General features: G+C 43.8%; 1 protein-coding gene, 1 long non-coding RNA gene, 1 other non-coding gene and 1 pseudogene across 3 annotated transcripts, besides 28 other annotated features; 1 reads left to right on the plus strand and 3 right to left on the minus strand.

Annotated features, from left to right (window-relative positions):
• Positions 1 to 23,071: 23,071 nt before the first annotated feature.
• Positions 23,072 to 65,432, minus strand: ANP32A (acidic nuclear phosphoprotein 32 family member A). Its single transcript, NM_006305.4, has 7 exons — positions 65,235 to 65,432; positions 32,307 to 32,456; positions 31,950 to 32,072; positions 28,934 to 29,132; positions 27,493 to 27,590; positions 24,947 to 25,010; positions 23,072 to 24,679 (listed from the first exon to the last, which is right to left on the minus strand). Exons 1-7 carry the CDS (start codon positions 65,286 to 65,288, stop codon positions 24,618 to 24,620), a joined length of 750 nt encoding a protein of 249 aa, NP_006296.1. The 5' UTR covers positions 65,289 to 65,432; the 3' UTR covers positions 23,072 to 24,617.
• Positions 27,555 to 27,604: a silencer, noted in NCBI's record as "silent region_6588". NCBI's record gives its function as "represses an Ori minimal core promoter by ATAC-STARR-seq in GM12878 lymphoblastoid cells {active_cell/tissue: GM12878}" and the evidence as "EXISTENCE:reporter gene assay evidence [ECO:0000049][PMID:35858748]".
• Positions 32,332 to 32,839: an enhancer, noted in NCBI's record as "H3K4me1 hESC enhancer chr15:69080134-69080641 (GRCh37/hg19 assembly coordinates)". NCBI's record gives its function as "activates a minimal SCP1, AML or CMV promoter by ChIP-STARR-seq in naive H9 embryonic stem cells {active_cell/tissue: H9 hESC(naive)}" and the evidence as "EXISTENCE:reporter gene assay evidence [ECO:0000049][PMID:30033119]".
• Positions 35,965 to 36,466: an enhancer, noted in NCBI's record as "H3K27ac hESC enhancer chr15:69083767-69084268 (GRCh37/hg19 assembly coordinates)". NCBI's record gives its function as "activates a minimal SCP1, AML or CMV promoter by ChIP-STARR-seq in naive H9 embryonic stem cells {active_cell/tissue: H9 hESC(naive)}" and the evidence as "EXISTENCE:reporter gene assay evidence [ECO:0000049][PMID:30033119]".
• Positions 35,989 to 36,198: an enhancer, noted in NCBI's record as "active region_9646". NCBI's record gives its function as "activates an Ori minimal core promoter by ATAC-STARR-seq in GM12878 lymphoblastoid cells {active_cell/tissue: GM12878}" and the evidence as "EXISTENCE:reporter gene assay evidence [ECO:0000049][PMID:35858748]".
• Positions 36,229 to 36,288: an enhancer, noted in NCBI's record as "active region_9647". NCBI's record gives its function as "activates an Ori minimal core promoter by ATAC-STARR-seq in GM12878 lymphoblastoid cells {active_cell/tissue: GM12878}" and the evidence as "EXISTENCE:reporter gene assay evidence [ECO:0000049][PMID:35858748]".
• Positions 36,467 to 36,966: an enhancer, noted in NCBI's record as "H3K27ac hESC enhancer chr15:69084269-69084768 (GRCh37/hg19 assembly coordinates)". NCBI's record gives its function as "activates a minimal SCP1, AML or CMV promoter by ChIP-STARR-seq in naive H9 embryonic stem cells {active_cell/tissue: H9 hESC(naive)}" and the evidence as "EXISTENCE:reporter gene assay evidence [ECO:0000049][PMID:30033119]".
• Positions 39,122 to 39,331: an enhancer, noted in NCBI's record as "active region_9648". NCBI's record gives its function as "activates an Ori minimal core promoter by ATAC-STARR-seq in GM12878 lymphoblastoid cells {active_cell/tissue: GM12878}" and the evidence as "EXISTENCE:reporter gene assay evidence [ECO:0000049][PMID:35858748]".
• Positions 39,682 to 39,931: an enhancer, noted in NCBI's record as "active region_9649". NCBI's record gives its function as "activates an Ori minimal core promoter by ATAC-STARR-seq in GM12878 lymphoblastoid cells {active_cell/tissue: GM12878}" and the evidence as "EXISTENCE:reporter gene assay evidence [ECO:0000049][PMID:35858748]".
• Positions 39,682 to 40,329: a biological region, named in NCBI's record as "H3K27ac-H3K4me1 hESC enhancer GRCh37_chr15:69087559-69088131".
• Positions 39,757 to 40,329: an enhancer, noted in NCBI's record as "H3K27ac-H3K4me1 hESC enhancer chr15:69087559-69088131 (GRCh37/hg19 assembly coordinates)". NCBI's record gives its function as "activates a minimal SCP1, AML or CMV promoter by ChIP-STARR-seq in naive H9 embryonic stem cells {active_cell/tissue: H9 hESC(naive)}" and the evidence as "EXISTENCE:reporter gene assay evidence [ECO:0000049][PMID:30033119]".
• Positions 42,239 to 42,318: an enhancer, noted in NCBI's record as "active region_9650". NCBI's record gives its function as "activates an Ori minimal core promoter by ATAC-STARR-seq in GM12878 lymphoblastoid cells {active_cell/tissue: GM12878}" and the evidence as "EXISTENCE:reporter gene assay evidence [ECO:0000049][PMID:35858748]".
• On the minus strand, positions 46,387 to 46,462 carry MIR4312 (microRNA 4312). Its single transcript, NR_036197.1, has one exon. It is a non-coding gene; the product is annotated as a microRNA 4312 (primary transcript).
• ANP32A-IT1 (ANP32A intronic transcript 1) lies at positions 48,358 to 51,638 on the minus strand. Its single transcript, NR_026808.1, has one exon. It is a non-coding gene; the product is annotated as an ANP32A intronic transcript 1 (long non-coding RNA).
• Positions 56,154 to 56,654: an enhancer, noted in NCBI's record as "H3K4me1 hESC enhancer chr15:69103956-69104456 (GRCh37/hg19 assembly coordinates)". NCBI's record gives its function as "activates a minimal SCP1, AML or CMV promoter by ChIP-STARR-seq in primed H9 embryonic stem cells {active_cell/tissue: H9 hESC(primed)}" and the evidence as "EXISTENCE:reporter gene assay evidence [ECO:0000049][PMID:30033119]".
• Positions 61,298 to 61,347: an enhancer, noted in NCBI's record as "active region_9651". NCBI's record gives its function as "activates an Ori minimal core promoter by ATAC-STARR-seq in GM12878 lymphoblastoid cells {active_cell/tissue: GM12878}" and the evidence as "EXISTENCE:reporter gene assay evidence [ECO:0000049][PMID:35858748]".
• Positions 61,802 to 62,384: an enhancer, noted in NCBI's record as "H3K27ac hESC enhancer chr15:69109604-69110186 (GRCh37/hg19 assembly coordinates)". NCBI's record gives its function as "activates a minimal SCP1, AML or CMV promoter by ChIP-STARR-seq in naive H9 embryonic stem cells {active_cell/tissue: H9 hESC(naive)}" and the evidence as "EXISTENCE:reporter gene assay evidence [ECO:0000049][PMID:30033119]".
• Positions 61,802 to 62,453: a biological region, named in NCBI's record as "H3K27ac hESC enhancer GRCh37_chr15:69109604-69110186".
• Positions 62,134 to 62,453: a silencer, noted in NCBI's record as "silent region_6589". NCBI's record gives its function as "represses an Ori minimal core promoter by ATAC-STARR-seq in GM12878 lymphoblastoid cells {active_cell/tissue: GM12878}" and the evidence as "EXISTENCE:reporter gene assay evidence [ECO:0000049][PMID:35858748]".
• Positions 62,664 to 63,223: a silencer, noted in NCBI's record as "silent region_6590". NCBI's record gives its function as "represses an Ori minimal core promoter by ATAC-STARR-seq in GM12878 lymphoblastoid cells {active_cell/tissue: GM12878}" and the evidence as "EXISTENCE:reporter gene assay evidence [ECO:0000049][PMID:35858748]".
• Positions 63,274 to 63,513: a silencer, noted in NCBI's record as "silent region_6591". NCBI's record gives its function as "represses an Ori minimal core promoter by ATAC-STARR-seq in GM12878 lymphoblastoid cells {active_cell/tissue: GM12878}" and the evidence as "EXISTENCE:reporter gene assay evidence [ECO:0000049][PMID:35858748]".
• Positions 63,549 to 64,130: an enhancer, noted in NCBI's record as "NANOG-H3K27ac-H3K4me1 hESC enhancer chr15:69111351-69111932 (GRCh37/hg19 assembly coordinates)". NCBI's record gives its function as "activates a minimal SCP1, AML or CMV promoter by ChIP-STARR-seq in primed H9 embryonic stem cells {active_cell/tissue: H9 hESC(primed)}" and the evidence as "EXISTENCE:reporter gene assay evidence [ECO:0000049][PMID:30033119]".
• Positions 63,774 to 63,883: a silencer, noted in NCBI's record as "silent region_6592". NCBI's record gives its function as "represses an Ori minimal core promoter by ATAC-STARR-seq in GM12878 lymphoblastoid cells {active_cell/tissue: GM12878}" and the evidence as "EXISTENCE:reporter gene assay evidence [ECO:0000049][PMID:35858748]".
• Positions 64,131 to 64,712: an enhancer, noted in NCBI's record as "NANOG-H3K27ac-H3K4me1 hESC enhancer chr15:69111933-69112514 (GRCh37/hg19 assembly coordinates)". NCBI's record gives its function as "activates a minimal SCP1, AML or CMV promoter by ChIP-STARR-seq in primed H9 embryonic stem cells {active_cell/tissue: H9 hESC(primed)}" and the evidence as "EXISTENCE:reporter gene assay evidence [ECO:0000049][PMID:30033119]".
• Positions 65,384 to 65,633: a silencer, noted in NCBI's record as "silent region_6593". NCBI's record gives its function as "represses an Ori minimal core promoter by ATAC-STARR-seq in GM12878 lymphoblastoid cells {active_cell/tissue: GM12878}" and the evidence as "EXISTENCE:reporter gene assay evidence [ECO:0000049][PMID:35858748]".
• Positions 65,684 to 65,843: a silencer, noted in NCBI's record as "silent region_6594". NCBI's record gives its function as "represses an Ori minimal core promoter by ATAC-STARR-seq in GM12878 lymphoblastoid cells {active_cell/tissue: GM12878}" and the evidence as "EXISTENCE:reporter gene assay evidence [ECO:0000049][PMID:35858748]".
• Positions 65,914 to 65,973: a silencer, noted in NCBI's record as "silent region_6595". NCBI's record gives its function as "represses an Ori minimal core promoter by ATAC-STARR-seq in GM12878 lymphoblastoid cells {active_cell/tissue: GM12878}" and the evidence as "EXISTENCE:reporter gene assay evidence [ECO:0000049][PMID:35858748]".
• Positions 67,994 to 68,794: an enhancer, noted in NCBI's record as "OCT4-NANOG hESC enhancer chr15:69115796-69116596 (GRCh37/hg19 assembly coordinates)". NCBI's record gives its function as "activates a minimal SCP1, AML or CMV promoter by ChIP-STARR-seq in naive H9 embryonic stem cells {active_cell/tissue: H9 hESC(naive)}" and the evidence as "EXISTENCE:reporter gene assay evidence [ECO:0000049][PMID:30033119]".
• Positions 73,622 to 73,671: an enhancer, noted in NCBI's record as "active region_9652". NCBI's record gives its function as "activates an Ori minimal core promoter by ATAC-STARR-seq in GM12878 lymphoblastoid cells {active_cell/tissue: GM12878}" and the evidence as "EXISTENCE:reporter gene assay evidence [ECO:0000049][PMID:35858748]".
• On the plus strand, positions 78,270 to 79,897 carry LOC390600 (cytokine induced apoptosis inhibitor 1 pseudogene; annotated as a pseudogene).
• Positions 88,455 to 88,514: an enhancer, noted in NCBI's record as "active region_9653". NCBI's record gives its function as "activates an Ori minimal core promoter by ATAC-STARR-seq in GM12878 lymphoblastoid cells {active_cell/tissue: GM12878}" and the evidence as "EXISTENCE:reporter gene assay evidence [ECO:0000049][PMID:35858748]".
• Positions 119,669 to 120,276: an enhancer, noted in NCBI's record as "OCT4-NANOG-H3K27ac-H3K4me1 hESC enhancer chr15:69167471-69168078 (GRCh37/hg19 assembly coordinates)". NCBI's record gives its function as "activates a minimal SCP1, AML or CMV promoter by ChIP-STARR-seq in naive H9 embryonic stem cells {active_cell/tissue: H9 hESC(naive)}" and the evidence as "EXISTENCE:reporter gene assay evidence [ECO:0000049][PMID:30033119]".

Genomic DNA, 140,498 nt, shown 5'->3' on the forward strand with positions numbered 1-140,498 from the left:
AAAAGAAAGCAGAAATTTTTTTTAAAAGAATAAATGTTTAGAATAGTTCTATAAAGCAGAAGAAAATCAAGACAATGTTGGCCAGGTGCAGTGGCTCATACCTGTAATCTCAGCATTTTGGGAGGTCAAGGCAGGAGGATTGCTTGAGGCCAGGAGTTTGAGACTACCCTGGGCACCATAGCAAGACCCTGTCTCTACAAAAATAAAAATACAGTGTTTTGGTTTAGGAAAATAAAGAAAAGGAGAGGAAAAAGGAAAAGAAGCACAACCACCAAGCACCAGTAGTAAATATCTACCAGCAAGGATGAGCACTGCCAGAAAAGGGCTGAAAGAAGATGATAAATTCAATCACTTTTTGCTGTAAAGCCCTGGATATAGCTTAAAACTTAGGGACTCCAACGATGGCCAGAGACTGCAGATTCCTTTGGCTTCTGGACAAATTGAGTTAGGCTCAGGAACCATATCAGCTCAGGAAACCCCTCCCAGACACCAGTAAGACATCTGGGAAAAGTAATAAATGGGAAGGTGAGTAATAGGATGATAAAACAGGGTCCCCAAGACACAACAAACATCACATTTTAAGATAAACGAGAAAGAAGGCAGAACCAAGAATCTTTTTCCTAAGAAAGATTTCCAAATGGCTCATACTCCAGAAAACTCAGCAAAAGAATGGGAGCAATAATATGCTAAGGTGAAGGAGGAAGGCAGGCTGAATACCTCAGAAATTAGGGAAAGGATGATAAAAAGGAAAAGAAGCTTGGAAAATTAGGATTCCTCAGATAGAAACTTTATCCAGAGTTTGAAACTAGAAGGTGCAACAACTTTGTCCTTAGAGGGTCAGGTGTACTGAAATAGACACTTCCTGCTGACAACTTCAGCAGCACAGAAATTCTTTATTGGAAGATGAAGCTTTATCCTCTCTCTTCTCAGTTTTCCTGGTAGGAAACTGATTCCTTGAAAATTCCCTTTATATGATTTCAAACGACTTTCTCCAAAGATCAATCCTTCATTTTTCAGTGATTCTCCTCCTTTCTTGAGAACAGTCTCTCTTCCCCAGAAGCAATGGAGTTCTTTGGGTGGGATTCTTCTCATCAGGCCCATCCTTTTCAAACATCCTTTTTTTTGTTGTTTTTTTTTTTTCTTTTTGAGATGGAGTCTCTCTCTGTAACCTGGGCTGGAGTGCAGTGGTGCGATCTCTGCTCACTGCAACCTCTGCCTCCCAGGTTCAAGTGATTCTCCAGCCTCAGCCTCCCAGGTAGCTGGGACTACAGGTGGCGCACCACCATGCCTGGCTAATTTTGTATTTTTAGTAGAGATGGGGTTTCATCATGTTGGTCAGGCTGGTCTTGAACTCCTGACCTCTGGTTGCCGTCTGCCTCGGCCTCCCAAAGTGCTGGGATTACAGGTGTGAGCCACCGTGCCTGGCCCAAACATTCTTGATCCATGATTTCTTTAGTTTGAAGTGGCCTTGCAAGTTAAAACTTGAGCTTAGTGTACCTGCCAAAATTTCAAAGATGTATACTCTTTGACCCAGCAGTGACAATTCTGGGAATTTATCTTGCAGATACACCAGCAGACTTGCAAAATGACATGTCTACAAAGTTATTCGTTGTGGTATTGTTTGTAACAGCAACAGACTGGAAACTAACAGGATACTGGTTAAATAATTTATGGCTCATCCACACAATGGATTACTATATAGCCATTTTTTTTAAAAAAAAAAAAAAAAAGGAAAAGCTCTCTTTGTACCAATACAGAGCAATATCCAAGATATATTTTTTTTTTTTTTTTTTTTTTTTTTTTTTTTGAGACGGAGTCTCGCTCTGTTGCCCAGGCCGGACTGCGGACTGCAGTGGCGCAATCTCGGCTCACTGCAAGCTCCGCTTCCCGGGTTCACGCCATTCTCCTGCCTCAGCCTCCCGAGTAGCTGGGACTACAGGCGCCCGCCACCGCGCCCGGCTAATTTTTTGTATTTTTAGTAGAGACGGGGTTTCACCTTGTTAGCCAGGATGGTCTCGATCTCCTGACCTCATGATCCACCCGCCTCGGCCTCCCAAAGTGCTGGGATTACAGGCGTGAGCCACCGCGCCCGGCCCAAGATATATTTTTAAGTAAATATAAGAGTGGAGTAGCTAATACTTATATCCCATATTTCATCAATTCTAAGATGTGCATTTTTTTTTTACTTTGTAACATACTTGAAACGAGGATGTGTTATAGTCAAAGGCAGGTCATAATTTAATTGTAATGGTTTTTCTTTCTTAGTGCATAAAATAATGATGTGTCTTATAATCCATGGCATCTTGGATCTGATGAAATACAATAGTGCTTACAGTGTGCAAGGCACTGTCCTTTTATATACATATATATATATATATATATATATATATATATATATATATATACACACATATGATCAGTTCAATCCCATGACAACTCTATGAAGGTAAGTACTATTATTATTATTATCACTATTTGAGACAGAGTTTCGCTCTTGTTGCCCAGGCTGGAGTGCAATGGCATGATCCCGGCTCACCGCAACCTCTGCCTCCAAGGTTCAAGCGTTTCTCCTGCCTCAGCTTCCTGAGTAGTGGAGATTACAGGCATATGCCACCATGCCCAACAAATTTTTGTATTTTTAGTAGAGACAGGGATTCACCATGTTGGCCAGGCTGATCTCAAACTCCTGACCTCAGGTGATCCACCTGCCTCAGTGCTAGGATTACAGGTGTGAGCCACCGTGCCCAGCCAGGTAAGTACTATTATAATCTACATTTTACAGGTAAGAAAATGAATTTGGCCTTGGGCAGTCTTGCTCCAGAGCCCACGCTCTTAGATTCATGAAACCACACCTCCCTATGATAACAGTAACACAGACAGAAGGATCCCCATGTGCCAGGCCCTGTCATAAATGCTTCATACATATATTAGCTCATTTAATCCTCAAATAGCCATATGAGAGAGATGCTATTATTATTCTCACAATACGGATGAAGAAATTGAGACACTGAGAGGTTACGAAACTTGCGTAAAGATACACAGCTAGTGAGTGGAAGATCTGCAGTTTTGACATTGTCAGTCTGGCTTCAGAGTTCACCTTCTAAATGTTCTTTATGCTACTTTTTGTGTGGAAAAAAAAGTGGGGGGGAAGAGAAGTTATAATAATATATTTATATTTGTAAAAGGATCTTGGAATAAAAAGAAAGTGATGCAGGTGTGTCACTTGTACGGAAAGGTAGGGGTGGGAACAGAGGAATTGGGGGATGGGGTGGGAATGAAATGTTTTGTTATACACCTTTTTAATATTATCTGGGTTTTGAGCCATGTGAATGTATTACCTATTTAAAACAAAAGGGAACAAGAATTTTAACTTTGTGGCCGGGCGCGTTGGCTCATGCCTGTAATCCCAGCACTTTGGGAGGCCGAGGCGGGCGGCTCACAAGGTCAGGAGATCAAGACCATCCTGGCTAATGTGGTGAAACCCTGTCTCTACTAAAAATACAAAAAATTAGCCAGGCGTGGTGGCGGGCACCTGTAGTCCCAGCTGCTGGGGAAGCTGAGGCAGGAGAATGGCGTGAACCCGGGAGGCGGAGCTTACAGTAAGCCGAGATCGCGCCACTGCACTCCAGCCTGGGTGACAGACTGAGACTCCATCCCCACCACCCCCTCCCCAAAAAAAAGAATTTTAACTTTGCTTCAAATTAATATACCAATGATATGAGAGAAGTGGTCCTAGATATTCAGCTGATGAGGTTTCTGTACCCATTTGTTCTTTCAATATTTTGATATTTACCTTTTAAGCCTTAGAAGTATTTTATTTTATCGTTTTAAAGTAGCAAGGGGTAAGAGATAAAAAATTTTCATTAATCCTGATCACAAATGCCATGATTTCAAGGCTTAAATCCCATTATAGTACCTCATATATAAATCTGCCAGATGAGGCTGACAGAAAGATGACAACAAATTTAAGAATAAAACCATAAAAAGTTTATTCTTTGAACACAATGGAATCCAACTAGATATTGATAAAAAAAGAGAGTAAAAATTTCAAACAATTATAAACAAAACAATACATTATTAATCCCTGAGTAAAAAAAAGTCTCAAGAGAAATAAAAAAAAATACATAGAGCTGAATGAAAATGAAAATAAAGCATAGGAAAAATTGTGGCCCAGCGTGGTGGCTCACACCTGTAATCCCAGCACTTTGGGAGGTCGGGGCAGGCATATTGCTTGAGTCCAGGAGTTCAAGACCAGCCTGGGCAACACAATGAAACCCTGTCTTGACTAAAAATACAAAAATTAGCCAGGTGTGGTGGCATGTGCCTGTAGTCCCAGCTACCTGGGAGGCTAAGGCGGGAGGATTGCTTGAGCCCAGGAAGTGAGGCTGCAGTGAGCCGAGCTCACACCACTGCACTCCAGCCTGGGTGACAAACTGAGACCCTGTCTGAAAGAAAGAAAGAGAAAGAAAGAAAGAAAGAAAGAGAGAGAGAGAGAGAGAGAAAGAAGGCGAAGGAAAGAAAGCAAAAGAAAGAAAGCAAGAAAGGAAGGAAGGAAGGAAGGAGAGAGAGAGAGAAAGAAAGAGAAAGGAAAAGAAAAGAAAAGAGAGAGAAAGAAAAGGAAAGAAAGAAAGAGGGATGGAGGGAAGGAAGGAAAGAAAGAAAGAGAAAGAGAAAGAAAGAGAGAGAGAAAGAAGGCGAAGGAAAGAAAGCAAAAGAAAGAAAGCAAGAAAGGAAGGAAGGAAGGAAAGAAGGAAGGAAGGAGAGAGAGAGAGAAAGAAAGAGAAAGGAAAAGAAAAGAAAAGAGAGAGAAAGAAAAGGAAAGAAAGAAAGAGGGATGGAGGGAAGGAAGGAAAGAAAGAAAGAGAAAGAAAGAAAGAAAGAAAAAGGAAAAGAAAAGAAAGAGGGAGAAAGAAAAGGAAGGAAAGAAAGGAGGGAGGGAGGGAAGGAAGGAAGGAAAGAAAAAGAAAGAAAATTTGTGGAAGACAAAGTAGTGCTGAGAGGAAAATTTTAGCACTAAATACATACACTAGAAAAGAGGGTGAGAGCCCATCTCTATAAGAAAGAAAAATACATAAATATTCCAAAAAAAAAAAAAAAAAAGGCCAGCTATGGTGCCTCACACCTGTGATCTCAGCACTTTGAGGCCAAGGCAGGAGGATTGCCTGAGCCCAGGAGTCTGAGACCAGCCTGGGCAACATGGTGAGACACACCCCCGCCCGCCCCCCACATCTCTAAAAAAAAGAAAATAAATAAATATTAAAGAAAAGAGGGAAAGCCCCAAACCAACAGTCTAAGCTCTCACCTCAAGAACCCAGAAAAAGAGCAAAATACACTCAAAGCAAGAAGGAAGGAAATAATAAAGACAAGAGGAGAAATAAATAAAATTAAAAACAGAAAATATAGGTAAATTGATGAAACAAAGAATTAGTTCTTTGAAAAGATCAATAAAGTTGACAAAACTCTAGCAAGATGTACAGAAAAAAATGAGAGAAGACATTAATTATAAATTACCAATATCAGGAATGGAATTGGGGATATTGCCACAGACCCTGCAGAGATCAAAAGGAAAATAAAGGAATACTATGAACAACTCTACACACATAAATTTGACAAACTAGATGAAAAAGATCAATTTCTCAAAAAACACAAATTGCCACAACTCACCTAATATGAAATAACTTGATTAGACCTTTATCTATTAAGGAAATTGGATTCATAACTTAACTCACAAGAAAGAAATCTTCAGGCCCAGATGGTTTTACTGGAGAATTCTACCAAATATTTAAAGAACTAACACCAATTCTAAACAAAGTCTTTCATAAAACAAAAGTGAGAATAGTTCCCAATTTATTTTATGAATCTAGTATTACCCTGATACCAAAATCAGATTAAAAATAATACAACAAAGAGAATGACAAACCAATATTCACTATGAATATAGATGCAAAAATCCTTAACAAAATATTAGCAAATAAATTCAGCACTATATAAAAAGAATCAGGCCGGGCACAGTGACTCAAGCCTGTAATCCCAGCACTTTGGGAGCCCGAGGCGGGCAGATCACCTAAGGTCAGGAGTTCGAGACCAACCTGTTCAACATGCTGAAACCTTGTCTCTACTAAAAATACAAAAATTGGCCAGGCATGGTGGCGGATGCCTGTAATCCCAGCTACTTGGGAGGCTGAGGCAGGAGAATCGCTTGAACCTGGGAAGTGGAGGTTGCAGTGAGCAGAGATCATGCCACTGCATTCTAGCCTGAGTGACAGAACAAGACTCTGTCTCAAAAAAAAAAAAGAAAGAAAAAAAAAATAAAAATTAAAAATAAAAAGAATCCTACATCGTAAAAAAGTCGGATTTATTTCCAGGATGCAAGACCAGTTCAACACTTAAGAATCAATTCAATACCCATTCCTGATAAAGACTCTTAGAAAAATAGGAAAATAGGAGTACCAAAAACCTACAGCTAACATTATACTCACTGAAGAAAGACTGAATGCTTGCCCCCAAATTTTAGGAACAAAGCAAGGATGTTTGCTTTCACCACTCTTATTCAAGATAGTACAGGAAATTCCAGACGGAGTGTTAAGTCAAGGAAAGGAAATTAAAGACATAAAGATTAGGAGAAAGAAATAAAACAGCCCCTAACTGCAGATGATATGATTGTGTATATGGAAAACTCCAAGGAATCTACCAAAACTTTTAGAATAAGTGAGTTTAGCAAAGTCGCGTGATACCAGATCAAGATAGAATAGTCAATTGTAATTTTATATACTGGTAATAAACGTGTGGACATCAAGATTAAAAATAAAATACCATAATCACTCAAAAAATGAAATACTTAGCTATAAATCTAATAAAACATGTACAGAATGGGCGTGCTGAAAGCCACAAAGCACTAATGAAAGAAATCGAAGATATAAATAAATGGGGAGATGTACTGTGTTAATGGATTAGGAGACAACATAGCTAGGATGTATCTAAGTTGATATATAAGCTTAATGCAATTTCTGCCAAAATCCCAGGAAGATTTTTTGCAGACATAGATAAGATTCCTCTAACATTTATATGGAAAGGCAGAGGAACTACAATAACTAAAAACAGTTATGAAAAATAAGAATAAAGTAAGAACAATCAGTCTATCCTATTTCAAGACATTATATAGCTACAGTAATCAAGAGTGTCTGCTGTTGGTTCAGTGATAGACATACAGATCAATAGAATAGAGTTGAAAACCCAGAATAGACTCACACATACGTGCTCACTTGATTTTTGACAAAGACGCAAAAGCAAATCAATGGAGAAAAAAGAGGCTTTTCAAAATATGGTGCTGGAGAAACCGGACATCTATCGCTTAAAAAAAAAAAAAAAAGAACCTCAACTGAAACCTCACACTTTATACAAAAATTAATTCAAAATGGATTGTGAACTTAAATATAAAATGTAAAACTATAAAACCTTTGGAAATGAAAACATAGGATAAAATCTTCTGGATTTACAGCTAAGCAAAGAGTTGTTAGACTTGGCACCAAAATAATCGTTCATAAAAGGAAAAATTGAAAAACTAGATTTCATCAAAATTAAAAACTTTTTGCTCTGCAAAAGACCATGTCAAGAGGATGAAAAGACAGGCTGCAGACTGGGAGAAAATATTTGCAAACCCCAAATTCAATAAAGGACAATCTAATATACATAAAGAACTCTTAAAACTCAACAGTTAAAAGAAAAAGAATCCAATTAGAAAATCAACAAATGGGGCCAAGCATGGTGACTCATGTCTGTAATCCCAGCACTTTGGGAGGCCGAGTTGGGTGGATCACTTGAGCTCAGGAGTTCAAGACTGGCCTGGGCAACATGATGAAACCCTATCTCTACAAAAAATCCAAAAAGGAGTAGGGTGTGGTGTCGTGAGACTGTAGTCCCAGCTACTGGCGAAGCTCAGGTGGGAGGATTGCTTGAGCCTGGGAAGCAAAGGTTGCAGTGAGCCGAGATTGTGCCATGGTACTCCAGCCTGAGTGACAGAGCAAGACTGTCTCGAAAAACAAAAGGAAGAAAGAAAATGGACAAATGACATAAAGATATATTTCATTAAAGATGATATACTGATAGTAAATACGTACATGAAAAGGTGTTCAAAATTAATCATTAGGGAAATGCAAATTAAATCTACCATGAGCTGTTACACACATCTATCAGAAGTTCTAAAATAAATTACTGGGTGTGGTGGTGAGCGCCTGTAATCCCAGCTACTCAGGAGCCTGAGGCAGGAGAATCGCTTGAACCCAGGAGGCAGAGATGAGCCAAAATCGTGCCACTGCACTCTAGCCTGGGCAACAGAACGAGACTCCATCTCAAAAAAAAAAAAAGAAAAGAAAAAGAAAAAGAAGTTCTAAAATAAAAATAGTGTTTGCGACAGTGGCCCATGCCTGTAATCCCAATACTTTGGGAGGCTGAGGCAGGAGAATTGCTTGAGGCTAGGAGTTCAAGACCAGTCTGGGCAACATAGTGAGACCCTGTCTCTAGAAAAAGAAAAAAAGTTTTTTGTTGGACATGGTAGCATGTGCCTGTAGTTCTAGCTACTTGGGAGGCTGAGGTGGGAGGATCACTTGAGCCCAGGAGTTTGAGGCTCAAGTGAGCTATGATTGTTTCACTGCACCTCAGCCTAGGTGACAAAGCAAGACCTTATCTCTTTAATTAATTAATTAATTAATTTAACAATTAAAATAGTGACAACATCCTATACTGGCAAGGATGTAGAGAAACTGGATGACTCATGTATTCTGGTGGAAATGTAAAATGGCATTGGCACTCTGGAACAGAGTTTGGCAGCCGTTTTGAAAACTAAACATGCAACTACCATATAGTCCAGCAACTGCACTCCTGTGTATTTATCCCACAGAAATGAAAACATGTTTACATGGAAACTTGTACATGAATGTTTATAGCAGCTTTATTCATAATACCCCAAACTGGAAACAACCCAGATGTCCTTCAATGGGTGAGTGGTTAAACTATAGTACATCCAAATCATGGAATACTACTCAGAAATAAAAAGGAACAAGCTACTGATCCATGCAGTGGCTGGAATGAACCTCCAGAGAATTCTGCTGAGTGAAAACAGATAATCCCAAAAGTTTACATAACGTTGATTTCATTTATATAAAATTCCTGAAATGGCAAAATGATGCAAGTGGAAGACAGATTAGTGGTTGCCAGGAGTTAAGGAAGGATTAGGGGCTGGAAGGAAGTAGGTGTGGCTATGAAAAAGACAATATGGGGAATCTTTGTGGTGATGGAAATGTTCTATATCTTGACTCTATCAATGTCAATATTCTGATTGTGATATTGCACTATAATCTTTTCTTTTTTAAACAGAGTGTCGCCCTTGTCACCCAGGTTGGAGTGCAGTGGCGCGATCTCAGCTCACTGCAGCCTCTGCCTCCCAGGTTCAAGCGATTCTCCTGCCTCAGCCTCCCAAGTAGCTGGGATTACAGGCACCCACCACCATGCCTGGCTAATTTTTTGTATTTTTAGTAGAAACAGGGTTTCGCCATATTGGCCAGGCTGGTCTTGAACTCCTGACCTCAGGTGATCCGCCCACCTCGGTCTCCCAAAGTGCTGGGATTACAGGTATGAGCCACCTCACCCAGGCTGTACTATAATTTTGCAAGATCTTACCATTGGGGGAAACTGGGTAAAGGGTGTGCAGAATCTCTCTGTATTATTTCTCACAACTACGTGTGAATCTATAACTATTTCAAAATCAAAAGTTTAATGGAAAAGGTAAGCAATAAGCTGAGAAATAGCTGTAGCAAACACATAAGGCATGAGATTAATACACTTATTTTACAAAAAGCTTCAACAAATCAATATAAAAGTAGTAACAGCCTCCCCCACATGATAGATAAAGGATGTAAACAGATAATTTAGAGAAGAAATACAAATCACTAGTAAGAATTTGGAAAAAAGAAATGTTTAAATTTAACAGGATTCAAAGAAATACAAATTACAATGATAACACAATACAATTTTTCCCCTATAGATTGGCAAAAAACTTAAAACTGAATTTAAAAAAATACCCAAAGATATCAAAGTTGCAGGAAACAAACACTCTCGTAAACTACATAGGGTATGTAACTTGGTATAACCTTTCTGGAAAACGATTTGTTAGTATTAAACATTAAAAATGTTCCTAGCCTCTGACCCAGTAAGCCAAATTTAAGGAATCTAACCTAAAGAAAAATCAAAATGTGGTCAAAGATGTATGCAGAGTGATGTTCACCCTAGCTTTGTTTGGAATAGAAAAACTTGGAAATAAGCCAACATCTAACAATAGGGAGTGATTAAACAATTTATATATAGTACATACATGCAATGGAATATATTACCATCTAAGAATCGTTTTTTTGAAGAACATTTAATGACAGTGGAAAATTTTCAAGATACGTTAAGTAAAAAAAAGAAATATACTAATATGTTGTAAGTGATTTTCCAGGGGTTGTAAGAGTACAGATTTTTAAAATGTTATTTCTACTCTGCATATTTTAAATTTTCTTTTTCTTTTTTTTTTTTTTTTGAGATAGAATCTCACTCTGTCACCCAGAATGCAGTGCAGTGGTGCGATCTCGGCTCACTGCAACCCCCACCTCCCCAGCTCAAGTGCTTCTTGTGTCTCAGCCTCCCTAGTAGCTGGGACATACATGCCTGTGCGACCACACCCGGCTTATTTTTGTATTTTTAGAAGGGACAGGGTTTCATCATGTTGGCCAGGCTGGTCTCAAACTCCTGACCTCAAGTGATCTGCCCACCTCGGCCTCACGAAATGCTGGGATTACAGGCGTGAGCCACTGCGCCTGGCCTCAGAATTTCTATAATGAGCTTTTTTTTTTCTCTTGTAATACAAGTATTATGTTAATGTGTTTTAATTAAATATAAAGATACAAAACTAATGTTTTCAGTGATTTTTAAAAATTGGCCATAATCTTAATTCTATAACATCGTTTTGCATATTATCTTCACACCATTATTTCGCCATGAAATTTTTCATATATACTGAAAGCCTGAAAATATATTTACTACCTAGATTCTATAATGAACATTTTGCTGTATTTACTTTACCATATATACATCAATTAATCTTATTTTTTATGCACGTCAAAGTGCAGAAATCAGTGCACTTCATCTCTAAATGCCTCAACATGCATATCATTAATAAAAGTTCTCTATTTATGTTTTTTTATTTTTGTAGTGTACACACAGTGAAATGCACAAATATTATATGTGTTTGGTAAATGCACCTGATAGCAATAACTTAGGGTTACCCTGAAAATGACCCCGTATGGCAGACACACCTGAATGTGAACTAGGGCATCTGGGAGTGGCCAACCTGGAGATTTGTTCCTTGTCTATGAGGAACATCTGAGCCCCAGTCCCACCCTGCGGAAGACAGCCCATATGGGAGATTGAGTCTCTGAGTTCTGAGCTGAATGAAGGTTGCCAGGTGAAGGTTGTTAGGGTGCTAAGTGGAAATGCTGTATCAACTGCATGCCTTTTGCAAGCAGTTGCATTTCTTCTGCCTGGCCACCACGACTGCACTCTCTCTCCTACAGGTAAGCCCCCAGTAAAACTCCGTGTCACATTTGGTGGCTCTGGGTCTCTTCTTTGGCCTCTAGAGCCTAGTGCCATCATCACTGGAGTCGATAGGGGTTAGCACAAAAACATGTTGATTTTTTTTTTGAGATGGAGTCTCACTCTGTCGCCCAGGCTGGAGTGCAGTGGCGTGATCTCAGCTCACAGCAGCCTCTGCCTCCCGGGTTCAAGCAATTCTCCTGCCTCTGCCTCCCGAGTAGCTGGGACTACAGGCACGTGCCACGAGGCCCGGCTAATTTTTTGTATTTTTAATAGAGACGAGGTTTCACCATGTTGGCCAGGCTGGTCTCAAACTCCTGACCTCAGGTGATCCACCCATCTTGGCCTCCCAAAGTGCTGGGATTATAGGCATAAGCCACTGCACCTAGCCAGATTTTGACAAATGCATACACACGTGTAATCTGCACTCAAATTAAGAGAATAATTCCATCTTCAGGCAGTTCCCTCATGCCTCTTTTCAATCAGTCCCCATTTCCATGCTGGCAGAGGCTTGCTATTAAATTTTATATAAATGGATATGGGGTGTACACTTTTGTGTCTGGCTTGGTTTTGCTCAGCATAATGTTTCTGAGATTCTTCTGGGTGGTGCTTATCAGTAATTCACTGATTTTTATCGTTGGGTACTATTCTGTTGTATAGATACACCCCAATTTTTTTTTCATTCATGTTTTTGGACATTTGAGTTGTTTCCGGTTTGGGGCTATGACAAACAAAGTTGCTGTAAACTTTCTTGTACAAGTCTTTTGTGAATGTATTTTACTTTTGTTGGGTAAATATCATGGCATAGAATGGCTGGGTCCGGCTGGGCGCAGTGGCTCACACCTGTAATCCCAGCACTTTGGGAGATCAAGGCAGGTGGATCACTTGAGTCCAGGTGTTTAAGACTAGCCTAGGCAATATAGCGAGACCCTGTCTCTACTAAAAATACAAAGAAATAATAGCTGGGTGTGGTAGTGCACACCTGTGGTGGTCCCAGCTGCTTGGGAGGCTGAGGTGAGAGGATCGCTTGAGCCCCCAGGGGTCAGGGGGGAATTGGGGAGGGGGCATGCAAAGATTGCAGTGAGCTGAGATCATGCCACTGCACTCCAACCTGGGTGACCCAATGAGGTCTGTCTCAAAAACAAAAACAAAACAAAACGAAAAAGAAAAAGAAAAAAAAATTGCTGGGTTGGAAGGTATGTATACAATTATAAAATTAAAAATTGCCAGAATGTTTCCCTAAGAGGTTGTACCATTTTCCAAGCCCACCAGCCAATACATAGCTCTCTGATTGCTCCACATCCTCACCAACTTTTGGTGTTGTCAGTCTCCTTAATTTTCACTGCTTTAGTGGATGAGTGATAACTCATTGTGGGTTTTATTTGCATTTCCCTGATGATTCATGATGTTGGGCACTTTTTCACGTGCTTATGAATTTTGACAAATGTATACACATGTGTAATCCACACTCCAGTAAAGAGAATAATTCCATCCCCCGCAGGCAGTTCCCTTGTGCCTCTTTCCAATTAGTCCCCATTCCCATGCTTGTAGGAGCTCTTCTTTTGTGGTCTGTTCAAATATTTTTCTCATTTTTTAATTTTTTTTTTCTTACTGAATCTAGAGCATGTTAACTTTTCAGGTGACAATAAACTTTACATACTATCCCCATTTGTATGCACAGTAATTGTTTTCTCTTCTTTTCAATAAATATTGTAACATCCCCTACTGTACCTTTTTCCTCCTAGAAAGCTAGAAACTGCATTTTTAAGTGTCAGAAGCCTCTTTCCATTCTGAGACAGTTTTAAGAATTCTCATTTTTGGTGGCTGCTGATCAAATTTGGCAAAATTTTGTCTGTCACTATAAAATCTCAAGGGACACCTCAACTCCAAATCGTGCTTCAGTCTGCTGTCTTCAAACAGAGCAGAAAACAAGCCTCCTTAAACTTTGTAGCCCCACCCAATACCTACTCCAGTGGTTGGCATGGTGGTCAATATCTGCTCTTGGCCAGGTGAGAGGTGGCGCATGCCTGTAATCTAGCACTTTGGGAGGCCGAGGTGGGTGAATCACCTGAGGGTAGGAGTTTGAGACCAGCCTGGCCAATGTGGTAAAACCCCGTCTCTACTAAAAATACAAAAAAAAAAAAAAAAAAAATAGCCGGGCGTGGTGGCAAGTGCCTGTAATCCCAGCTACTTGGGAGGCTGAGGCAGGAGAATCGCTTGAACCTAGGAGACAGAAGTTGCAGTGAGCTGAGATCATGCCACTGCACTCCAGCCTGGTGACAGAGTGAGATTCCGTCTCAAAAAAAAAAAAAAAACAAAAAAAACAAAACCTCTCTCCATATATCTTTATATATCTGCTCTCATTTACTATTTTCTGGAGTGTGGTCCATTTCCTAAAAACCAATCTGTCGAGAAGTTTGACTCCATAATGTCAACAGAACCATGGGTTTATCCTCTTGTTTAAGACCCCTCACTGCAAAAACTCCATATTTCTGCCCCGCTTTGCCTGCTAAGGAATTGAATGGCAACAGCTTCGAGCTGATAAGTAGTAATAAGGACTGTGCCAGGAACCAAAACGATGGAGGTCAAGTCAAGTCAGTTAGGCACCTGTAGAATATGAATAGGGTTCAAGGAAGCCAGCAAGTCAAGTCAGGTAGGCACCTGTAGAATATGGATAGGGTTCAAGGAAGCCAGCAAAGACAGGTTCTGTGACTGAGGCCCACAGGGGGATCTAGAGTGCTGAAGTGTGGGCAGCCAGACTCAGGCACTCTGCTGCCTTAGACAATCCGTGGAGCTCCAAGTGGTGAGCACGCCCACAGCCTCTTCTGGGAAAGTGGGCCCAGGCAGTTCTTTCAGCACAGTTGAGAGGGCCTATAAATTAAAGCAGGAGCCCCCTCACCAGATGATTGAAGCAAGGGTTGGTGTCCAAGCCAGAACCTGACCAATCAGGGGGCTTCCTAGTGTTGGTGACCAACCAGCTTAGGCAGCTCATTTTTGCCTGGGTCATGCAGAGAACAGCAGAGTGAACTGAATGCCTGTGGCCCTGGAGCTGCCATCATATTTAGGTGATAGAGGAACCTTTGCTGCAGTTGTCCAAAACACCTGTTGTATGGTCTGGATGGGGCTTGGATGGTATAGTGGTGTTCCTGATTTCCCCCTGCCATCTGAATTCTAACAATGAAGTTTGGAACACTGGCCAGAGGTGACAGGGGACACCTGACTTATGTATCTGGAAAATGGATGCTCAGTCAGTGAACTTCTTGCCAGAACTGGTCTGAGAGGGTGGGTGGATTGGAGACAACAGGCAGTGACTGCCATCTGTTCCTGGTTAGAACAGAGAAGTGAGGGTGTGGGGCTGCAGGAAGTTGGGCAGCCCTCAAAAGGAGAGGCCAGCAATCTCCAAAGACTCAGAGAAGACAAGCAGAACCCAAGACAGCCAGCATCTCTGTGGACATCCATAAGCACTGGAACAGAAAAATCTGGCTCTGTAGCCTGCCCTAGCCCTGCTGCACCAGCAGCTTAAAAATACTTCCTTCCATGTATATGCTCAGGACCCTGAAGAGCAAAGCCTAGAGCTGTGTTGTCCAATATGATAACCACCTGTGTCTCTTTCCACTTAAATTAATTAAATATAATTAAAAGCTTCATTACTAGGCCAGGTGCAGTGGCTCACGCTGGTAATCCCAGCACTTTAGGAGACCAAGGCGGATGGATCACTTGAGGTCAGAAGTTTGAGACCAGCTTGGCCAATGTGGTGAAACCCCTTCTCCACTAAAAATACAAAAATTAGCTGGGCATGGTGGCATGCACCTGTAATCCCAGCTATTTGGGAGGCTGAGGCAGGAGAATCGCTTGAACCCAGGAAGTGGAGGTTGCAGTGAGCCAAGATCGCACCATTGCATTCCACCCTGGGCGACAGAGTGAGACTCCATCTCAAAAAAAAAAAAAAAAAAAAAAAAGCTCCATTCCTTAGTCTCTAGCTGCACTGCAAGTGCTCTGTGGCTGGACACAGTGGCTCATGCCTGCAATCCCAGCACTTTACCAGCACTTTGGGAAGCTGTGGTGGGAGTATTGCTTGAGCTCAGCCTGAGTAACCTAGTAAGACACTGTTTCTATAAAAAAAAAAAAAAAAATTAAAAAAATCAGCCAGGCAGTTACTCAAGAGGCTGAGGTGGGAGAATCATTTTTGCCCAGATGGTAGAGGCTGCAGTGAGCTAAGATTACTCCACTGCACTACAGACTGGGCAACAGAGCAAGACCCTGTCTCTAAAAATTAATTAAGAAAATACATGAACGTTATAGCAGGAAAAACAAGGGCTATTTTCTACCCTTTTCACGTCCTCAACCTGCTGGGACCATGTGTGGTCCATTGGTAAGCAGTTGATGAACCTCCTCTTTTGCTCCCTGCCTGATAACTCCACTCCCCCTGCAGACTTCTCATGAGGAAGCCAGAAGGATGGCTGCCCCTTCTTCCTGGGCCCCAGAGCCTGGAACTGGGGCATTGTTCTTTGTTCCACATTACTGCTTCCATGGCTCCTCCCTTCTCCTTCAAAGAGGCATGAGTGCCTCTTCGTTGCTGCATTTGGCTTCTGCATGAGTGAGGACTAGCTTTGATTCATTATTTTTTTTTCTATTACTATTCCCATTATCATTCTCAGCAATGTCAACAATCTCAAGGATTAACCTTCCAATACCTTGGCTTCTCACTTCTGCAACCTCCTCATCTCCAGTGAAAGTCGGCTCCTGTATGCTATGAGACACCTGCTCCCAGAGTCACATCCTTGACCTTCTCACTAACCCCAGCAACCCTTCAGCCCTAGCACATCTCCATCTGTTGACCTTCCCCACCTTCTCACTATCAATGCTGACTCACTTCCCTCCCTAGCCAGCTTAGAACTCATGGTCCATCCTTACAGCCTTCTAAATGCCCTATCCTCCATGGCCTGTGCTTTACTCATCAGAATCATCTGGCTAGTTAACGCAACTGTCTGCCTCCTTGGTGCCTGCACTCAAGCTGCTGAGCCATGGTGATGGGCCTCCCCTTAAAGTCATGCTCACTGGTCTCAAATAAGTGGGCATTTAGCCCTCCCATGCCTCCTGGTGTAGTTGTTTTCCCACCCCCAAAACAACTCTCATGCCTCCTGTCTCTCCTCAAACTTCCCACTCCCATTCTGCCCCTCTGTGCCCCCATCTCCCACTGATGACCTTGCCTCACATTTCCTTCAAAAGCCAACATGAACTCTCCCATCTTCCCTCCACTGAATCTGCCCACCTACCTGTATCTACAGCCTTTCTCCTGCTCTCCTGTTATGAAGGATGAAGCGTCCTGTCCTTTTCCAAAGGCCAAACTTCTATTTATGTACTAGAACCCATGCCTCTGATTTTCTCCAAGATTCTCCCCCTCTCTCCTCTATCGTTGATGCCTCCCTCTCTACTGGATCATTCCTATCAGCATGCATGGATGCCCTGTATCTCCTGACATTCTGGGAGGTGAAGAGTAGAGAGAGGTGGTTAGTCCAAGGTCACACAGGCTTCCTAGCTCTAGCCTAGGATGGTACCACCAACTGTGCTGCCTCTTCCTATTTTTCAGGCATTGAAAGGAGCTGCTATTGATCTTTCACAACATCTAGTGTCCCTCTCTCCAGAAGTAGAGATCCATTATCCTTGTTCCTGAGGTTCAAAACATTTTTGTTGCAAGACATCTGTTCCCAGGGACTATGGAGAGACTGGTTTTGTCACAGGCTTGGAAGTCTGGAGAACTGCAGAGATGAGTGGGAGGAGCGTGCTGGGCCTGAGAGCTGGATGCTTGAGAAAAGGTGTGAAATTAATCAAGCCAAGATTTGGGTGAGATGAATCTTGCTGCAGTTCATTGTAGGCTGCACAAGACCTAAAAATTGAGGAAACAGCTCCATACTTTAGACCAGGAAGCTACGGGTTCTAATACCATTTGGTGCCTTCCTGGCTGTGTGACCTTGAGCAACTTAACATAATGTCTCTGAACATCCGTTTCTTCATCTGGAAAGTGGAAATCATTAATAGCTACTTCAAGTAGAATTCTGCTGTGAGAATTAAATGAGATCACATGTGTCAAGCTCTGGGCACATAAAGGGCACTCAATACAGATTGGTTTTATCTGTACTTCCTTATTGAGCCAGTTGGATTACCCAGGCAATTGTAGGTGTGTATAGACCAGGCTATCGGTCTACACTTTGAGACCTCAGAAAGTCTTTTTGCAAATTCTCTATCAAAACACTCCTGCCTCACTAGAGAGGCCACTATTTCTCCCACATTGACCCTTCCTACTGCCACTGCAGAGTTTTGGCAGGGGAATGCTTTATTTTGTGTTCAAAATAGATGTAACTATAGGCCCCAGGGCAATGAGGGAAATAATACAACAAACTATCGACTAAGACTGTCAAAGTCATTTAGTCCGCATCACTGTTTTTATAGGACACAGAGGTGACTTGGCGACTACCCAGCTAGTTAGTTTCAGAGCTAGGATGAGAATCCAGGTCTCCTGACTCCTGAGTGCCTCACCAAAATGTGTAACACCTGCAGAAGGCCATCAGCAAGATTTAGGATACTCCCAGAGGGCAAATCCATTGCTTTTTATAACCAAGATAGTCCATGGAATGTATCATGACTGTGGTGGTTGAAACAAAGAAATTATTTAATGGATACAATGTATATTGTTCAGGTGATGGTTACACTAAAGGCCCAGACTTCACCACTATGTAATACATCCATGGAACAAAACTGCACTTGTACCCCTTACATTTATAAACAAACAAACAAAAACAACAGAGTGGATTTTGCTAATCTAAATTTTTAAAGGGAAGGGAGGAAAACTTCCAAGAAGCTTGTCTTAATTACCAAGGGCCATCGAAAATTTTGTTTTCTCCTTGTTACAGAAAATATTTGGGTTGCCTGGGATTCTTTACCATACTTAAAAAAAAAAATAGAAATTTTCACTTTCCACTGCTCTTTCCCATCTGGTATGGTTTGGATATGTGTCCCCTCCAAATCTCATGTTGAAATGTGATCCCCATTGTTAGCGGTGGGGCCTGATGGGAGGTGTTTGGATGGGGCAGATCCCTCATGAGTGGCTTAGTGCCATCCCCATGGTAATGAGTGAGTTCTTGCTCTGAGTTCACTCAGAGATCTGGTTGTTTAGAAGAGCACAGCACCTCCCCCTTCTCTCTCTTGCTCCTTTACTTGCCATGTGACGGGCCTGTTCCTGTTTCGCCTCCACCATGAGTCAAAGTTCCCTGAGGACTCACCAGAAGCCAAGCAGATACCAGGACCACACTTCCTGTACAGCCTGCAGAACCATGAGCCAATTAAAACTCTTTATAAATAACCCAGCCTCAGGTACTTCTTTTCTTTTCTTTTTTTGAGATGGAGTCTTGCTTGCTCTGTCGCCCAGGCTGGAGTGCAGTGGTGCAATCATAGCTCACTGCAGTCATGACCTCCTAGGCTCAAATGATCCTCCCACCTCAGCCTCCCGAGTAGCCAGGACTACAGGTGCACATCACCACACCTAGCTAATTTTTGTATTCTTTGTAGAGACAGAGTCTCACCATGTTGCCTAGGCTGGTCTCTAACTCCTGGGCTCAAGAGATCTGCCTGCCTCAGCCTCCCAAAGTATTGCGATTACAGCTGTGAGCCCCCATACCCGGCCAGGCATTTCTTTAGAGTGAGGTAAGAACAGACTAACACACCATCTTTCCATCATCTCACAGCCTGTGAGATACACAGGTAGCTATTATCATCCCCTTTCTACAAGAGGTGTAAAAGATATGTGGATCCACATTTGAATTCTGCTTGCCACCTGTGTGATGTTGGGCAGGTCAGTTAACCTCTTTGAGCCTCACTTTTCTCAGTTTTAAATGAGTATGGCCATATTAGCTGTGGCTATTGAGTTTAATGCAGCATTTCCCAAACTTCCCTCATGATGAGAATCCTCTGGGCATTGTTAAAATCACAAATTCCTGGGCCCTAGTCCAGGGCTACTGAACTAGAATTCCCAGGGATGAGGCCTGGCAGTCTGACAGGCCCCAGAGATTATCAGGGAAATTTGGGAAACACTAGGTTGAGTTTTATAAAGCATTTACTGTTGTGTCTGGCACTAAGCAGCCAATATTGAGTATTTAGATGGGTTCAATCTTTGAAATGTGGATAATGATGATTACAGAATAGGGTTATGATGAAACACAAGAAAAATAATGTGTAGTCCCTGGCAAACAGTAAGTTCTAAGTATCTGTTGAAGTCCTCACTTCATTGCACTCATCGGGACTCCCAGGATGAGAGGGGATCACCTGGAGGTTCGCTGGTTCTCTGTCATGGCTCTATCCAAGGGCTATGCCTCCTCAACTCCAGGCCTCCATCCTCTAGCCCAGCACCTCCCACGGGAAGATTCTTGTTTTCTAGATTCCAGGGAGCAAGCCTCATTTGACCAATTTGGGTTTCAGGTCCTTCCTTGTACCAGTCACTGTGGTTAGGATTTGGACTAGGCTGACTGGCCAGGACAAAATAACTTGCTTACCTAAGACCCAGAGGGATGGGGGCCAGCCCATCTGAACTTCAGGAATGGAGAATGGTCCATATCCATGTGAGTCCTTCCAGTGGTCCCTTGGAGGTGTTGCTAGGCCAAGAAAAACGGATGGTTGGCAGGCAGCCCCACAGACGTTCCTTGCGTCAGCTCTCCAGTTCACAGTCAGCCAGCAGACTCCAGATGCCTCAGTGACTCCGGAGCTTCTGGCAATCTCTCCTCTGCTAGTGCGACCACGGCCAGGCTTGAGGGCCTCAGTCAGATGACCCAGCCTTTGACCTACCCTCATCTGTGCAACCATCTCCAGCCCCCTCCTTGGCCTGCTCACCCTTGGGCCAGCCTGTCCCAGGGGCCTATCCAAGGGCTGGACCAGGGACTTAGAGCTGCTGTTGTCCAAAGCTGCTTATTAGAGACCCACTGTGGGAATCCTTCCAACCATGAACAATGAGTTTCTAAACCAGGATAAAAACAGCCTTTGCAAGTCAGCAAATGAGACAAACTGAATTGCTCAACCCCCCTTCCCTCATTTGCCTGGTACTTTGAACACAGTGGCTAAGAACAAGGTCTCTGGAGTCAGAAGGATGTAGTTTTGAGGCCCTTCACTTACTAGCTGGGCTAGTTGTCTCACTTCTGAGCCTCGGTTTCCTCTGTGAAATCTATGAAGATTAGAGGAGGCAATGGATGGAAAGCACATGACACAGAGTAGCTCATAATCAAGAAGCATTGTCATTACTGTCCTCTCCAGGCACTGGTCTGCACCAGGAAATGTGCAGCCGTTCAGTGGTGATCAATGTCAGATAGGACAATGTCAAGGAGCCAAATCCACTGTGAATATCAAGAACCTATGATGCATTCCAAAGCCACATAGAACACATACATGGCCATGACACTCACTGTATCCTGTTCACTCAAGGCTCGGCTGTTTTCTTCCTGGAAGATACACTGCACTGTGTATCTTGTCGCTGCAGCTGGCCTCCCCCCACCCAAACAGTACAGCTGTGGGTGAGATGGTGCAGAAGCCCAGGGATGGGAGTCCTGGGTTCTAGGCTTGGCTGTCACTCCCTTGCACGGCCACCTTGGGCACGCCACTTGCCTTCTCTGGGCTTTGATTTCCTCTTTGGTCAAATAAGAGGGTTGCATGGGGTGACTTAGAAAAAGTTCTTCCCTCTCAAGGGTCTGTCCTGTGGCATTGACTAGCACACTGAGTGGTGAGACTTCCCTCGCTGAAGCCATGATGGTCAGGGTGAGGAACTACTGCAACACGCCTCACTCACACAAGTGGTCTGATCTGGGGAGCAGGAGTCAGGATGTGGGAGGCACTTATGGTACGGGCAAGAGGGCTGGCTCTGGAATCGCACACCTGGTTAATTCCTGATGGTGCTCTTCTTCCTGGCTGTATGGCCTTGGGCATTACCCTCTAAGCCACCTGTGTAGCAAGGGTAATAGCATCTACATAAGGTGGCTGTGATGATTCGGTGAGATTAATGAGACGCTGCATTTGAAGGAAAGGGCCTAGCCCATAGCAAGAGCTCAGGAAAAGCCAGCCCTGCCCCTCTCTCCTCTCCTTTGTCTGAGCTTTCTGTGCCACTAAGTTCCATGAATGAAAATAGCCCCAGATGGGCCTGGGTTTCATGCTGATTCCACTTCTTCCAAGTTACTTGACCTGTTTTCCTTATCTGTTAAATGGACATATGATCTTCCTCAAGGGCTGACGTGAATGCTTGGCATGATTAATACAGAAAGGGTTCTCCTCCCTGAGGCCCATTAACATCAACCCATTCACCACCTTCCATTTTTCCTTCCATTTTGTAGTTCTTTCTTTGTGAGACAAGTCCTCAGCCTGTCATCCAGGCTGGAGTGCAGTGGGGTGATCATGACCCACTGCAGCCTCGACTTCCCTTGCTCAAGTGATTTTCCTGCCTCAGCCTCCTGAGTAGCTGGGACTACAGGCGTGCACCACCACGCCTGGCTAATTTCTGTATTTTTTGTAGAGACAGGATCTCACTATGTTGCCTATGCTGGTCTCAAGCGATCTCCTGGACTCAAGCAATGCATCCGCCTTGGCCTCCCAAAGTGCTGGGATTATAGGCATGACCCACCGTGCCTGGCCTATAGTATTTATTGCTGTATCTGATACACCTGATCCTTAAAGACCCCATGGTGGGAAGTCAGGGCCAGAAAATCTGAGGCCAGACCACAGCATTTCTCAGTTTCACCCCACTCCCATGTTCTTTCACTCTGAGAGGCACAAGAACATGCCTGCCTAGTTCATTCTCACAGCCCAGATGCTTAGCACAGCACTTGGGCCAGAGGAGGTCACTTCTCCATCCCATGCTTGGAACCACAGGTAGCTTGCTTCAAAGGGCAGTAGGTGCCAGGGTACCACCCAGAGGGTGAGGTGGGTCACGGGCTCTTCTGGAAACACTTTACACTGCTGGAATCACACAACAACTATAAGACATTGTAAGGAACTAGGGCTTGTTGTGGGTTCAAGGCTGTATAGAATGAATACATAAGAATGAGTATATGTGTACGTGTATAAACAACCACAGTAAACTGGCTGAACTCTTCTGGAAAACATGGAACCTTGTACATGAGCCTCATAAATGTTTTTAGCTTTTGGTCCAATGACTCTACTACTTCTAAGAGTTTGTACTAAGAACTCCACAAAAAGTATAAATAAGTAGTAATATAACAATATCCACTACAGGGGTAAGCTGGACATAATGAAAACATCTAACCATTTGGTTAGAATTAAGTAAATCAGAATATAGTTGATGGACTACTATGTAGCCATTTAAGATACATGCTTTTGAAAATTAAAGAAACAGGGAAATGATTATAATACTGTTAAGTAAAGTAACAAAATAAAACACCATATGTAAACCTCTGGGTTTGTGAAATAATTTGTTTTATAAACATTCCTGAGTTTTCAACCATACATTCTTTTTACAATACGACAAACAAAACAATGAAAGATATTCAAAACAAGGTTCCAAGGTTGGCCCAACTTGATTGTTTGGGTACTTGTTTTTTTAGTAACTCTGTAACTTTTTTAAAGGAAGCTTTTAATGAAGATACACCACTGAGTCTTGCTTTAAGACCAAAAATATCCAAACATAGTATCACATTATATATATCTCATAAGAAAAGCTATTCTATCAGGTAACAAAAATGAAGCTTCCCCCTCACCTAGCAGTTCATCTGGAATGCATCTTGAAAAGATCAATGGCCTGTTGGACTCAAAGAAGCCATCCCCAAAAAAATTGTATAAAAAGATTTATTGAAATTTATCAATGACAAACAGACATAAAACTCAAAGTTTGGCTCTTCTGAGGGGCAGGAGAAAAACTGGTGCAGATGTTCTTTTATACAGATGAAACATGGGTTCAGAAATTACACGTCACTTCTAAAGCAACCAGAAGAGGGACACGAAAGCAAACCTGTACATTCACTAGGAATTTGCAGTCATTTCAGATTTCCACTAGGTAAGAAAATACAATTTTGCGTTAGTTTTTCCGTGCTCGGGTGTATGAAAAAAAAAACCCAGCCGACATGCAGCAACGTCTCCAGCGCTTAGGTCCGTAAAAATGTTCTAAGCACAGAAGTACATGTGGAAGAATTCTCTCATCATTTTTTGTAAAACAAAGCGTTCTAATATTTTACAGAACAAGATAGGACAGTTTTTTTTTTCTTTTAAAGAAGTTGAAGTTTGAAGGTGTGTTTCTTCTAATTTTAATTACCAAATCCATTTTCCTTGTAACTTAACACAACAAGCCTGCGGTTTTCAGCTCTCTGGCTCATAAGCTCAAGAGTAACATCAGAGTCCTCTTTGTAGAGCGAAGCCCACCACCATCTGTGAAGGGGGAAAAGGGATGAGAGATGGGGAATGTCCCCAGACCAGTGCCAAAATACGCCTTTAGGTTGCTATTTACAAACCAGGGCGTTGGATGCCTCTAGCAGGCCTGAGAAAAGCAGGTATCATCATGTGAACCAAAGCAAAAGATATGGCTGGTGCTCAGCCCCTCCTGGGCATTGAGTAACCAAACTGAGACCAGCCACAGCCTTCCAACCAACCCAAGAGACTTGGGAAATACCAGGAAACGTAAGAGAACTCCAAACCATCCTCTTTGAGAGTCAGGAACAAATGCTCACTTAGTGTGTACTTAGCTATCGCATTTACAGGGACAAAAACCGGACACAAAGAAAAAGTAGGGGAAAAAAATAAAGAGTGGCAGTAAAAATAGTATTTTATTCCACCCCCACCCGCCATCCCTCCCCCCGCAACCCCCAGTACACTCTTCCCCTCTCGTTCCCACAGCAACGTTACAATCAGAAAAAAATAAGTTTCAGGGGGCAGGATTGGAGGGGGGGGGGAGAGGGGATATGGGTAAAAACAGTCAAATCACAATAGGAATTTTTCAAAATAGGTTATTCCACTTAGTCATCATCTTCTCCCTCATCTTCAGGTTCTCGTTTTCGCTTCTGACCCCTTTCTTCTTCTGGAAAAGTAAGAAAGCGGCATTTAGATTAGTTATTAATCCCACCTCTTTAACTCAACCCACCCAGTGAGAAGTCAGGGGACCCATGACTAGCAAGCTGTGCCATCCTTGGAAACCGAGGCAAGACATCTGCACAGCTGGAAGGGGAATCTGAGGCCTCTGACAGGAGTGTCCTGCCCACTGCCAGGGGCCTCTGAGTCTAAGCAATCTAAGGCCAAAGTGAAAGGGCCAGGCTGCTACCAGCTGAGAGTAAAAAGGCTGCCATACCACCAAGCTCTTCTTCATCTTCCTCGTCATCTACCTCTCCATCGTTATAACCTTCTTCATCCTCCTAGGAGAAAGGACAGACACCAGAACATTAGAAATGCCCTGCCTTGGGACATGCTGAGGAAGCCACACAGAGCACAAAAAGGCCGGGGTCACCCCCAGCCTCTCAGAGCCCCCACCAAGACTTGACATCTCGGGAGGAATGTAAAGCAGAGGTTCTTAATTTATTTCAGATCAAGGACTCATTGGGAAATCTGCAGAAAGCTTTGAACTCCTTCTCCAGAAAATGTCCGTATCATTTATAATATTTGCAAGCAGTTTCAGGGGGTTATGGATTCCAGGACCCAGGTTAAGAACTCTGATCTGAAGTCCCTGTAAGGCAGGCAGCTCTCCAGTCTGCACATTCTCTGAGGAGAACAAGTTCCCGAGCAGACTCCCTGACGTGCAAAGTAGGCCATCCTTTCTTGCATCTGTCCTCAATCTAGTTTTGGCTTCAAGAGAAGACCCCAGTTTAAGCAAATCCAGATTCTGTGGGCAAGTTCAACGTCACCTGACCCAGCCCCTTCCCTAGCTTGCAAACTTGGACCACCTGGAAGGGTTGGGGAAGATAAATTCAAGACCCCCTGAGGACATCATTCCCAACCGGCTTGAGATTCAGCAAGGTGTATGACTTTCTTTCTCAACACAGGGCCCTTGCTTTCCTCTGCTCCTGAAAGTATATGCAAGTTGAATCTCTGCTTGTTAAACCTGGTTCCTGAAGTTTAAAAGAACTTGGTGACAGACTTCTTTTTTGTCAAGGGAAACATTCTTTTAAAATGTCACCAAAGAGTTCCCTCATCAGTCTGTTTGCTAAGGTTCTGGTTTTTTTTTGCATGTATAAGCTCTCCTTTACTGAAAGCTGGAAATATGCAGATGGTCAGTGAGATTATTTAAAAAACAAAAAACAAAAAACAAAATCCACAACCCTCCCCCATCCCCACCCCCCCAAACCTCACATGCAGCACTCCTGTGACAGGAAGAGGAAGATGTAACAGCTATTAGCCAATACAACTTACTGCCCTGTTCTAGGGGAACCTGTTTTACTAAGACTTTATTTTTAAAATACAATATTCTTTAGAGATGAGCCTAAGAGTCTAGACCTAGGGAGAAGGCAAAGCCAGCAGCACAACTAAACAGAAACCAAGCTCATCTGGCCAGCTTTTTTTTTTTTTTTTAACTGAGTCTCGCTCTATTGCCCAGGCTGGAATGCAGCGGTGCCATCTCGGCTCACTGCAACCTCTGCCTCCCAGGTTCAAGCGATTCGCGTGCCCCAGCCTCCTGTGTAGCTGGAATTATAGGCATCCATCAACATGCCTGGCTAATTTTTATATTTTTAGTAGAGATGGAGTCTCGCCATGTTGCCTAGGCTGGTCTCGATCTCCTGACCTCAAGTGATCCGCCCGCCTCGGCCTCCCAAAGTGCTAGGATTACAGGCGTGAGCCACCGCGCCTGGCCTCCGCGATTCTATTGTCATTGGCCTGTGTCTCTCAAGCCTGGGCCGGCTGGCTGGAACTGGAAGACACTATCTGAGTGAGTCCGTGTGGCAAGCGGATGTGTCTGCATCCTCCATTGAGGGAGACAGGAAACTGCGGGGGGAGTTGGGAGGGGACACAGGCGCCTTGTCCATGCTATTGTCACTTTAAAACTCTCTAGTTCTAACTTTTGCAATTAGCAAGAGTTGATTTAGAATTCTGAGCAAGTCATAGAAAATGACTCTGCTACAGAGAGACTCAGAACACACAAACACAAAACCCAACACAGTGCCAGGAACCTGGAGGAGGGTGTGAACGCCTACAATAAGCAGTCAGACACTTACCCCTTGTCAGACACTGTCCTTAAGCATTTTACTTACACTTCACTTTATCCTCTTAACAACCCTGTGAGAAAGCTATCATGATCCCTATTTTACAGATGAAGAAATAGGCTCAGAAAGGTCAGGTAAATTGTCTGGGGACACACAGCTTGCGAGTGGTAGAGCTGGGACTCACCCCCTCACAGATCTTGTTAAAAAACTGGGAACCAGCCAATCTCTTTAGGAAAATGGCCAACTCCTGGTGCTCTATTTCCATAGTGTCACTCTCTGATTTGGGATCCAGCAGTGTTATCCTGCTACCTATCAGTTCAAGGCAGACTTTGGTTTTCCCTAGCACAGTTTAAGTGCTCAATGAATATCTTAATTAGCATATGAAAGCAAAAAGCAGAAAATGGGGCCATGCATTCTGTACTTCTTCACATAGAAACAACGGCCAGGCTTACCCCAGCAGGTTCAGTCCCTGCCTCTAAAATCCTCTTCCCCTCTTCTAATCCAGCCTCCCCAGAGCTTACTGCAAGTCTTGTCTCCCCAGAAACAGCCCAGTGAAAGGCTCTGAAATGGACTCACTTCACTACCCATCGGGGAGCGACTTTCCTAACCAGGGCTCCGGGGCTGCCAAGACTGATCACAGAGGCAGTCAGTGGGACTGCCTCAAAGGGGCAGACGGTGGCCCTGCCCAGCCCAGCCTCCTTACCTCCTCCTCTCCACTCACGTCCTCCTCTTCACCTTCCTCCTCCTCATCCTCGTCCTCCTCGTCTTCCACTACCTGAGCATCTTCATCATACTCCTCCTCTGTGCAATCGAAATGGGGAACGGAAACAGAACTAGTGGTGAGCTGGCTCCGCCCCCCACACAGCACAGGCCCCTTGTAGCGTCTTCAGTGTGGGGCTCATGACCCTCCCACACCCACCTAAGTCCAAAGATGGAACACACTAACTCTCATGAAAACAGTGCTGACATAATTAAACACATCCTGAAGTTGTGCCAAAGATAAGCCCCCCTCACAAGTGTTATGCATGTGAAAGGCCCCTTCTGGAGGCCTCTCACACCGAGACCACCAGGAAATTGTCAGAGCACAGCAACAGGTTCCAGGGCCCGGGAAAGCGGCAAGATCAAATCAAACTCCTCAGGTTAAAGGTGAGAGATCTGAGGCACAGAGAGAACTGACTTGTTCAAGGTCACGCATCGAGTCACTAGTTGAGCTGGGCCTAGGGGACCTGGTCCCGGGACTGCCAGTTTTGGCTCCTTTCTGCCATATCACAAGATCCCCACCAAGGCAAACATGGTCTCTGAGTATCTTGCAAAACACTCCCAATTGAACAAAGAAAACCAAAATCCTGTATCTGAATTAATTAATCAGGCAAGTGTCTCCATTCTCAACTTTATCTGGCCACGAAGATGCATGGGAAAGCTGCACTGTGCTGGTGGCAAGGGAGAAGGGGAGGGAACAGGACTCCCTTCTTTTCCCTCCTTCCTTCCTGTAGGCCTCGACTACACACCACACTGCCAGGGAACCCAACAAGTGGCCTGCAGTCCTCCACTTCTGAGCACCTGGGGCTCCTGAGCACCTGAGCCTGTGCCCCTAGGTGTGGGGCTGTAGGCTGCAACCACCAGGGGGCCCCACAACCCCTCTAGCTCTGGACCTCCTCTCCACTACTGAATACCTAGATGGGAAAGAGGGGTCCTCAGGCCACACACTCTTCTCTCTCTATCCCCTCCCTCCCTCCCTGGGAGAGTGTCTAAGTGCGGGTCACACTACAGAAAGACTGTAGAATCCCACTCCCTGGGGGCTTTGGAAAAGGGACAAAAATTGAAGTGGGGATTCAGTTGGATGGTTTTAAAGGAGTTATTATGCAGTTGGAGAATCTCAGGATATTTCCATGAGCATGGGACTCATGCTTTGTTCTTTTAGGGAAGTCAACCAATGAGACAGATTAGGGACTATGGAAAACAAAGCAGACAGCCCTACTCCCCTCCATAGCTTTGGAAGGTGGTAGCTACCAGACAGACAGCCAGCCTTCAGTAGCTGGGTGGGGGCCTCCCAACACCCAGCCCACCCACCTCTGCAAAGCCAAGGACGAGCCCCAAGGCCTCAGCTGGGCCCCTGCAGCCCTGGGCCGCACCCTGTCACCCACCATCCTCATCCTCCTCCTCATCATCCAGGCCCTCCACGTAGCCCTCAGCATCCGAGTCAGGGGCCTCCTTGTCGTCCCGGTCATAGCCGTCGAGATATGTGAGTTGCGGGAGGAGCTTGAACACATTTTCTCGGTAGTCGTTCAGGTTGGTTACCTCGCAATTGAAAAGGTCTAAGCTCTTGAGGTTTTCTAACTTTTTCTGCAAGCGGAAAAATGAAGCCAACAGTAAGTGATTTGTGGGAGGAAGGTGGAGGAACAGCCCTAGCAAACAGGCAAGGATGCCATGAGATAGCATGCGCAGACCATGACTTCCAGGTGATAAGGAAGCTTGGATTTGGCTCTGCTTAGCCACAGTGTTTGCCCAGACATATCACCTGCAGTTTGTGGGCCTCGGCGTCTCCATCTGGAAAATGGGGGGTTGGACTGGAGGATCTTTGAAGCCTTATCCAATGTTAACACTTTTATTCTGCAATTACAGCTTCTGTCTTAACAGTGATTGACTTGAAATTAGCCTGGGGCTTTCTTGGTGCATGAGCCAAGAGGTTTACTGCCTCTCCCTGAGACTAAGGAGCCAGAGGGAAACCAAAAGTCAACTTGAACTAACAAACTAACTCCTTCTGCATCTGATAATGATGATGATAAGGGCGGTTAACATGGCACTTCATGTACTGAGTCACTTTATCTCACAACCCCTGTAAGGTAGAAATAATTATTAGTTAATTTCACATATGTGGAAATGGAGGGCACAGGATTTGGTAATTCATCAGGCAGCCCAACTTCAGACCTGTGCTCTTACTCTTTGAATATTGCCTGTCAAAAAAGGACAAGAGAAAAAGCAATGGAGGACCCCAATTCTGTCCATGGTATTTGACACGATGTGCTCTGTCAAAGCTTTACACCAGACGGGTTCTAGCCAATGTTATCCCTGTTTGATGGTAGAGGAAACTGAGGCCCAGGAAGTGAAGGGTCATACTGCTTGCAAGTAACTGAGCTACATTTTGACTTCCCACCTCACCCACCTTTGAGGCACCAGGTACAAAAAAATCCCATCCCAGGCTGAGTCCCCATTCCAAAGGTGGCCAGGTCTAACAAGGGAGTGAAACCATTGCTCCTTGGAGTCAATGTCGGGAGCTAGGTTGCTCTCTCTATGACCTTGCAGTTGAGACCTGGGTCATTCTCAGCAGAAGCCAAGGGCAGGGAGGAAGTCTTGACAGTGGTCTGTGTGGGCAAGCCCAGCACCTGCTACCAAAAGCAGCTTCCCGCCCCAGGACGGTAAGGCAACACACACTGACAAGCAGGGGCGGAGAAAGCACTGAGACACGTGTGATCTGGGCAGGGGGCAGTGGAGAGTGTGAACATGAACGTGCCTGAGTGCCTGACCCCTAATGGTGACTGAATCACAATGTTTTACAAGGATTTTATATACTCAATCCCCATACCTCACCCATATACAGAACTTCAAAGACTTTTTCCTTTTGTAATGACATTATAAAATCAAGACTTCCAGACAGATCAAAATAGTTTGGCTTTTTCCTAGGAGACCAGTGAAAGGCCTGAAAAGAAGTTCTGTGGGAAGCACATTCTACTAGTTGGCCCCAATGCCATCGATGGACAGGTAAAGAGCTTGGAAAAGAAATGCCAGTGTCCTCTTCTGCCACACTGGCCACCAGCAAGTCCCGTGAGCATCCATGGAGAGCAAGGAGTGCCTTTTGGGACAGAAACCCTGAAAACTCCAGCCCAATCTGAGGGATACCCAACCTCCCCTATAAACCCAGAAGGGAAATTTGGCAAACGTGGCCAATTGTCCTCCTGGCCTTTCCCTGATTCTAAGATGCCTGAGGTGCTGCTGCTGCTGCTTTTTTTTTTTTTTTTTTTTTTTTGGAGACAGAGTCTCACTCTGTCACCCAGGCTGGAGTGCAGTGACGCGATCTCAGCTCATTGCAACCTCTGCCTTCCAGGTTCAAGAGATTCTCCTGCCTCGGCCTCCCGAGTGGCTGGGACTACAGGCGTGTGCCACCACGCCGGGCTAATTTTTGTATTTTTAGTACAGATGGGGTGTCACCATGTTGGCCAGGCTGGTCTCAAACTCTTGACCTCAGGTGATCCACCTGCCTTGCCCTCTCAAAGTGCTGGGATTAAAGGTGTGAGATACCACGCCCGGCCTTATGAGGTGACTCTTATATGTATATTCACAACAGGTGTATTTACTTCATGTGGTAGTATTTCCTATTCCAAAAGAGTTGTTTTCAGTGACACATCTTACAGCTGATTTCCTTAAAATCAAAGGAATACAGCGAATCAGATCCTGGTAATTATAGAAAGTGTTGTTCTGAACATGACCTGCCCCTTTCTGGCTGGTAAATCAGTGAAGCTTAGGGGATGTCTATCTCTACAAGGATGAGCAGAGGAGCCAGAAATGCTACCCAGGCCCCTGAGAGCCTGTTCACTATCGCAACAAGGACTGGTGACCAGGGGTCACTCTTCTCCACACCACGTTGAGGAAGGCCTGCCTGCACGAGGCTCTCACACCACACGGCTCTCAGTCATTCCAGGGTTCTATGTCAGGACTGACTCATTTCTCACAGTTCAGGGGCCAGCGACCCAAGGAGAAAACTGGAGTCCACCTCCAGGGCCAGTTTAATTCTTGGATTGCTCCTCCCTTCCCAAAAAGGGGCAACAAGCCATGCCCTGAACCTGAAGACATTACAGCTCAGGTTTCCAAAGCTGAGCAGAAACTGAGTGGAAAAGCAGGAGACCAGAAATTGAAACTAGGGTTCTACGCTACCCGTACAATAGCTGCCCATTCTGTCTGTGACCTTGGTCAAGGTATTTAACTTCTCTGGGCCTCAGTTTCTCTATGGACTCAGCAGAAACAATAGCTCAATTCTATCTCATAGCACATCATGAGAGTCAAAAAAATTAAGTGGGAAAAGGACAAATGCAAAAGTAGTATTTGCTGATGCCAATTCCTCCCACCTCCTACCCCTGCAGGGAGGGGAGGGTCCGAATGACTTACCAGTGGCTCTATTGTGCTGAGGTCTTTAATTTTGTTGCCACTTAAATTTAGATGCGTGAGGTTCGGACACTTTTCTGCCAATACTTCCAGGCCCCCTGAGACTCTGTTATCGCTTAGTTCAAGCTAAATAAGGCAGGGAAAGAAAAAGCAGAAACAGCTTTTAAAATGAAGGCTACCGGCTCAGAGCTGCCCGGCTTTCCCCAGACGGGCAAGAAGGGAAAGCAGTCTCAGGCAATTGTCTGGCATGTTGGTGCAAGCACCCGGCTTTCCCTTCAATTACTCTTTCTAAACATAGGTAATAACCCTTCCCACTCCCCACCCCCGCCTCCCAGCACACACAGACTCCACTCTATTTACCTTCTTAAGTTTGTTTAACTTTGGTAAGTTTGCGATTGAGGTGAGGCCTACGTTGATTGTACTTAAGAATTCCAGTTCTTCAAATTCATCTGTGAGGCCTTCGAGTTTGCCTTCATTCGACCGACTGTTGTCCAGGACAAGTTCTTTCACCTGAAAGAAGGCCCGACCGTGTGAGCGGGGCTGAGGAATGGGGCTGAAGCAGGGGGAGGGTGTTAGAGGACTCCTCAGAGAACAGGGAGACAGACGCAGGAAGCAGTCAGTCACTCCGTCACTTCTTCTAGCTTTCCGGATCACTGTGCTGCCAACGACCACAGGATGGATTTGCCCACCCTGACTTTTCTGCCTTTTCAACATCTGGGTGAGAGGAGGCCTGTGGTGAGCCGAGCTGCAGAACCAGGGGGCCACTCCAGACAGGGGCCTTGGCTGTACCGCAGAAGACAAACCCAGTAAGCCCTGCTGCCTCTGCAAGGTTGGTGGTCTCATTCCAACCCTGCTCTCGCATTCTCCCAAAACCCACATGCACCAGCCACAGCATTGTTAGGGACTTCTGGGCCTTGCCCCGCCACCCCAATGCCCCCACAAGACCCCCACATGCCCAGTTGCTTTCACCCACTCCTGCCATCACAGCAGAGCCTGCCGCTGTAGCTGGCATTCACATGGCAGTACCCATGTGGCCTGTCCTGAGGCAGGCGCAGCAGACCAGGGGCTCCTCCAGCTCTCCCACCTCTAGCCCAGCACTGTCCAACAGAACTTCCTTCAAGGACGGAAACGGTCTGTACTGTTCAAGACAGGGGCCACTAGTCACATGTGGCCACGGAGTGCGGCCAGTGAGACTAAGGAATAGAGCTTTTAATTCTATTTAATTTCAATTAATTTAAGTGTAAACAGACACAGGTAACTACTATATTGGATAGCACAGCTCTAGACTTTGCTCTTCACGGTCCAGCATAGACGTGGAAGGAGAATGGAAACCCACAAACTTAGGATGGGCCCATAATGAAATGCTGAGATCTGTCTCAAAGTCTGTGCTTGGAGGCACCTCTGTGGCCCTGTCTTTTTCCCCACTCAGCTCCCTTACCCACAATTTGGGTCCTAAATCCTTTATTTCTAATGAGGTAGAAAGAACGAATAAAAAGCCACCCTCTCACAGGGTTGTTAAGAGGTAGACTTAGCTGAAGGTGAAACTGCAGGTTCTAATGAAGAAGGTAGAAAGACAGGCCGAGGAAAAGTAACCAGGTCGCAGGCATGAAATGACCCTGGGAGTAAGCAAAGGAGACCCGGTGTGTGGCCCTCCAGGCAGCTGGCCCAGAGTTCTCCTTCCTGCCCCAGAGCAGCCAGCTTCTGGGAAACCCGGCCTCTCTGGACTGGAAGACACCTTAAATGTGATCCCTGCCCACACCTGGTATCTCAAAGAGTCCCTTCAGCCCAGGACACAGCAGCCCAAGCTCCCTGCAGGTGCCAGGAAACACTTACCAATGTCAACTGGATTTGTTGCCTCCCTCCCTGGAACTTCCATGCACAGGCCCTGATTTCTCACCAATGGGTCACATGGCACAAGCCTTCCTTCTCAACAGCAGTCCAGCATTGTTCAAAGGGTTGCTCCTGCCCCTCAGGGCCTTTTCTTCTCTTGGATAAGCAGCCAGGCTTTCTAACCTGTCCCTGTCCAGGGCTGCTCCTGCTCCTTTGAGCAGGCCAACATGCCTAGCTTCTTCTTTCTGGGCCCAGAATGACTAGGTGCCCCTCTTACTCAGGCATCTCTGGGCCAAGTAGAGATATGGGGGAAAGGAGGTGGAAACAGAGTCCACATGAGGCCTGCTATGCCCCTCCTCAGCCCCCTCTTGCCAGTGGGCAGAGCAGGGGAGCACTGGGGTACACATCTGGATCTCAGAGTCCTGCAGGGCCCTGCAACTGCCCTGCCTTCATTCTTCACTGGTGGGTGGAGGCATGCCACTCCGCCCGGGACAGCAGCAATTTGTGGGTTTCATCTAGCACAGCCCACAGAGCAGGAGAACCAGGGAGCGCAGCCCTCTCCTGGAGCTAAGGAGCTCTCAGCCTAGGAAATGGTCACCAAAGCCCACCTTCCTGTTGGGTCTGGGAGGGGGAGGCTCAGTCCTTTCCCACCCCCTCAGTCCCTGAGATCCAGATGTCCAGGTCAAGCCACCTTCTCAAGGTCATGGCAAGAGTGCCTGGGAATAAATCCTGTGAGGCCTTCTGCCCTAGGGCAGGAAAGCATCGCAGAGCCAGGAAGCCAGGCCTTAGGGGGCCAGTGCAGATGGAGGGAGAGTAACTGTGTTGGGGGAGGGGAGCCATCTCCTTCGTTTGCAGTAAACACTGGAGTCACGTGGCCCACAGTCTTCTTTAGTAATTGGTTTCCTTGGAAGGCCTGGGAATTCTTGAAGCTCCACCAAAGCAAGGCAAATATGAGAAGAGATTCCAGTCTACCCTCAAAGACTGCAGACATGCGGTTTTTCTAGACGGGTCAATGGCTTCTCCTTACTGCCGTTGGCCGAGGAGAGGAGGGCCTCAGAGAGCAGTGCTGGGGAGCCCAGGGAATTCGTCCAGGAAGTCGGTCTCCTTCCTGGAGAGGAACAGTGCTGCCTGCCACCCCTGCCCACAGCCCAAGGGGCTGCTGCTGGGGTAGGCTGCCTAGGAATGCTACAGATAGACATAGGTTTCGGAGCCCTGACGAGGCCAGTCCCTGGCTCCTACCACAACACCAAAACTGGTGGCTGCTCCTCTGGAGGACAATACTCAAGCAATCACTATTAATGCTTTGATTAAAAATAATCGTCATATCTTTCTCAAGCACTCGCTAGGCACACTCTAGGTGCTTCATACACAGTCTCGTTTAATCCCCATAACCACTCCTTGGGGTGTGTTCTCTCCGTTTTAAAGGCACGTCCGAACTGCTTATCCTAAAATCCCAAAAGAAGGTCACAGGAGGGTGGGTGTCTACTGCACTCAGGTGGCTAGTGTTAGCCACAAGATGAGGAGGGGCCCCTGTTGGCTTCTTGGGACTCTCCCCAGACCCCCAAGTCAATTCTACAAGTTCTTGGCTGTGCTGGGGCTCAGAACACAATACCCAAATGTAAGGGGCTTTGGCGTGCTGGGTACTTTGAACTAAAGGAGATTGGAAGGCCTCAGAAGCAAGCTCTGTGAATTTCTCTTGCCCTCCTGTCTCTCACCCTCTCTCCCCAGAAGTCACAGAATCCAGAACTTCTCTTCCCCAAGGCGGGTCACAGAAACTAGAATTCCTCTCTCCCAAAGCAAAGCCGAGAAAGGTTACTCTCTCCTGTCCCTTCTCCCTTGAAGACCCTCATGCCAGGGAAGTCCTGCCCCATATCTAGGAGGAAGGAATGCTACACAGAGAGGCCACAAAGAATCTGAACAGACAGGCCTTGCTGGGTTCCCTCTCAGCCTACACCCCTTTGTCCAGTCCCATTTCTTCATGGCTGTCTATTCTTCATCAAACCTAAGTATAAAAATAGGCAGTTTCCCTGGGTCTTTGGTTCTTCTTCTCTGAAGGTTCTCATGTCACTTACAACTTTGATTAAATAAATTTGTTACGCTCTTCTTTTGTTAGCCTTTCTTTTGTTATAAGTGTTGGCCATGACTCTTACGACGGGTAAGGAAAGGGATCACACCTTCCCGCCCCTACAGCTGTAACTGTTTCTTTTCAGCTCCTCTTCTAACTGTTCCACCAGCCAGGTGGGCACCACCCCTAGAGGTCTCTGCTCTGGTTACACATCCTTAGCAACCAAAGCACAGAGCCTAACCCTGCCCTGGCTCAGATGACGCTGCAGGAGGGGGCAAGGATACAGAGAGGGGCCTGGGACCCTGCTCTTCCCCAAATAGCAAGAGGTTGCTTCCACTCCCTTGGGAAATCCCCATCGTTTTAAAGGTGGTGTCTTCAGAATCCCCACTGTTTCTGCATTTCCTCCCTGGTTGGTTTCAGCACCATGCAGGGTGAGATCACAGAGGGGAAGGAGGGGACAGGGCTTAGACCTGAGGTTGCTGATACCACCAAAAAGCCCAAACCACATGGGGGAAAGACCCACTGCTTTGTCATGAGATGAAGAGGGGTCCCAGTGAGAGCAGCAGGTGAGCTGTGAAGTATCTGAAATGCACCAAACAGGACAAAACAAAAATGTCAGCCCAACAGCTGCCTGTGAAAGACATCCCATTCCCTTCCCTGCCTGCCTCCATGAGGGCCACACTTTCCTAGTGCTCTAGTTTCAAAGCCTAGACCCACCCCTGAACTCTTGCTACAATACCAACCCATTTCCTCTGTACTTGGTTCTAACCCTTCCATGCAAAGAGAACATCCCTTTTCCACCCAGGGTGTGTTCTGCTTTAAAAAGAAAAAAAAAAAACCAAGGCCCACTTCCCCTGCCAAGTCCTGGGTGTGAGTGAAGCGCAAAGTTAAAATTAAACTGAAAATTTGTACTTTTGTAGACTTTTTCCCAATTCCACTGACCATTTAAAAATATCCAAATGTGGTTACCCTACCTAGTGGAACTGAAATTACTCTGCTTGTATCAGAAGCTTTTCCAACACCCCAAAGAGAAACCTACACAGGACCCAATGCTTCATTCCTCAAGTGAACACCTAAAAGGAGCCCTCATATTCATAAGAGAGGTCAGTGAGGAGGCAATGAAGGTTCCCAAGATGTCAGATTGCTGGGGGTCCTGTACTTCCTGAAAAACTTGTCCCCAAAGCAAAGACCTGTCAGTCATTTTTCACCAATGGGACCTGAAAATTCCATGATAAACACAAATACGTTATTACTCTAAGGAACAATTTGTTGTTTAAAACTGAAATCTTGTCTTTACAGATCTCTCAAATTTGGCCTTTCCCCTCTGTTCCCAACGTTGCAGCACTGGTCACTGTCACCTCGAGTCACTTCAAGCCTGCTTTTGCCTCCACACCAGGTCTCTATGACTGTGAGGATGGAAGTGGTCAAGAGGCAGCCTGGATTACTGGGAACAGGCCTCGACCTAGAGGGCTCGACCCAACTGGCTCCATGATCTCAGCTCTCTCCCCCAGGCCTCAGGCTTCTGCCTCTGTAGAAAGGGGATGATGAGATCTGTTTAACCTATAAAGAGTAAACTCCAGCCTGGAAAACATTCCTGGCTTCTCACTGCCTTGGGAAAAATTCAAGTTCCTACACATGACCTCCAAGGTTCTCCATTCTTGGAGCTCCCTCCTCTTTATCCAACCTCAGCACCCCCAATCTCTCACTCTTACCCTACAAATCCAGTTCCCCTTCCCAGGAAGCCTTCTCCAACCCAGCTCTGTGCATCCTGGGGCACCAAGGGCAGCTGCTGCATGAATCATTTACTCGTGTATTAAGCATCCGATCCTCCTAGAGGTCAGGGACTGTCCTCCGTAATCAGCCTACCAGGGAGCGGAGACCAGAGCAACTGCTTAACAAATGTCCTGTTTATTGCGCCAGGTATAACATTAGGTGCTGGGAATATAGAGGTGAGTCAAACTGTCATGAAACGTATTCAACAGTATGACGAATAAATGTTGAATGAACCCTATCTTTTATAAACACCAGTGGTTTTTTGGAGTCTTTCTTGTGCCCAAGACAAGCATAAGCCCCTGAGAGGCAGGTCAGCTGTGCACACTCCCCCTGACCTGAATGACCCAGTGCTCTGCATGCAGGTCTCCAGCCCTCTCCACATGGGGCACACCTGCGACACTGTTGGCTGAGGAGACACGGAAGAAACAGTAAGCCAAGGTCGGGGTCCTTGCCAGCAAGAGGTGTGGTGGCCGGCTGGGAGGAGACAGCCACCAGTAAACAACTCCAGTCCAGTGTGCCAGGTAGCAGGACTGGGGCCGGGCCAGGGTGCATTCTTCAAATGCCTCTACCAGATAGAACAGGCATGCTAAAGGCAGATGAGGGGGACCCAGAAGGACCAACGGAGGAGATACACTATATCAAAAGCCAGGACTGGCTTAGAGGGCCCAGCATAAAATGAAAAACACGGAGCCCCTTGCTTAAAAATTAAGAATTCCAAGACAGTGACAGCAGCGCATTAAACCAAGTGCGTGCTGCACGGGTCACATGCCTGTGAAGCTGGCCCTGATTAAAGTGGACAGTTTGGGCCTGAAACAGAGCCCTTTGAAGGACAGGACCAGAGAGAAGGAAGCTTAGAGTAAGAACTGCTCCTTCTTTTTCTAGTACTTCCTGAGGCAACAAGGAAAGGTGGACAGAAGGCAGGCTCTCGAGTCCGAGAGAACTGGCTCAAGTTCAATTTTTCTTCTTTTTAGCCCAGCTTACCTTTCTGAGCTTCCGTTTCCTTTAGTGACTATAATGTCCATCACCTAGGGTTGGATTAAATAAGAATGTACTTGGAGCATCCCCAGCTTGGAAAAAGCCACTTGCCTTCCCCTTTTTCCATGGCTATCTTTACTGTTGCGTACAGTCAAGGCACAAGAATGGAAACGAAGGGCAGGTTAGCAGATTTGAGTCAACTAAGCTGTCTGTACGGCTTCCTTATAGTAAATACGAGGCCTCTTAACCTGTTGGGGAACCAGGAATGGTGTGCTTAAAACCGACCCCTTTGGATTTTTACATCCACACCTTGTTTTGTTTTTCACACTAACCCTGACCACCCTTGATTTTCTTTTCCTTCACGGAGCAAGAATTCAATACATATTTGTAGCTTTGGTTTCAACCTTGTCAGTCCCTGACTAATTTGGTTTTCAGGTTCCAGTCTTTGCACACAAGAGAAGACTCATATCAAATTGACCCTGTGTTTTTTGGTGCTCGTGGGTTTTAAATAGGTCAGCTTTTAAATGGGCCATCCCCTGTTGCAGATCCCATTTCAGCTAGAAGGCCAAACTGTCTGAGACACCAAGGTTTTAGACTGGGGTGATAGATGCTTGTGATTTTGTTGTTTTAACCATAAAATCGATGGTTTTGCTGAACAGCCAGTGTGGCAAAACCTGCAGAAATCAGTCAGGTTCCATGTTGGGGAAAAGTGAAAGCTCTGACAGAAAAGTTAGACATTTTGAAAGCTAGAAGGGCCTTAGGGATCTCCTAGGCCAGTGGCTTTCTACATTTTACACCGTGGCTCAGTACACACGTTTTTGTGTGTGTATAGGCATACACAACTGAAAACAAAACTTAACACTTGCAATTACTTTCTTATGTTACTTAGAACAAAATATGTGTAACGTGACCTACAGTCTGCAAAACTCTGGTGTAGGTCAGTTCTCTTTTTTCAGAGGAAGAAGCAAGGTCCAAAGTTGGGGCCAGAGTCACTGTGAGCTGGGCGATTCGTTTCCCTGCAGCACACACCACCACCAGGCATCAGAACTCACATCCCCAGTGGAAGACCATGGAATTAACAGATCACTCGTGTAGCTTTCAAGTTTCTGCTAACAGGAGGCTATTCTGCAGCCTCAACAGTAGTAGACCCAGATCTCCACACCTCTAGAAGATCTTTTAAAACCTTAACTAGGGGCAGAGTCCCCTATTACTTTAAAACAAACAAAAAATCTCCCCAAGAAAAAAGCATCCACGTCTCTGATTTTTTTTGTTGTTTGTTTCCTACAATAGAGCTCTGAAGGCAGGCGGGGAGCACATGGCCCGGGGAAGTCGGTGACGCCATCCTTATTATTTTAGGGAGCCAAGGAACACAAGCTGAGGCGCGCTGCAGCGGTAATTAAGCTGTCTGCCAGGGCCCCGGCTCATAGGCTAAGCCGCCGGCGCGGGGAGGGCCCGCATTAACATAAACCCTGTGACTTGCTCCTGCACCGCCTGGAACCGGCTTCCTCTGTCTCCTCCCGCGGGTGTGAGAGGGACTTGGGTTTCTGCTTCACCAAAGCAGAGGAGCTGGTTCCACCGCAGATGTTCCTCCAGCCAGAAACACAGACTCAGGGCAGTACTCCGCAGGCTGGGGTGGCTGCAGGACCTGAGTTTTGGGCTTGCCAAATGGGCCTGTTTAGCTGGTGAATCCTAGCTGGGCCCCTCCCTGATATTGTTCCTTTGCTTCCTCCCCCTTAAACCTCCTTCCTACCTTCCAGCTGGTATAGACTCCACATCAAGGACCTGTCAGTTCTACCTCCCGCAGGAAGCCTTCCCTGACTGCCCAGCCTCTAGCCCAGGCCTGTCTGGTTTAAGAGCGTGTATAGCTCTTAAAAGTGTTCACAGAGGAGCAGGAACTGTTTTGGGGTCTGAAGAAGGGAAGGAGGGGTTTTGGGTCTAGCTTTGCTGGGGGATGGGAGCTGCAGTGTGGAAAAGGGGAGATGAAGGTTTTAGAACTGGCAGGGTACACGACCCAGTGAAAATCTTACAGACTCAACTCTTTTTATTTTGAGACAGTTTCGTTCTTGTCACCTAAGCTGGCGTGCAGTGGCGTGATCTCGGCTCACTGCAACCTCTGCCACCCAGATTCAAGCGATTCTCTTGCCTCAGCTTCTCAAGTAGCTGGAATTACAGGCGCCCACCACCACGTCTGGCTGATTTTGTATTTTCAGGAGAGACAGGGTTTCACCATGTTGGTCAGGCTGGTCTTCAACTCCTGACCTCATGTGATCCACCTGCCTCCGCCTCCCAAAGTGCTGGGATTACAGGCGCCCACCATCACACCTGGCTAATTTTGTATGTTCAGTAGAGACGGGGTTTCACCATGTTGGCCAGGCTGGTCTTGAACTCCTGACCTCATGTGATCCACCTGTCTCCACCTCCCAAAGTGTTGGGATTACAGGCATGAGCCACCACACCCAGCCGCAGACTCGACTCTTTCTACATGGTTGTTCCCCTCCTACCTTCAGTGGATGCTGGAAGACTGAAGAGGTAGGTGCTGGAGGACTGAAGAGGTAGGCACTGGAAGCAGAGTCCCAGCAGGTGGTGTGTGAACAGTAACCAGGGAAGAGAAGGAAAAGGGGCCAAGATGCACCAAGGTGTAGTGCACAGAATGCTTGTCAGGCACTCTGATGACCTGGGCTTTGGTCCGCCTTGCCGCTAACTTGCTGTGTGACCTTCGGGAAGTCACTACCACTCTCTGGGCTTCTCCTAGTCCTCTAGTCCATACACTGGACAATAGAGCCTGAGTGCAGAAATAAGGTCCCTCTAGTTTCAAAATTCTCTCGGTACATACACTTTGAGCCTGAGTGCCCACCCCACATTCAAACTCAGTCACTGTTCCGGAAAGAACGTGGCCAATTTCATGGGTCAAGGGGCCCAGGATTCATCACTGAGGGATGCCAGGAAGGAAATCTGGGACATGGGGCAGTTACCCTGGGTAATAAGTGAAATGGGAAACTCAATCATCTAATCTCTTAAAACATATCAGCACCCCCAAAATAAGTACAACTATATCAATTTGTAAAATTAATTACAACAAGTTTTTAAAAACCACACATCAGGATATAAAAACACCCCCCAGAGGCCCCGGGTGCTGGGTTCTGAATGTGGGAGTCCAGCATTGTCCCATCTGATGTCTATCCTCTCACAGGTCATTGAGTGGCCTCCAAGATGCCTGGGGTGGGAGGAGAGGAGAGACCAGGATCACCCATCACTACTCAGATCCATGAGCTGACAATTCAGTGATTCAAAACACAAACCACAGCCGTTCTTGGTGATCTTATTACAGAACCACAGCACTGCACCCATGCAACAGAAAAGCCACAGAGAATGAAGACCAAGGCCTAGAGAGCAAAGAGGGTAAATCCTGCTCAATCTTCCTAAAACGCTGCTTTGATCACATCACATCATGTCTCATTACTCCCCTGTCCAAAAGCTTTTAATGGCCACAGGGATCAAGTGCAAATCCAGAGTACGATTCCCAGACCCCCACCCATCAGTGCTCCCTGGCAAAACCCCTGTGCTTCCTCCCATCTCAGCCCTCTGCTAGCCTCCCTGATGTGCAGCAAAAATAATGACATCACTTGGCATTGCATGTTACGGTTTACAAAGTGCTTCTCCCCTCATAGACAATGGAAATTTTACCCCTTCTGTCCCTCCCAGGCAACCTGCCCCTGTCCACCAGGGCCCTGAATGCTGCTGAAGGCCAGTCATTCTTCCTCCTATCTCTCCCCCAACACAGCCTTGCTAAGGTCTGAGGTCTCAGTGTCACCCTAGTGCCCTCCCCAGAGGGGCTGGCTTTCAGTAAATGCTTGCTGAATGGCCAAACAGGCTAGGGGAGGGGTGGGGTGTGGGTGGGGAATGGCTCTGGAGAATAATCTAGATTACAGAAGGCTAACCCTTTATTCACTTTCTGAGGCAAAGCTCCCCACTAAAACCACTCTTAGAAAAATCAACTGTCCCAGCTGACAGATACGGTTAATTCTGGCTGCTGAAATCAGATTGGGAGATTGAAGCCCAGCTTGGCTGGGACCGCTTGTGGACTGCGGGAGCTGTCTGCTTAGGAAATCCCACTGGAGTCTTCAGGGAGCAGCCCAGGGTTTCTGCCTTGGAGTCCGGGATGGACCCCGAGTGGAGGAACTGTCAGCAAAATAGAAGTTAATTCATTTCTCCAGTGTTACTATTCAGAGACCCAGGAGCTGGCAATTCAAAGTTTCTGCCTATTCCAGCCCCCAGCATAACCCATCTAAGAAAACATGCCAATCAGACTCAGAGGCCAGGACGCATCCCACAGCCGTGGTGTAAGCGTCTGCCCCATTTTCAGATAGCTTTTAAAAAATGCTTCAAAGAACTAAAGGACCCCATCAATGCCACTTTTGGGGAACTACTGTATCTAATCCAACTTCCCTAGCAATTGATGAAGCTGGGTGGAAACTAACTCTGTGACTCACCCAAGGCTACACAGTTACCCCACTGTAGAATCGAACCTTAGGCCATTCTCTCAAGACTCCAAACTTAGGGCCCACACCCTCAAAGTCACAGGACTCTCCATCCTCCTTGAAGCAAGAGGAAAGAAAGGTGGAAAATAAAATTAGCTGTTAGGAAGAGCCCAGACCTGAGCTCAGCCCCTGCTCTCCCCACCACCACCTTCCACACATCCATGCAGAGCTGCAAGTGGAGAAGAGGCAGGGAAAGCTAAATGGCCTCACAGAAGAAACCTCGACCTTGGCCTCCTTCCCTGCCACCTCTATGCAAAATGACAGCAGCATCAGCAATGACAGAAGCAGAGCAAACGCCGCCTCGGCACTGAAGCCCTGTTGTCCAACCACCAATGGGAAATCGCTGATTTGGGCAGAAATGGGAACCAATCATGCAGAAGAACCTAAGGCTGGGGCTGAAAGTTTTTTCTATCCAAGGCCACAAAACAAATTAGCCAGGGGCTACACATAAGAAGCAATTTAACATTAGTTATTTCTCCCTTAGACAAGTGTGAAATGTGCAGCTTCCTTAAATCTGTGAATTACACATGTATGGCAAAAATTATTAGTGAAGGAAGTGCAAGAAATGCTAGCAGTATATGTTAACTCCATATTTCTAATTGGAAGGAGGATTAATAAAAGAAATGGAATGAGGGAAAGCAAGGAAACTATGGGGAACTGAGGGGCTGCTGGAAGGAAGGGGAGAGGGAGAGACAGACACAGACAGAGAAAGACACGATGAGGGAAGAAAGGAGTTGGAGGCTTGGCAGGTATTGCTGAACTTCCAGAGTTCCATCCTCTTCATCTGGGTTTGGTGGTAGAACCTTACCTACACTTGTTGTTTTTTAAAAAGAGTGCAGGTTGAGTTCATTGTTGTTCACAAGTCTATGGCTGCTTTAATCTCAAAATGCTAAAAAACAAAAACAAACCCCAAACCAAAAAACTATGAAGAGAGTCAGGGAGGGTCCACATGACTCGAGACAATGTAAAAAGGAACTTAATGATTTTAGTCTTCATCAGAGGCTCATGAAGGAGGCTTCTACCATGGCAGCCAACACAGATGAGCCATCGAAGGCTGTGCTGATAGGAACACGTGGGATGGACCAGGGCTCCTTGGTCAGGGTCCCAAAACACTCTGCACTGACAGGACTAGACCTGAAATTCCAAAATTTAAAGAACAAATTTGAGGAAGGCAACCAGGGTAGGAAGGCATCTGAAAACTGGGATACTAGAAGAACAATTGAAGGAACTAGTGATGTTTAGGCTTGAGGGTAGGGGAGACCATGATCACTATCTCTCTCCACTTATTTGAAGGAATGTCATGTACGTTTATTGTGTTTTCCAGTGGTTCAAGAACTAAGATCAGAGTGCAGGAATCATAAAGAGACAGCTTTCTCCCCAGTGTACTTTGTAAGAAGGTCTCTAGATCATTATGGCTGTCTCACAAAATAATGGGCTGCTCTGAAAACTTGGGAGCTTCCTGTCCCTGTATGAATCACAAGGCTGTTAAGTGACCGTGGGCAAAGAGCTTCATACATAAAGAGTGCTGGATGCTTATTAGATGAATTAATAATATTGTATGATAAAGCCCTGCAAAGAGAGCTCTGAGTCTTTTCCCCTCTTAAAATGCTATGATTTGATTCTTTCTTCTTAAGCATTACTTGCTTTAGGATGCAGGCCCGATACAATCATTCAACAGTCCGTACAGAGTATTTACTACATGCCATGCCAGGTACTATGCTAGGTGTTAAAGATACCGTGGTAAACAAAACTAGGTGCCTGTCTCACAGATCTACATTCTAGCAGGGGAGCCAAAGAATAAACCAATAAATGTATACACATGTATATAATGTGTATGAATGCTGCAAAGAAAAAAAAAAAAGGACAGAAAGGCACCGGGCGCGGTGGCTCACGCCTGTAATCCCAGCACTTTGGGAGGCCGAGGCTGGCGGATCATGAGGTCAGGAGATCAAGACCATTCTGGCTAACACGGTGAAACCCCGACTCTACTAAAAATACAAAAAATTAGCCAGGTGTGGTGGCGGGCACCTGTAGTCCCAGCTACTCCGGAGGCTGAGGCAGGAGAATGGCGTGAACCAGGGAGGCGGAGCTTGCAGTGAGCCGAGATCCCGCCACTGCGCTCCAGCCTGGGCGACACAGCGAGACTCCGTCTCAAAAAAAAAAAAAAGAAAGAAAAGAAAAGGACAGAAAAGCAATAGTGACAAGGGACACTACTTTAGAGAGGGTAACCAGGAAGGCCTATCCAAAGTGAGCTTTCAGCAGAGACGTAAGGCCAAGTCAACAACTAGGAGGGCCTTCCAGACAGAAAGAAGGAAAAGCCAGGGCAAAGATCCTGAGTGGGTGGCATGCTTGGCCTTATTGGGGAACAGCTAGGAAGCCAGGTGGGTACGAGAGAATTTGTGGAAGGGAAGAAAGGAGGTGGCAGCATGAGATTGGGGTGGAGAGAAGGCTGCTGTAGGTTACACACCTTTACCCACAGGGGACATTCCACATGCAACTGGTGGTAGGATAGTGGGTTTCACAGGCAATGCAAGAAGAATTGCTTAGACCACAGGAAAGTAGTTAAGACCTGAGATCTGGCCATAAGCCTAAGAGTTACCTTGCTCTGCCTTAAAGGAAGAAGAAGAAGAAAAAAAAAAAAAAAAGCAAAGGAAAAAAGTGAAGGAGAAGAAGCTTTAATCAGGATTGTGCTTGCCCCATGTTTCCAGGTAGAAATGGGCCTAATCTACACCCCGGACATCTCCTATGGGAGAATGTTTTGATTATGGGGGTTTGGACACATGAGAAGTAGTCGGAAGATCTGGTTTGGTTTCAGGCTTTACTGCTTACAAACTGTGTGGCTTTGGACAAGACTTCACTGAGATTCAGTTTCTTCACCTGTAAAATGGGACGAGTCCCTACCAATCCCACCTGTCTCCATGGGACCCAATGAGATCATGGGTAAGCCAGGCTGTCCTAGAGGTTACTATGATAAATTTTATAAGCATGTTTCTTACCCAAGACTTTGCACCCCAGAAAGCAGAGGTGAGGTATTATGCAACTGATTCCCCCACACTGCCTTGCACTTAGCTTTCAATAAATGTTTGCAGAACTGAAAAGCATTAAAAATAACCCGGAAAATGTTCTGCCATTTTTTTCCTTCCTATTAAACTGTAGCACTTTGCCAGAATGCTCCAGAACAGTCTCTCTTCACTGTAATCCTTCACTTTGGAGGAAGAACCAACTGAGTCACACCAGAGGTGTGTGCTCAGAGGATAAACTCTGAGGAATGGGGACAGGAACAAGGCCTGACTCCTCTGGGGAAGGCTCCTTGCTCTCTGTGCCCCCAACCTTTCTCAAACATCCTGAGAGGGCCAGGCCAGGCTACCAACGGAAGGGACTGCAGATTACCCTAGCACAAGGTCAGGATCTCCTGGAAAAGTCCATGAAAGCCTGAGAAATACAATATTCACAACATTCCACTTCAGACTAAGGAGTCTCAATCTGGTCCAACTGCCTCACCATACGGATAGGGAGGCTAACACACAGGTCAGTGGACTCGCTGGTTCAAGGTCACCTCTTTTTTTTTCTCCTTTTCAATTTTTTGACTAACACATTCATTCTCATGGTTTTAAAACCAAAATATATAAGATATACAGTTAACTCTCCCTCCTATCTTATCCTCTGTCTGCCCAGTCAACTATACCACCTGCTAAGCATCTCTCTAGAATGTTCACACACATACAAGCAAATTCAGAATCTTATTTCTTCTCTCTTTTATTAAAAACCTAGCATATTATACTAATCATTGCCTTGCCTTTTTTTCATGGAGTTTGTGTAAGAGTACATAAAAACCCTCTTCGTTTCTTCTTTGCAACTACATAGTGTGTCATCATTTTTCTTAACCAGTCTCTTATTGATGAGTATCTGGGTTGCTTCCAATCTTTTGTGTAATAAATAATTTTGCAATATCAATAAGCTTGGGCATGTCAGTTTGCATTCACCTAGCTTACGGATAAGAGCTGGAATCAGATCCCATTTCTGACCTACAGGGTGGCAGTCATACAGCCTCAGAGTCCTATTATCTTATTTATTTATTTGAGACGGAATTTTGTTCTTCTCGCCCAGGCTGGCGGGCAGTGACGCCATCTCGGCTCAGCGCAACTTCCACCTCCCAGGTTCAAGTGATTCTCCTGCCTCAGCCTCCCAAGTAGCTGGGATTACAGGTATGTGCCATCATGCCCGGCTAATTTTTTATATTTTTGGTAGAGACGGGGTTTCACCATGTTGGTCAGGCTGGTCTCGAACTCCTGACCTCAGGTGATCCACCCACCTTGGCCTCCCAAAGTGCTGGGATTACAGACGTGAGCCATTGTGCCCAGCCCAGAGTCCTACTATCTAATGTCTAAGTTACTTAACCTCCATTCATTCAATACACGCTCCTCAGAACTACTAAATCCCAGGCACTACACCAGGTGCTGAGGGTACAATGATAAAGGTGTCTTTGACTTCTGCTCCCAAAGTGTCCAGCCTGGAAGGGACAAACAGAAGGGAACATTCCGACACACAAGGGCCGCTCAGTGTGCCCCGGAAGCCATCTGACCTTTGTAGGCCAATCTCTGTCAGGAAATGGGTGGCCTTACCTACACCTCAGGGGTGTTTTAAAAGGTAAAAAAGATAATGCTTGCCAAGTACCTAGCAAGCAAGGACCACACAAAGCTCATGGCAGATACTCAATAAGGGGTAAGCCTCCTCTTGTCCCAGAATGGGTCTTAGTGATGGCAGCAGCAAGGTGTTCCAGGCAAAGGCACTGCATTGCCATGCCTGTTCCACAATGAGCAATTCTCTTTTCTTAGAGGAGTCTGGAATACACTGCTACTTATTTTTTAAAGCAGCACCTAAGCCCCTAATTATGTCTTAGCCTACTTTTATTGGAAAGCCATTTGCCTCTCTCCCACATTCCAGACCCTCTTCAATATCTCTGAGGCACCTGGGTATGCTTCTCACCTGCGTGCACAAGCCCTGGTGTTTGATGGAGTGTCAGAGCCACAGAGGAAACCCACACACATTTCTTAAGACCCTGGCACAGAAAGGCACAGGCAGGCACATGGAAAGTCGCTTTTACTAGGATACCCCTGAAAGTATTAAATAATAAATAGAAAAAAAATAGGACAAAAATCATTAAATCTCACACATATTGTTTGGTTTTATGTGCTCTATTTCACAAACTTTTTTTTTTTTTTTTTTTTTTGAGACGGAGTCTTGCTCTGTTGCCAGGCTGGAGTGCAGTGGCACAATCTCGGCTCACTACAACCTCCGCCTCCCAGGTTCAAGGGATTCTCCTGCCTCAGCCTCCTGAGTAGCTGGGATTACAGGCGTGCACCACCAAGCCCAGTTAATTTTTGTATTTTTAGTAGACATGGGGTTTCACTGTGTTGGCCAGGATGGTCTTGATCTCCTGACTTCATGATCCACCCACCTCGGCCTCCCAAAGTCCTGGGATTACAGGCATGAGCCACTGCGCCCGGCCCACAATAAAACATTTTTAAAAATCAGAACTTTTGGCATAATCTATTTCGCTTTCCCAGGAAAAGAAATGTAGCAGATTTTATAACAGAGAAGAGAAAGTAAAGTCAAGTCAAGAGTCTAAGGTATTTCCATATTATCATCAAAGTTGCCGGGAGAAGGTTGGGGGTCAAAGCTAAGATTCCAGGTTGGATGACCTGGTTTTGTATCCAAGCACAGCTCCTCAGTACTACCTGACCTTAGGTTGGTTACTTAACCTTTCTGAGCCTTGGTTCCCTCATTGGCAGAGTGAGCATAATTCCATTCATCCAGCAGCATTTCTGTATAGATTAAAGAATAAATATGGTGCCTGGCACATTGGCATGAACAAACAGTTAAAAACAAACAAAACACATTTTTAAAAAGATATTACTTTTTCTATTTAGTACAAAAATGAAAATCTAGTGTCTTCCCTTGTTTTCTGAGTCTCGCTCTGTGGCCAGGCTGGAGTGTAGTGGCACAATCTCGGTTCACTGCAACCTCTGATTCTCCTGCCTCAGCCTCCTGAGTAGCTGGGATTACAGGCGCCCACCACCACGCCCAATTAATTTTTGTATTTTTGTAGAGATGGGGTTTCACCATGTTGGCCAGGATGGTCTCGATCTCCTGGCCTCGTGATCCACCTGCCTCGACCTCCCAACGTGCTGAGATTGTAGGCGTGAGCCGCTGCACGCGGCTGTGTCTGCCTTTGAGAAGCTTCAAGAAAAACAGTGGGCATGAAATTATCCAGCCCTCATAATACTGGGAAACTATTTTCCTAACAGGCTAATTAATAAAGTCTTACTTCAGCCAGAAGCTCCTTTCAAATTGATGTAGGATTCCTGCTTTTAGATGAAATTATTGGCCAATTATAGCTCAGTCTGGTCCTTGGGAGAGGTGGGGTCTGCTGCTGTATTTGTGACCTCTGATTTAACTGTGGGCTTCTCTCTCCCTAAAATAAACCCTGGGGGCCCTGTGAGTCCTGCCTCACCATCTCTGGTCAGAGGCATCAGTAGGGTCTCTCCAGCCCCCATTCAAAAGCATCTAACCCCCTAAACCAGGTCCAGATGGAATCCAGAAAGTACAAATGGGGGTCCTCCAGGAAACACTGCTATTTCAGAAACACCAATGGAAATTCCACTCTGACAGTGACGGCAGCTGGTGGTACAAAATTGGGCGGTGTCTCCGCCTAGGCAGGAAAAACACCAGCTCCAGGCAGTCAGCCGTTGCCTTACCTGGAGGGCTGATCAACCGTCACAAATGTGTTTAAAATTTCTACCCCCTCCCCACACCCAGCCATGAGAAAATAAATGTATTATTGTTAATAAATGCAATTTGGAAGTCTAAATCTTTCAAAGGGCTGAGTCTTGAAGATAATAAAACACATTCTGGGATGAAAAGGCAGAGGGCTGGAGCCCAAGGCTGGTGTGAGCAGAGCAGTGGCCGGCTATTATACTTGTCCTTCTTGGGTTTAATTTCATCTTTCCCATGAATCATCCCATGAATTCACACCTTAAGCTCACTGGGCCTTAGCTTGTTTATTGGGAAGAGGACTTCTAGAGGTACTTCTAGATCAGATATCCTAAGTTCCAGCTCATGGGGTCAGAAGTCCAGTGTAAGGCACTTGAGTGCTCAAATGCCACCTCCTCAGAGAGGCCTTCCTGGACCACCCATCTCCTTTAACGCAGCCTTATGGGTCTTCATGGCACTCATCACACCAGCAGCCATGCCTTTGCTTGAAGGCTTACTACTGACTGTCTCCCCCAGCGGAACAGAAGCCCCACAAGAGCAGCATAGGTGATGTGTCTGTCTAGTTCCTAGAACAGAACCCAGTACAGAGTCGGCATTCATCAATGTGTGTGGAATGAATGAATGAATGATTAGCCAAGCCAAGGGTCAACCAGAAAGACAGGGATTCCAATCTTACACCTTCATTTGCTATCTGGGCACCTCTGGGTAAGCCACATAACCCCTCCACAGTATTGTGTATTTGCAGAAACCACCCCCATAACTCTGGTTAACATCAGACAGTAGTGGCCAAGTGCTGCTCACCATCAGGGACATTTGTGGCAGTAATAAGCCTCCTGGGGCTAATAAGCCATTGGTCGATACAAGTCTGGTTTCTGGTACAGTGGGTGCCTCTCAGACCAAGATGCACATCTTGCTGGAGTCTATGGCCACTGGTCAATCTCAGAGGCACATTCTCACTCCCATATCCAACCCTGCCACTCCTGATGATGAACACCGGCCGCTGAAACTGAAGGAAGACTCCTGAGTGCCTACACATGCCAACTGCCTGCCCTGAATGAAGTACCCTTCTGGCTTTAAGAGGGCAGTCAGCGTTCCATTTCCGCTCCCACTACTCCCACCCCAAAGAGCAACCCTGGAGGGCTCTCCTCTAGAAGCCTTCCCAGACTCACAGACCACACCTAAATGCAAAGACACACCAGTACTTTTAACCAAGACACAGAAAGGCATGTCTGCAACAGAGCCATAAACTAGACAAGGGCTAAAAAGAACAGAACTGCTCATTATGGCTTCAGGCCAACCTCTGCAGATAGGCTTCATCAGGCCTACCAGAGACAGCTGAAAGCTTCACAAAGTACAGGCCTGCCCAGTCTTCAGAGACCACAACCAGGGTACACCCAAATCTTCATGGGGAAAGGAAGACGTGCAGAAGTGGAAGGAACGCCTGGGTGGCTGTGAAGGCCAGTTTCTGACCCTCCATATGGAACAGCCCCCTGTGCCAGAACAGACAGGCTACTCCCACTGGCAGCCAGGCAAGAGGCTGGAGAACCACATCTGCCATCGTCACAGAGCTCTTCTATGTCCCCAGCTGCAGGAGAGTCACACTGGGCTCTGTACACCGTCAATGCTGCCCTCTGGCAGGGGGTATGGACATATAAAGGAGCACTGACCAGACAGAGAGAAAGCCACAGATGCACACCTAAGTGAGTGCTATTGGACTTGGCTGAGAGGCGAACGCTGCTGCGTGCCCTGGAAGTCCCCAGGACTTTTACCTTTATGTCACCTAGGTGGACACAGTTTGCTCCCTTTCTTCCAGTGAGTTGAGGAGGGCTTCCCAGAAAAGGGGACCTCTCAGGAGCTGTATGAATGAAAGATAAAGGACTGGGAGAGGCTGGCCCAGACTTCTGCAGCCAGAGGGGAGTTTAAAGGCAAGAAGGCTAGGGTCACGGAGCAACTGCTATGGGAAAGGTGAGCCAGCGCGACAGCCCCCACCCCAGAAGAGGCCCGGGGCAAGGGGATGCCTGCAGCTTGGCTGGTATTCCTCCCGCCCCACCTCCACAGAAAACGGGGGGGGGGGAGTCTCTCCTTTGCCCAGAGCCTCCCTGCCCCTCCCCTCCGCTTCACAGCTCCAGGCGAGGCCTCCTCCTGGGGCAGGCCGAGACAGCTCTTCTCAGACTTGCTCCCACCCCAGCAAGCACCTTCTGGAGAGGGGCTGACTCCACCCCACCCCCACCGCTGACCAAACAGCTCATTCAAGCCCTGACGGGTAGAATCTAACCTTCAGGGTCCGTCTACAACCCATACCTGGCATAAACGATATTTCTTTCCGTGCTAACAACAAGCTCTGGGAAGCAGGTTATTCACCGTTTCACAGATGTGGCAACTGAGGCTCAGTGAGGTGACCTGCCAACATCCTCAGGCTCAGCAGTTCTCAAGCACTACTGCCCACTGTACCTGACTGCCTGGGTCTGCGCCTGGGCCCCCGCCCTTTTACAAAAGGTCCACGGCCTCTCAAGAGCTGGACATGAAGGATGGGCCAAGTCCAGTCTTGATCGGTAATGCCCACTTGACACTCCCAGGAGCAGCATCCTGAGATACACGTAAATGAAAAATTCCAAGTGTGATGAGCAGAACGTGGTTGTGTGAACAATCCCATGGTGGTGGGGATGTGGGGGGCAGGTCAAGGAGCGGATCCCTGAACCCCAGCAGATTAAATCCTGCATCCTTCTTTCCTATTTCCTGGTTTCTCTGCTCCATTTTCCTCTAGTTTCCACTTAGTTACTTCTTCCTACCTGCTGTGAAGCTCTGCACCCTGCTCCATGGGGTGGTTCCCAACTGTGCTTTAGAGTCCCCTTTAGAGCTTTCTAAAAATACACGGACTGGGGCACCACCCTCAGAGACTGATTCAGTTCAGGCAGAGCCTGGGTATTGCTTCAGATGCTCCCCTGGCAGTTCTGATCCACAGCTGGGGTTGAAATCGGCTTTACTAACCACACACCTTCTTCCCTGCAGTGTATGTGCTATGCTCCATCACTCCAGCTCCACCACAGGAGCCAGGCACCACCATCCACTATAACCACTCTCTTCTCTCCTACCCAGCCCAGGATGCAAGGACTGGATTCAAGAAATTAAATTTGCTACAAAAATACTTACATAGCATTTATACAACTCCTTGTCTCATTCCCGATGCTGGGCACACAGGCCATATCAGTGGACTCCCCTCACCCGTCCATTCAGTTACACCACTTAGGCCTGCCCATGAAGCCAATGGCTAAGGTGACAGTTGGTTACATAAATTGAAGATGAGTCCCTCCTCCAGATGCATGGTCCCTGAAGAAATCTGAAAGTAATTCCTCTAAATTGAGAATGACAGGCCCTTGCCTCCACCCTATCACCCCCTGCACACGCACATGCATACACACGTAGTTCTCACGAATTCTACAGGAGGCAGCAGAATCCAGAAACCCAGCACTGGGCACTGCTGGCTGCAGAGTTCCAGCACAACTTTGCTGAAATCTCTCAGCAAACACACTCTGCGGGCCTCTCTCTTTCAAGCTTCACTGTGCACCTCTGTCTCTGCCCTTCCAGCCCACACATCCTGCCTCTTACTTGTTCCCCACTCCAAGATAACTAGGAGAAAGCCACCTTCCCACCCACCCTGAGTCTATGGCTGATGGAATCCTTATCGTAGCTACTTCCTGGCCTCTCAGGACATGGGCAGAGAGAACCCGGGGGTTTACCTCTGTGGGACCCCAGGGGTGACTGGAGGGGACTTTGGTGGATCTGTCCACACAGCCTAAACAAAGAGCACCAAGCTGACACACGGCAGTGGAGCCTTGATTCACCAAGGATCTCGGGCAAGCTAGCTTATTGTATTAAAGGGAGACTGTGAATGTCCCCTACCCCTACTCATCACACACTAGAGCTGGAGAGATCTTAACAAGCAGTGTCTAGGAAGGTATGAGCGTTTCTTTTACAGAGTGAACTTTAGTAACTGAATTTAAAATAAAACGAGCAATTAATTAGAACAGTAGTCTCTTATGTGGACTGCCCAAGCCAATCCACTGGGATGCAAGAATTTCAGGACTTTTTAGATGTTTAAATGTATCCTTTTTAATTTATATTTTTGGCGTTACATTTTATAATGTCCATATTTATAGGTAGTGTATGTGAATAATCCATAACTGCAAGGTAGACATACTGGGGCTCAGGTTCAAATTGTTTACTGATAAGGGATGTGATAATGAGAAAAACATGATGACCAGCGACCTAAGAAGTGTGCATCACCCACCCAGAGCAACTCCATCAGAAAGTCACACCAGCGGGCGTGGGGGTGCGGGTGTGAAGGTGTGCGCTTCGTTTCAGTGGCTTCGTGCTTGATGTACCAACCGGTAGGTGATGAAAGTGACAAGAAGGTATAAGTACCACAGATCCTTCACTCCATCAGTACTTCTAGAATGCTTACCATGTGCCAGGCACAGTGTGGAGCTCTGAAGACCACAATGATGAGCAAAAGCAAGTCCCTCAAATCGTGCAGTGCACCCATTAGGCAAGGGGACAGAGATGCTAATTAAACACTCATAATCTGGAATATGTAGTTACAAACTGAAGCACTCTGAGGGAAAAGTTCTGTAAGAGTTTTCTGGCAAAAGAACTAGATCTAAACCTGACGGAGGAGGCTGGAGATGGTAAAGATGACTAGATGCTAACTGGATACAGTGGCAATCTCAGTGTGGCACAGGTTTGCAGGAATGAGAGGCAGCCAGGGAGGCCCAGAGAGAGTGGGGCAAGGGAACAGATGACGGGAAGTGGCCAGACCATGCAGCACCTTGTTGGTCTTATTAAAGATTTGGGACTTTATCCTAGGAACAATGGTGAATTTTAAGTATGGGGTGACATTACATGTGTGTTTTGATAAGATCATTCTAGTTGAAGGTCACAGCATGGCTTCAAGAAGACTAGACTATGATACAGGGAGATCAGTGGCAAGCAACAGAGCATGTTTTAAACAGACAAGACTTGTGATGATGATGGATGGAAAGAGGATCATGAGTGTGTGTGTGTGGGCAGTGGTGGGCAAGGGACAGAGGACATGGGTTCCCTTTGGACTTAAGAGTAGGGCACTTTTGGAGCACCCAGGTGGAGACATCAGGTGGGTCTCAAGCTTACTCAAGCAGTAAACTTCAAACCTCAGAGAGCAGCACGCAGTACCTGCAGCTGTCAGTGAGGAAGGACAAATTTCCAACTGGAGAGAATACAGGATAAGAATGCCCAGCGCCCAAGTTTGACTAAGTCAATACTTCATGGCTAAACAGGAGAGCAACAGGACACCAGAAACTGAGCAGTGACTAGAGCCGTAGAAGATATACCAGAGAAAGGGAGAGCATCTATCATAAAGTCAAGAATGCTGAATCCCAGCCGGGCGCAGTGGCTCACGCCTGTAATCCCAGCACTTTGGGAGGCCGAGGCAGGCAGATCACTTGAGGTCAGGAGTTCGAGATCAGCCTAGCCAACATGGTGAAACCCCTTCTCTACTAAAAATAAAAAAGTTATCCGGGCGTGGTGGTGGACACCTGTAATCCCAGCTACTCGGGAGGCTGAGGCACGAGAATCGCTTGAACCCAGGAGGTCGAGGTTGCAGTGAGCTGAGATCAAGCCACTGCGCACTCCAACATGGGCCACAGAGTGAGACTCTGTCTGGGAAAAAAAAAAAAAAAAAAGAATGCTGAATCCCGCCACTGAGACATCATGCAAGATAAGAAATGAAGGCTGTTGGGATTCTTGGCACTATTTAGGAAGCAAACCAGACTTCACGTGGTGGAGTAAGAGAGGTGACAGGATGGAGAAGATAGACAATTCAGAAAGTTTAGGGAGTAGGGAGAAGAGTGGGATGGGCAGTAACTACAGCGCAACACGGGATCAATTAGAGTCTTTGCTTTAAGATGGGAGAAGCATCCCCAGCTGGAGAAGAATCCAAAGGACAGGAGTGGCTAGGTGCCCAGGAGGAACAAGGGAACTGAGGGAGGGATGGACAAGACAAGAAGACCACTGAACTGGGAGGGATTAAGGCAGGTTCAGCCTCACAACTACTTAAGAAACCAGGAGGTTTCCATTTTCTGTGAAGAGGACGTCCTGGCCGGGAGGGAAGGGGTGGAGGCCTGAAATAGCTGCTGAGGGCAGTAAGAAAAAGAGTTGCCCAGAAGAGGGACGAGTCACTTACCCTCAGTAGAAACTACCTAGAGTCCAATGTCAGGACTGTAGTGAATTCCTAGTGGGAAAAAGTAACTCCTGGTAACTTTGAATCTCTAGCTTCTAAACCTCCTTTCCCATTGAAAGAAAATGGTTACTTTTGTATGTAATGTGTCTGCGGATAATGTAAGTTGGGTTTTTTTGAGACCGAGTTTCGCTCGTTGCCCAGGCTGGAATGCAGTGGCACGATATCGGCTCACACTGCAACCTCCGTCTCCCAGGTTCAAGCGATTCTCCTGCCTCAGCCTCCAGAGTAGCTGGAATTACAGGCACCTGCCACGACACCCGGCTGATTTTTTTTTTTGTATTTTTAGTAGAGACAAGGCCAGCCTGTTCTTGAACTCCTGGCCTCAGGTGCTCTGCCTGTCTTGGCCTCCCAAAGTGCTGGAAGTACAGGCGTGAGCCACTGCGCCTGGCCCTAAGTTGTTTTTTTTTTTTTTAAGTGAATGCCAGGTATGGTATTCTAGCTATGGTGTTCTAACGGCAACAACAGCTAACATTTCTTGAGAGCTTACTGTGTGCCAGACAGTGCGGCAGGCACTATTACAACCTCATTTTGCGGAGACAAAAAGGGAAGGTGCCCTGAGAGGGGCGTGCCCAAGTGCCACAGTTGGAAGTGGCGGAAGCAGGACATACCCCCACGCAGTCTATGTGGGGGAAACCAGGTGCACTGTCCTCTCTCCACAATCTTCCCTGACCCAGCATGCAAAGTGTGCAATGCACTGAAGGATGGGGCCCTGGGTGACAAGAGTGTGGAGAAGGGGCTGGGGGAACATGGCTGATGGGGGGCCACTGGCACCAGGAACGTTGGAAGGCACCCGTCTGGGGTAGGAGCCTAGGATTGAGTCCTTATGCTGAGAAGGTTGGAGGGGAGAGAAGCAAGACATAAGGAGAGCAGCTGGAGAAGATGGGATGGGCTGGTTTAAAACAGAAGTCATGATTGACCCTCAGTGGAGAGGCCTCACAAAGGTACCAAGGGCATCCTCTCATTCCCCCAAACAAAACTACAAGTATTGAGTATAAAGAAACCTTAATATTCATCTTTTAATGGCTTTCAAACATTAACAAATAATGAAACTAATTTGTAGGTCCAAGCCAGTCAGTTTTCTTTTTAATGAATAAAAGTGTTTTACATGTAGTGAGGGAGGAGCATGGTGTCGGTTTTTCACAAAACACAGGAATGCGTGTACATACCAGGGAGTGGAGTAAAATGTATTTCTCACTACTAGGAGCAGAAAGTTCGAAAGCCACTGATCTAATTCAACACTCCCATTTTAGAATTTCAGAATGGAGAAAACAGAGGCTCAAAGAAGCCAAACAACTTGTCCAACTTACTTAATAGCAAAGCCGAGAAGAGCATCCAAGTCTTTAATAGTTCTCTGGTAATTTCCTCACCAAACCAGAATCTCCAAATGTAAATACCTCTGGGAAAAACAGTGCTGACTTTAATCCACATTAGAGTAAATAACAGTGGAGTAGTAAGTAAGCTGATCTTTTAGATCTGCTGCCTGGAGCAAGTTTTGGTAAAGGAAACAGTAGCTGAATGAATTCAGGGGGCAGCTGTGGAGCTAAAACAAAATAAATCTGAGGGAAAGCACTGGGTTGCAGGGTGTGGCCCAGCAGGCCCAGGACAGGGCTTGGTGTGGTAGAATAAAGGGACTTTTATCTTCCTTAGAGTCTGTATATCATCAGGACAACTAGTTCTAGACAAGGAGGCTGCTTCCATGTCTGAGAAGGTGGCTCAGGGCCATGGTGCTTTGCTCATCTAGTTTCAACAAATTTTATTAAATGAGAAGTTCTGAATAACAGATGCCTTCACAAATCTCTGTCCCTGCCAGACTCCATCTCTTTAATGAAAACATCATTGTTGGGTATTTATCATTTGTTGTATAATTCTATTTCAAAGCTATAGAAGATTCAGAGTCAGGTCCATGTTTCTCTACTTGAAGGCAGTGGTGCTGGGGGACTGGGAGAGGGTAGTTCCTAGGAGACCAGAGAACTAGCTAGAGTAAGGGATGGACTGCCAAAACAAAGAGGAGGGATGCTGGTGGCAAACATTTCTAAAGGAATGCCTCTCTAGACACCAGAGCTATGAGCCTCCTCTTAAACTAAGTTAGAATTCAGGCCAGACAATTGGGCCACGTTCATTGGGCCAGGGCCCAATCACCAACAAGCTCCCGGCTCCTTTCCTAAGTGACTGCACCAAAATAGCAAAGGCATGAGATGTCTAAAGAGTATCCTACACAATTTCCAGGAAGTTTTTTTTTTTTTTTTTTTGAGACGGAGTCTCGCTTTGTCCCCCAGGCCGGAGTGCAGTGGCACGATCTCTGCTCACTGCAAGTTCTGCCTCCCGGGTTCACGGCATTCTCCTGCCTCAGCCTCCCGAATAGCTGGGACCACAGGCACCCGCCACCATGCCCGGCTAATTTTTTGTATTTTTACTAGAGACGGGGTTTCACCGTGTTAGCCAGGATGGTCTTGATCTCCTGACCTCGTGATCCACCCGCCTCGGCCTCCCAAAGTGCTGGGATTACAGGCGTGAGCCACTGCACCCAGCCTCCAGGAAGTTTTTTATTTCAATGTGATGTAATTAATTTGGACCCAAGCTCTGGGATGGACAGCTCTGAAAGCTCAAGCAGATGTCTTTCCAATGGTATTGAAGAAGGGGGCCAGGCACGCTGGCTCACACCTGTAATCCCAGCGCTTTGGGATGCCAAGGTGGGCAGATCACTTGAGTCCAGGAGTTTGAGACCAGCCTGGGCAACACGGCAAAACCCCGTCTCTACAAAAATTATAAAATAAATAAATAAAAAAGGAAACAAGTCTCATACTGCTATGGGGAAAGAAAAAAAAAAAGAAAGATGGCCAACTGTGTAAGTCTAGAGTAAGCCACCTTGAGAGGCTGGTGGTGCAGCAGCAGCAGGAAAGAGGGAATTGGGGCTGTGGTGTGCTGTCATAACACAGGCTGCTGTTATGGGGACTAGGATTTGTCCCCTTGAATTTATCTCCTCCTCCCCTTGACCTGGCCAATTTTATAACCATTCCTTCCGTTCATTAGCTCAGGCACAAGACGCTAGAGGGAAAAACTTCTGAAACTCAAAGCCACTATGCTGCTGGTTCATTCCCCAGGAAACACGCATGGTAGAAAAGCAGCAGGCCAAAAACTAGAGATTCCAGGATTATCTGTCATTTTCAAAGATCTGGGCTCTGAAAGGCTGATGTGAGCCACTGGGTGCACAGCTGCCCCGCCTTTGGTTCAAGCCTCAAAGCTCTAACCGTTGCAACCCAAAGCTCTTTCTATCTCTGAGATGACATCTAGAACCTAAGAGTGACCATTCAACTACAAGATACACAGAAGGCTTTGACATGTTCTGAGTACACAACGAAGAATTTCAGCTGGCTATACAGAACTCTAGACGAGAAGTGCTTCATACTAAACCAGTAACAAGGATAATTTCTCTTCCTATGGAGGTTCCTGGGTTGAGGCTGATTTCCACTAGGCACCAATTACTTACAGGGCACAGAACACATAAAAGGACTTAAAAAGACCCTGAGAGTACCACCCAAATATATGGCTTGCCATTTGCTTAAACAAAGCAAAACACTAGATCCCTGGGGCCCACCCTCCAATCTACTGAACCACCTTTTCAGCAAACCTCTTCTGCAAAGGGGGCAGATAGTAAACTTTATCAAGAGCCAAAATTAAGAACACTACATAGGGACTTTTATAACAAGAGAAAAATCTAACACATTTCCACAATTCTTTTATTGATAAAGTTCAGAATATATTGAGTACAATTTTTTTTTTGTAACGAGATCTGTTAACGAGACAAGTGGATTTCTTATTTTTTGGGAGAATAACATTTCAAGTCATTGGGATTCAAAGAGTGTTCCATACCATCAAATTGACTGCAACGTTTATATGTACAAATAATTCTTAGCTCATGACTGTACAAAAATTGGGAGCTCAGTTATAGTTTGGTGATTGCTGTGGTACTCCTGTGATTGGGGTGGAGCCCAGGAATCTGCATTTTACATGCCTCTCACGTGATTCTGGTAATGGGCCATGGACCCAATGGACTATCCAATCCTCGGAATCTCTGTCCACCAAAGGGGCCTGTGGTTTTGCAGTGCGAGAACCCGGCTGTGCCACCTACCAGTTGCTCAACCTCTCCAAAAATCAGATGATTCATCCTCACAACAGGGGTGGCATTGCACTGCTTGGCCTACCCTTAAAGAGTTGCTGGGATGATTAAGTGAGATGATCCATGAGGTGCTATGAGCATACTATGTCCCAGATACTAAAGACATGCCAGTTATGTTGAGTTTTTTTGGCTGCAGATGCAGACTGCCTGAGCAGCTCCTGCTTGTCTTCTCCTTACTCAAAATGTGTCCCCCAGCACCTTGAAGGCCAGATCCACTTCAACCTAACCCACTGTGATGTGCTAAAGCAAACTCAGTGCAAGGCTTCATAAAATGATAATCCACAGCCCCTGGTCCTGAACCTCCTGGCCCTCTAATATCTCCAACCAGGATGCTATCCACTCTTCATTTCAGCGTCTTCAATAATAGAAAACTCATTCTCTTTCTACGGTGGCACCACTCCAAAGCTGGAGAAGAAAAAGCTCTTCCTTACAGTATCTTAAGAAAAAAAGGGTGTTTCAAAGGAGGCAGTAGAGTGTAGAGGTTGAGTATGCAGACTGGCTGAGTTTGAATCCTGGTTCTGCCACTCACTGGTCACATGATAACCCCTGTATGCCTCAATTTCCATATGCACAATGACGATGATAATAATAATACCTACCTCATAGTGCTGTTGTGGGGACTAAATTAGTTGATACATGTAATCCACTTAAGAAATGTGCCAGACACAGCGTGGTTGCTATGTAAGCACTAGCTAATATTGTTATTATCCTAAACCATGGAGGAGCTCAAAGTAATGCCTGGAAGCACCCTGATATGTCTCCGAGACTAAAACTGTCATATAGACAGCATATACTGAGGGCCATATCAAACCAATTTTGTCATCATTTACTGATTAAATAGGATTATTCCGTTTTACAGGTGAAGAAACAAAGCTTCAAAAAGGTAGGTTAAGCTCACCAGCCCAAGGTCACAAGGGCAGGTAAACGTATCCTACCTCCTTGTGGCAGGAGGAATTCAAACCCAGGTCTGTGTAATTCCTAAGCCCATCTTCATCATGGAGCCCCTCAGACTCGAAACTACTATCAGCAGCAGAACTCAACTGACTATGACCACAGGGGAACTCAGGCTCAATTTTCTGCCTGCGAGTTCCTGGTTGGCTTGCATAAACTGTAGTTAATATCATGCTACTTGAACCCAATTAGGCAGTAAGTCAGCCTGGAAAACATCATGCGATGTATTCCAAAGGTCAAAGTAAAAGCTGGCTTCCAAGGCAGCCTCTGCTGGACACTGCCATGAAAGTTAGTTTCTGCACAGATACCAGAGTTCAGCTCGTGAGGTGCTTAACCAGCACCTATATCGGCTTTTTAAAATTCTCAGAGATGCCAGCATCGGAGGACCCGACGCGACGAATTGCCTGGCTCCTAAGTCAACATCCGGAGAAAGGCGGTTTACTTTTTTCAAAAGCAAACCTTCATCCCTCTCTTTCGCTTTAGGATCTCATTACTATTGTAGCTGCCTTCTCCCAGGCAAAAATAAAAGGGGGAAGGAGCAGGTTTAGACCGAGGAGGAGGGTTCCCCTAGCCTGCAGGGCGCTGCAACATCCACCTGAAACACGGAGCTCGACCTACCTTCCCGGAGAGCCCAGCCCGGGAGGGCGTTTCCCCAACGGATCGACAACTCTTCCCTCCCGGGGAACAGGCTGCTGTCCTTGGCTTCAGTCAGGGCCACTAGAGTCGCGTGCGCGACACCCCTCACCCCCGCCAAAAGAACCTCATGTTTAATGTTCCCCTTACTCTATCACTTCCGCCGAAAGAGCAAACACCAGAGCGATCGGTTAGTCCTTAAGGCCACATTTAACTACGTCTGAGCGCCTGCAGGAGGAACGGCGAAACCCCGGAGAGGAGGCGGGGGAGGCAGGGAGCGCGTGGGGGGGGGCATTTGCACAGAGGATCGTCGTCCTCCCGGCGCCGCGGCCGCCGTGACTCTCCAGCACAGCCTCAGGCCGTTGGCGCGGGGCGGAAACCCCCATCGGGGCTCATAGCACAACTGGGGGTCCCCAAAGCCGGCTCCCCCTGCCTCCTCCGCGCGGGAGGCCGTCGGGGTGATGGCGCAAGACTCCGCTCCCCCCGCCCCCCACAGCGACAACAGCCACGGTGACAAAATGGCAGCCCGGCGCCCGGCAGTCGTGCCACAGGCGCGCAGGGCCCTGGAGGCGGCTCCTGCCCCCCAGTAACGCCTCGGCGCCCTTCGGGCTCAGCCCCGAGTGGGCCTAGCCGTTAAAAAAAATAAATAAATAAAAATAAATAAATAAAACACCTGGAACTCAAAACCAGCCTAGAAAGCCACAAGGCCGGCCCCGCGCGTACTGCACCCCCGCCGCCCGCCTGCCAGCGCCCCGCGCCACATGGAGCCCGGAGCCCGCATTCCGAGCCCTGCGCCCCGCGCCGGGGAGGAGGGGCGGGGCGTGCGGCGCGAGCCCCGGGAAACATGGCTGCTCGTCCTATTTCGGCGTCGCGGCATGGCCACCAGCTCCCGGAGCCCAGTTGGGAGAGGTGCCGAAGGTGGGTGTGTGGGGGGCCCAGGGGCAGCGCGGCGGGGAGGGGCGCAGGGGGCGCGCTCCGGGAGCCATTTGTCTTAAGAACGTTTAAAAAAATACAGTTCCTCCTCCCCCAACCCTTTTGTCCCTCTTTCGCTAGCTTTCTCCCCCTCCCCCGCAAATGTGCAGAAAGTGCCCCCTCCTCCGCCACCCGCGCCCCACCCCGCCTCCAGGCAGGGGGCAGGCGTGTGGGCCGCGAGGCTGGGAGGCGAGGGGGCGAAGCGTGAGAAATCGCTCCCAGTACGGCGCGGTGCGCTCCCCTCCCCAACACACACACACACTCGTGGAAGTTTAAAGAGCCGGTTCGACCCGCTTTCCTGCTTGCTCCCGGGGGGCCGGCAGCGTCGGTCGGGTTCGCCAGGCCAGCCGCGCCCCCGCACCCACCCGCGGCGACCCCGGCCCCGCGCTTGGCGCCCTTCCCCCTCCGCGCAGGGGGCTTCCGGAAAGTACGCGGGAAGACCGCGGCCCCGGCCCCCTCCCCCATCACCACACCCAGCCCCCAAACGCTAGGCGCCGGGTCCCGGCCGGGACGAAAGCGGCCGGAGAGAGGCAAACCGCCCGCAAATAGTGCGCGGAAACTCCGGCCTCCACCGGCGGCGCCCCCTCCTCTCCCGCGGCCGCCCCCTCCCCGCCCTGCGCGCCATAAGGCACTCGCACGTCTCCAGTCCACAGCTGCGTTAAGGCGGGGAGGGGGTAGACAAAAAGGATCTTGTTTTCAAAAGTCTCACTCAGGTTTGGGGGAGGAACTAGGGAAAAGAGGAAGCGAGGCCTGCCTTCGCCGGGATTCGGGTTTAACGGGCTAGAGGGGCGACAGGCCAGCGCACGGTGCTGCCCAAACTCCCAACTCCATGGAGCTCGGGCCACCGAGACTGGGGGCGTCCTCCCGCCAGCGCGTCCCCGGTCCCCCCAAGGGGCCAAGAGGGGAGCTGGCCAGGGTCTCCGCCCCAGAGCCGCCAACTCGCCGAAAACACTCAGGTTTGAAAGCGAGAGGGAGGCAGAAATAAAAACCAGCGTTCGAGTCACCCACCCTCACCTTCCCCCTCCTCAGGGGTAAGCTTTCGCTCGAGCCTCGCGATTCCCACCCGTGTAAGTTTCCTCCGGCCGTGCTCCCGCCGCTGCCCAATCAATAACGGCGGCTAGCGGGCAAACTCCCATCCTAGAGCTGCGTGTTTGCCATGCCCGCATAAACGTGGACCCAGCCAGTACCCACCACGGGCGCCAGCTCCGGGCAGCTCGCGTCCTGACAAAGTTTCCCGTGCCCATTTATTAAGCAGGCGCCGAATGGCTGCCGACAAGCCCAGCACTGAGAAAGACGGGCCGGGGGTTCGAGCTGGGGGGCACCAGGGCCCAAAGGCTGGCATCTTGGGGAAGCCGGAAGGAGCTGGGGCGAGGGGGCACCGGGACGTAGCCTTTGGGCAACTTGCACCAGCGATCGCTGGAGGCAGGGAGACGCGGGGATTATCTGTGCCTTAGCACGTTCGAAAATCCCTCCCCCTCCTTCTAATTTATCCTCCCTTCGGAAGGAAAGGAAGAAACATCAGCATCTGGCCCGAAGGTGGGGTGGAAAGAGTGAGGGAGAAAGAGGAGGAGAGGAAGGGAGGCAGAGAAAGGGAGGGAGGGAGAGAAAGGGCGCGTTCACGAACACTACAAAGTTACAAATATGGCTCCCCCGTCTCTCGCCTCATCACTGCAAAGAAATGAAGACGCACTTTAAACTCCAGCCATTCCCAACTCCGCTGCAGCCCCCTCCCCACGCGCTCTCCCCGGGGGCCTCGGCCCACATTTATCAGAAACTAAACCGGACTCGCGAAGCCCCAAACTTATTGTGTGTGCGAGCGAGCGAGCGAGAGAAAGGGAGGGGGGAGGCGCGGGAGGGGGGCGGAAGGGGGGATACATTTATAAAATGTAAAACCCCCTTTTTTTGTTGTTAAATCCAGGAGGCAGCCCCTCTCCTCCTCCTCCCTCGTTAATCTTCCCCCCAGACGGAGTCACGGGAGCAGCGATCTCCGAGGGTGATTTCGCCTCATTCTCTCCGACCCAAACGCGTGCGCCCGCCGGCCCCCGATGGGTGCACACTCGCACGCACACTCTCGCACCCACACTCGCACACGCGGGAGCACACGCACAGGTAGTCACACACCAAGGGCAGCGGCGGCGGCAGCCGGAACATGCTCGGATGGCATTGCAACCCCCCAGCCTTGCCAATTCGCTTGCAGTCCGACCCCCAAACCCGCACCTCCCGGGCGCCCCCCCCCAAAAAAAGTGCCTCCCCCCAGCGCGCACACACACACACACACACAAAGTAGGAGAATGGACCGACAGAGATATTTTTGGCAAATGCTCACATCAGAGGGCGTCCTGTTCCGCAGCTCTAAATGAATCCGTCTGCCCATCTCCATCTCTCGCGCTCTCTCTCTGCAGAGGCTCCCGCGCCGGCGGAATTCAATCAATAAACCCCGAACCCACGGCCGCGCGTTTTAGGACTTTGAAGGCTCAACCAGCTCCGCTCGGTTCTCGAGCCCCCAGCACCCGCGGCGCACACTAACCTGATCGCCGTGGAGGCGGGATCTGCGGCCCCATGGACGAGCGGCAGCGGCCCGAGCCAATCGCCGCCGAGGGTCTCCGGGCAACAGCCAATGGCAGTGGCGGCGGGGGGGGGAAGGGACCAATGGGCGGGCTGCGCAGCCGGCCAGGGAGGCTCGGCCATTTGGTAGTGGTGCCGGAGACGGACCCCTTTAGATTTCGGGGCGGCTGAGGAGCGCGGCGGCTGCTCTGTGGCTGAGTGAGGGGGGTGGGCGGAATGGCGGGGGAAGGGAAGGTGACTGTGCCTCGAGGGCCGAGCCGCCCGGCCTTGCCAGCCAGCCGCCGCCTCAGCGTTCGGCCGGGGGCGGGGCCGCAGGTGCGTTCTGCGAGGGGGAGGGGCGCGGCCGGAGGGGTCGGGTCGGGGTCCCCGCCCGGCCGAGGGCTTCGCGGGGCGGCGCGACGGGGTTGCGGAAGGAGGCGGGCGGCTTGAGGTCCGGGGACCGCGGGCTGCCCAGCGGGAGGGCAGATGAAAGGCCTGGAAGGAGGAGAGGGGTCAGGGTGCAATGCCGGGAGGGGCTCGTCGGGTCCCGGGTCCGGCGGCTCGCGCTGGGGAGCGTGGCTGCCCCCGTCACCCCCACCGCGGCTGCCCAGCAGCCCGCGCGCCCCTTCCCCTCCGGCCTCGTCCCTGTCAGGCCGCCACCATCGCCACCCTCGTATACATAAGTCAGTAAAAGCAAGATGCTTCCACTTTTGGATGACTTACCGCGCGGTCGCGACCCTTCCCACGAAGAGGCTTTTCACTTTGCTGTCATATTAGGTCAGCTTGGAAGAAGTGATCACCAAGAGACACCCAAGATCTTGTTTAGGCAATAAATGAATGAAGACCATGGATTAAGAACCGTTGCTAGATATGTAGAATATTAAAAGGTGGAAAAGGAAGGTGCTCATAACTCCTGGTTTTCTGGACCAAACATAATTTCTGGGCTTTATAGACCTAGTGAAAGAGAACGGCGCACGGTTTATTCTAATCGTCCACCTGAGTCATTCGGTTCGGTTTGGGTTGCCAAGGAGGCTCTAACTGGAGCCCTTTCTCCTGGTTTTTCGGCGTGGTTGCCTTGGGTATTTTTGAATCACATTAAGTTTTAAGAGACCTTAAAGCCCCGATGCCCACTGGGTTACCGACTTACGGCACTAAGTTGGCTGCCTGTGGCTGTTAATAAACCACGGGGATTGTTGTCAACGAGGACAGATACATCCTTACCTTTCCACACGACTGTATTTTAGTGTTTGTTTCTACATGTCTGCACTCTTCCCCACACGCCTCAAGGTAGTTTTTCTGGATACATATGTTTATTTTTCAGGAACAGGAGTTCAAAGGAGAGATAAGCCAGTATGTATGTTGCAAAGTTAAAATACTGTTGCATAATAGCAATCCAGTTTCATTCTTAGACATACGAAGTTGAGGAGGAAATAAAAAGTGACAATGTAAATAAAACACATACAGAATGCTTACACTGGGGAAGAAGCTGTAGTAACTTTAATATTGCAACCTGATGGATTGCAAGTGTAAAGCCCTGCAACTAAGGATTTTACTCAGTAAATTCTTTCAGATAAAATGATAAATGGAATTTGAAGTCTGATGTTTACTCTGATTAGGTGGGAAATGCACCATAAAAGTTAGAAGTCATTGTTTTATTTTATCTGGGTATAAATAGTATAATTTATTTAACTTGTTGACTTGCCTGTCATCCTCAGATTTTGTTAATCTTATTGAAGCCTATTTGTATAGTTGGAATTTATTCTAAGTTTTATTGGCTTCTTTGTAATACATGAGGAACCCCAAATTTCCTATTTATGCCATTGAGACAGTTGTTATTTCTGGATATGGTGTTTAGGATTGTATTCAAACAGAACTCTTATCAAAACAGGTCAATATGGTGTGTATGATCTGTGTAACATAGGAGTCCTGAAGTTTGTGTTCTCTTTGATGGTAAATGTTCATTTTCAATTTAAAAGTTTAACCACAGTTAAGACCACGCTGCTAGCAATGCAATATGAGACAGTGTCTTTCCAGAGGAGTAATCCCTTAAAAACCAACCAATCAAATGCAGAGATATGCCCCATCCAGCTTTGCTAAATAGAAGCAAATAGCTCACTTTATTGTACAAAGACTCAAGAGGAAGACTTAGAAGCCCACCCCCTCCCCCATTAAAGAGAAAGTACAGAAACAAATTAGAATCGAAAAAATCATGGCCTGATTACTAAATCAAAACGTTAAATGTGACAGTTGTTTTTAGAAGCATCTTACATTTATACATTTTGATGACTTTTGTATTAATGTTAGAAAATTGAAAGAAGGCTTCACTGGATGTCAGTCGTTACAGAAATTGAAATATCCAAAAGTATATGTATAACCAATTGAGTAATTTCCGCTTTCCTTACACACTTGAAATAAATTTTCTTTTGCTTTTACAAATAGATCTATATGTAAGAAAATTTTCATATGATTTTGCTTTTTTATTATTAAAAAAGGAATATAGTAAAGCCAAAGCTGAGCTGTATTTGCCCCACACAACATGACCAAATATAAAAAAAACCACTGCTCTTACAAATATCTTATTTTACAAAGTTGTTTTTTAAATTACATTTTATTGTATATTATAATAGTAAATAAGTGTTCTAAGTGGCACTGCATTTCAGAAAATATAGAAAGAAATCCCATATCAAGGAATCTTGGCTGAATTTTGAAACGGAGTTGGGAACAGGTAAGAGTTCCTATCTACTGAGTAATTCTACAACAGGAATTGTGTTTGAAAGATGTAGAGTCTCTAACCTCTGAAACTAGGTTTGAGTCACACTGAGAAGAATAAATGAGATACAATTCAAAGTTTAACCCCCTAGAGAGATAGATGGCCCAGGAAGGAAAGATCTTCCCGCCTTCCAGAATATCCTCCATCAAGAACCATTCCAAATAAATGAGCAGCCTATTTTGTTCTCAAAGACATGAACAATGAGTGTCCTTAGGCTCTTTTGAAATGTGTAGGAGAGTACTGTTTTACAAATAACCATATCGTTACTATTGCCATTTTATTAGGTTGGTGCAAAAGTAATTACCATTTTTTTTAAAAAAGGCAAAACCACAATTACTTTTGCACCAATAGCACATTTGCCCTTGTTTGGTCTCTAAAGATGGAGACCCTTTGGTTAGCATCCTTTTTATGAGTCAAGCTAATATACCCACAGCTCAACTTTTTGTTCTTGAGCTTGAATCACATCACTGGCAATCGGCCGTAGTACTCTCTTACCTACATCATGGTTCTGCTGCTTGGACCCCAAAGACAATGACATGGAAAAACTCCAGCTTAATTATGTTCTTTTTTGTTTGTATATGTAAATAGTTTTTAGGAATGTAGATTATTATTTTGAAATCTGTGGTAACAAATGTGAAAACCACTACATTTTATTTATTTTCATTGAATAGCAAATAATGTTGAAGCCTGGGATCTAAAAAGTTAAATATTATTTTATTTTGCTTAATAAAGTATTGGATAATTTAGAAAAAGAATTTTTTTTTAATGATTGGATAGTTACCTTATTAATGGATTGGTCAGGGAGAAAAAGCCCTGTTGGATGAAAACTGTCATATATGTGACTTTTAAAGTGAAATTAATAAGCCAGGCATGGTGATGTTCCCCTGTAGGCCCAGCTACTTGGGAGGCTGAAGTGAAAGGATCACTTGAGCCCAAGAGTTCAAGAACAGCTCGGACAACATAGCAAGACCTGTTTCTCTAAAAACAAAAAACAGTAAAAATCTTAAAAACCGCTTAAAGATGGTTGGTTTCTTTTAAAAAGGAAAAAAAGGCTCAGGTGCAGTGGCTCACGCCTGTAATCCCAACACTTTGGGAAGCTGCAGGCAGATAGCTTGAGCTCAGGAGTTCGAGACCAGCCTGGGCAACATGGTGAAACCCCATCTTTACCAAAAATGAAAAAAAAAAAAAAAAATTAGCCTGGCATGGTGGCGTGCACCTGTGGTCCCAGCTACAATAGAGGCTGAGGTGGGAGGATCCCTTGAGCCCGGGAGGTGGAGATTGCAGTGAGTAGAGATCACGCCTCGGCACTCCAGCCTGGGCAACATAGCCAGATACTGTCTCATTAAAAAAAAAAAAAAAAAGGCCGGGCGCGGTGGCTCATGCCTGTAATCCCAGCACTTTGGGAGGCCGAGGTGGGCGGATCACGTGGTCAGGAGATGGAGACCATCCTGGCTAACACGGTGAAACCCCGTCTCTATTAAAAATACAAAAAATTAGCCGGGTGAGGTGGCGCACGCCTGTAGTCCCAGCTACTCGGGAGGCTGAGGCAGGAGAATGGCGTGAACCCGGAAGGCGGAGCTTGCAGTGAGCAGAGATCACTCCATTGCACTCCAGCCTGGGCGACAGAACGAGACTCCGTCTCAAAAAAAAAAAAAAAAAAAAGCCAGGTATGGTGGCTCACGCCTGTAATCCCAGCACTTTGGGAGGCCAAGGCGGGTGGATCACCTGAAGTCAGGAGTTCGAGACCAGCCTGGCCAACATGGTGAAATGCCATCTCTACTAAAAATACAAAAAAAAAAAAAAAAAAAAAAAGCCGGGCTTCGTGGCACGTGCCTATAATCCCAGCTACTCGGGAGGCAGAGGCGGGAGACTTACTTGAACCCGGGAGGCAGAGGTTGCCATGTGCCAAAATCGCACCATTGCACTCCAGCCTGGGCAACAAGAGTGAAACTCCATCTCAAAAAAAAAAAAAAAAAAATCACTTGCACACTTGTTTGGAAGTCTCTAGAAATTTTGTGAATCGGTTTCTTAAATATATTTATTAAAGACAGTTTTGAAGTAGCAATGAGGGAAGTTTGTTTACCATTCATCAGGAAGAAAACCAGAGCTGTAAGCTCTTACTTTTAGTATTAAAATATGGCTGTGAAGGAAAAAAATAAATGCCTTAAAGACAAATAATGGAATGAGGAGCTATAGAACAAAGTGACATAAGGCAATTTTGGTTGAAAAATAGAAATGCAATTAATTTAGATTCCACTAATTTGTTTTAATCCATCTAGAGTTGAGGTTTACCTCTATGAAGAAAAGAATACTAAAATCTATTAAGATATGAGGTAGAGATCAGACTTTTTAAGAACTTTTAATGTTTTTACCATTTGCAAATGGCATTTATAACTTTCGTATACATAGTAAAATTATGTATACAATAATTAAATCCTCTTAGATTCTCTGCTTTGTAATGGCAATTATTATTTGTACCTCTAAGTAATGATCTATTTGTAAAAAATTTTCTACAGCGCCTCTTGAATTAGAGATCAATTTAATGCATTCTGAGAAATTAGTAAATTTTTAACGTATTTCTAGTTGAAATATTGGGTTCTTTCAGGCAAGTATATGTATACCCTAAACTTTCTTTGGAAGTTCTGGATCCTAGCAACTATAATATAAAAACTTTGAATTCATTTGTACATGACGAAATGAGATAGCCACGATAGGTGTTAGAGGACTTTTACCCAGTGGAGGAACATGTTTTACTCTGCTGCATTGGTCTTTTTTTTTTTTTTTTCCTTTCTTTTTGAGACAGGGTCTCACTGCCACCCAGGCTGGAGTGCAGTGATGCGATCATGGCTCACTGCAGCCTTGACCTCTTGGGCTCAAGCAGTCCTCCTGCCTCAGCCTCCCAAGTAACTGGGGCCACAGGCATGCACCACCACACCTGGCTAATTTTTAAATTTTTATAGAGATGAGGTCTCACCATGTTGGCCAGGCTAGTCTCAAGCTCCTGGGCTCAAGCGATCCTCCTGCCTGGGCCTTCCAAAGTGCTGGGATTACAGATATGAGCCGTGGTGCCCAGCCTTGCATTGGTCTTATAACTCAATAATGTACGTGAAATTATTGTATATGCCTTCTTGTATATGAGAATTACCACTTCTACATATATATTGGAGGGCAAGTCAAGTAAGTGTGACAAACATTTTTCACTAGGCTAGGCCAACTCATGTCTGTGTTCATGTTGAGAAGTAATTCTATAGATAAGGCAGAAGAGCAGACAAACTCAGGATACAAGTGTGCAAAGATGTATAACAGACATGTTGATCATTGTATCATAGCATTTTTATAATAGCGAAAGAAAGAAAAGAAAGGGGAAGAGGGAAAATGAAAAAGAAAAAAACAGAAAAGATTCATATGCCCAGGAAAAAAGTCTGGGAGAGTATGTACCAAAAAATGTTTAAAAACTTTGATTACAATGGTTTTGCATGGGTGATGATGTCATAGTGGTTTTTGATTTTGAGGTCTTTTATTTGTCTATATTTAAAAAGTTTTCCATTGATAATTTTTGCAATGAAACAGGTATTTTAATGGAAATTATAGGTGTAGATGATATGTGGAATGTTTATGCTAGTCAGAATTTTTGGTGAAGATAACAGAAATTTACCTTGACCAACACAAGAAAAAGGCAATTTTTATAAGTCTGTCACAGAACCAAAGAACAAGGTCCAGGAAAGAAGAAGCCAGGGAAGCTGGCAATTTGGAGCACAGCCAAGATGGTCCCTGCCCTAGGTAAAGTCTTCAGAGGACCTCACACCTCAGAAGTCATCTCTGCTATGGGCTGTGAATCCCACCATACCTACAATGATCTCAGCATCCTGCCTTTTTGTGTCACTCCCTCGAGGTTCAAAGCCCTTGGCAAGAACATTTGCAGATGCCCCAGCTGTCAGAGAGAAAAGATTATCTTCCTCCTTTAGCTTCCACAGTGGGATGTGTGACCCTGCCTCCTGCCTATTTTAGGACTCTGCCTAAACTAAGTGTTCTGGTGCTAGGTGACCAAAACCAAAAATCCACGAACATGTTCTAACAAAATAATGCTGTGAAGGTTTCCTGATGATCCATGTTACTCCCATAGTATCTCCCCTCTTCCTCCCTACTACTTACCAGCAAGAGACCGTACCACCTATTTAGGATCAATGTAAAGCAGAGCTAATATCTGAAATCCCAGTTTCTTTTCAAATGCTTCCCTTTCCAAATTTGAAGCCAGAAGAAACAATGTATCACTGCTGATGTCAATAAGACTTCCTTGGCTGGGCACCGTGGCTCACACCTGTAATCCCAGCACTTTTTGAGACCGAGGTGGGCAGATCAGTTGAGGTCAGGAGTTCAAGACCAGCCTGGCCAACATGGTGAAACCCCAACTCTACTAAAAATACAAAAGTTAGCTCAGTGTGGGGGCACACGCCTGTAATCCCATCTACTTGGGAGGCTGAGGCAGGAGGATCGCTTGAACCTGGGAAGTGGAGGTTGCAACTAGCCAAGATGGTGCCACTGCACTCCAGCCTGGGTGACAGAGTTAGACTCCGTCTCAAAAAAAAAAAAAAAAAAAAAAAAAAAAAAAAAAAAAAAAAAAGACTCTACCGCAGCAAAACTGGTGATAATCTTAAAATTTGGAAAGGAAATGTCCCTAGTAAAGATATTTGATTTAAATTACAAGGAATTTAGTTCTAAGGGATAATCGACATATTTCATAAATAAATGCAGATATCTCTAGATATCAAATGATAAAAGATCTTGAGCAGTGATGGATTACTGCTAATGGGTTTCTGTCTGCTACTCTGAGCACAGTTCAGGCTCAAGAACTGACATGAAGGGTTTGAGAATTTAGTCAAAATCTGGAAGTAGGCAGGTGGTCACAGGCTAACTAAGAGTTCATAACCGGATGCAGTCGTTGAAGGACAATTGTGAAGAAAAAATGCTGATGGTGAAACGAATGCAAAAACCACAAACACATTGAAGAGGCCTATGTTCCTGGGAACAAAGAGGAAGGTTATCAATGATGTGCTTGTAGAAAACATATTAATACTGGAATATTGTCTTCTTTCCCATCATTTCAGGTCAGTTAGCTTAGATTACTATTCAGCTAGAAAAAACAAATGATACCCTTGCAAGGACTCTGAACAATATTGGAATTCAGCTGTTTTGTTTCTAATAAAACATGGTTTAACTGTTACATGAATAGAAGTTCCTTATAAGTGCCAATTACTTCTTTCCAGAGAAGCAGTGCTAAAGATTCTGTTCATTGGTACACTAAGTGTTCTTCATGACCCAGTGTTTTATTTCCTATAAGTTAGCTTTTTTTCTCAGATGATTTAATGAAAATTATGGCAGTCTGCTCATTGTTCAGCAAAATCCATTTCCTCTTCTCCTTGAACACAAAGCTTGACTATGTTTCCTAGATGGCCCTTGCAGTTAGTTGGGGCCATGTGACTGGGTTCTAGCTTGTTGATTATAAGTGGAAGTGATGCTGCCACTTAAAGGCTTGAAAGTGCCACTGCATACTGACTGAGATGCAGTGGAAGCCCTGTGTTTATGAGGTGGACCCCCTCTCAGGCTGAAATGTCTCTTAAGAGTCATTTCAGCAACCTATTTACTTGCCCACCAAGAGAGAAATTGTGACTAAGAAACTTTTATGGGGCTGTGCCATTATATGCTTGTATCCATTTGTTACTGTAGCCTATGCTAGTAACTAACACAATAATAAAGGTTTTTTTCAGTCTTAGTTTTCTATTCATTTGTAGACCAATTGTAAATGTGAATATTGTATTTCCATTGTATCTTGGCTTACATGTTCAAAGCACCATAAAACAGATAAAAGGATTATATTAACAAGTACTTAATGTAGAAAAGATCAGTGCAAGGGAGTCTATGGAATAACATGCAAATATGTCTCTTTCCCCCAAACTTAGTGCTTGGCTCATAGTAAGTATAAAATAAATGCCTGTTGTTTCATCAATAAGTAGTCCTCCCCTCTCAAGCTGCAGACTGACATTTTAATTGCTCATTGGACATTTCCAAACAGGTATCTTACAGGAACAAACCACATGACATTTCCAAAACGAATCTCTTCCTTGCCAGCCTCTGCCTACTCTGCCTCCACCAAACTACCTTTATCCTTCTGGCTCTCCTGTTTTGATTAATGGTACCCTTGGAATTGTCCTCTGTTGACTCCCATAACCAAATGGTTAACTCGTCCTCTAAATTTCCAACTACCTTTCCTCCTATCAGCCCCACTTTTTCACCACTCTATCCAAGCAAGCTCGCCCCACCCTTTCTCATGTCTAAATTGGCACCGTGTGCTAAGAGTTCCCAGGCTTTGGGTTTTCTCACCAATAACATTTAAAAAAAGGGTTTAGGACCAACATAGAATTCCCAACTTTTAATTTTGCCAGATAAAGACATTCTTTAAAAAACTTATCTTTTATTGTTCTATAGACTATTTTTAAAATGGCAATGTAGGGAGGACTCAGCTTTAGAATATAGGACACTCCTCTACATTGAATTTAATTTTATGAGAATTCACTACCTTGTTCAAGATTGAGTAGTTGGAAACTCTTGTCTAGATCAGCACTGGCCCTGAGGTCTTGATGTGGTTTTGTGGCCAGATGAATGTTTCTGAGTTCCAGTTCCAGTGCTCCTCCGGTCAACAACAGCCTCTCTGGTTCCCTGTGGCCTGCTTTCCCCCACCTGGCATTAAAACTCCCCAAAGAAGGCCTCATACTACCTTCCAGTGTTATCTCTAATTTCCAGGCAAATTAGACCTTCTGTTATTCCTTTTTCTTTTCTATCTTTGACTATGCAGTTCTTGCACCTGTACAGTCTATCCTTTTTTCCCCACCACGCAAAATTCTACCCAAAATTTAAGACCACATTTGATATCATTGCCTCCTTTGAAACCTTTGATGATCCATTTTACCCACACAAACAAGAGCTTTCCTCTCCTTGAACTTGCATAACATGGTAAAGTATAGCACGTGGCTGCTTTCTTCCACATGCTGTGCTTATTTACCTCTCCCACAAAATTACAATAAATCCTTAAAGATAAGAAAAATGTTTGATTCATTTTTATTACCCCTCCATTATTTGAACATTAAATGTTGAATATATATTTAATGACTTAATGAATACTTTAGACATAGTGAACTCCAGACTTTAAAAAGTATCTTTGAAACATTTAAATAACTTTAATCTTCAATGTCAAGTAAATAACAGTAGGGTATTGGGGAAACAGATTGCTAAGTAACTTCTTTATTCTTTCCAAAATGAGGGAAACAAAACTAAATTCCAGTTTCCATGATCATAACACAGAAGCTTTTCTACTATAAACATTGTATTTTAGGCTCCTACCCAGGAATTGTCTTTTATTTTAGGTGGCTAACCAGGAATTGAATTGTCTTAAAAGACAATGTGTAGGAGAAATAGCAATTACAGATCTTCCTAACTCTGATCTAATTTTGTGTACAAGCCATTTTTAGTGAAGGTACTTGGGCACAGCTTTTATTCCTTTAGATTTTGTATTCATCAAAAAGCGAGAAAAAATGGGGTGACAAAACTCATCTATTTCCCTCTTATTTCACTTTTGAAGGAAATCAGAGCACTTGTACTTCCATGTTCTGTCTTTGACCTAAGAAATATTTATTTCTATAGTGTTCTATTAGGAAAATCAATATTGGCCGAGCACCATGGCTCACACCTGTAGTCCCAGCACTTGGCTGAGGCAGGCAGATCACCTGAGGTCAGGAGTTCAAGACCAGCCTGGCCAACATGGTGAAACACTGTCTCGACTAAAAATATAAAAATTAGCTAGGCATGGTGGTGCACACCTGTAATCCCAGCTACTCGGGAGGCTGAGGCAGGAGAATCGCTTGAACCCTGGAGTTGGAGGTTGCAGTGAGCTGAGATCACACCACTGCACTCCAGCCTGGGCGACAAGAGCCAAATGTCTCAAAAAAAATAATATGTAAATTTTAAAGTTTTATTCCACTTATATGAATAATAGAAAAGTCCACAAAGATTAGGTCAAATATATTCTATCTTGTTATTAATCGTTTTTGGGTTTTTTTGTTTTTTGTTTTTTTGAGACGGAGTTTTGCTCTTGTCGCCCAGGCTGGAGTGCAATGGCACGATCTCGGCTCATTGCAACCTCCGCCTCCTGGGTTCAAGCGATTCTCCTGCCTCAGCCTCCTGAGTAGCTGGGATTACAGGTGCCCGCCACCACACCTGGCTAATTTTTGTATTTTTTAGTAGAGATGGGGTTTTGCCATGTTGGCCAGGCTGGTCTCAAACTCCTGACCTCAGGTGATCCACCTGCCTTGGCCTCCCAAAGTGCTAGAATTAGAGACGTGAGCCACCACGCCCGGCCATTTTTTTGCATTTTTTAGTAGAGACGGAGTTTCACCATGTTGGTCAGGCTGGTCTCGAACTTTTAACCTCAGATGATCCACCCACCTTGGCCTCCCAAAATGCTGAGATTACCAGTGTGAGCCACCATGCCCAGCTGTTATTAAGTGTTTTATGGAAGGTATGAAAATAAAAGACAGAACCCTATAAAAATATAGAACTTTTCTTGGCTCTTAGCACTGGCCAGGAAAATACAATTTGTAATCTGAATTTTAGAGCATGTGGTAAGAGGCTTTTTATGTGTAGCTGTGCACTACAACTAGAGATGGGAAAAACATAATGGTTTTTTAAATTTATTCCTTTTAAAAAATAAATTTCTTAACATCCAGTTCTAGTCACGATTGAGTAGCTGGTACTGGACTCACCTTTCTGATGTAAACAACAATAGAAGCTAGACACATTACGTGAAATGACAACATGCGTCACTGGATTATTATCCTTCAGAAAAGGGAAGCACGTGGCCAACCTCACATTCATCCCAGCACAGAGAGATGGAGCCCAAAGAGAGAGCGGCAGTGTCTCTGGGCAGAAGAAACAAAGATCGGAGCTCAGGCCTTCTAACACAGCTGGGTTTGGAGGGCAAGGTCACTTAGAGGCAGGAGCTACAGAAAAGGAGCCCTCAAAAATTGCATTAAAATTTCCCTCAGCTATTCAGCCCACTGTTAAGATCTGTATTTGCAGGGCAAGACTTCAGAATGTCTAGCAGATAATAGTTTTTGGGAGGCTGAGAGCTGAACAGTGATTTCAGAGGCTGCACAATAATGTGGATATGCAAGAGGTTAGGCTCATTCTAATGTAGAATGTGTAAACCTTCGTGGATGTCTAGGTATTCATGGAGACTCTAGAAAGCCCACATCCTAGGATTATGGACCATGAATGACCAGTGTTACACAGTAGGAGTGAGGGCTACATTTATTTATTTATTATTTATCTATTTTTTAAATGTAATACTGTTTATTTAACTTCAAAAACATTTCAACATTCTAAGCAAAAAATAACAAAACAGCAAATTGTGTTTAAGTACAGAAGGTTCTTGAACTTTCATTGATACAGTGGCTCTTCGCTTTGCTGACAATGAAGAGTTCTACAGTTTGTTTAAAAACAAACAGTTGAAAAACTACCCCACTTAATTAAAACAAAACAAAACGAAACAAGAAAACTTCTCATGCCAGCTGATCCCCCATTGTCCACGGCTAAGATGGCAGCAGAATGCTGTCATTATATACAGAAACAAGACAACCTGAAGCTAAATGGATGCCACTGCAGAGTCAACAGGCCCAGCCTCACAGTGCAGGTTCTGAGCTATCGCCCCTCCAAAAGGCATCTTCTCCACAGCCTCGATGCCAAGCAAGGAGCATCCGAGTTCGTCTCGTTTGTTTTGTTCTTTTTACAAATATATATATATATATACACACACACACACACACAATTGATAACTTAGAATTTCTAGCCAATAACCATATAGTTAATACCACCTTACCAAAAAAAAAAAAAAAAAAACAGAAACATCTTTAGATGCCTTGTCACACACCAATAGCAAAGTGCACAGAGGGAGGAGAACACGAGAGTGCCTTTTCATTTTGAAAATGTTTGTGTGGGGTCGACGGCTGAGGAGAAGCTGGGAGCGAGCCCAGGCGGCAGTTTTTAGGTCCATCAGCACTGCACTGCAGGAATGGCAGATTTTGGGATCTCTGCTGGCCAGTTTGTGGCAGTGGTCTGGGATAAGTCATCCCCAGTGCAGGCTCTGAAAGATCTGGTGGATAAGCTTCAAGTGTTAACTGGCAATGAGGGCCGCGTGTCTGTGGAAAACAACCAGCTGTTGCAGTCTGCCCACAAATAATCCAGCTTTGACATTATTTTGTTGGGTTTAGTCCTGGGAAGCACCACTCTACTGAGTGCTGAGATTTTGGCTGAAATTGCCCGGATCCTTCGGCCTAGTGGATGTCTTTTTCTGAAAGAACCAGTAGATCCAGCTGTAGATAACAACAGCAAAGCGAAGACAGCAAGCTGTGTTCAGCCCTGACTGCTTCCGGTCTTGTGGAAGTGAAAGAGCTGCCATGGGAGCCCTTAAGCCCTGAGGAGGTACAGTCTGTTCAAGAACACCTGGGTCATGAAAGTGACAGCCTGCTCTTTGTTCAGATCACAAGCAAAAAAAAAAAAACAAAAAACAACTTTGAAGTGAGTTCTTCTAGTCAGCTTAAGCTTTCCATCACCAAGAAGTCATCTCCTTCAGTGAAGCCTGCTGGGTACCCTGCTGCTGCCAAGCTGTGGACCCTCTCAGCCAATGATATGGAGGATGACAGCATGGATCTCATTGACTCAGAGGAGCTGCTGGATCCAGAAGATTTGAAGAAGCCAGATCCGACTTCCCTGCAGGCTGCTCCTTGTGGGGAAGGGAAAAAGAGGAAGACCTGCCAGAGCTGCACCCGTGGCCTTGCCGAAGAACTGGAAAAAGAGAAGTCAAGGGAGCAGATGAGCTCCCAACCCAAGTCAGCTTGTGGAAACTGCTATCTGGGCAATAGTTTCCACTGTGCCAGCTGCCCCTACCTTGGGATACCAGCCTTCAAACCTGGGGAAAAGGTGCTTCTGAGCAATAGCAGTCTTTACCATGCCTAGGAGGGACCCGACATGGGACACATCTGCTCCTTTGGCCAACTCCTGTTCCTCAAATCCCACCACGGTGCTCCTCCCACCTCCTCTGGATTTCTTCTCTCTGAGATCCATTTGCAAAGTGGGTGCTTAGCAGACAGATTGAAGCTGGCTGGGGGGGGCACAGTGGTGTGTAGTGTATATCAAAAGACCAAGGTATTATGGGGCCCCATTACCCAGAATGGGATGGGTTTCTTCACCTCATGTTAAGAGAAGGGAGTATGTCCTGAAGAAGCCCTTCTCCTCATGTTAAAATGCTGACCAAAACACTCTTGAGCCCAGGCATCCTTGAGCATCAACACTCTGTGACAAAGCTCCAGGCCCTGGCCCCTAGTCTAATCTCAGCAATGCTGCCAGCTACTTGTCTTTCAGAGTTGTTAGTTTACTCCATACTTCGTGACACGGTCAAGTGTCTCATGACCTCAGGGTACCAGAGGAGTCATTCACTGGTTGGCGTGATGATATCCAGTGTCCCTCTGCCCCCTTCTACCCCCAGCCCCATTTTACTGTAGCATTGCATCTGTGTCCTGTTGCCATTTCTGTTAACCTTCAGGTATTAAACTTGCTGCATATCTTGAAAATAAATAAAATAAAAATGTTTGGAAATATGTACAAATTTGATACAGTTTCAGGGTTCTCTGGACACCCATGGCCACTTCATGTAAACCACTGACAATTTCTAGAGCACTTTGAGAGGCTACAATATGATCATGATCAAATTTTATAATTCTCAGATAAAAGATGTGTCAATTATGTCATATGAGGGCTAAATTTAAATAGACACTTGCTGCTAGAACAAGATTCAACATTCAGAAGAATATAATCTAGAGCCCATCCACTGTATTAATCACTATATACAGCATACAAAAAAAAGTCACTGAACATGCAACAAAAAAAGAAAAAGGAAGAAACAACCAATCAGGAGATAAAATAGTAAAAGAAGCAGACCCAGAGATGATTCAGATACAAGAGTTAGTGGACAAGGATTTCAAAATAATGATCATGAGTATGTTTTAAAAAATTGGAAAGATGGATAACATGGATGAAAAAGTACTTTAACCGATCATTTGAATCTATGAATAGGAATCAAATGGACATTTTAGAAATGCAAGTTGAAATGTCTGAAATTAAGAACTATTTGAATGGTTACAGCACCAGGCTAGATTCAAAAATAGTCACAGAAAATATTCAAATGGAACACAGAAGGAAAAAAACATAATGGGGATAAAAAATAACAGAGAGAGATGTGGGGCATAGGCAAAAGGTCTAATGTATGTGCAATTAGCATTTAGAAAGAGAAGAGAAAGAGAAAGAACATAAGTAATCTTGAAAAAATAATGGCTGAGAATTTTCCTAATCTAACAAATGATAAAGTTCACAGATTCAAAAAGCTTCACAAAAAGCTTCAAGCAGGATAATAAAAGCACACCTAAGCAAAGCACAATAAAACTTCTGAAAACTTAAGATAAAAAGAAAATCTCTTTTTTTTGAGACAAAGTCTTGCTCTGTTGCCCAGGCTGGAGTGCAGTGGCACTATCTTAGCTCACTGCAACCTCCACCTCCTGGGTTCAAATGATTCTTGTTCTTCAGCCGCTTGAGTGGCTGGGACTACATGCATGCGCCACCACACCCAGCTAATTTTTGTATTATTAGTAGAGATGGGATTTCACCATGTTGGCCAGGCTGGTCTCCAACTCCAGACCTCAAGTGACCCGTCCTCTTCGGCCTCCCAAAGTGCTGGGATTACAGGCATGAGCCACCACACCTGCTCCAAAAAGAAAATCTTAAAAGCAGCCCAGGGCCAGGCATGGTGGCTCACGCCCGTAATCCCAGCACTTTGGAGGCGAAACGGGTGGATCACCTGAAGTCAGGAGTTCGAGACCAGCCTGGCCAACATGGTGAAACCCGTCTCGACTAAAAATACAAAAATTAGCCAATCGTGGTGGTGTGTGCCTGTAATCCCAGCTACTCAGGAGGCTGAGGCAGGAGAATCACTTGAACCGAAAGGCAGAGGTTGCAGTGAGCAGAAATTGTGCCACTGCACTCCAGCCTGGGCAATAGAGCGAGACTCTTAAAAAAAAAAAAAGGCAGCCAGAAAAAAAAATGATATAATTTCTCTTGGGGAACAACAATAAAGATAACTGATCTCTTAACAAAAACCTATGGACAGCAGAAGACAATAACATCTTTAAAATGCTGAAAGAAATACAAAGCTAAACAAAAACCCTGTCAACCTAGAATTCTGTTACCCTCCACCAAAAAATACTTCAAATATGAAAGTGAAAAAAACGTCCTCAGACAAATAAGGACTGTGAAGTTGCACACCTAGTAGACTAACATGAGAAAAAATCCTAAAGTAATTTATCAGGTCAGAGAAAATGATCCCATGTCATCATGCCCAGTAAATATGAAAGAAGGCCATCCACCCTTTTTTTTTTTGAGATGGAGTCTCGCTCTGCCACCCAGGCTGGAGTGCAGTAGTGTGATCTTGGTTCACTGTAACCTCCACCTGCTGGGTTCAAGCAGTTCTCCTGCCTCAGCCTCCCTAGTAGCTGGGATTATAGGCAGCTGCCACCATGCCGGGCTAATTTTTGTGTTTTTAGTAGAGACGGGTTTTCACCATGTTGTCCAGGCTGGTCTCGAACTCCCGACCTCAGGTGATTTATCTGCCTCAGCATCCCAAAATGCTGGGATTACAGGTGTGAGCCACCATGCCTGGCAGACCATTCACTATTAAAACAACAATCATAATATATTTGCAGGGTTTATAACATAGGTAGAAAATAAAATATACCATCTTGGGCAACATAGTGAGACCCTGTCTCTACAAAAAGTTCAAAAAATTAGCCAAGTGGTGGGAGGCTGAGGTGGGAGGATTGCTTGAGACTAGGAGGTAGAGATTGCAGTGAGCTGAGATTGTGCCACCGTACTGCAGCATGGGTGACAGAGCCAGAATGATACCTCCCTAAAATGAGGAAAAGGTAAGAATATGCATTATCACCACTTCTGTTTGACATTATATTGAAAATCCTAGCCAGTGTGATAAGACAGGAAAAAGAAATAGGTGTGCAGATTGAAAAAGAATGAAGCAAGACTGTCTTTATGGCAGTCATGATTATTTACATTTAAAATCTTTAAAAATCTATGAAAAAATACTAAAACTGAAAAGTGAATTTAAGAATATTGTGTAATACAAAGTCAATATACAGTCAACTGTATTTTTATCTGCTACCAACAAACAATTGAAATATAAACTTTAAAAATGCCACTTAGATAGTATTCAAAAATATAAAATATTTGGGAATACATTTGATAAAATATCTTCAAGACATTTATACTCCAAACTATAAAACATTGTAAGAAAATTTAGCAAATACCTAAATGAATGGCAATATATAATGTTCATAGAATAGAAATTTAGTATTATTAGGGTAATAATTTTCCCCAATTTGATATATAGATTCAACATAATCCTGATCAAAATACTAAGCAGCCCTTTTTTTTTGTAACAAATGAAGCTGAGTGTGAAATTTATATTTATATGGCATTGGATTGGAATGAGAAGTATTGGCATAGACTGGGCGCGGTGGTTCACACCTGTAATCCCAGCACTTTGGGGGCCCGAGGCGGGCAGATTGCTTGAGCCCAGGAGTTCCAGACCAGTCTGGGCAATAGGCTGGGAAACCCTGTCTTTACTAAAAATAAAAATAAAGAATTGGTGTAGATTCATGGTTTTCAATACACATAAGTTAGGTATAGAAAATTCAAAGACCTAGGAAAAACAATCTTGAAAAAGAAGAACAGAGTTGGAGAGCTTATACCACCTGATTATAAATGTTATAGTAACCAAGTACCATGGGATATTGGTGTATTGATAGACTACAGATCAATGGAACAGAATAGAGAGTCCAGAAATGAATCTCCAATATATGGTAATTTATTTACTTGTTTATTTTTTAGAGATGGGGCCTTGCTCTCTCTCAGGCTGGAGTGCAGTGGCACAATTTTAGCTCACTGCAGCCTCTATCTCATGGGCTCAAGTGATCATCCCACCTCAGCCTCCTGAGTAGCTAGGACTACAAGTGCACACCACCACACCTGGCTAATTTTTAAATTTTTGTAGAGACAGAGTCTCACTATGTTGCTCAGGCTGGTCTTGAACTCCTGATCTCAAGCAATCCTTTCCCCTTGGCCTCCCAACATGCTGGGAATACAGGTGTGAGCCACCATGTTCAGCTGGTAATTGATTTTTGACAAAAGACCCAAGGTCGTTCATCAGGAAATGAATATATTTTTCAATAAATGGTGTTGGAAAACTGGAAATCTGTAGGAAAAAATAACCTTGACCTCTGTCCCATAGCATACACAATTTTTTTTTAAAATAGGGGAATACATTTCTGAATTTAGGGTAGGTAAGTGTTTCAGACAGGACACACAAAAAAGTGCACTAGCCATAAAATTAAAAACGTATACATTGGACTTTGTAAAAAGTAAAAATTCCTGCTCAATACCATTAAGAAAATAAAAGGCAGGCCACAGTGTGGTTGAAAACATTCTCAATGCATTTATTGAAAAAGGACTTGGATCCAGAATAGATGAACTCCTACAAACCAATCAACAAGAAAAACAACTTTATAAGTGGGCAAAAACCCAATCAGACTTTTGACAAAGGAAGATGTATAAATGCCTAGTAAGAACATGCCACGTGATGGGGATTTGGTGAGGGTAGGGGGAGGCAGCTGCAATGGGTTAGAACAGTATATCAGAGCCTGAGAAGGGTGAGTAAAGCATCCCCACAGTGGGAAGTCCTGGCATGGTCAGAGCCCAGGTAGGGGGAGAAGGCTAATCATGGAGGAGGAAGCCTGGCATGGAGGAATTCAGAGCTCCAGCAGAGAGAGAGAGAGAGGTGGTCATGTCCAGGGACAGTTCAGCATGGCATATTGGAATAGGAGCCCCAGGGTAAGACAAATATCCAGTGTTGGATATCACAGCCTGAGCTAGGAGAGCAGAGTCCATAGAGGAGGTAGCCCAACCTGGGGAGTTAGAGCCTCAGCCGGGTAAGAGAGGTGTTACTGTGAAGGTGGCCCAGCATGGGGAGTCAGAGCCTAAGTGGAATCAGGAGGGCATCTACTGGAGGGAGGCTCAAAGAAGATTACAAGGTGAAGATTTCAAGAGGTGAGGTGAAGAGGGCACACTGGCAGAGGGATGACCTAGAATGGAGTGTCAGAGAGTGAACATGATGAAGAGGTTACCACGCTGGGGAGGGGATGGCAATGAACATGGAAGATTGGATGCACTTAGCACATTGACCAAATAAGTGAATATAATAAGGACAGCACATGTCAGAGAAAGGGGCTATTGGATGCAGAAAGGGGGATTGGATTTAGAAGTATTGGCATACGCTGGGCATGGTGGCTCATGCCTGTAATCCCAGCACTTTGGGAGGCTGAGGTGGGCGGATCGCTTGAGCTCAGGAATTCGAGACCAGCCTGGGCAACATGGCAAAACCCTGTCTCTACTAAAAATAAAAATAAAAGAAGAACAAATATTGGTGTACACTCATGGTTTTCAATACACATAGGTACAGAAATAAATACAGATGTAAATGTATATGTTTGTGTGTCTGTATGTGTGTGTATCCATCCACATATTCTCCAGCTCTGTTCTGAGAGAGGCCCTGGAAGCAGTAACATGCCATAACATTGAGCACACCAAGTACCTAAATTTTGGTTTCTAGATACAATTTTTCACTAAAAGAAACTAGGCTTCCTTGGAGAAATGGCTGATTCCAGGGATGGACAGAAAAAATACAGGGGATTCTGGATATTTTTGTTCCAGAGAGGAATAGGTTGTTCCAAGAATGATAAGAACATGTGTGTCAAAAGGACACAAAAGCCAGTTTGGAGAGCCACATTTAGTACCATTTGAGTATTAAAATAAATGATAGATTATGACCCACCGAAGAATATAGGAAACCACAAGTTTATGCAGATATAAATTAATAAATGAACAAATTAAAAATCTGTCTGGGAAGCAACTTGTTAACTAATCTGAGAGTACCTCTGCAAAAGTATTACTTACAAGGGGAAAACAATAATTTTTTAGCGGAGAAGACTTGCAAACACCACCTTATTCAGTGATCAGTGAACATCATCAGTAAAGGGGCAAATGAAAGTGATGTGCCTTCTATGATAACCTTGCCAAAGCTGCATAATCTGAATGTAATTATGAAGAAACATTAGATAAACCCAAATTTTGTGGACATGTCTAGAAGTGAAATTTTTAGATAAACCCAAATTTGGGGCTGTTCTACAATGCGATTGGCCTGTAAACTTCCAAAGTAGCAAGGTCATGAAAGTCAAGGAAACCTGAGAACAGTTCCAGCTTGGTGGAGACTAAAGAAATTTGACAACTAAATGCAGCATATAATTTTTGAATCATCCTTTTACTAGAAAGAATATTATTGGGATAATTGTTAAAGTTTGAGGCTGAGCACGGTGGCTCATGCCTGTAATCCCAGCACTTTGGGAGGCTGAGGCAAGAGGATCACTTGAGCCCAGAAGTTTGAGGCCAGCCTCGGCAACATGCCAAGATCCTGTCTCTACAAATAAAATAAAATAAAATTTAAATTTTAAAAAAGCTTGAATAGGGTCTGAGAATTAGATGGTTGTATGCACCAATAATTTCCTAATTTGATGGTTGTATGTGGTTAAGTAGGAGAATGTCTTTGTTAGTATAAAATGCACACTAAAGAATTAGGGGGAATGGAGCATCAGGTTGGCAATTTATTCTAAAATGTTCAGAAAAAAAAGTTCTTTGTTTTGTTCTTGCAACTTTCTCTAAATATGTGATTATGCCAAAATTTTGTTAACTATTATCATCACACACACACACACACACACACACACACACACACACAAAATAATACCAAGTGTGTGTGAGGAAAGGGAGCACCTGTCCCACTTTGGAAAATTGTGTGTCTGTTTCTTATAAAGTTAAAGTTACACCTAACTTAGGTGTAACAAACTTTTGCTTCTAGACACATCCACAAAAGGACCTGTGTGTTCTTAGCAGTTTTATTCAACATACCCCCAAACTAGAAAGAACCCAAATGTCCATTAATAAGCAAATGGATAAATTGTGGTTTGTCAATACAATGTGAATACTATTCAGCAATAAATAGGAATGAGCTGCTAACACACAGAACAACATGGATGAATCTCAAAAGTGTTATGTTGCATGAAAGAAGTCAGACACAGGTGAGTTTATACTTATGATTCCATTGATATGAAATTCAAGGACAGTCAAAGCTAAACTATAGTGATTGAAATTAGAATAGAATAGTTGTTGCTTTGGGGGAATGGAGATTGACTGAAAAGCATTGTGGGAAAATTTCTGGGTGCAGAAATATTTTATATATATTTTTTTTTTTTTGACAGAGTCTTTCTCTGTTGCCCTGGCTGGAGTGAAGTGGCGTGATCTAAACTCACTGCAACCTATGCCTCCCAGGTTCAAGCGATTCTCCTGCCTCAGCTTCCTCAGTAGCTGGGATTACAGGCTCCCACCACCACACCCAGCTAATTTTCATGTTTTTAGTAGAGATGGGGTTTCACCATGTTGACCAGGCTGGTCTCAAACTCCTGACCTCAAGTGAGCCACCCACCTTGGCCTCCCAAAGTGCTGGGATTACAGGCGTGAGCCACCGTGCCTGGCCATGTTTTATATCTTGATTGGGTGGTGGTATATATTTGACAGAACTAATCAAATTGTACATTTAAAATCTATGCATATTGATTTAAACTATATCTCAATTTAAAAAGCTAACTATATCTCAATTTAAAAAGCTAAAAACTTTAAAACGTACTAAATCCTCAGCAGTGGTTATCTCTAGGGAACAGGATTCCCACATTATGTATTTCTGAGGTTTTGAACTATTTCAACCAGTATGTCTTAGTTATTAAAAAGAGCCACACTGAGCATCTAAAAATATAATTACATGAAGATTGTAGGATTTGTCCAAATTGCACTCCAGCAATTAGTTATTTTGGGGAAAACTTAAGTTAGATCTTCTTTTAATATATACAAAAACTGCTTAGATAAGTCAAAGAGGTAATGTATAAAATCAAGCCATAAATTTTAAATTGTCAAATAATAGAAAACAGGGGTTAACATTTATCTGCTTTCTGAGTTGCAAAGAAACTTTCAACAGTTAAAAGTAATGTTAGGAACTCTAAACAAGTAAATTTTTGCTGCATGAGAATACCCCAATACATAATGAAATGGAAGCAATTAAATGCAACAGGAAGTTGGGGGAATCTACAAAAACATAAGGACATTCAACAGATTTGTAACTAAAGGATGTAAATTCTAGAAAGGAAAAAAGGATAGAAAGAAGGGAGGGGGGAAGGTAGGAAAGAAGGAATGGCAGGAGGGAAAGAAAAAAGACAAGAAGAAAAAGGGAAAGGAGTTAAGGAAGAACAGACGAGGGAGAACACAGATGGCTAATCAGCAGGTGAATAAAAAGTAAACCTGAATTTTTACACCCAAATTAAATCTATCAAAGTAGCAAAATTATTGTTAAATGATAGCATTCGATGGCAGCTGTGGCGTGGCCAGATGAATGTATGTTCAATACATGGAGGGGTGTAATTGTTAGATTTCTGAAAGCCAATCTAGGGATGTGTAGTGATAATCTTTAATATGATTATATATTTTGAACGAGAAATAACCACATTTTGGAATCCGTCTAAAAGAAATAATAAAAATACTGTTTTCAGGATTATTCATAAATCAAAACAAGAAAAATAGTCTAAATGCCAACATTAAGGGACTAATTCTTAAATTATGAGACATCCGTTTGATGGATTATTATTCTACCATTAAATGGTGTTTACAAGGGGTTTTTAATACCACGTTTTTCTTTTTTTAATGCTTTTGTGTGTGTGTGTGTGTGTGCTCACGATAACTTAAGGATAGCAAGGCTGAACTCGTTCAGTTCGGAAATAGAAACTTCCCGGCACAGTTGGCCTGTAAGACACGCTTCAGTTTTGTTCTCCTTCATTGTATTTAAATACTGCCTCCACACCCCCTCTACCCCCCACACACATACACACACACACGTGTGTGTGTTTCGGGGCTGCTCAGGAGGACAGGCGGCTCTGCGCTGCGGCTGTGGTGGGCTCCGTGCACACCGCGCTAGGCTCATAGGGCGGCTGGCAGGTCCAGAGAGCGGCGTGGGAGCAGCTGCTGCCACGGTGGCAGCGGAGATGAAGGTGTCAGCCTGACGCGGGCGGCTCCTGAGAGCTCGCTGGGGCGCCTCAGCGACTCTCACATCTGTTCAGCATCTGGCTGTCACCCCCTCAAGAGAATAACAGATCCCCTTCCCTTCTCCCTTCCAAATGTCCCTCAAGTTCCTCCCAAGGCAAACTCCAGCTGGAAGGGGGCATACTGGGAAGTGTAGTTCCCGTTGCTCTGCATTGCGGAGGAGGGGCGGGAAGGATGCTGAGCGCTGCCTGTCTATCCCAAACAACACGCCAGGTCAAGCTGGAAATCATCCCACCCTACCTGTCAGTCAGCCAGGGAGTCAGAAGGCCACAGGTTGAGTAGGAAAAGGATCTGGATTATAGATAGCAGAGCTTGGACTATACATAGTTTATAAGTAAAATAGTTTTTTTTAAATGTGTATGTCATTCCCAGTATATTTTATTATACGTTTGCAAAACAATACAAGACAGAAGCTGTATTATTTAAAGAAAGTTATACAAATCTTTTAGAAGTTTAGAAAAGAACAGCATTAGAAAGTTTTCACTTGAAACCCTCATATATTGGAGGGAATGTAAAATATGCAGCCACTGTGGAAAACAACTTGGCAGTTCCTCAAAAAGTTAAACCTAGAGTTATCATTATAACCCAGTGATTCTATTCCTAGGTATATCCATTTTCATGTTTACAAAAAAATTGTAAACGTGTTCACACAAAAATTTGTACACTAATGTTCACAGCAGCGTTATGCATAATAGTTCAAACATGGGAACTAACCCGCATATCCACCAACTAATGAATTAACAAACAAAATGTGGTATATCTAGACAATTAAATACTATTTGGCCATGGAAAAATATGAAGTACTGATACATGCAATGACATAGATGACCCTTGAAAGCATTATGCTAAGAGAAAGACACAGAGCCACATATTTTATTTCATTTATATGAAATGTCAAGAATAGGCAAATCTGCGAGACAGAAAGATTTGTGGTTGCCTAGGGCTCGGGGTGGGAGGAAACAGGGAGTGGTTGCTAATGGGCTTGGGTTTCTTGTGGGGGCGGGGGGATAAAAATGTTCTCAAATTAGATAGTGATGATGGTTATACAACTCCGTGAACTGAACAACATTTAAAAAATTGTGGTAAAATATACATAATTAAAACTTACCATTAACCATTAAAATATTAACCATTTCAAGTGTACAGTTCAGTGGTGTTAAGTACATTCACATTGTTATGCAAACATCATAACCAGCCACCTGCAGAAGCTTTTCATCTTCCCAAACTGAAACTTTGTGCCCATTAAACAATAACTCCCTACCTCCCTCCACCTGCATCCCGTGGCAACCAGCATTCTACTTTCTGTATGAATTTATTATTCTAGGCACCTCAGATGAGTGGATTCATACAGTATTTACCCTTTTGTGACTTGCTTATTTCACTTAGCATAATGTCTACAAGGTTCATTCATGTTGTGGCATGTGTTAGAATTTTCTTCCTTTTTAAGGCTGAATAATATTCCATTATACACTTATGCCACACTTCGTTTAGCCATTCATCCATCATGGATACTTGGGTTGCTTTCACTCTTTTTTTTTTTTTTTTTTGAGACAGAGTCTCGCTCTGTCGCCTAGGCTGGAGTGCAGTGGCGTGATCTCGGTTCTCTGAAAGCTCCGCCTCCCGGGTTCATGCCATTCTCCTGCCTGTCTCCCGAGTAGCTGGGACTACAGGCGCCCACCACCATGCCCGGCTAATTTTTTGTATTTTTAGTAGAGACGGGGTTTCACCGTGTTAGCCAGTATGGTCTTGATCTCCTGAGCTTTCACCTTTTGACTATTGTGAATAATGCTGCTATGAACATCGATGTACAAATATCTGTTCAAGTCTTTGCTTTCAGTTCTTTTGGATATGTACCCAGAAGTGGCATTGCTGGATCATATGGTGATTTTATTTTTAATGTTTTAGGGAACTGCCACACTGTTTTCCATACCGTGTATACCATTTTACTTTCCCACCAACGGTGCACAAGGGTTCCAATTTCTCCACATCCTCATCAACACTAATTTTCTAGTGTTGTTGTTTATAATAGCCATCCTAATGAGTATAAAATGATATCTCATTGCAGTTTTGATTTGCATTTTGAATTGTACATGTTAGGATGAATTTTATATGTGAATTATATCTCAATGAAAAAATGTTCATTGAGAGACCCAAGTAGCACCAAGCACACCTTGTGCCCAGATCTTGGCTTCTAAACAGCTTTCTTCACTAAAGGGGGCCCAATATGGGGCACAGGAAGTACAAGGTGAGCCTGGGATATTTCACTGTACAAGAAAGCAAGGAAGTGCTCAAAGAATGGCAAGCATGTCTAAATGACACTGGTCAAATTTGGGAAAATTTGAGCATCAAAATGAATAATGACCATAATTATTTGTAAATACCGCAAGTAACAATTCATGAGGCCGGGCGCGGTGGCTCACGCCTGTAATCCCAGCACTTTGGGAGGCCGAGGCGGGCGGATCACGAGGTCAGGAGATCGAGACCATCTTGGCTAACACGGTGAAACCCCGTCTCTACTAAAAATACAAAAAATTAGCCGGGCGCAGTGGCTGGCGCCTGTAGTCCCAGCTAGTCGGGAGGCTGAGGCAGGAGAATGGCATGAACCCGGGAGGTGGAGCTTGCAGTGAGCCAAGACAGCGCCACTGCACTCCGGCCTGGGCGAAAGAGCAAGACTCCGTCTCAAAAAACAAAAAAACAAAAACAAAAAACGAAACAAAACAAAAAAAAACAATTCATGAATTCATGGTAATAGAAAGAGAGAAAAAGGCAATTCTTTATGGAAAAGTGCTAGTAGCTAATAGATGTAAAAGGAATGATAGAATTTTAAAGTCACCGTTTTACAACTTCTAATGAAATAATTTTGGTTCCAGCTTGGTTTGGATGGCAATCCCATCCCAATTGCTGGGATTGGCAATGGATGTTACAGCCATTAGGTGAACAATTACTAGAGAACCAAATATTCACATGATTATTTGAATCATGCAGATTATTCGTTAACTGCAAATGGAAACATACATTTGCAATGAAGAAATCTGGCAATTACCACCTTAAGCAAGTAATCAAACTCAACATCATGAATCATAGAAAAACTTGATATGTATGCTTCCTAACATGATGTAATATTAAGCATACAACATCACCTACAAAGCATTTTTACTAAAATGTGTGGCCTGAGTGTAAGCAAGCTCCTCTAGACCGGGTCTCTACCTTTCAGGAATTCAGGGAATAGTGGGACAATTTAAAGAACACCATGCAGAATATTTAACAAGGCAATTGACCTGAAATCTTCAAAAAGCCAATATCATGAAAAGAAGCAGTAGCAGTAGCAAGGGGACTGCTGTAGATGAAAAACACTTGAGGGACCTAATTAAACAATTGCAACAACAAAACACACCTGTTCAGTGAGGGCCTACTGCTAGCTGTACTCAGATTTTATAAATGAATGCAAAAATGATGCAGGCACATTGATTTATCATGTATTAGCGATAATCTAAAATATTTATTATTAAAACATTTTAATAAATGGAAATTTTTATTGCAATTTTCTTTCGTATTCCCCCCCATGGGAAAAGAAACCATAATCATATAAATGGCTATCCTTGAAAGCAGATAATATAACATGTGCTCCAAGATATTTGTATGATTTATCACTAAATCACAGATTCAGCCTGGAAGAAAATAGAAATGTATGGAACAATTTTTCATTTAATTGGGCATGAGAAACCTTTCTACCTGTTAATGTCATTAATTGCAACATGGGCATCTCCATAACATAATATTTCTAGACATAATGTGCTTTTTTTTTTTTTTGAGACATAGTCTCAGTCACCCAGACTGGAGTGCAGTGGCGCAATCTCAGCTCACTGCAACCTCTGCTTCCTGGGTTCAAGCAATTCTCCTGCCTCAGCCTCCCGAGTAGCTGGGATTACAGGCATGCACCACCACTACCGGCTAATTTTTGTATTTTTAGTAGAGATGGGGTTTCGCCATGTTGGCCAGGCTGGTCTCGAACTCCTGACCTCAAGTGATCCACTTGCCTCGGCCTCCCAAAGTGCTGGGATTACAGGTGTGAGCTACCACACCCAGCTCATAATGTGCTTTTAAAATATCACTGTCCAACAGAAATATAATGTGAGCCACAAATGTCAGCCCATATATAATTTTACGTTTTCTAGTAGTCACATTAAAACAAGTAAAAAGAAAATAGGTAAAATTAATTTTAATATTTATATTTTACTCAATATATCCAAAATACTATCATTTCAATAACTAATCAGTATAAAATGATTAAAGAGATATTTTATATTCTTTTATTGTACTAAGTCTTTGAAATCCAGTGTATATATTACGCTTTCAGCAAATCTCAATTGGGACTGGCCACATTTCAAGTACTCAGTAGTGGCTTACATGTGGGACAGTTCCAGTCTGAAATAAAAATACTGGGCCTAATAGAATTGGCTTTACGTGTTGCAAGTGAGCAGTATTAAGTACCACATTTTCAAAGGTGAACTTTCCAAATACGTACTTTTGATTTGCATTTGTTCTGGAATATTTTCAAGAATGGAAAAATAAGCTGAAAAATTCTATTTACCTAGCAAGCAACTAATATTTTTGCATTTAGGATAAGAGAGTGGAGATAACAGTGAAAAGAAAAGAGAACCTTCAAGCTTTGTATGTATATGTCAGAATCATGAAACACTGAATTACCTTATAATACAGTTTGCCACTAGGGTCTGAATGCTAGGGACATAAAAGTTCCAAATCCTGTCTATCCTTCCTTCAAACCAGACTTTGCATTTTCCCGTTAGGTTCCCACTGCCCAGACCTTCTTAACCTAAACTCTTTGCCAGTTTTTAATGTAGGCTTCCAAATAGACATGATCTGTGTGGATGCATGGGAGGAGAGGGGAGTGAAGAGTCTGGACCCCCACAAACCAGTCTTGGCTCTGCCAATAACTGAGGAGGATATCCAGGGAAATGCCTTTCACCCCCTGGGCCCGGTTTCCTTATCTATGAGACAAAGAGATCCAACCAGGATAATCCTACAGATTCTTCTAGATCTTTATTATTTCATTTTCATGAACACTTTTAATATACGTATGTTACATATAGTCATTCTCACCCAACTACCTGGGTTGGTAAAGAAGACTTCTCTCTGTTGTCTCCGCTCCTGAAGTTGCCCCAGCTCTGCCTCACAGATACCGCCAGATTTGTCCTTCTTTTCCATGCCCCTGCCTCGAAGACCAGGTGTAGCCCCAGCCACCTCATTGTGTCCCAGCCATCCTTAATGGAAGGTTTCTATTATCTGGACTAACCTCATCTTTCCACCTTGAATGCCATCTACCTCCCCGCAGCAACCCAGGCTCATGCAATTTCCCTCAGCTAAGACATTCTCCCCAAACTCCACCTGGCTACTTAAGTCCTCTTTCACTGCCTAGTGTACATTTCATTGCCTTCAAGGCACCTCTGCTGTCCTGACTGTTGGCAGGCTGCTCTCATCTTCCTCTGCCCATGTTGGGGTCACTTGTGGTTCACTGCCATTCACGTCTCCTGATTGTTCCCATGTGTATCTTATCTCACTTGCGAGCCTGCAGGGACAGCTTACTGATTCCTACAGATTCATGCCTCTGTACTCTCCTCAGCCTCACACTGGTGCTGAGCTCACAATAGGCACTCAGCAGATACTTATGGACCTTTCCAAGGCTTCCCCAGAGTTTAGGGAGGAGACCTCTAGAATGCCAAAAGACAAACATAATACTTGCACTTGAAAAAGTGTGTATGGGGCCCACTGCTACTTTGCCTGGAGAAAAGATCAGGTTGTGGAAGACATTGGCCATTTGTGGTAGATTAATTGCAAAAATATTCTAGAGTCTTCACCCTGTCCTATAGCCATATCTGTTGCAATGTGGCTTTGCAGGTCCTCCTATTGGGAGGTGGAGTCCACTTCCCCAGCCTCGAATCTGGGCTGGCCATGTGACCTGCTTTGGCCATTACAATGAGACAGAAGAGAAAAAGTGCCAGTTATGAATGTAGGCTTCCAAAAAAACATGATCCGTGTGGACACATGGGAGGAGAGGGGAGTGAAGAGTCTGGACCCCCACAAACCAGTCTTGGCTCTGCTAATAACCGAGGAGGATACCCAGGGAAATGCCTTTCGCCCCCTGGGCCCGGTTTCCTTATCTATGAGACAAAGAGATCCAACCAGGATAATCCTACAGATTCTTCTAGATCTTTATTATTTCATGTTCATGAACACTTTTAATATATGTATGTTACATACAGCCATTCTCACCCAACTAGACTAATGAATGAAATTAATTGCCAGCTATTGTGGAAAAATATTCTCTATGTGGAAAGTACTCTGTATGTAAAAGTGACACTCCAGCTGTTGTGTTCACATAGTTTTAGTAATCACTAACCATATCTTAAACCATCTTTGAAAATAGTCACTAAAAGAGGAAATACTATTTGCCAGGTGCTTTCATGCACCATTGTCTCATTTAATTCTCGCAACTCTGTAAGTTAGATTTTTCTTTTTTTGAGACAGAGTCTCACTCTGTCGCCCAGGCTGGAGTGCAGTGGTGTGATCTCAGCTCACAGCAGCCTCCGCCTCCTGGGCTCAAGCCATCCTCCCACCTTAGCCTCCCAAGTAAGTAGCTGGGACTACAGGCATGCACCACACTCCTGGCTAATTTTTATATATTTAGTAGAGATGGGGTTTCGCCATATTTCCCAGGCTGGTCTCCAACTCCTGGGCTCAAGCAATCCACCCACCTTGACCTCCCAAAGTGCTGGGATTACAGGTATAAGCCACCATGCCCTGCCTGTAAGGTGGATATTATTAATATTATAATTTATCTTAACTTTTGGGGAAACAAACTCACATACATTAAACAACCTCTGTGAGGTCACACAATTAGTGAATGGTAGGTGGGGCTGGGACGTAGACCCTGGTCCTACCCAGAATGCATACCCTCCCCACTGGGCCACAGGGCCCTGCAACAGTTGGGATATCTCACAGTGACACATGTCTGTTAAATTAGTTACCTACATGCATTCTAGTGTGAAGACAACCCAGTGATACACCTTTAAAGCTATAAATTTTTTTATACCTTAATTATTTTCCTCCCAACTTTAGGCCTAGGGGCAAGTCCATAATCAGGGTTTTCTTCTAACTCTTGTTTCTTTGGAACAATTCTCCCAGGTACGGTCTGTCATGGTCAGGGATGCACATTTCAGAGAATCACATGTGAATGTTGTATCCAAATGACATGATATCTGACTTCATAAGGTACACTGATGAGTGGAAGAGAAAGATGTTCTTATAACTTTAAACTTTATTGGACATCAGTGCTGATAGTGTAGTGTAAATTAATACTCTAATAAATCTACGATTATCTTAGAGTACATAATAAAATAAAAATGTACCTGTTTTGTATTTTAAAGAAGGTCACATTTATTATATGTAAAAATTTTAAATACGCTCCAATTTTTGTAACCTTTGCTGAAAGTTTCTTTGTTTTATAATATAGACTTGATAAAAGGAAGAAATGGGCTTCTATTAAGAGAAACAGTTTCTGTTCATATCCGAGTCATTCAAGGTACAGATAACCCTATAAAGATGGCTGGTTTCACGTTAGCCCCTTTTAGAGAGGAACAAAATATACCTAATTTCTTCTAGCACCAAAATAGACAATTATTCTAGAAGGATGGTTGTCTACATACACTCTAATCCTACTCGGGAAACCAGGCAGTGAATCTATTGACTTCCCAACTCAAAGAAACTTTCAGCAAAAAACACAAAAACAAAACTCAAATGTAGATTTCTGCTTCTAGGTGTGACAGAGTAGTTGGTACCATATTTTCTCTCCTACTGAGAACCACTATGAAAACTAGATTTAAAAAGCTATTTTATGAAAGCTGTTTGAAAGCACTAGAGAAGAAGCAGGATAGCTAGGACTTGAAGGACCAATATCCTGAAGCAAAGAGAAGTGAATTGAGTTGTTTTCTAAATGCATTCTCAGTAGCTTTTCCCCTTGGGGTGTTTGCAAATTCACAGTTCTGGCGGTGGAAGCTGAATAGAAAGCAGCAGCCCAGAACCTTCAGCAAGCTTACTGGGCCCGGGAGACAAAAATTGCAGTTCAGTGCTACCTAGACAGCTAGGATTTAAGGGGTCAAGATCCCAGAAAAAAGGAAACTACAAAGAAGTGAGCCTGAAATTCTATTTATAATCTCCTTTTAAGGCATTTGCTGACACCAAAGTTGAGCTTATAAGATTCCAAAATAAAATAAAATAAAATAAAATAAAATAAACATGAAGAGAAAGGTGCAAAGGGGCTAAAAAGCTAAGCAGCGATTTTGGCAGTTTCATATTTATGAGGAGACAAATATTGAAGTTCAGAATTCATCATGGATGAAAGACCCTCGTAAAACCCAGGCCCTTCACTTGAGCCCCCTGAACAGGTGATGCCTTAGGCAAACTGGATGTAGAGCAGCATTGGCGGAACAAGATGATCTGCTTTAATCTCTCTGTCTGATAGTGTGAGGAGAGTGTCCATGCGGGGGCGGTTTGGCGTGTCAGAGCTGGAACAACATGAAGACAGCTGCCCAGCACAGGGTGGGAAGGTGTCCATGCAGCAAGGGGAGGGTGAGAGCCAGACCAGAGCCAGGTGAGAAGCACATTCACAAGGGGGAGCCCATCCGGGGCGTGGGGATCCCAAGCAGGGTGAAGAGGATACCCAGGGTGAGGGGCAAGAGCTGTCACGGGTGTCAGAGCCTGAGCCAGGTGAGGACCGGCATTCACATGGGAGCTGGGGAGGCCCTGGGTGAGGTTTCAGAGCCTCAGCAGGGGAAAGGAGGGCCTCCATGTCGAAGGCCAGCCCAGCATTGGGTGTTGGAGCCCGAGCAGAGTGAGGAGGGTGTTCATACAGGAGGCTGGTCTGAGGGGAGTTGTTGAACCTGGACATGAGTTTTGCATGAGGGAGGAGTGGGTGGCAGTGATGTCAAACTGGTTCCATACTGAATAGCTAGACATATTAAGGATGATTGGAGCCAGGTTTCTCACTGTCAGAGAAGAGAGCACAAACCTGGAAAGGGATTAAACTAGAATGAGCCCTGAGATGCTGGACTGGAACTGAAGGTATTGGTGTAAGCTAATAGTTCTCAATTTACATAGATAGAGATAGAAATAAATATAGATAGAAATATATGTATGTGTGTATGCATATATATACACACCACATACACATATATGCATACATACATATTTTGTGTGTACACACATAATATATATGCATATAATTGTATTATATAGACACTTGCCCTGTCTACTGAAAGGGCCTGGGAGAAGGAACCCCCCAACAGTGAAGAGTCCAAGGGAAGCCTGGGACATATTGTTGTGCCTGAAAGCCAGAAAGTGCTAAAGAATGATGAGGATATGTGAAAAGGACAGAGAAACCAGCTTGAAAGGACTCTTACTAGCCAAATCAGGGACAATTTAAGCATCAAAATACATAGTGAATAGTAATAGATTATGACCATTGAATTAAATAGGATGGAAGAGTATGGACCATGAGTCCATACTGATATAAATAGGTAAACAAATAGAAAGTTTCACGACGAGCAAGACATTTACGTGCTCTAAAATGATTTCCCCATAAATATTTATTAATTGTGAGGGACAATAGAGTGGCTTTAGCTACATATTGAGTGATTCTACTTACATTTTTTAGCTACACACTGTATGATTCCATTTATATGACCTTATCCTCTAAAGCACAAAGACATTATGGAAAAGGCAAAACTGTAGGGATGGAGAACAGATCAGTGGTTGTTTGGTGTAAGGGGTTGGGGGAGGGCTTTACTACAAAGCAGCAGCATGAAAAACATTTTCTAGAGTGATGGAACTGTTCTATATCTTGACTACAATGGTGGTTACATTGTTATATATATTTGTCAAAACTCATAGAACTATGCGCCAAGAGTGATTTTTGCTGTGTGCAACTTTTTTTTAAACCAAAAGGAGCAACTTTATAGTGGAAAAGCCTGGGAGACAACACTTTAATCAAACAATCAAAGTGAACATTGTCAGCGATGAGACAAATTGAAACCTGAAAACTAAGAGGATGTAGCAAGAAAAACCAGCACCCACTTTTGTGATATTCCTGACAAAAATGCATAACCTGAATCTATGAGGAATCACCAGAGAAACCCAGATGAATTGGGATTCTACAAAATACCTGCCCTGTAATCTTTAAAAGTGTCAAAGCCATGAAAGTTAAAAAAAAAAAAAAGGCTTTGTAATTTTTGTATACATATCCTGTACATATTTTGTTAGACTTACATCTATATATTTCTTTTTTTCAGTGATCGAAAATGCTATTGTGTTTTAAATTTTGGTTTTCACATGTTTGTTGCTAGTATATATGAGTGATTTTTGTGTGTTGGCCCAAAGCTTTCTTAATTCATTTATTAATTCTAAGACATTAGCTTTTTTTTTTTTTTGAGACTCCTTGGTATTTTCCATATAGACAATCATATAATTTGCTAATAGAGACAGTTTTATTTCTACCTTTCCAGTCTGTATGCTTTTTATCTCGTTTTCTTACCTTATTGGTCTGGCTAGGATTACCAGTATTGTTGAATAACAGTGATGAGAGGGGACATCTTTGTTTGATTCTGATCTTAAGATAAAAGCATTCCGTCTTTCACCGTTTAATACAATGGTATCTGTAGGTTTTTTGTAGGTCCTCTTTATTAAGTTGAGAAAATTCCCCTTTGTTGTTAGTTTGGTAAGAGTTTTGGGGTTTTGTTGTTGTTGTTTAGTTGGTTTTTATCATGAATGGGTGTTGAGTTTTGTCAAATGCTTTTTTTCAATATGACAAGGCTGATGACTGTGTGACTTTTCTTCTTTGTCTTCTTAATATGGTGGATTATACAGATTGATTTTTGAATATTAAATCAGCCTTACATCCTTGGAATAAAACACTCCTGGTTGTGTTTATTATTTGTTTATATATTGCTAGATTCAATTTGCCAACATTTTGTTGAAGATTTTTCTTCTATGTTCATAAGACATATTGGTCTGTTTTACTTTTTCTGTGCTTTCTTTGACTGATTTTGGTATTAAGATTATAATGGCCTCATAAAAATGAGTTGGGAAGCGTTTCTTCTTCTATTTTCTAAAAAAGATTGCATAGGATTGGTGTTAATTCTTTTTTAAACATTTAGTAGGTTCAGCATAAAATGATTTAGCATCATTTCTCTCTTGCTGCTCATCCATTCTCATCCACTGAAACCATCTGGGCCTGGAGATTTATTGTTCAGACTTAAAAAAAATATGAATTCAATCTCTTTAATGGTTATAGGCATCTTTAAATTACCTGTTTCATATTGGATTAATTTTAGTAGTGGTCTTTTTAAATGAATTTAATTAATGGCTTCACTAACAATTTACCTAAATTATTGAATCTATGCGTGTAGAATTGTTCATAATATTCCTTTATTATCCTTTCAGTGTCTACAGAATCTGTAGTTTTATTCCTGATATTAGTAATTTATGTCTTTGCTCATTTTTTCTTTGTCAGTCTACTAAATGTTTGTCAATCTATTGATCTTTTCAAAGAACTGACTTTTGTTTTGCTGATTTTCTCTGATGTTTTTCTGCTCGTCTTTATTCTCTCATTCCTTCTGCTCATGTTGCATTTATTTTTCTCTTCCTTTTCTAGTTTCTTAAGAGCTTAGATTATTGATTTGAAACCATTTCTTTTTCTATTATAAGCATTTAGTTCTATACATTTGCCTCTTAGCACTGCTTAAGCTGCATCCCACACATTTTAATATGCTTTATTTTTATGTTCAATGCATTTAAAAAATTGCCCTTAAGACTTTCTCCTTGACCTATGTATTATTTTAAAGTGTGTTATTTAATGTCAGGTGTTTGGAAAATTTTCTCTTATCTTTCTATTTTTGATTTCTAGTTTGATTCCACTGTGGTTAGCAACACACTCTATATGATTTCACTTTTAAAAAAAATTGTTGAGGTTTTTTTTTGTTTGTTTGTTTTTTGAGACGGAGTTTCACTCGTCCCCCAGGCTGGAGTGCAATGGTGCAATCTTGGCTCACTGCAGCCTCTGCCTCCTGGGTTCAAGCTGTTCTCCTGCCTCAGTCTCCCGGGTAATCGGGATTACAGGCACGCCACCATGCCTGGGTAATTTTTGTATTTTTAGTAGAGACAGAGTTTCCCCATGTTGGCCAGGCTGGTCTTGAACTCCTGACCTTAAGTGATCCACCTGCCTCAGCCTCCCAAAGTGCTGGAATTACAGGCATGAGCCACCACACCCAACCGTGAGGTTTGTTTTATGACCCAGAGTGTAGTATGTCTTAGTGAATGTTCCATGAGCTTGTTAGAATGTGTATTTGGCTGTTGTGACTCGAATGTTGTATAAACATTAATTAGACCCTGTTGATTGATGGTGTTGTTTAGTTCTGGATTCTTGCTGTTTCTGTTCATAGTTCTCTCAATTGTTAAGAATGGGGTATTGATGTCTTTTAGTATAATTGTAGTTTATCTCTCCTTTTAGTTTGGCCAATTTTTGCTTTGTGTATTTTGAAGTTCCATTTTCTTGGGCATAAATATTTAGGATTGCTATGTCTTCTTGGTGGATAGACTCCTTTATCACTGGGTAATGCCCTCTTTTTTTCTGGTAAAATTCTTTGTTCTTAAATCTACTTGATTTGATGTTAACATTGCCACTCCTGCTTTGATTGATATTTATATGGTATATCTTTTTCATGCATTTACTTTTAATTTACCTATATCATTACTCTTATAAATAGCATATAGTTGAGTCATGCTTTTAAAAAATCCATTCTGCCAATTTTTTTTTAATTGGTGTTATTTAGATCAATTACACTTAATGAAACTATTGATATATTAGGGCTCGAGACTACCATTTTATTTTTTTGTTTGTTTTCTGTTTATTCCTTCTGTTTTTCTGTTTCTCTTTTTTGCTTTTCCTGTCTTCTTGCATGTTGCTTAAAAATTTTTGGTCTATTTGATTTATCTATAGTGTTTTTGAAGGTATCTGTTTCATAGGTTTTTCAGTGGTTACTCTAGGTATTGTATTATTCACTTATAACTTAACACTGTTCACTTGTATCAACATTTTACTACTTTGAGTAAAGTGTAAAAACCTATAGGTTCCTTTACCTCCTCCTTATAATTCTCTTAAATATTTACTCACATACTTTGAGAACCATATCACACAGTATTATAATTTTTGCTTTGACCATCAAATATAATTTAGAAAATCCAACAGGATAGTTTATATTTACATATTCTATTTTTTCTCATCCTGTCTTCATTCCTTATGTTTCACGTTTCCTTCTTTTGTCATTTCCTTTTTGCTTGAAGACTTTTCTTTAGATATTCTTTTAGTGTAGGTCTGCCAGTATCAAATTCTGTTAGCTTTCCTTTATCTGAGAATGTCTTGACTTCCCCTTCCTTATTGAAGGATATTTTTGATGGGTATAAAATTCTGAGTTGACAGTTTTTTTGTTTTTTTTGTTTTTTTTTTTTTGAGACTGAGTCTCTCTCTGTTGCCCAGGCTGGAGTGCAGTGGCGTGATCTCAGCTCACTACAACTTCCACCTCCTGGGTTCAAGCGATTCTCCTGCCTCAGCCTCCTGAGTAGCTGGGATTACCGGCATCTGCCACCACTCCCGAGTAATGTTTGTATTTTTAGTAGAGACAGGGTTTCACCATGCTGGCCAGGATGGTCTTGATCTCCTGACTTTGTGATCTGCCTGCCTCAGCCTCCCAAAGTGCTGGGATTACAGGCATGAGCTACCACGCCCAGCCCTCTCTCACTGCTTTTGAGATTTTTCTTTGTCTTTAGTTTTCAGAAGTTTGAGCATGATGTGTCTTGGTGTGAATTTCTCTGGGCTTATTCTCTTTGGGATCTTGCTTGACTTCCTGAATCTGTAGGTTCATATATTTTGCCAAATTTGAGAACTTTGCAGCCATTGTGTTTAAAATATTTTTTCTGCTCCATCTTTCTTTTTCCTCTCCTTTTGGGTCTTAATGAGGTGACATTTAATATTTTATTTTCCTGCTATAGGTCCCTGAGTCTCTGTTCATTAAACCTGTTGATCGGGTTTAATCATTTTTGTCCTTCTAGCTTTAGGTTCACTGAGTCTTTTCTTCTGTCATCTCCATTTTATTAAGCCATCCACTGAGTTTTAAGAAATTCAAGTTGTTGCATTTTTTAATTCTAAAATTTTCATTTAGTCCTTTTTTATATCTCATATTTCTTTGAATTTTTGTTAAACAACTTAAAATATTTCATCCCAGAATAGTTCAATATATATCTGTATCAATCAGCTTTTACTAAGTTACACTGCTATAAAAAAATAACCTCTAGACCTCAGCAGCTTTCGGGAAAAAAAGATTTACTTTTCTTTACATTACATGTAAGCTGCTGGTCATACTCTAGCCTTTGGATGGGCTATGGGTCTGCTCTACTTGTCTTTTCATCCTGGGACACAGGCTGAAGAAGCAACCTCTATCTGGGTCATACCATTCTCATGGAAGAAGGAAAAGAATAAGAGAGCAGACAGAAACTTGCAGTCCCACTTCCAGTTTCTGCCAGAACCAGCAAACTGTCACCTTTGCTTACATTTTACCCATCAAAGACCAACATGATGTCAACGGAGTAAAGAAATAGACTCCTTCTTTTTTTTTTTTTAATTTTTTGTATTTTTTTTTTATTTTTTTATTATTTTTTTTTGTTTTATTATTATTATTTTTTTTTATTGATCATTCTTGGGTGTTTCTCGCAGAGGGGGATTTGGCAGGGTCACAGGACAATAGTGGAGGGAAGGTCAGCAGATAAACAAGTGAACAAAGGTCTCTGGTTTTCCTAGGCAGAGGACCCTGCGGCCTTCCGCAGTGTTTGTGTCCCTGGGTACTTGAGATTAGGGAGTGGTGATGACTCTTAACGAGCATGCTGCCTTCAAGCGTCTGTTTAACAAAGCACATCTTGCACCACCCTTAATCCATTTAACCCTGAGTGGACACAGCACATGTTTCAGAGAGCACAGGGTTGGGGGTAAGGTCACAGATCAACAGGATCCCAAGGCAGAAGAATTTTTCTTAGTACAGAACAAAATGAAAAGTCTCCCATGTCTACCTCTTTCTACACAGACTCGGCAACCATCCGATTTCTCATTCTTTTCCCCACCTTTCCCCCCTTTCTATTCCACAAAACTGCCATTGTCATCATGGCCCGTTCTCAATGAGCTGTTGGGTACACCTCCCAGACGGGGTGGCGGCCGGGCAGAGGGGCTCCTCACTTCCCAGTAGGGGCGGCCGGGCAGAGGCGCCCCTCACCTCCCGGACGGGGCAGCTGGCCGGGCGGGGGGCTGACCCCCCCACCTCCCTCCCAGATGGGGCGGCTGGCCGGGCAGAGGGGCTCCTCACTTCCCAGGAAGGGCGGCCGGGCAGAGGCGCCCCTCACCTCCCGGATGGGGCGGCTGGCCGGGCGGGGGGCTGACCCCCCCACCTCCCTCCCGGATGGGGCGGCTGGCCGGGCAGAGGGGCTCCTCACTTCCCAGTAGGGGCGGCCGGGCAGAGGCGCCCCTCACCTCCCGGACGGGGTGGCTGGCCGGGCGGGGGGCTGACCCCCCCACCTCCCTCCCGGACGGGGCGGCTGGCCGGGCGGGGGGCTGACCCCCCCCACCTCCCTCCGGGACGGGGCGGCTGGCCGGGCAGAGGGGCTCCTCACTTCCCAGGAAGGGCGGCCGGGCAGAGGCGCCCCTCACCTCCCGGATGGGGCGGCTGGCCGGGCGGGGGGCTGACCCCCCCACCTCCCTCCCGGATGGGGCGGCTGGCCAGGCGGGGGGCTGACCCCCCCAACTCCCTCCCGGACGGGGCGGCTGGCCGGGCAGAGGGGCTCCTCACTTCCCAGTAGGGGCGGCCGGGCAGAGGCGCCCCTCACCTCCCGGACGGGGTGGCTGGCCGGGCGGGGGGCTGACCCCCCCACCTCCCTCCCGGACGGGGCGGCTGGCCGGGCGGGGGGCTGACCCCCCCCACCTCCCTCCGGGACGGGGCGGCTGGCCGGGCAGAGGGGCTCCTCACTTCCCAGTAGGGGCGGCTGGGCAGAGGCGCCCCTCACCTCCCGGACGGGGCGGCTGGCCGGGCGGGGGGCTGACCCCCCCATCTCCCTCCCGGACGGGGCGGCTGCCGGGCGGAGACGCTCCTCACTTCCCAGACAGGGTGGCTGCCGGGCGGAGGGGCTCCTCACTTCTCAGACAGGGCGGTTGCCAGTCAGAGGGTCTCCTCACTTCTCAGACGGGGCGGCCGGGGAGAGACACTCCTCACATCCCGGACGGGGCGACAGGGCAGAGGCGCTCCCCACATCTCAGACGATGGGCGGCCGGGCAGAGACGCTCCTCACTTCCTAGATGGGATGGCGGCCAGGCAGAGACGCTCCTCACTTTCCAGACTGGGCAGCCAGGCAGAGGGGCTCCTCACATCCCAGACGATGGGCGGCCAGGCAGAGACGCTCCTCACTTCCCAGACGGGGTGGCGGCCGGGCAGAGGCTGCAATCTCGGCACTTTGGGAGGCCAAGGCAGGCGGCTGGGAGGTGGATGTTGTAGCGAGCCGAGATCACGCCACTGCACTCCAGCCTGGGCACCATTAAGCACTGAGTGAAGGAGACTCCGTCTGCAATCCCGGCACCTTGGGAGGCCGAGGCTGGCGGATCACTCGCGGTTAGGAGCTGGAGACCTGCCCGGCCAACACAGCGAAACCCCGTCTCCACCCAAAGAATACGAAAACCAGTCAGGCGTGGCGGCGCGCGCCTGCAATCGCAGGCACTCGGCAGGCTGAGGCAGGAGAATCAGGCAGGGAGGTTGCAGTGAGCCGAGATGGCAGCAGTACAGTCCAGCTTCGGCTCGGCATCAGAGGGAGACCGTGGAAAGAGGGGAGAGGGAGAGGGAGAGGGAGAGGGAGAGCAGAAATAGACTCCTTCTATAAGAAAGCTACAAATCGCAGGGCAAGAGAAGTGGGGACGGAAGGATATATAATCCTCACCCAGGGAAGAGGGATTACATAATTGAGAATAATAATAGATTCCTACAGCATTTGCAAATAGTAAGTACATTTTCCTATGTAATCACAACACATTGTCACCTCTAACAAAATTAACAATAATTATTTTTCTTTTCTTTGTTTTTCTTTTTCTTTTTTTTTTTTGAGACTAGTTCTTGCGTTGTCACCCAGGCTGCAGTATAGTGGCATGATCATAGCTCACTGCAGCCTCAAACTGCTGGGCTCAAGCAATCCACCAACCTCAGCCTCCTGGGTAGCTGGGACTACAGGTGCATGCCACCATGCCTGGCTAATTTCTTTATTTTTACTAGAGATGGGGACTCACTATTTTGCCCAGGCTTGTCTCAAACCCTTGGGCTTAAGTGGTCTTCCCATTTCAGCTCCCAAAGTGTTGGGATTACATGCATGAGCCACCACAACAGGCCAATAACAATTCTTTAGTATCATCTAATACCTAGTCTGTATCCAAATTTTCCAATTATCTCCAAAATATACTTAAAATTTACTTTATTGAAACCAGGATATAACCAAGGACCAATGTAATGTGGTTACATGTTTTAAAGGGAGTGCAGTGGCACAATCTCGGCTCACTGCAACCTCTTCAAGTGATTCTCCTGCCTCAGCCTCCTGTGTAGCTGGGATTACAGACATGTGCCACCACGCCTGGCTAATTTTTTGTATTTTTAGTAGGAATGGAGTTCCATTATGTTGCCCAGGCTGGTTTCAAACTCCTGGCCTCAAGTGATCTGCCAGCCTCAGCCTCCCACAGTGCTGGCATTACAGGCATGAGCCACCATAGCTGGCCGAGAGTGGTTGTTTAAATTAAACCATACTAGGAGGCAAGAAGGATGACAAGATTGATCATTAAGTTAAGGTTTTTGACAACCTATTCCTCCAATGTAAAGGTGATTTTTTTTCCTCTTTTAATCAAATGATGTGTTGTGTGAGACTTGTGAACTATGTGAATATTCAGTTTCTAACCAACTTTTCATTCAAAGGCTTTAGCATCCACAGATAAGCCTATCTGAATTAATCATTTTTTCGGTTGTAATAAAATTATAACTTTCTATCATTATTTTTACATTTGTTAGCTGTCAAACAATATGCCCTTTCTGTGTAAAGAAGGGCTTTCCTCATCAATATATACAGTGTCATTTATGAGAAAGATATTAAAAATAAAACTCTTAGGATTCTATACATTGAGTTTTTAATCTTTTTAAACATTAATATTATAAGTACTTTTCTATATATTTATTTTGAAAATATTTTGATGGCTATGCAAAATGTATTATGGTGATGATGATGATGAGTATAAATCTAACAAAAATGTATGGAATTTATATGCTGAGCATTACAAAATAGTTTCTCATGTTTTCTTGACTTTCACATCTCTGACTCTTTAAAAAAATTACAGGGCAAGTATTTTGCAGAATGTCAGTCAATTTGGTTTTGTGGTTAGATTCAGGTTATTCATCTAGAATTTCTAGAATTCTGGAATGTCTACTTGGGTTTTAAAAATGTTTTCCCATTTTTCTATTGAGATTCCCTATTTAAGATATTTATACCTGAGCCAGGCATGGTGGCTTGTATCTGTAAACCCAGCTACTCAGGAGGCTGGAGCAGGAGAATTGCTTGCACCCAGGAGTTTGAGGCTGCAGTGAGCTATGATCATGATACTGCACTCCAGCCTGGGTGACAGAGTGAGACCCTGTCTCTAAAAAAAGGAAGTTAAAAGAATATATTAATATTTGTTTTAAGGCCTTTCTCAGCTAATTTCAACATCTGAGTTATTCGTAAGTGTGCTTCTACTGATCTCTTGATTACAGGTCACACTTTTTGCTTCTATGCATGTCTAGTAATTTTTAAAATTATGTATTGGTTGGTTTTTTTTTTTTTCTTGAGATGGAGTCTTGCTCTGTCGCCCAGGCTGGAGTGCAGTGGCACGATCTCAGCTCACTGCCAGCTCCACCTCCCGGGTTCACACCATTCTCCTGCCTCAGCCTCCCAAGTAGCTGGGACTACAGGCACCCACCACCATGCCTGGCTAATTTTTGTGTGTGTGTGTTTTTAGTAGAGACGGGGTTTCACTGTGTTACCCAGGATGGTCTTGATCTCCTGACCTTGTGATCCGCCCGCCTCGGCCTCCCAAAGTGCTGGGATTACAGGCTTGAGCCACTGTGCCCAGCCGATTGGTTAGAATAATCTGTTGTAGAAACTCTGGGTTATGGTATCTTCCTCCAAAGAGCATTACATTTTGTTATGGCAGTGATTAAATTGCTGGCAAATCAACTTTATCCTGTGGGGCTTAGTTTTAGGCTTTGTCAGGGTAGATATATTCATTTTGCCCTTGGTTCCAGGATGTGATCTTTATCCCTAAGGTGTGGTAAGGTGTGGTCCTTTTGACATTTCAATGGAAAGCCCAACATATTTATCCAATTCCTTTTTTTTTTAATTTTATTTTAAATTTAAATTTAAATTTATTTATTTTTGAGATGGAGTCTTGCTCTGTTATCTAGGCTGGAGTGCAGTGGCATGATCTCAGCTCACTGCAACCCCTGCCTCCCAGGTTCAAGCGATTCTCTTGCCTCAGCCTCCCGAGTAGCTGGAATTACAGGTGTGCATCACCATGCCCAACTAATTTTTGTATTTTTAGTAGAATTGGGGTTTCACCATATTGGCCAGGCTCGTCTCGAACTCCTGACCTCAAGTGATCCTCCTGTCTCGGCCTCCAAAAGTGCTAGGATTACAGGCATGAGCCACCGCACTCAGCCTAATTCCAATATTTTCGTTTGATTTAAATGCCAAATTTTATCTCCTAGACAGCTGCTAAAATCTCATCTCAGTTCTTTAGCCTCCTTCTTTTTCCTAGGTTTCTTGGAGTCTTGTCCTGTGGATACACAATTTACAAATCAGTCAAGGATTTGAGGAAAACTTATGTGAACATTATGAATGTTTCCTTTGTGGCTTTCTCCTTTCTGGGATTCTCGCCCTCAATTTCCAATGCCTCTGGATCATTTCTCAAACTCTGATTTCTGTCTGTCTCACCAGCCTACTAAAGGTGCCACTCTCTGCTTCAGCTCAATTTCTCCAGACACTGCAGTAGGGGACAAGCTGATTTAAACGTGGACCTCACCCAGTGAGCTTTCCTTCTTCAAGAATAATATTCATTCTCATCTCTTCCTAACTTCAGCTGCCCTCCAGTGCCTTCACACAGTTGTCTTTTTATGTTTTGTTCAGAATTTGTAATTGTTACTGGTAGAAGAATTAGTTCAATACAGGCTACTCCTTTAAAACATGAACTGGAACTGGATAAATGTTTTGAGTCAAGACACTTGAAATTAAGCCTAAAGATGAAGAAGTAAATTAAACAAGCACTATTAATATTTATGTGCTAATGAATTTGTTTCTGTTTGGTTCTTTAGATATTGGTAATGTTTAATAGCATTTAGCATACTAGATTTGAGATTCTAACTTACAACGTGTAAATGAGTTTGGTTTAAACTTGTTATTAATGTTTAAATCTCACTTATTTGATAAACAATAGAGGAATAATTAAAGGCATTTAAGACTCATCAATTTATATTTAACTTATTAAATTTGAAGTATTACTTAAAGACACTGGAAGGATCTCTTTGTTAATGAGATAATTGAAATGCATAAAAAAGAAATTTATTATATTAAATTTTAAAATTCAGTTTGAAATAAAGCATTTAATTAAATTTGTAAATGGGACCAAAATTAATCCAAGCTCCTTATAAGCAATTATTAAATTTCTCTAGATGTATAAGGAGAATAAGAGCATGATTAATATTTTAAATTGAACTGCAGTTTTTGCATTTGTAGCTTTAATTTATTGAATAATTAATTTTAAACCAACATTCTAAATGAGTATTTATTGACATAGATTAAGTGCATGGGTTTGGAGTCTCTAAGACTTGGTTAAAATTGCTCCAGATCGCAATTTACTTAACATCTGTCATCCTCAATTTTTTAGCTGTAAAATGGGAGTAATGATAACTCCCTGAAATTATATGTCTCAATAATTAATAACTCTAATAATGGTGATAACAATGATTAATGATAGCATATTTTTAAGGAGAGTTATTGAACATTGTGTATGGTATGATTCCATTTTTTGGTCAAAAAAAAAAAAAGATATGCAAGCATAGGTGTAAAAAAGTCTCCAGGAGTCTATCTAGGTGACTTTAAAAATTTTTCAATGTAATTCTCATTTCTAATTTTCTAACAGTGTATATCTATTATATCTATTTGCACTCACAAGTAGATATAATAGATGTACATCTATTATATCTATGCTAATAGATGTATGTATTCACATATAAAAATTTTAGTTGTAGTTAATTATTTTGTGGGGTGGGATTATGAATAATTTTTACTGTATGTTCTTTAATTTTATTAATTTTCTTTGTTGGACAGATATATAAGTAGAACAAACATACATCTGAACGTTTATTTATTTATTTATTTATTTATTTATTTATTTATTTATTTATTTTGAGACAGTCTTACTCTGTCACCCAGGCTGGAGTGCAGTGGTGTGATCTCTGCTCACCACAACCTCCACCTCCCGGGTTCAAGCGATTCTCCTGCCTCAGCCTCCTGAGTAGCTGGGACTACAGGCGCCTGCCACCACGCTCAGCTATTTTTGTATTTTTAGTAAAGAAGGGGTTTCACCATGTTGTCCAGGCTCTCTTGAACTCCTGAGCTCAAGTGATTTGCCCACCTCAGCCTCCCAAACTGCTGGGATTACAGGTGTGAGCCACCGTGCCCGGCCCACCTGAGCATTTTAAAGTCATGAAAGGGACTTTATTTATTTATTTTTTTACTTTTAATCCCACGTGAAGACCCTACCGCCAGGGTTGAGGGAGAAGGAAAGAAGTCATGCTCAGTATCGTCCATCATCACAGCCATCAGGTGGTTCAGAATCCTTGTGTGGTGGTGCTCAGTTGCAGCACCTTCACTGAATAAAGGACGCCCTAGTACTTGCCTTGAGGCTGGGTGCAGACTGACTCCCTGTATCTGCTTCCTTCCTGACAGCCAACGCGCTCTTGCTTCACACTGTAAAGGAGGTGTATGTCTGGAGAGAAGTTTTTAAGTAGGAAAGAACTTTAACTCCTTTCCTCTTCTTTGGCCATCCCCTTTCACTTTCAACTCTCTCGTAGAGATTTTCATTACGCTTGAGGTCTCCTGAATCCCCCCTGAGAATAAATTTCCAAATCTGTCTCTTAAATTCCTTCCTCTTCCCAGGACCCCAACCAGAATATCCAAATATCCACCTGATGTTCCCATCTCAAATACAACAAATCACACACTGAGTTTCACAGCCTACAAACCAGATTTTCATTCTTTTTTTCTAATAATGGTTAACAGGACCTTCAGTTATTATTTTTATTTATTTATTTATTTTGAGATTAAGGTCTTGCTCTGGTGCCCAGGCTGGAGCGCAGTGGTGTGATCTTGGCTCACTGCTTTTATTGCTATGAAGTATTTTGGTAAAAATAAATAAATAAATAAATATTGTATGGGTTTTAATGATGGTAAATAAGGTTTTCTCTAACTCCACAGATGATTATGTTGGCAAAGGCATCATGGATGATTATGTTGGCAAATGCATGGTGGTCAGGGAAGACAAACCAGCACCCTCAAATAGGTGTTTATTTCAATCAGGGCAAATTGATAAGTACAATATAACAAAATTGCTAGTGGGTGGTTGACTGGTCGCCCTAGGAAATGGTGTTCAGTCTTGGTTTTTGCTATTAGTTGCTCCAAGATAGATCCATAATTGCATTTGCTTGATGTGGACACCTTTAAGAGCCTCCTCTACAATGGATGCCCTCTGGTGAACATTTGCATGAGGCACACATGTCCCCACACTCTAGGCCTATTTCATATATCCATCCTCGTAACTCTTACCCAGACTTTATTGTCACCAATCTTACAATCTTGTTTTTACCAAGTTCCTAACCAGGTGGCCAAAGTGTTAGCCACTGCCTAAAACTCAAGGTAGATCTCTTCATTTACCAGGTCATTCTCCTTCCATCTGCAGTGGACAACCAGATGAATTACTCTCAGTTCTGTCTATGGGGCAATGGAAGTTCCTCATAAGGGCACAGATTGAACTGAGGGAGGACCAGCACTGTAGCTCAAGGTGGCAGATGTAACTTGCATGTGCCTTCCAGACCTACTTGAACCTGATCTCACAGATACCACCTCCATTTGATAAGTTTGTTTCTGCAGACACCAAACCTTAAGACTTAGAGGATCAGAGAACACTCACTTCATGGTGGGAAACTCAAGCCACATAGTCACTCAGCCTTATGGTAGAGTGGATACTGTGGTACTCAGCTCACATCTCCCAATCTAGGATTGAGAGGCTGCCACAGCTGAGCTTCCTGTGAAATTTCTCAAAGCTCACGGGAACAGCTTTGCCCGAGGTTACATGGTTCCCACATCTAATACCTGGTTGATATGGCAACACTGGCACCTGTTCCCTTTCAAGGCAGGACAACTCAATAGGGACATCCCAATTTGAGTTCCCTTTGTGAGCAGCTGAGGCCTCTGTTGCAACAATCACAGTTCACCTTCTTCCTCTGTCTCTCTTACTCTCTAATGGATTGTTGCTCCAAAACGCAGTCTCCAATATACCATCTGTCCATCAAACCCCATCTTACAATTGGCTTTCTGGAGAAACAACCAAATAGTCAAATGTTCAGAATCTACAAAGTCCTTGAGGTAAACCAGGGTCTTCTTCTCAAAGTAAGATTAGTTGTCAGCTCAGGAAGGTATAGCTTTGCTTTAAAATACTATGGGACTATGCTAGGGTTCTCTTATTGGGACTTCCCTGTTCCATACAGCCTTTTTCTTTACCACAGACCTCTGAGTACTGTTGGATCTGTTGGATCACAGTCCTGAGCCCCAGGCAGCATGGCCTGTGCCACACCTGGGCCCACTATAGAACCTGCTCTTGCTTTGGGCTTTACCTAAAGCTCAGTCTTAGCAAGTTACTTGTTAGATGGGTTGGAGCTTCACACCCAATCTATAGCCTCTGAAATCCAAAGAAGCTCAGGAATGGTCCAGATAGTTCAATAAAACACATGTATTTTACAAATGTGTCTTATATACTGATGTCTACTATATGGCAGTGACTCTGGGAGATGCAGGAAAGAAATGAGAAATGGTTCAGCCTTTGAAGGATTTGGTCTAGTCAGTTATGCAGCAGTGTGAGCTGTGGCGATGACACTTGGTGGACAGTGCCATATGGCGTTTATGTATGAAGTGCCATGAGACAGCAAGGAGAGAGTAATCATTCCTGCCCTGCCAGGCTGGGTAAGAGAATTGGGTGATATCTGGTCATATTAAACTGTAAGCTGATCAGCTCAATAAACAACAAAATATCTTATTTATACCAAATATAAAAGGTGTTAAGACATTTCATAACTCTGAGATTTAAGCTGTTCCCAAGTATGTAATTTATATATCAGATACAGTTTTTTCTTGGTTTGGATCCTAAAAATGGAACAGAATGACTTTCTGTTCATTTATAAAAGGAGAATTTTTTAAAAACCAGATAATTTCTGATTGCTCTTCAGAACAATGACAATATAATCCTCACCATTGTCACCTTCTGTTCACAGCCTGTCACTGAGTAGAGATAAACAACTACACACTTAATTATAAGTTATGTGCTAATTTGGGCACGCTAAGTATAATACTATTGGATGTATAATATTGGCACCAAGTTTTGAGAGTTGAGTACAGCCTTTCTTTTGTCTTTTATTGCCAAATCAGATGCAAGATATTCAGGACACTCCAGCATTAATTCCTATTCACTATTTCTAATTATTTAAAAACTAAGATGTCATCTTGAAAATAAAGTAGGGAAATGTTCAGCTACTTGAGGGAACAATCTGTACACAACATCTTGTATACACTTAGGTCAAATACAAGACTGAATAATTTATATTTTCCTAGTGACAGCAAAGACTATTTTGGACTTTCTTTACAAAAAAGGAATTCTTGGCTGGGTGTAGTGGCTCACGCCTGTAATCCCAGCACTTTGGGAGGCCGAGGGGGGCGGATCACGAGGTCAGGAGATCGAGACCATCCTGGCTAACACAGTGAAACCCCGTCTCTACTAAAAACACAAAAATAAAATTGGCCGGGCGTGTTGGCGGGCGCCTGTAGTCCCAGCTACTCGGAAGGCTGAGGCGGGAGAATGGCATGAACCTGGGAGGCGGAGTTTGCAGTGAGCTGAGATTGAGCCACTGCACTCCAGCTTGGGGGACACAGCGAGACTCCGTCTCAAAAAAAAAAAGGAATTCTTCTGATACCTACTTCCTAAACTAACACACACACACACAGAAAGTGAGAGAGATGTAAATGTTTTGCTTCATAATCTCATAGCTAACGTCTTAGGTTTAGTGTGTATGTGAAGTAATGGTGGTGGCTAACAATAGTGGGTGTAAATAATGTATAGACATGCACTGCATAACAAGGTGTCAGTCAACAGCACACCACATCAATGACCATGGCCCCAAAAGACTATAATGCAGCTGCCCTATACAGGTGTACCATTTTTTTCTTTCATACTGTATATTTACTGTACCATTTCTATGTTTAGAGGTGTTTAGATACACAGACACCATTGTGTTACAGTTGCCTGTGGTATTCAGCACAGTCGCGTGCCGTACGGGTTTGTAGCCTGGAAATGATGGGTTATACCACGTAGCCTAGGTGCGTAGTGAGCTAGCCCATCTACGTTTGTGTAACTACACTCTATGATGTTCACACAACAACAAAATCGCCAAATAACGCATTTCTCAGAACGTATCCCCATCCTTAAGCAAGGCATCACTGTGTCTCCAGTAGTCTTCTTGATAAGTTCAAGTCTTGTTAGCTGACCTTTTGACAGACCTCGTTATTGGATGGTTGCTGTTTGTAACCTTGCAAATAGGCAGGAGATGTGTCAGGTTTGCCCTTCTCTTGTTGCGCACTTGTGCTTGTTTTTTTAGTGTCATCTTTGATCCAAGGTCCCTTTGAAGGTCCAATTTTATAACATTTGTCCATCTTGGGAGGGTTGCTTAGGTTAACAGATGATTTAGTCTGTAAATCCATGTAACTTACTGCCTGCAAACTTCAGTGCTTTGCCATGAGCTGAAAGAGAGGAAAATCTCAAGGGCACCATCACGTTGGCCACTCAGAGTTGTGGAGCCCCCTTTGGCCCCTCAGCTTCCTGGGGTTCCCATGAATAACACATGGTTGTCACATGTTGGGGTGAGAGCACTAGTGTCAATCTGTTTACTGCAAAATTGAGCAGGGGCAAAAATCCATTCAAACTGCAAGACAGACCAGTGGGTTTTAACATGACTGCGTACTGAAACTTTATTGATATGGTTTCAGATTCTACCCTGCAACTAACCTTACAAAGCGGCCACAATGATCTATAAAGGCTACTGAAATATTCCTCCCCTCTCCAATTCCACGTCCGTGTGAGCTTGGATTATCTTCATATATTTCTGCCAAACAGCCTTTCACAGCAAATTAAATGCCAAAGCAGATATAAGAATCTGGCTGTCTTCTATCTGGCCAGACACTAAGAAGATTTGTAAAGTAATGATTTAGTTTTCTCACTAAAATTTTTTTGTGTCTTGAGAAATACAGTCATTTCTAATAAAATGAATGTTTCTATGTTAAAATGGGGTCCTTGTTATTTTAAAGCAAATAAATATTTTTAACAATCCTCAGATTAAATTTTTAATATCTATGTTATTGTTAGAGGTAATCTTCATAAATAAAAGCTCTTAGGATTTTCAATAATTATGCAGACACCAAAAGGTGGAGAAAATGAATGTATAACAGTGACATCAACAATATGGATAAATTTTATTAACATAATAAGGATTAAAAATAAGTTTTGGAGGACTACTATGATGTCCTTTTAAAAAATGACTTCACTTTTTTAGAGCAGTTTTAGGTTCACAGTAATATTGAGAGGAAGGTACAGAAACCTTTCATATTACCCTCTGCCCTGACACATACAGAGCCTCCACTATTATCAACGTTTTCCACCAGAGTGGTACATTTGTTACAACTGATGAACTTACACTGGCACATCATAATTATCCAAAGTCTGTAGTTTACATTAGAGTTCACCCCTGATGTTGTACTTTCTATGTGTTTGGACGTATGTATAATGATAGTTACTCACCATTATAGTATCATACAGAGTAGTTTCAGTCCCCTAAAAATTCTCTGTGCTCTGTCTATTCATCACCCTACCTCAGGCTCTGGCAACCCCTGATCTTTTTACTGTCTCTACAATTTTGCTTTTTCCAGAATGTCATATAGCTGGAATCATGCAGTATGTACCCCTTTCAGACCAGCTCCTTTCACTTAGTTATATGCCTTGAAGATTCCTCCATGGCTTAATAGTGCATTTCTTTTCAGTGCTGAATAGTATTTCATTGTCTGGATGTACCATAGTTTATTCATTCATCTACTGAGAACATCTTGATTGCTTCCAAGTTTTGGCAGTTATGAATGAAGCTGCTATAAACATTGGTGTGCAGGTTTTTGTGTAGACATAAGTTTTTAACACCTTTGGGTAAATACCAAGGAGCATAGCTGCTGGATCCTATGATAGGAGTATGTTTAGTTCTGTAAGAAACTGCTACACTGTCTTCCAAAGTGGCTGTACCAGGCTGGAGTGCAGTGGTGCCATCTCGGCTCACTGCAACCTTCGCCTCCCCGGTTCATGTGATTCTCATGCCTTAGCCTCTCGAGTAGCTGGGAGTACGGGTGCGTGCCACCATGCCCAGCTAACTTTTTTTTCTTTTTTTGTGGTGGAGAAAGGGAGTTTCACCACATTTGCCAGGCTGGTCTCAAACTCCTGGCCTCAGGTGATCCGCCCATCTCGGCCTCCCATAGTGCTAGGATTACAGGCATGAGCCACTGTGCCTGGCCAATGGTATCTTGTTGTTGTTCTAATTTGCATTTCCTTGATGACATATGATGTGGGCATCTTTTCATATGTTTACTTGTCATCTGTATATCTTCTTTGGTGAGGTGTCTGTCAAGGTCTTTGGCCCATTTTTTAAAAAATTGAGAAAAATTGTATTTATAATATACAACATATTTTGACAATGTATACATTTGGAATGGTTAAATCCAGCTAATTAGCATATATGCATTACCTCACATACTTGGCCGTGTATATAGTCAATTTTTGTAAATATTCTGTATGTGATGTGAAGGATGTGTGCTTTGCAGATTGTTGTCGCAGGTCTGTAAGCGTGCATTACATCAAGTGAGTTACTGATGTGTTCGAATCTCTATCCCTTATTGGTTTTTTTTGTTTGTCCCATTAGTGAGATGAGTATATTAAAATCTTCCATTGTTGCTAGGATTTGTCTGTTTATCTTTGTAGTTTTCTGTTCACATTTGCTTTACACATTAGAAGACCACATTATTAATGCAGCTTGCCATCTCAGTAAACAGGAAGCCCCTACTCGGCCTGATGACATGCCTGTAACCCAGGTGTCATGAAGCTTTCCCTTTAATTTCCCTTTATAATTCTGCTTATCTTACTTTATAAAAGAAAGGCGTCTCACTTACCCATTTAACTTCTTACTATGTCTCTGCCTCTGGAGCACCAAAGAAAGGTACACTGACGTGTTCATTAATGGGAATCAAGGCACCATAAACTGAAGGCATGGCTTTTCATCGTCTAGACATCTAGGTGTTAAGGGCACAGCATGGCATTAGATCATCATGGGATTTTTGAGATATATCTCAGAAGAAAATTTTAAAAAGTTGAATGACATTGCATAACAAAATTCCTTCCATTTCTACTCACTGATATATATATATAAACATATATATTTTTGATAAACATATATACATATATACTTATTTATTTAGTTATTTATTTTTGAGATGGAGTTTCACTCCTGTTGCCTAGGTGAGAGTGCAATGGTGCGATCTCAGCTCACTGCCACCTCCGCCTCCTGGGTTCAAGTGATTCTCCTGCCTCAGCCTCCCAAGTAGCTGGGATTACAGGCATGCACTACCATGCCTGGCTAATTTTGTATTTTCAGTAGAGACGGGGTTTCACCATGTTGGCCAGGCTGGTTTCGAACTCCTGACCTCAGGTGCTCTGCCCGCCTCGGCCTCCCAAAATGCTGGGATTACAGGCATGAGCCACCATGCCCAGTTGGTAAACACATTTTCTAAGTATTAATATATACAGAAATAAAAATTGGAATGGGATTTATTCTGAACCCTGTCTCATTTTAATAATCAGTGATATTTTCCGTACATATATGAACTAACTGAAAAACAAAAGCCTATTTCATTAAGGAATATGTGTATAATTTAATACAATTTAAACGTGATATAGTTAATGTAATTCAACATTTTATACCTAATAAAAAATTTATAACTTGATGTTTTGTTTAATTTTATACAGATGATACTTGCAATGATAACTCAATCTGGATTTTTTTTAATGTTTAGAATCATATGAAATTTTAAAATTAAAATAAATTTCCCATATTTTAGTTATACATAAGGATAATATGGTAATCAATTTAAAAAACTTTGAAACATAAAGATATATTTTTATGTAAAATTTTGAATTGAAGGAGGAAAAAAGATGTAACATTTTTGACTGTTAAGGATAAGCTAGCTCATGTATGTTTTAAATAGATAATGGAAATCAAATTACATAGCAATTATTTTCCATTGTATCTATTTGTTCATTTTTATTTTTTAAATTTATTTTTACATGGAGTTTCACTCTGTCCCCCAGGCTGGAGTGCAGTGGTGCAATCTCAGTTCACTGCAACCTCTGCCTCCTGGTTTCAAGTGATTTTCCTGCCTCAGCCTCCCAAGTAGCTGGGACTACAGGCATATGCCACTATGCCTAGTTAATTTTTGTATTTTTAGTAGAGGCGGGGTTTTGCCATGTTGGCCAGGCTGGTCTCGAACTCCTGAGCTCAGGTGATCCGCCCACCTTGGCCTCCCAAAGTGCTGGGATTACAGGCATGAGCCACCATGCCCGGCCCCATTGTGTATATTTAAAAGAACATTATGAAAGTTTTCTTTAAAAATGTCAACTCCCATGACAGACAACAAACAATTTAGAACGAAAAATTTTAGAGGGCAACTGCTATAATGTGTGAAATTCTTGTGGGGTATATTCGAGAAGGACAATGTGAAGACCCCACCTCCTGCTTTTGGGCAATCACGTGTCCAGCCAGACACTAGATGAACTACGAATTTCCTGAGAAGAAATTTCCTCTCTTGGTAAGTGTTTCAGTATCCAGAACACTTAACCATCTTGGAATTCTTCCTAATACTCACCTTTATATCTAGGGGAAGGTAAAGAAGTGGGGCCCCCCCACACAGCAGTGAGTGCCAGAGCTGGAAGTATTCAGAAGATAGAATGGTGGACCATGCTCCCTTTCAGAGCCAGCAACTGATAACCCATCTCATTCTGGTTGGAAAGAATAAGGAAAGAAGAAAGGATAGACAGAAACACAGGTAGACATACCTATTTATGAAGTGCCTTCTGTGTTCAGGGATCTGAACAGCTGCGTGCATGTATGTTATTTGATTTTCATAACACTGCCTCCTACAGATGAAGAAATGGAGCCTCAGGAAGATGACACGGCTTGTCCAAGTTTATACGGTTTGTCAGTGGTGCAGTTGGGATCCCAGGTTTGTCTGACTTGGCTATAACCACCGCCTTAGAGTCGGAAGATATGTGTGCCCTGGGGCAAATTACTTAACTTCTCTGAGCTCAGGTTTCCTCATCTGTAAAATGGGGCATTACTAGCTATTTTGCAGGGTGGTAGTTAAAAGCTAGCGAGTTAATGTGTGGATGTACTCAAATTCCTAGCACCGGGCCTGGTGCACAGAAGGCCCTGAAGTTAGAAGAGTTGACTATTCAGGCACAGAGTCGGGTATTCTGGCACCAAACTTCTGCCAGCAAAGTGATCGCTGGTGTTTGGGGCACAAAGCTTTGGGAGTAGAGCTGTCACTTAATGGTGACAAAGTGAGTAGTGGCTCACGTTAAATTTTAAGATAAAGCACCTAAAACTTTGGACATTGACTTGGGGTTGCCTTAAGAGATCCAAGGCTAGTGCCCATCCACTGCATTCCCTCCTAGCCAAGAATGTCTCGCCCTTCGCATGTTAAAACTAAACAATGTAGCCCGCGGAGCCCATTCAATGCTCTGCAGTCAAGGATTAAAAACTCATGCTGCCTAGTAATCCCAGCACTGTGGGAGGCGGAGGCGGGCGGACTGAGCTTGAGGTCAGGAGTCCAGACCAGCCCGGCCAACACGGTGAAACCTCGTCTCTGCTAATACAAAAATTAGCCGGGCGTGGTGTTGTGCGCCTGTAGTATTGGCTACTCGGGAGGCTGAGGCAGGAGAGTCGCTTGAACCCGGGAGGGGGATGTTGCAGTGAGCCGAGATCGCGCCACTACACTCCAGCCTGGGGGACAGAGCGAGACTCTGTAACAAAAAGACAAACAAACCAATCCAAACTCATGCTGCCTCGCCCTTGCGGGGCAGAACCTACAAAAGTCACCATGCCTCTGATGTTCATTTTCACTTTTTTTATGTTACGAAGCAGGATCGTGTGTGTGTGTGTGTGTGTGTGTGTGTGTAAACGGATCCAGATCTAAAATTGTCACTGAAAGGACGAACTCATCAAAGAAGTCCATGTGTAGCTGCAAGTAGCTTTCTGGAACTATTGGTGTTGTTTGCGCGCCCCCTGGCGGCCAATGGCCTTCCTTGTCAAGGAGGTTGGCACAGATCATCAGTTTCTTAACCGTGGTGGCACGTGAGGAATTACCTGGAAATTCTGATTTAAAAGCTCTACTGATAGCTCACGCCTGTAATCTCAGCACTTTGGGAGGCAGAAGCGGGCGGATCACCTGAGGTCAGGGGTTCGAAACCAGCCTGGCCAACATGGTGAAACCCCGTCTCTACCCAAAATACAAAAATTAGCCGGGCTTAGTGGTGCACGCGTGTTATCCCAGCTACTCTAGAGGCTGAGGCAGGAGAATCGCTTGAACCCGGGAGGCGTAGGTTGCAGTGAGCCGAGACCTTGCGGTTGCATTCCAGCCTGGGCAATAATAGTGAAACCCCGTCTTAAAAAAAAAAAAAAAAGTCTACTGCTGGGATAGACATTAGTATTATTTTTTTAAAAGAAATTTCACAGGTGATTTAATGTGCAGACAGGGATAACCACTGCTAGGGGGATTTCATTTATTTATTTATTTATTTGAAATGGAGTTTGGCACTTGTTGCCCAGGTTAGAGTGCAATAGCACCATCTCGGCTCACTGCAACCTCCGCCTCCCAGGTTCAAGCGATTCTCCTGCCTCAGCCTTCCAAGTAACTGGGATTACAGGGATGCGCTACCATGCCTGGCTAATTTTGTATTTTTAGTAGAGACGGGGTTTCACCATGTTGGCCAGGCTGGTCTCAGACTCCTGACCTCAGGTGATCCACCCACCCTGGCTTCCCAAAGTGCTGGGGTTACAGCTGTGAGCCACCATGCCCGGCCCTGGGGATTTCATTTAGAGTTACAAATTGATGGGTTTGATTCATTTTGCAAATATTTATTGAGCTCCTACTAGGTGTTAAGCACTGTGATAGGAGATGATGAGCAACAGAAAGACCAGTGCCCTGTCCTCATGTAAATTACAAATATTAGTGAAATAAACATACAATGAAAAAATAATCATTAGAGCTCAGAATAGGACAATCTGAGTGCATCTGGAAGTCAGCAAACGCTTGAGGACTTGCCTTTTGAAGTGAGGTCTGAAGAGTGAGCTGGAGTTAACTAGGCCAGGCTGATGCACTGACACAGCTAGTTGCCTCAAGTCTCCTTGCTCTTGTCAGGCAAGTGGCCCACGAAGTTGGAGGTAGGCCTTCTTTTATATGGCTCTGGCCTCCTGCCCAAGTGGACAATCGGATCCCTGGATGACTGACGATGATTGCCTGTTAATTCCATCAGGGTAATGTGAAAACATTAAAAGGAGGAAAGTGTTGCTCCTGAGGGCAGCAAAAGATGTGTGCGTGAAGGTCGAGGAGGAAGACAAGATGGAGCGCTGAACATCAAAGAAATGCAACTTTAAACAAAAAGGAGCCATGTCTCGTCAGGCCAATTGGCAAAGGCGTATAATACATAGTGCTTGATGAGAATGGAGATTCTTCTCTCTGATCCAGCAAATTCACTGTTAGGAAGTCCCCCTGGAGAATGATGGGCATAGATAAGTGGAGAGTCTAGCAGAGAAAGGGAGTATGGCTGAGCTTAAAGAACAGGATCATAACCCCTTTGGGAGGAGAGGTTTGTTTTAAAGAGGAAGAGTAAGTATTGTGTGGGACGTTGTCTCAGTGGCTGAATTACCATTGATCGCTCCATGTGGGATTACATAAAAGAAGATTCATGTGTAGAAAAATTTCCATATAACAACCTCTCTTATCCTTTTAATTTCAACTGAATTTGACATACCTATTGAGTACCTGCTGTTGCAAGGCTTAGGTGGGTGTGAAGAACTGCATTATCATGAGGGATGGGTGACATGCCTGGCTCCCTGTCCTCCAGGAATGTAGGCTAGAGGCGAAGGCTGACAAGCGACAAATTGAAATGCAGTAATTATAATAAAATAAATATTATATTATAGGTATAAGAATGTGTGTTTAAAGTGTTATGAGAAGAGAGGTAAAACATTTTTCAAATTGTAATTGAAGAAACGAGTCTGAGGAAGATTCCCAGAGGAAATAACATTTGAACAAAATTTTGAAGAAACAATTGGATTTCACTAGATTTGGCATAGGAGTATTGGAGGGGAGAAGGCCCTTCTGCTTTAAGGAGAGTTGCATGAGGCTTTATTTATTTAATAAGGCTTTACTGAGCACATTGATAAATGCTGTGTGGGATACAGAAGGAAGAGAACTTTCTACCTTGGAAAGGAGACAAAACACACCACAAGCAGAACAAAAGCCATGATATTACATTATATTGTGTAATTAGGTGTCAATGTTGTCAGCAAGATCTAGAGATGAGGCCATTGCTTCAAATATTTGCAGCGCAGTGGACAGAAGCCTGCTGAGGGCAAAGGGAGAAATGGGAGGTACATTCTTACCATCACCTTTCCACAAACTTCTGGATTAAAAAATATTATTGTTTCTTTTGACAATTTTTTATTTCAATAGTTTTTGGAGTATAGGTGTTTTTTGGTTATGTGGATAGGTTCTTTCATGGTGAATTCTGAGGTTTTAGTGCACCCATCACCCGAGCAGTGTACACTGTACCCAATATGTAGTCTTTTGTCCCTCACCCCCCTCCCAACCTTCCTCCTGCATCCCCAAAGTCCATATATCATTCTTATACCATTGCATCCTCACAGCTTAGCTCCCACATATAAGTGAAAACATATGATATTTGGTTTTCAATTTCTGAGTTTAAAAAGTATTATTGTTTCTTAATGTGACATGAACCATACCCGAAAACACTTTGGCAAAAAACTCAAGCATAAAGGGGGGAAAAAAAAGCCTCCCTCACCACCCCAACTCCCCCGTAATCCCGCATGTCTCCTGAGATGTAACTGTTATCGCCACTTTGGTGTGGATTCTCCCAGAATGTTATCGATGTATTTATACATAAATACAAATATGTAAATACATAAACATATAGTTTTTGGGTTGCTGTGTGTTTTATATAAATGGTAAATTCGGAACATTTTCTATAGCTTTTTTTTCACTCCAAGGTATTTGGGGAACTTTACATGTCAGTTCATTTAGATATACCTCAGTATTTTAAACTTGTATTCCATGGCATGGTGCATCTCAGTCACTGAACTATTTCCAGTTGATAATATGGGCAGTTGATAAAATTTATACTTGATTTGTGCATCAGCAACAATAATAACATCCAGCCTGGGTTTAGTAAATGGAGCCCTGTCTTGAGGCACCAGTCTAGGGTAACAGTTCCACTGCTGATTCCATGATCTTGGTCAGTTCCCAAACCAGAATGAAAGGGAAGCTGGGGAGCCTCAGAGAAGAACCCAGCACGACAAACAGCTGAGAGTTGTACTGCAAGCCTCCCACTAATGACTGGTTGTCATTGATCAAGTAACTATATGCTAATAAAAGGAAAATACCAAGAGCTTGAAAGCTACTCTGGCCCATTTGTGAAGGTGGGGGCTCTCAGCAGGCAGGGGAATAAATGGTGTTTTGATTTGACTCTATCTCATAGTAGGCTCATTGTGACAAGGACTCTAAGGACATTTGAAGATATTTGGGGTGGGGAAGGGAGGTCTAAAAGTGCTTTGTATTGCTAAAAGTTAAAGACATAAAGATTAAAACAAGATAGCTGATTGGCAAGTAATACGTTGTTTATGGGATGAAGATCTACATTTTCCTTTTGACCCAGCAATCCTACTTTTAGGAATTATCTCATAGAATTACTCTCATAGATATATAGAGACAGGAGCAGAGAACGAGAGAGCTGGTAAACTCTATTTTACTTAAGCCATGGAATTAAGGAACACCTGGGGTAAGATATTTTGAATTTATCTGGTGATTATTTCCCAAGTTCCTGAGTGTACAGTTAAAATTGATATACTTAGAAACTGGCAGAATTTTCACACTCAATCCCCTCTACGGAGTGAGAGCTGTTATTATTGGAAGAACCAAGACATTCCCCCTTCCCCTGCTTTTTTAAAAACTAAATTAAAGAGTAATATTGCATTGTTGGGGGAAACACAGTGGTTAGCACTACTATCCAAAACTTGAAAGATGCAGAAGTGATGATTTCTCTCTTTTTTGAGATGGAGTCTCGCTTTGTTGCCAAGGATGGAGTGCAATGGTGCAATCTCACCTCACTGCAACCTCTGCCTCCCAGGTTCAAGCGATCCTCCTGCCTCAGCCTCCCAAGTAGCTGGGATTACAGGCGCCCACCACCATACCCAGCTAATTTTTGTATTTTTAGTAGAGACAGTGTTTCACCATGTCGGCTAGGCTGGTCTCCAACTCCTGACCTCAGGTGATCCGCCCGCCTTGGCCTCCCAAAGTGCTGGGATTACAGGCGTGAGCCACCGCGCCCGGCCAGAAGTGATGATTTCTATCACATCTGCAATTTAAGTGACAATATGGCTGATGCAGTATATAGAATAACTCAGAGAATGAAATGACAATGACTTTAATTGCATCTGCTTTTACAGACATTGTCTCCTTCATAGCCCGTGTTATGTCATTATCAGTTTGGCGAATGCTTTTTTCTCCATCCCAATAAGCAGTAACACCAGAAACAGTTTGCTTTCACATGGCAGGGGCTGCAGAATACTTTCAACATCTTGCCTCAGACTTATACCAGCTCTAAGGTCCTGCGCTTCAGTTTTGTACTTAGGAATCTTGATCATATCACTAACCCACAGGACACAGCCCTGGCCCTCCACAAGGATGCTATTTTGCTAAGAAGGCCTGATGAGAAGGAGGGGGGCAGGTGCCCTGGCTGACTTTGTTAAGACACACACACGCTGAGGGTGGGAAATACGCAGTATTCCATGCTTTCACTTTCCGAGGTTTTAGTTACTCACGGTATAGTAAAATAAGATATTTTAGGGGTACAAAAAATAATTGGAACGAATAAGATCTAGTATTTGCTAGTATAACAGAGTGACTATAGTAAAAAATAATTGTACATTTTAAAATAACTAAAAGAGTGTAATTGGTTTGCAACACAAAAGATAAATGTTTGAGATGAAGGTAAATAATTGCATTTAACCTGATGCGATTATTATACATTGCATGTATTAAAATATCTCACGCACCCCGTAAATATATACTCCTACTGTGTACCCAAAAAATTAAAAATAAATTAAAAAATTTAAAAAAGGACTGCGCATGGTGGCTCATGCCTGTAATCCCAGCACTTTGGGAGGCCGAGGCGGGTGGAGCACCTGAGGTCAGGACTCAAGACCAGCCTGGTCGACATGGAGAAACCCTGTCTCTCCTAAAAATACAAAAATAAGCCGGGCATGGTGGCAGTTGCCTGTAATCCAAGCTACTTGGGAGGCTGAGGCAGGGAGAATTGCTTGAACCCAGGAGGCACAAGTTGCAGTGAGCCAAGATCATACCACTGTACTCCAGCCTGGGTGACAGAGTGAGGCTCCGTCTCAAAATAAATAAATAAATAAATAAAAATTAAAAAAAGATATTTTGGGAGAGAGATCACATTTATATGCCTTTTATTACAGAATATTGTTATAATTGTTTCATTTTACTATTAGTTACTGTTGTTAATCTCTTACTGTGCCTAAGTTATAAGTTAAACTTTATCATAGGTATGTGTGAATAGCAAAAACATAGAATATATGGGGTTTGGTACTATCCATGGTTTCAGGCATGTACTGGGGGTCTTGGAACACACCCCCTGTGGATAAGGGGGGACTACTGTACTCAGGTTAATTTTATTCAAGTGAGAAAAAATGGTTCAACTGTAAGTATATTCTCAGGGTGTTTTGATGACATCCATACAGAAGGATAAGTCTCCCTCATGAAACGTTAATGAAAAGGCTCATGGGACCCTACTTCTCCAACATCTGGTGTCTTTGGGGGAAGAACAGGGCCATAGAAAGCTTTGGGTGTAGACTCTAAAGACTGAGGTTGCAACCTCAGAATTTCAAAATAGTTTAGTATCAGACAACCTGACATTCCTATCCATGTTTTAGCCATCGTGTACCATAAAACGATTTGACCCTCTTCGACGTCCATCCATCATGTGCCAGCCAGCCACAGGGTGAGTTTTGTTGACCCTCACAAGTGCCACAATTCACTAAGGTGTACAGAAGCCATGTAGTGGAGTAGCGCTGAAGTTGGAGTCTCAAATTTGTACTCTCTTGGATGGTAAATATACATCTTCAGGCACATTTAAAAAACAACATGTTGTTATTTAGAAGTTGTTAAAAAATAACATCGAAGGCCATAGCATGGTGTGGGACCGTCCCCTTTCCAAAAGAATCCATTAAAACCCTATCAATTCATGTATCCATGTATCCCATTCAGCCCTTTTGAGCAGAGGCAGACAGCTTATTTTACGTAGTATAAAGATTAGGGAGGGTGATCTAGGAGCTAAAATATGGAGAGAGTCCTTCCTTAGACAGAGTGGTAGAATTTGGTATTGGGAAATTTCTGAACTGATAATCCAATCAAAATCAGATGCATTGGTGGGGTGCTGTGGCTCACGCCTATAATCCCAGCACGTTGGGAGGCCGAGGCGGGTGGATCACGAGGTCAGGAGTTCAAGACCAGCCTGGCCAACATGGTGAAACCCCGTCTCTACCAAAAATACAAAAAAAAAAATTAGCTGAGCATGGTGGCACATGCCTGTGATCCCAGCTACTCGGGAGGCCGAGGCAGGAGAATTGCTTGAACCAGGACCCAGGAGGCTGAGGTTGCAGTGAGCCGAGATCGTGCCACTGCACTCCAGCCTGGGCTACAGAGGGAGACTCAGCCTCAAAAACAAAAACAAACAAACAAACAAAAAAAACAAAAAAACAAATGCATTATAGTTCTGTTTTCAGAGGCAGCCCAGCTTCACCCATTTTGACGATGCATTTTTCTATGTGGTATAGAAAATTAAAGAAGGCTTCTCTGGATGCCGTTCTAATTGTACCAAGTTTGAATCAATCACTTTGTAAGTTGAAGTATTCAAAAAGCTTATATAACCAACTACATGCTCACCATTTAAACATTTTTTTACAACATATATTAGAAAATACCCTCCCTCCAATATTTTACAAATAGAACTTATGTTTGCAGTTTCTTTCTAAGGTAATTGTAAAATCTGACTTTGATTATTTCACATATTAAAAATGATATAAAGGCTTATATCATAGATTTAAAGGCTGAGTGGTTTACTCTGTGTTACTCAGCTCAGCACTGCTAAGGCTGCCACTGTCAGGTACGTTGTGCCACCTGATGTGAGGCCGAATGAAGCACATGGCACTGCACTTGCAGTATCCTTCCCTAAAAGAGAAAAACAGTAAATCTAATCAACCAGGAGAATCAAACATCATGGTGAACAGCATCACAGAAATACAGTCAGCCTCATGGTACCCGTATGTCAAAAGATATCACCACTTTTCAGATTACTGGTATACATGACTGAACTGGTTCCAGAAAGTTAAAAATGTATGTACTCACCATAGTGAGCAGAAATTCATCTTACTGCAGAATTGCTTATTAAAATCAATTTTAAGTAATGTGCACTATTTGAATTTGGCAAAATGATATTTGTATTGCATGAATTTGCAAACAATTGAGGTTAAATGTATTTTTTTGCCTATTAGTTATTTTTGTTTTTTTCTTTTTCTTTTTTTTTTTTTTGAGATGGAGTCTCTCACTCTGTCAGCCAGGTTGGAGTGCAGTGGTGGATCTCAGCTCACTGCAACTTCCACCTCCCAGGTTCAAGTGATTCTCCTACCTCAGCCTCCCTAGTAGCTGGGATTACAGGTGCCCACCACCACACTACTCCTGACCTCAGGTGATCTGCCCACCTTGACCTCCCAAAGTGCTGGGATTACAGGCTTGAGCCACCTCACCCAGCACTTTTTAAAAATAATTATCTATTGATATTTTTTCCCCATTGATTTGTTTGGACCTTTAGGGCTTTTTTGTTATATATATGAGATTTTCACTTAGTAAAGATTTTTACACATTTATCATAATTGTTGCAATTTTTTCCAATGTAATTAAATCTACTGCTACTTTCCTTTTCCTTTGAGGTTTTTTTTTTTTTTTTTTTTTTTTTTTTGAGACAAGGGCTCACTCTGTCACCCAGGCTGGAGAGCAGTGGTGCAATCTCAGCTCCCTATGGCCTCAACATCCTGGGCTCAAGTGATCCTCTCACCTCAGCCTCCTGAGTAGCTGAGACTACAGGTGCATGCTACCACACCTGACTAATTAAATATCTTTTTTTTTTTTTTTTTTTTGTAGAGACTGAATTTTGCCATGTTGCCCAGGCTGGTCTCGAACTCCTGGGCTCAAGCTGTTCTCTTGCCTAGGCCTCCCAAAGTGTTTGTACTAAAGGCATGAGCCAGTGCACCCAGCAGAATTTCTAAAATTGCTCTTTAACTTAGGAAATTAATTATTCCCCATTGAGGGAGGGAGATTCTGTTTGGTGAATAGAACCTGATAGATATGCAACTTTATTTTCTCTATTTATGGACTGACATTTACATATTAACTATTTGATCTACCTAGGCGTTTCTGGTATAAGATAGGAAAAGATAATTTAACTTATATTTTCCCCAAATAAAAAATTCTTGGCTTGAACACCATATTGAATAATTCCTACTTTCTTATGGCTATTGGCAAGTGAAGTTATTATGTCATCAATTCCTTCTTTATTGCTGATCTAGGAAGACCAATTCTCTCAAAACTTGAATTACTTTGGTCTAGATGTATTCTGCTAAATTTTGTTATTTTTTTTTAGGTAAAAATGGAAGCTAGCTTTTTCCTCCCTATGTTACTGAGTGACAAATAATGGATCATCATTTGCAGTTTACATTAGTGAATATTTTCCCTGTTTATATTTTGTAAACTGATATCATTTGATTTTCACTAATAGCAATAAATTTTGATTTCAGTTTGCATGCACTCATCTAAAAATTGGAAAGCCAATTTCTTCAATTACTGTAAGTAAAATCCTGACTGATTCTAAATTTAAAATATATTCCTAAAGGGGAAGTACAAAATTAAGAAAAAAAATCAACTCACAAAACAGAGAAAATAATAACAGTCAACAAGTTGATTAGACTAATAGACCACAAAGACATAAAGAGGAGGTGAGTTTTGTCATGGGAGAAAGGGAAGAAGAGGACCTCCCCCGACCCGACCCCCGAGGACAGTGCCAAAATGGGTTGCCCAGACATTCCAGAGAAAATTGCGAAATCCAGCAGGAATCCAGCCAGGCTAGATTCTGGTCTTCTGCTGGAATGTGTCATTTAATATATATAAAACCCGGTGGTGAAACATTGGCTGCCTCTAGATACACTGCTGGGTTTAAATATATTAAATGATGCCAAAGAAAGAATACATGCCAAGTTTCTACGAGCCTTACACAGTCATTCCTGCATGTCAAAATTGGGCAAGTAACTAGGAGGCCAGAGGTGCTAGAACTGAGTAGGAAAATAATCTGAAGACAGCAGAGCCATGCTAGCAATGAAATTATTAATACATTATTAAAACATTCTACTTTTCACAATCTAACACTGTAAATTCCTTCTTCTACAAATTAGTAAACAAATAAGCCAAATTGTTCAAGCTAAGTTGTACAACCTTTTCAAAGGCAATAGTAGAAAATGTTCACAAACTATTCATTGAGGGCCCACAGTGAGCTACATCAGAATGTGTTAAATTAAATATGCACCTTAGTTTACTGTGCTTTAGTAATAAAGATAAAGGATCTGTATTGACATTATGTTTTATGTTTCTTCCCTATGGGGGAGAAAAACCAAACACAAAATTTGTCCTTGAAAGCAGAGAGTAGTGACATGTGTTTCATGATACTGGTATCATTTATCACTAAAAAGTGGAGCCAGGCTGGGAGGAAGGGTTTGGAACAAACTATGCATGCACTGGACACATGAAACAACTGCAGCTGTTATCATCACTAGCCGCATAAAGGACCACTCTGTGACAATGCCTAAGGCCTATATATATGTCGGACCAATAAAGAATGGGCCATACAGATGTGCAATATCAGTACAGAATGTTCAAGTACTTGCTGTGGATCTCTCCCTATCCACTGCAGTTAACTCTCCAGATTATTCCCTGTGTGGGTCATACCTCATCCATGAGCCTCCAGGGATGGAGCACTAACCTCTGAATATTCCTGCTTTTGGTGTAGCTCCCAACAGGCTCTTCTAGGTACTCACTGAATAACTTTCCAGAGGGGCTTCACAGTTTATAGAGGAGCTATTTGGAAAGTCTCACAGGCATTAATTTAATTTGTGCCTCGCGGGGGTCGGGGAAGACAACATTTGGGAAAAACATGGCTACTTTTGCACAAAATAAATTTTTGCATATGGGAGAGATTTTGCCTCTTAAACAATATGTTCTTTTCTCCAAAGTTGCAGCTAAACTTCTAGACGCAAATTTTTCAGATCTTGAATTACACTTGAAAAATGAGGAAGAACAGATAGTGAAAGATAATTTTACGGTTGTGGAAAGTACTGACATCTGAGTCGGAAGAACAGAGTTTAAGGTTCAACTCAGTCAATTTCTAACTGTGTGATCTTGGGCAAATTGTTTGGCATAAACAAAAGATATAAACAAATATATTCTAACAGTGAATGTGAAAGCAAATACATACAACTGTTAGGTTTTCTTATTATCACATCCCCCCTCAGATTTGAGATTAGATCAATACTTTACAAAAAGCTGCCTTAAAATCAGAAAATGAGCCAGGTGCAGTGGTGTACACCTGTAATCCCAGCACTTTAGGAGGCTGAGGTGGAAGGATCGCTTGAGCCCAAGAGTTCAAGGCTAACCTGGGCAACATAATGAGACCCTATCTCTAAAAAAAAAAAAATAAGCTGGGCATGGTGGTGTTCGCCCGTGGTCCTCGATACTTGGGAGACTGAGGTGGGAGGATTGCTTGAGCCTGGGAGGTCGAGGCTGCAGTGAGCTGTGATCATGCCACTGCACTCCAGCCTAGGCCACAAAGCCAGACCCTGTCTCTAAAAACAAATAAAATAAAATTTAAAAATCAAATCAAATCAAACCAGAAAATGGGTAATGGAAATATTAGGCAGATAGCATTGTTTATTTAGTAACTTTCTTTTGTCCATGACACAAATAGCCCAAAAGACTCAGACGAGCCACAGCAGCCTGCTTAGGGTAAAGAGGAAAGAAAAGGGGAGAAGAGGTGGCCCTGGAGACTCATTTCCTTCTTTTTCCATGGCTCAGCTTCCATGGCTCCTTAGGGCTGAGTTTGCTGATGGAAGAACAGGCTCCAGAGGTTGCTTCTTCAGGGAGCCCCCCTTTCTAACAAGGCCTCTTCCTCAGCCTAGCAACTTCTGCAGTTACAAAGGAACATAGTGTTACCTGTTGCTTTGACCTCTAAGTATAGAGTGTTATGAGGGTGGGGTCCCTCGCCACTCGGATGCTAGCCACAGCATGCCCAGACCTATCTCTGGGTGGGATAATGAGAGCTCAGGTGACCAGGTGCCTCTGATACTTCTCTACCTATACAAATTTTCCAATAAACTATTTTATATCGGTATTGTATGGTGCTAAAGGTGTAGGTCCATGCCCTAAATTACATTCTGGAAGATTTTCACCCCTAGTGAATATTGTCAGGGTAGGCTAGAGTAAGGAGAGTTGAGGGTCTGGGGCCCCATACCCCAATAACCAGTGGGGTGACCTTGGGCAGGGTGCTTCACCTCCTGGGCCTAGTTTCCTCCTCTATGAGAGATACTCTTAAAGACTTTTCTCTTTTTTGTTGTTTATTTTTATCTCTGACTTTTCTAATTCTTTAGCACATCAGGTGCTTCTATTTCGACTACGGTTAATATGTGCGGTGTAAGGGACATTTCTCACCCAACCAGAATACCACATTAGCCAGAACCGCCTCACTCCTGGCAGTGGGAAACATGCAGCTTGCTAGACATGGAAAAGTTACTGCAGCCAACATGTACATTGTTTGTTTTGCTTTATCATGGAAAAATGTAAATATGCAAAACATAGGATGGTATGATGTAGTGCTATTCAAAGTGTGGTTTGTAGATCGCTGCCCATCCATGAGGAGATAAGTACAGAATTGAAAGTGAGGGAGAAGGAGGTGGGGTGGGCTCTGGGTTGCCCTTCCAGCCTCGGTTTTAGGTTGGTCCCGTGGGCCTGGGTTTGGGAGGGGGGTCGTGCTGTCTCAACATTCCTGCCCCTCCCTCTCATGGCAGCCAAACGCTGCATTTGTTGGTCTTGGGTGGGAGAGAGTTCCCCACTCTTCCCTCGTGGAGCTAACCTATGTTGGTGTTGGTGTCGGGTCCTGAACCCAAGACCATTTCCTGCCCCTCTCCCAAGGGTTTTTTCCTCCCCCAGTGACAGTAGGTCTGTGCCTGTGCCTTGAGGACAACAGGCTTTGCTGCCTCTACCCAATAACCAAAGGCACTTTCTTTCTAGGCCAGGACTGGAGAAGCAGAAGCGGCTGTCACCTCCTGCAACCTGCGCCCCCAGGGGCTTTCCCACTGCAAGCCCTGCCTTCATCTCCATCTTGCCCCGCCCTCACCCCGCCCCGTCTCTCTTCTGAACACTCGGTGGGAACCTGGGAAAAAGAGCTTTTGGGGGATTGCCATCTCTCCTTGTGTCTATTCCACACTCGGTCTTTATTAAAATTTTTGCTGATTCTTCTCGCCCTCTTGTATGACAGCCGCTTCCTCCTCCGGTGCTCAGCCTCCGGGGAGACCTTGTGTGTCCCTCCCTCCTAGGTGGCACCCTGTCCCTCTCCGGAACTCAGGCTACTTGGTTGACTTGCAACTTCAGCCCTCTGACAGGCTCAAGGAAAGTTACGATTTTGTAGTTTATCTAGCTTTCCCACAGTTTAGACACATTTCCAGCTTTCTATAGCCTAAGTAGAGGAGGAAAAAAACGATTTGTTTTGTATACAAATTTAAAAATGACTATCCTGAGTTTGCTGAAATTTCTTTAAAAATTTGTTCTTCCATCTCCATCAATATACCTCAAGGACACTGGGTTCTTAAAATGAGTGCTACTAAAAACAAAACATAGAAACAGTTTAGATATGCTATATTGCCCTCTGTGAACAGTGGCATCGCTAATTCCACCTGGCTTGGATAAGGTTATACACAAGAATGACCTCACTTCTCACATTAAAAACTTTAAATAATTTATTGACACACACAGTGTTCATCAAAAGCGTTTTTATAGATGTTTAATGTGAAGACTTCCTATTTCATAAATTTTGTATAGCTACAGTGATGAAATGACAAAGTTATGAGTGTAAAAATGATTCTTTTTTTTGGGTCGGGGAGGGGAACAGAGTCTCTGTCGCCCAGGCTGGAGTGCAGTTGTGTGATCTTGGCTCACCGCAACCTTGGCCTCCCGGGTTCAAGCAATTCTCCTGTCTCAGCCTCTCAAGTAGCTGGGACTACAGGTGCACGCCACCACACCTGGCTAATTTCTGTATTTTCAGTAGAGACAGGGTTTCACCATATTTGTCAAGCTGATCTCAAACTCCTGACCTCAGGTGATCCACCTGCCTCAGCCTCCCAAAGTGCTGGGATTACAAGTGTGAGCCACCACGCCCAGCTGAAAATGATTCTTTATATTATTACATGATTGCATATATCTATGTCACATTTTAAATAAACAGAGTATAATTTTTATAACTTTATTTTCCCATTTGTTGCTTGTTCTGACTATATGTATTAAAAATACCTATGTTGAGTCTAATAATAAAATTGGAGATTATGTTGTTGCATGTCTTTTTTTTTTCTTTTTTTTGAGACGGAGTTTCGCTCTTGTTGTCCAGGCTGGAGTGCAATCGTGAGATCTCAGCTTACCGCAACCTCCGCCTCCCGGTTCAAGCGATTCTCCTGCCTCAACCTCCTGAGTAGCTGGGATTACAGGCATGCACCACCACGCCCAGCTAATTTTGAATTTTTAGTAGAGACGGGGTTTCTTCATGTTGGTCAGGCTGGTCTCGAACTCCTGCCTCAGGTGATCCACTCGCCTTGGCTTCCCAAAGTGCTGGGATTACAGGTGCGAGCCACCACACCCGGCCGGCCCTCTTTTCCTTTCTTTTTACAAATTAACTGTTTATATTATAACAGTTTTAGATTTACAGAAAAGTTGCAAAGATAGTACAGAAAGCTGCTATAGACCCTATTCCCGGTTTCTCCTATTATGAACATCTTAGGTTAGTATGGTACGTTTGTTACAATTAATGAACCACTATTGATACTTTATTATTAACTACTTTGGAAAATTTATTCATATTTCCTTAGTTTTACCCTAGCGTCCTTTTTCTGTTCCAGGATCCCATTCAGGATACCATATTACATGAGTCTTCATATGTCTCCTTGGGCTTCTTTGGACCGTAACAGGTGCTTGGACTTTCCTGGTTTTTGGTGTCCTTGCCAGTTTTAAGGTGTACTGGTCAGGCATTTATTTATGTATTTGTTTATATTTATATATATTTTTTAGAGATTGAGTCTTACTCTGTTGCCCAGGCTGGAGTGCAGTGGTGTGATCATAGCTGTCTGCAGCCTCGAACTCCTGGGCTCAAGGCATTCTCCCACCTCAGCCTAAAGAATTGGATTTTTTAGAAAATATAGGCCTATTCAGATTGCCAAAACTCACACACAAAAAAATAGGCAAATTATATTTCAAGGAACTGGTTAATTTCATCTAGGTTATCAAATCTGTGAGCATACAGTTGTTCAGAGTATTCATTTATTATGATTAAATAATAATGCTCATATTTAATGTCCATAGGCTCTAGTGATTGATGTCTTCTGTTTCTGATATTAGTAATTTGTGTCTTGTCTCTTTTTTTCTTAGCCTGGCTAGAGGATTATCAATTTTCCTTCACTCTGACAATCTCTGTCTTTTAGTTGTTGTATTTAGACTACTGATGTTCAAGGTGGTTGATCTTTTCAAAGAACTAGCTTTTGGTTTTGTTAATGTTCTCTTTCGATTTTCCATTTTTAATTTCATTGATTTCTGCTCTAAGCCTTATTTTCTTTTCTTCTGCTTACTTTGGATTTAATTTGCTCTTCTTTCCTAGTTTCCTAAGGTAGAAACTTAGATTATTGATTCTAGGTCTTTCCTCTGCTCTAAGATACAAATTCAAAGTTAAAAATTTCCCTCTAAGCACGGCTTTTACTGCATCCCACTAATTTTGATAAATTGCATTTTCATTTTTATTTAGTTCAAAATATTTTTAAATTGATCATAAAATTTCTTCGACACATGTGTTATTTAGAAATGTGTTGTTCAATCTCCACAGACTTTGGGATTTTCCAGTTGTCCTTTTGTTACTGATGTCTAATATAATTTCATTGTGGTCTGAGAGCAGATCCTGCATGGTTTCTGTTCTTCTACACTTGTTAGGTTGTGTTATATGGTCCAGAATGTGGTTTATCTTGGTCAGTGTTCCATGTGAGCTTGAGAAGAATGTGTATTTGTGCTATTGTTGGATGAAGTAGTCTATAGATATCAATTATATCTAGTTGATTGTTGTTAAGTTCAACTATGTCTTTACTGATATTTTGCATGCTGGGTCTGTCTGTTTCTGAGAGAGAACTGTTGGAGTTTCCAACTATAGTAGTGGATTCCTGTATTTCTCCTTGCAGTTCTATCAGTTTTTGCCTTATGTAGTTTGATAGTTTGTTGTTAGGCTTATACATGTTAAGGATTGTTATGTCTTCTTGGAGAATTTACCCCTCTATCATTATGTAATATTATCCTTCTTAATTCCTGATATCTTTCCTTGCTTTGAGGTCTGCTCTGTCTGAAATAGAGCTGCTCCTGCTTTCTTTTGATTTGTGTTAGCATGGTATATTTTCTCTATCCATCTACTTTTAATCTACATGTGTCTTTATATTTAAAGTGGTCTTAATGTAGATAACATATAGTTAGGTTTTGTTTCTTGATCCACTCTGACAATTGGCTCTTTTAATCGGTACATTTAAATCATTGATGTTCAAAGTGATTTTTGATATAACTGGATCAATATCTACCATATTTGTTACCGTTTTTTATTTGTTGCCCTTATTCTTTAATTCTATTTTTGACTTCCACTTTTTTTCTGTCTTTTGGGGTTTTAACTAGAATTTTAGGTATTTATTTTTTTTGAGACAGGGTCTTCCTCTGTTACCCAGCCTGGAGTGCAGTAGAGTGATCTCAGCTCACTGCAATCTCTGCCTCCCCAGCTCAAATGATCCTCCCCACTGAGCCTCCTGAGTAGCTGGAACCACAGGTGCATGTCACCACACCCGGCTAATTTTTGTATTTTTTGTAGAGACAGGGTTTTGCCATGATGTCTAGGCTGGTCTGGAACTCCTGAGCTCAAGTGAGCCTCCCGCTTTGGCCTCCCAAAGTGTTGGGATTACAGGCATGAGCCACTGTGCCTGGCCTAGTTGACCATTTTATATGATTCCATTTTCCCTTCTTAACATATCAGTGATACTTCTTTTTTTACTTTTTAAAGTGATTGTCCTAGATTTTGCAATATTCACTTATAACGAATCCAAGTCCACTTTCAGATTACTATATCATTTCACAAGTGGTGTGGGTATCTTCTAATGACAAAATAATCCCAATTCCTCCCTCATGTCCTTTTTAACATTTCTGTCATTCATTTTATTTATGTTTAAGCATATATATACACACACACATACACATAAGTACAACCAAGTATATACACACATAAGTGTTCATAATCAAATGCATTGTTGCTTTTATTTTGAACAAATTGTTATTTGTTAGATCAATTAAGAAGAAAAACATAGCAGTTTTTATTTTATCTTCACTCATTCCTTCTTCAATGGGTACTCTCCCTTTCTTTATAGAAATTGAAGTTTCTGACATATTTTTCTTCTCTCTAAGTAACTTCACATTTCTTGCAAGGTAAAACTTCCCTCAATTTTTGTTGTTTGAGAAAGCCTTTATTTCTCTCAGTTTTGAAGGATAATTTTGCAGGGTACAGAATTTTTGCTCAACACTTCAAACAGTTCCTTCCACTTGCTTCTTGCTTGTTTTTTTTTTTCTTTTTTTTTTTTTTTTGAGATGGAGTCTTGCTCTGTTGCCCAGGCTGGAGTGCAGTGATGTGATCCCGGCTCACTGCAACCTCCGCCTCAAGCGTTCCAGCGATTCTCCTGCCTCAGCCTCCTGAGTAGCTGGGATTACAGGTGCACACCACCATGCCCAGCTAATTTTCTATTTTTAATAGAGATGGGATTTTGCCATGTTGGCCAGCCTGGTTTCAAACTCCTGACCTCAGGTGATCCGCTCGCCTTGGCCTCCCAAAGTGCTGGGATTACAGGTGTGAGCCACTGCGCCTGGCCCCCACTTGCTTGGTTTCTAAGCAGAAGTTGGATGGACGCAATTCTTCTTTGTTCCTCTATAGGTAATATGTTTTTCCTTTAGAACTTTTATCTTTGATTTTCTGTAGTTTGAAAATGATATGCCTACGTATACCTTTCTTTTCTTTTGCATTTATCCTGCTTAGTGTTCTCTGAGCTTCCTGGATCTGTGATTTGGTGTCTGATATTAATTTGGAGGAAATTCTCAGTCATTATTGTTTCAAATACTTCTTCTGTTCCTTTCTCTCTTCTGGCATTTTTATTTTGTGCATGTTACACCCTTTGTAGTTGTCCCACGGTTCTTGAATATTCTGTTTTATTTTTTTCAGTTTTTGTTCTCTTTTCCTTTCAGTTTTTAAAGGTTTCTATTGAGATATTCTCAAGCTCAGGGATTCTTTCCTCAGCTGTGTCAGGTCTAATAAGCTCATCAAAGGAATTCTTCATTTCTATTAGAATGTTTTTGATCTCTAGCATTTCTTTTTGGTTCTTTCTTGGGATTTTCGTCTCTCTGCTTACATCACCCATCTGTTCCTGCATGCTGTCTACTTCACCCATTACAGCCCCTGGCATATTAATTGTAGCTCTTTTAAATTCCTGGTCTGATCATTTCAACGTCCCTGCCATGTCTGGTTCTGATGCTTGCTCTGTCTATTCAAATTATGTTTCTTGCCTGTTGGTATGCCTTGTAATATTTTTCTTGATAGGCAGACATGATGCACTGGGTAAAAGGAACTGCTGTAAATAGGCTTTAGTGATATGATGGTGAGGTGTAGGGGACGGGAAATGTTCTGTAGTCCCATCAACAGGTCTCCGTCTTTTAGTGAGCCTGTGCCTCTGGACTATGAACATCACATGTGTTTCTCAGCTTTTTTCCTCCCACTTAGGTGAAATAGGATGGCTAGAGGGAGCCCGAGTTGGATATTTCTCTCTACCAGTTAGGTTGGGCTCTGATAATACCCCAGCAGGTTGGGCTCTGGTTAACTTCTTACTCCTGAAGGGTAGACATTGTTAAAAAGTACATAGTGCCCCAGGGTATTTTCAAATGGTTCCTTTCCACCTCTTCCTGCTGGAAGCATGAGGGGGTTTTCTCTGATATTTACTGTGGGAATGGTGGTTGAGCTCCTGAAGATAAACATCACAAGACTGTGGGGGCCCTTCTATGAGTGGGTCCCCCTGGAGTTCTTAACTGTTAGGCTTGTCCACACTGAGCCTCTGGCCAATTTGTCAATGAACAGTTCAGGTTCTCCTACCCAACACTGCTTCCCTTGGTTGTTTCTGCCCATGAGTCTGCTCTGGTAAGTTGTGGCTCCCTGTATTTATCTGTCTTTCCCATCTCGGGGCAGCATTTGCCCGTGTCCTCACCTCTCTTATGGATCCAAGAGCAGTTGTCCATCAGTCTGTTCAGCTTTTTTCTTGTTAGGATGGAGTGGCAACTTCCAAGTTCCGTACATGTGCAACCAGAAACAAGAAGTCTATCGAGACTTTATATCTTTACATCTTTAAATATTTTAACATTATCTCTAAAAAACAAGCACAGTTTAAAGCTAATGGCAATACTGCTGTCATACTCAAAATTAAAAAATTCCTTAATATTGCCGGGCTTGGTGGCTCACGTCTGTAATCCCAGCACTTTGGGAGGCCGAGGCGGGTGGATCATGAGGTCAGGAAATCGAGACCATCCTGGCTAACACGGTGAAACCCTGTCTCTTTTAAAAATACAAAAAATTAGCCACGCGTGGTGGCAGGTGCCTGTGGTCCCAGCTACTCGGGAGGCTGAGGCAGGAGAATGGCGTGAACCCGGGAGGTGGAGCTTGCAGTGAGCCAAGATTGCGCCACTGCACTCCAGCCCGGGCGACAAAGCGAGACTCCGTCTCAAAAAAAAAAAAAAAAAAAAAAAAAAAAATTCCTTAATATCATCAAATTCCCAGTCAATGTTCAAATTTATAATTGCTTCAAATGTCATTATCTTACAGTTTACTTGAATCAGGATCCAAATAAGGTCTCTATATTGCCATTAGTTGAAACAACTCTACTAACTTAAATGTCTATGCTCTATCTCTCTTTTTTTTTTTTTTTTTTGATGGAGTCTCACTCTGTCACCCAGGCTGGAGTGCAGTGGTGCTATCTGGGCTCACTGCAACCTCTGCCTCCCAGGTTCAAGCGATTCTCCCCGCCTCAGCCTCTCAGGTAGCTGAGATTACAGGTGCACACCACCATGCCCAGCTAATTTTGTATTTTTTGTAGAGATTGGGTTTCACCATGTTAGCTAGGCTGGTCTCGAACTCCCGACCCCAGGTGATCTGCCCGCATCGGTCTCCCAAAGTGCTGGGATTTCAGGCGTGAGCCACTGCACCCGGCCTATTCTCTTTCTTTCATGTGAGAATCCCAGTTCTCATGACACTGGGGTGGTAGAATTAGAAGATCATACAACTACTCATTTGCTGTATTCTACAGTGTGCATGTGCGTGCACACACACACACACACACGCACACGCACACACAATGTTTCAGAGTAACAATACCAACACTACACCAATAATAAGATTATAGAAAAGAGTTTATGATTTTTGGGGGTAGTTTTCCTTATACATTA

Source organism: Homo sapiens, chromosome 15 (assembly GCF_000001405.40).
Source record: "Homo sapiens chromosome 15, GRCh38.p14 Primary Assembly".
Lineage (NCBI taxonomy): Eukaryota > Metazoa > Chordata > Mammalia > Primates > Hominidae > Homo > Homo sapiens.

Excerpts from the sequence above, each read along its gene's own strand:
- ANP32A (NM_006305.4), bottom strand. The coding sequence starts at position 65,288 with ATGGAGATGGGCAGACGGATTCATTTAGAGCTGCGGAACAGGACGCCC. Across the intron at positions 29,133-31,949 it reads TCAGCACAATAGAGCCACTG|AAAAAGTTAGAAAACCTCAA; the intron begins GTAAGTCATTCG and ends TTCCGCTTGCAG. Across the intron at positions 24,680-24,946 it reads AGATGAAGAAGAGCTTGGTG|AAGAAGAAAGGGGTCAGAAG; the intron begins GTATGGCAGCCT and ends TTACTTTTCCAG.